Source organism: Lactuca virosa, chromosome 5 (assembly GCF_052849685.1).
Source record: "Lactuca virosa cultivar CGN04683 chromosome 5, Lactuca_virosa_CGN04683_v6, whole genome shotgun sequence".
Classification (NCBI taxonomy): domain Eukaryota; kingdom Viridiplantae; phylum Streptophyta; class Magnoliopsida; order Asterales; family Asteraceae; genus Lactuca; species Lactuca virosa.
The window spans coordinates 435,706,433-435,850,611 of record NC_136430.1 but is presented as its reverse complement, the minus strand read 5'-3'; the positions used below and the strand labels follow the sequence as shown (position 1 = coordinate 435,850,611).

General features: G+C 39.1%; 6 protein-coding genes and 1 long non-coding RNA gene across 13 annotated transcripts; 5 read left to right on the top strand and 2 right to left on the bottom strand.

The window, feature by feature from the left end:
* The first annotated feature begins 33,868 nt into the window (after positions 1–33,868).
* LOC145113613 (CBL-interacting serine/threonine-protein kinase 11-like) lies at positions 33,869–35,618 on the top strand. The gene has a single exon (XM_079049685.1). It carries the CDS (start codon positions 34,058–34,060, stop codon positions 35,354–35,356), a length of 1,299 nt encoding a protein of 432 aa, XP_078905811.1. The 5' UTR covers positions 33,869–34,057; the 3' UTR covers positions 35,357–35,618.
* A 26,936-nt stretch (positions 35,619–62,554) lies between these two features.
* LOC145113610 (P-loop containing nucleoside triphosphate hydrolases superfamily protein) lies at positions 62,555–65,552 on the top strand. Of its 2 annotated transcripts, none has more exons than XM_079049682.1 (11): positions 62,555–62,752; positions 62,869–63,653; positions 63,735–63,856; positions 63,944–64,063; positions 64,130–64,217; positions 64,293–64,384; positions 64,465–64,569; positions 64,697–64,806; positions 64,892–64,979; positions 65,073–65,108; positions 65,259–65,552. In XM_079049682.1, exons 2-11 carry the CDS (start codon positions 62,870–62,872, stop codon positions 65,340–65,342), a joined length of 1,629 nt encoding a protein of 542 aa, XP_078905808.1. In that variant the 5' UTR covers positions 62,555–62,752; position 62,869; the 3' UTR covers positions 65,343–65,552. The 2 variants fall into 2 exon arrangements, with proteins under 2 accessions (XP_078905808.1, XP_078905807.1); XM_079049681.1 differs by having other exon boundaries at positions 62,864–63,653.
* A 9,530-nt stretch (positions 65,553–75,082) lies between these two features.
* Positions 75,083–76,319, top strand: LOC145114198 (Methyltransferase-related protein). Its single transcript, XM_079050189.1, has 3 exons — positions 75,083–75,348; positions 75,449–75,562; positions 76,181–76,319. The coding sequence occupies exons 1-2, from the start codon at positions 75,163–75,165 to the stop codon at positions 75,548–75,550; spliced, it is 288 nt and encodes a 95-aa protein (XP_078906315.1). The 5' UTR covers positions 75,083–75,162; the 3' UTR covers positions 75,551–75,562; positions 76,181–76,319.
* Positions 76,320–79,745: 3,426 nt separating this feature from the next.
* On the top strand, positions 79,746–81,679 carry LOC145113603 (Excinuclease ABC, C subunit, N-terminal). Its single transcript, XM_079049676.1, has 4 exons — positions 79,746–80,013; positions 80,393–80,531; positions 80,628–80,761; positions 80,854–81,679. The coding sequence occupies exons 1-4, from the start codon at positions 79,826–79,828 to the stop codon at positions 81,518–81,520; spliced, it is 1,128 nt and encodes a 375-aa protein (XP_078905802.1). The 5' UTR covers positions 79,746–79,825; the 3' UTR covers positions 81,521–81,679.
* A 2,020-nt stretch (positions 81,680–83,699) lies between these two features.
* Positions 83,700–86,247, bottom strand: LOC145113598 (SOS3-interacting protein 1). Of its 2 annotated transcripts, XM_079049670.1 has the most exons (3): positions 86,109–86,247; positions 84,273–85,713; positions 83,700–83,968 (listed from the first exon to the last, which is right to left on the bottom strand). In XM_079049670.1, exons 2-3 carry the CDS (start codon positions 85,554–85,556, stop codon positions 83,963–83,965), a joined length of 1,290 nt encoding a protein of 429 aa, XP_078905796.1. In that variant the 5' UTR covers positions 85,557–85,713; positions 86,109–86,247; the 3' UTR covers positions 83,700–83,962. The 2 variants fall into 2 exon arrangements, with proteins under 2 accessions (XP_078905796.1, XP_078905795.1); XM_079049669.1 differs by lacking the exon at positions 83,700–83,968 and having other exon boundaries at positions 84,011–85,713.
* An 864-nt stretch (positions 86,248–87,111) lies between these two features.
* On the bottom strand, positions 87,112–131,346 carry LOC145113599 (uncharacterized). Of its 5 annotated transcripts, none has more exons than XM_079049673.1 (6): positions 129,947–131,346; positions 129,565–129,619; positions 129,423–129,481; positions 129,245–129,323; positions 129,044–129,075; positions 128,182–128,823 (listed from the first exon to the last, which is right to left on the bottom strand). In XM_079049673.1, the coding sequence occupies exons 1-6, from the start codon at positions 129,947–129,949 to the stop codon at positions 128,821–128,823; spliced, it is 231 nt and encodes a 76-aa protein (XP_078905799.1). In that variant the 5' UTR covers positions 129,950–131,346; the 3' UTR covers positions 128,182–128,820. The 5 variants fall into 5 exon arrangements, 2 of the variants coding, with proteins under 2 accessions (XP_078905799.1, XP_078905797.1); XM_079049671.1 differs by having other exon boundaries at positions 128,182–128,424; XR_013710814.1 differs by lacking the exons at positions 128,182–128,823; positions 129,044–129,075 and adding an exon at positions 87,112–87,218.
* On the top strand, positions 131,089–133,983 carry LOC145113600 (uncharacterized). The gene is made up of 2 exons (XR_013710816.1): positions 131,089–132,423; positions 132,494–133,983. It is a non-coding gene; the product is annotated as an uncharacterized LOC145113600 (long non-coding RNA).
* The last annotated feature ends 10,196 nt before the right edge of the window (positions 133,984–144,179 follow it).

The following is a 144,179-nucleotide window of genomic DNA, read 5'->3' as shown; positions in this document are numbered from 1 at the left end:
AATTAAAGTGTTTAATTAAAAGAGAACTAATAATTCCATAATGACATGGTTTAAATTTAATTAAATTAAGAGTATAGTTTAATTAATAGATTAAACCACCAAGTATTTTAAATGTCTAAAATACACCCTTATACTATTATAATATTAAAAGTTTAATATATTATATGTATAAGAGCAAGTCGTCTTACCATTAGTAGGCCTCATTCACGAAGCCGGTCTATAAGGGGGGTATAAGGTTACTGCCTATAAAATGGCAGTTTAATGGGTGTCCACTCTCACCCACCGCTTCCTTGACCGGTGGAGGGTCGTTAGCCGAACAGGTAGGACAAGGACTATAATTCTCCCTTCATTAAAAGTATTAATGACAAATACTAAGTAACTAAACATTTATAAATTCCCAATCTTAGTTACTTAGGAAAATGTGAATTTGGTGCTAACCCATGAAATTACACTTTGCACTTTCTTAAGTCAGTTAGTGGAGCGTGTGTGGTTAACCGGCACACTAGCTTGATTTAACAAGGTAGGCAAAGGGTAACTTAATGTTTATCAGAGCATCGGTGGAGCGTGTGTGGTTAACCGGCACATCGATTGAGGGGTAAATATTAAGGGTACCAAGTATATTTGCATGGTTACTTCACACCTTGTTTTGTGATCCTCGACATCCCAGTCACAGAACCTGAAGGGCACACTCGAGATTGAAACATGCCATTGAAAAGTTCAATGAATCTCAAAAGAATCTAGGAGTTTCAAAACCAATTAAAACCTAATAATACATTTCGTTTATATTTGTGGAAATTGGTGAATCGTCATTCACCTACCTTCAAATATTTTATAGCTTGGATTACGGCATCCCTCTTCCAAGTTATAAAATAGTTTGTTGGGTCCTAGCCTTAATATATCATATTGGGTGTTATATTAAGGACTTAAATCAACTTTACGTGAATTTCTCCCATTGTTGATGTCTGGTTTAGACAACAATGATCTTCCCAAACCAAGCTTTCCTAATGAATATGACTTCCCGAGTTTGGCTCATGGAAGTCATACTTCTCTTCCTCCACCTCCTCCAATTATTCTCCCTAACCCACAAGTTCAAAGTCACTCAAGCCCTAATGGCAAGCAAGGTCTATGTGTGATCACATCTTAGAGATGAAGTCACATATTGACAAGCCGGGAGAGTTGGGTGTCAAAGTCTTGAGAAAGTTGGATGTTCAATCACTTTCTAAGTCACATAGTGAGTTCCTTTGGGACTACTATGAAACAGACTATGACATGAACCTTAATGATCATATCTATTTGCTTGGTGCTGCTGAATCAACAATGATTTGGAACGATAGTAAAGCAAATTTGATTAGAAGATCAACTTCCCAAAAACTTTATGGACAGTGACAATGGTGACACTGGAAATCCAGAAAAAGCATTCTCTTCCCAATGGAAAGGGATTGGCCATAGTCAACCCGGTTGACCAAATGGTAAAGAGAAAGGCTAAGTCTGAGATAGTCCCATTACCAAAGGGTCCATATGTTTATTTTGCCAAAGGAAGGGCGTTGATTGCAAAGCTGCCAAATTTACCTAAGGATGTTAAAGTCAATAAGTTTGACTCTACATCGGGTAGAGCCCATTATCTAACTCTGTTAAGTTCTATTTTGAGATCCTCATTACATGATGTGACTGGGTCACATGTTGATGTTTTAAGAATCAAAGAATAGAGAGAAATCTTAAAGGAAGTATATGTTGATTCTGATCGCGAAGGTGGATTTCGATCGCATCAGAATTTTGAGCAGTTGCTTAAGAAGTTATGATATATTGTTAAGGAATAGATAACAACAATTTTCCATGTGGATTGTAAGGATAAGTTTTTTCGCAAAGTTTTAAAATAAAAGAAAATTGTTTAATTTTATTTATTTGAAGTATCCTTACAATGGCATTTGTGGAAAATTGTTGCTTATATGATTCCACTGACAGCAATATTGGAAAATGGATTTGATTCTTTCATTTGTGGTAGTGTCTAAATTTACCAAATCAGGAAAGTTCCTCATCGCCCGAGTTTCAATTGGACCGAAACTTGGAATCATGCAAGTTGAATAGTATGATGAATGAGAACTTTCAAGCATTGGAAAATCAAGACTAATTACTTGTTCACATGGATGTGTGAGTCAAGTGAAGGACTAAAGGGATCGAGTACACATTCTTGTGCACTGGTCATGTCCACCACAAAGCTCGTTAAAGACTATTTAATTTACTAAATTTTAGTAAATATGGTTATACTTACAAGTTTAAGTATAATTCTAAAACATTGGAAAAGTCTTAATGTATGGCAGAACGAATGGGAAGAATCAAATTAGGCAAAAAGATAAAAGTTTCTCAAATCTGAAAAGATGGGAGAGTACTTTAGTATCATGTTTGTGATCATCTTAATGATTTAGAAATCATATCACAATTAGTCCTCTAAAGGTCATCTTAGTGCATTCTTATGACTAAGAAGAGGAGTCATGAATTGTTGAAATGGTTAAATCAAGAAGATGATTCATACTTCGTTTCAAAACAAGTCTTAGAGTCATACTCCAAGACTATAAGTTGAGTGACATATCTTAAAGAAAGGTTTATAACACTTGTCAAATGTAAGAGTAAAAGTGTCCTACTCTTGTATATTTGAAGTTGGTAAGTTGTGATGTTTTGGATTAAACAAAGACCAACTAAGGCCAATTGTGTGAAGTGTTTGTCTTGATAAAGAATCCGCACTATCTCTTGAATATTTGGCAAGATAGTCTTATATGTCAAGAGGACAGTGGGAGTCTTAAAGATCCTAAAAAGAATTTCAAGAACTAATCAAGAATAAAACCTGAGGTTCTTCACTAGCACACGACTTGAGGTTTATAACCTATGATGTTGACATATTCTATGCCCATTCCAGTTAAAGTTGGCTTTGCATAGGAGTTCTGAAAGTTCTCAATTGGTTGCATAACAACTTGGAAGCAATGGCAGGCCCTGTACTGCCAGGTGGCAAGAAGTTAAGATGGGATAAGTTCAGTCCATATGAGTTTGGATTTGTCATTATCCTTGTCTTATGACTATGGTTTTGACGATTCACATGGATAAGAACACATACACCATAAAATCTAAGGGTCATAAGGTTTCTCTCTGATTCATAAAAAAGTTGGTGAGGAAACACTTCCACCAAGTAGATTTGAAGCAGATGGCAAAAGGTCTAAACAATTGAGACTATGATTACGGCATCCCTTTTCATAGTTCTGAAATTTTTTAGACACACATGCATGCTATCTAAGGAAAGGTGTATGATTTTGATAAAGTTTTATAAAAGCATCTCGTATCAGAAATCTGAACTTTGGTAAGAAAGTCAATAAAGTATTGATTTCTAGAAGTCCAACTGATTTCTGAGTACATGTCAAAGCTAGTGGGAGCATAAGTGTTATGCTAATAATCATCATGTTAGTGGGAGCATGATAATTATTGTTAGTGTTGCAAGTTAGCAATGTTAATTATAGAAAACAAAAGTTTCAATTCGTGAGGCTGCAGGGATTGAAAATTTTGTTTTGCTATAATTAAGGGAGAGGATATACTTCATTTCAGTTCTAAAGGCTTAGATTGAGACCTTAATCATCTTTAGTCAAGAATATATATATGAATTTCATGTTGGATTGGTTCAACTTAAGGAAATTCTATATATTGCGTTCTCAAAATTCGATTATGATTACGGCATCCCTCTTCATAGTCAAATTTTGAAAACATGGCAAATAAAAATATTGTAGCAAAAGACTGGTCTAGAATCATGTCTTTATGTGAGACATCATGAATCGTGTACCATTTGCTTTGGGTACAGGATCGATTCCATGTGCTATAATATTTGTCATTTCTAAATTTTTCCAAATGCCCAGAGGCATTAAGAAGGGAAAAGGTCTAGAATTGGATTGTCGGCAGGGATTGTCGCCAGCAAGCCCCAATACCGAGTGCCAAGATTTGCTACTATTATGATCAGGTTGGCTATGTGAAGGCCAACTATCCCATGCACGCTGTGAGACCAACGCAGGCACCCGCTCCAGATACATTGAGGATTACGGACGGACGTGAGGACATGATGATGACTCCGACGGCGAGGGGTCGATCATTTCAGCTACAGGTAGAGGAGACTCGAGTTCCACCGGGTGGGACAGGAGTATAGAGTGTATTTCTGGTACTTTTTTGTTATGTTTTAGACCCGAGATGTTGAAAAGAGATGTATATCAATTTATCTTTATGTAACTTCTTTTAATGGATTGGTTATGTTACTTGGAAATTTTGGATATTATGTAATTGGTCGAATCAGTTACTTATCTTTGTAATCAGATGAGTTAATTAAAATTTGAAAAGTTCTTAGGATGCATTAATCTTTTATCATGTGTTGTATTATATTGGATATTCAACTCGAAATAGGAAGTCATGGATTGTGTGATTGTTTGCAAAATCGCAATGTTTGGAAAAATCATGAGTGATTCAGGTGTTCCAGTGCTTCAAGGAAGGCGGTTGTAGTTAAATCTAAGTGAGGGGAAGCATTGAGAATATGAAAAACGGGTCCAAGAACGGTTTTCATTGGAGCTCGTGCCCACGTCAAAAATTAGGCCCGAGTGTGTTCGTGAGATTATCATGATTTTTACAGTCGGGGAGAATCTAAGGGTGATCAGATTATGGTTAAGGGACAACCGCCAGTTGAATGATAAGAATGGATGGTTGATTAGGTTTAACTGAGGAAGCCAGTCGTCTGGATCATGCGAGAGTGTTTAAATTCTACGAATTGACCCGTATCATTTCCTATATTGATTTGGTCCATCGCAGGAATGGGTAATGCAATGTGTAAGGGTTAGGGCATTCATGGTATTTTATAGATCGTAGGTCGGATAGGGTGTGAGATGAAAGTTCAGTAATAGAATTCTCCAGGGTGAAGCAAGCTTGTTGATAACATGTGCGATGTGTTGGGTGAGATGGTTCAGTTTGGGTTGAACGGCTGTTGGAATCATAGTGACAGATAAGTTACGGAAGCCTTTATTGGTTCATCTTTCGGTTCGGAAGTCAATCTTGTGTTCGAAGTTGGGTATTCAGCGTTAGAGAGCGCTCGAGGGTATGTTTTAGATATCAGTGGATAGTTCAGGTTGGATATGGACGATCGGTTCGGCTCGCAGCATTCTTGGAGATGCATTAAGGGGGGGGGGGGGACTAGTAAAGGCAGTTGAGGAAGTGTTATAAGGGTTCAAATGGATTTTGTAGTGTTGGTTTATGCTGAGGAAAAAGTTAATTGGGTTTCTTCGGATTAACAGGCTGTCAGTTGAAAATCTTTAGACTATGTGGTTTTGGTCGCGGGCCGTCATGCCAGTGTTGGTATGACAACAGTATCATTATAGTATCAAAGCGTAATCCAGACTTATATTGATGACCTTGTAGGGGTATTCAGAACATAAGTTGTGGACCCGGTGCGTATGGCAATGCATTAAAGGGAATCTTAAGGCTCAGTGATTAATTGGTTTGGACAGTGTAGTTAGCCAAGGTTGTGTTGGTAGATGTATAATCGTTCAGTTCAGCCGTATCAGATGGATGTTTTGATGGCTAAGGGAAAGAAACCAGGGTTCGTGTTTCCGGAAAATTTTGGGTTTTGACAGCAATATGGTGGTTGGTTACCAGTGAGGAGGTGATCCTTAGGATGTATTTGGAATTCAGGAAGTTCAGTCGGGTCGGTTTATTATGGGAAAAGGATGAAGAAAGGAATGATTTCGAGGAAGAAATCTACTTTAAGTGGGGGAGAATTTTAATACCTCGATTTGTAAATATTACATTTTAGCCCTTGGAATGAGATTTGTTTACAAAAAGGGTCCCATGTAACAATTTAAGAAAAATGCATGCCTAAGTAGTATGTTGGGCGTACTCCCATAGTATGTTGGGCATAATCCGGTCAGGCCAAAACCTAAGTATTTAGGGTTTTGCACTATAAATTCATCATTATGGCTCAAGGCCTTTCCCCTCCTCAGCCTACACTTTCCATTTTGTCCATCTAGAACCCTAATCCACCTTGAGAGTGTTCTTGAGTTTTTACGGGTACTTTTGGTGATTAAGAAGGAAGGAGAAGAAGAGAGGGCCATCTTGGAAGAGTGAACCACCTTCGATCCAGAATCTCATCACCATTTGGCATCATATTGAGGTAAAAAGATTTGAACTTGATGATGATTTGTTTAAGATTTTGTTAGCCTTGAATTTGTGAACATTTTGGTCCCATTAGCTTGGCATTTTGAGTATGGGTTACTCTAAGTCATTTGAGTTGTTCTTTTAGACATTTTAGAGCATTGTTGTGCATAAAAACATGATCTTGAGTGTTGTATGAAACCTATGCATGTGTTAGATGGTCTTATTGGGTTAAGAACGTAGGGTTCTGGGCATTAAGCACTTTATAGCCATGCAAACTTATAAAGTTGGAAACTTTATGACTTAGAACATCATTTTGGGCTTGGATCTGAGTTATGAATGGAAGGGATTAATGGATTAAGCTCTTAATGGAGATTTTAGGATTGGGACTGGGTAGCATATGTTGGGCGTACCTGGAGGTACGATGCGCGTACACGATCACCCCCCTCCCCCCGTGCTTTTTGGTCAACATCAAAGTACGCTAGGCGTACTCCGCTGGGAAGGAATGTTGACTTTTGGACCTTGACCATTGACTTTGACTTTGACTTTGATCAGGTTTGACCAAGTTTAACTTAAGGATATTTTGGGTATTTTGAGCTATAACTAAGCTTTGGTATCTATCTGTTGAATAGGTGACCTATAGAGCTGGTATTCGGAGGAGTGTATTGTTTAGCTATTCGTCAGACTGCGAGGTGAATTCTTTATCACTGTACTTATCAATGGGTCGAAGGCACCAATGCCGACCCACTGGATCATGGATTATGGTATATTGGATTGATGTTATGTTGAGTATATGATAGATTGGTAGATCTGTAGGACTACCTCTGTGTACTGTATATGTGTTAGCTTGGTAAGACTGTGTGTAGTCATGTAGGATAGACTGAGGAATCTTGATCTAGGCTTTTTTGCATGTTCCTTGTTTGGTTGTGGCTCTAGAGTAGGGTCACCTGTCTGGGTGTCTATCTCACATCTGAGTACATATAGTTATGAATCCTTTGGGTTGTTAGATATGCTTTCTGGTTAAAGGATATTGTTGTGATATAGTGATCTGTTAGATCGGTATGATAATCTGTAATTTTTATTATCTGTTATATGTTTACATATGGTGGTTGGGTTGAGGTGTCATTGTTTTGTGTTGTGAGCCAACAAACCCGAGAACAATCCAGTCATAACCTGTGGGCCTAAAGGGCAATCCATACTTATGCTTTGGGCTCGGGAGCAAGCCAGACATGAGCTGAGGGTTGGGAGTGACATGGCAGACTCATGATGTGGGCTCAGGGGTAATCCAGTCCTTTTGGTTGTGGGCAGTGGCGGAGCTTGAAATTTTGATTTGGGGGGGGGGGGGGGGCGAAAATAAAATATGTATAAAAATTGAAGAACAGGGGGGCAAAGTCAAATTTTATAGTTTTAGGCATAATATGTAACTTTTTTTAATGTATAAGGACTAATTATAAAAAAAATAGGGGGGCCACAGCCCCCCTGGCCCTATATAACCTCCGCCAGTGGTTGTGGGCCCAGTATTTGTTGTTATCTGGTTGTTGTGTGGTACTTTGGGGAAACTCACTAAGCTTTGGCTTACGGTTTCAGTGTTGTGTTTCAGGTACTTCAGATGTTCGGACTAGGCGAAGGCGTGATCGTGCACATCTCTCGAAATTTTTGGGAAACTTTAATTATGGTTTATAACTTTTGGAAAACCTATTTTTGTAATTAAAGTTATTATTGGAATGGTTTTGAAGATGAAAATTTTATTCTGGTTTTTATGATATTACTTGATCATTGCTTGGTAATTCACAAAATGGTAGACCTAGATATTTGATCATAATAGTTATTTAACAAATTGGTAATCAAGATAATCCATCCATTAGAAATCAACCATAGGGGAAGGTGAAATCAGATCTAAGCAGAAGTATTCTTTTAATTCTTGAAGTTAATTTGTTTTCTTTGTTTGCTTAATTGTTTAGTTTCATAGTAAGTTCTTCAGATCTTGCAAAATCAGTAAAAACCCCCAATCATAATTTGTTTCTTAGTTTAATTAGAAGTAGTTATTTTATTTAATTAAATTATGTTCCTGTGTTCGATACCCGACTTACCTGAGCTATTCTATAATATGACTAGGTACACTGCCTATAAGTGCATAGTTCGTAAAGTTTTGTTAGGTTATAAATTTAAGACTGATAAGTATATTTGTGTACATCAGTAGTCATCAGTAAGTGAACATCATATACTGGCCAAGTTATATTTAAAATTAGACTCTCTGTAAGCTTTGCATGTCTCCGAAAACAAAATTTTGATTGTATCTTGTTTTCCAAACTTTATTCACATATTCCATCATCAAATGTTTATAACAAACTCCATGATATGTGCTTAGAGACACAACTTGGATAGTCATGTCAATGAAATTTCCCTATTATATATGATGGCTAAAGGGTGCATATCTCCAATACATTCTTTAAGACTGGATAAAAAACCATATCTATGATTCCCTAAATTATGTTTTTTCCAATATCAAATGCAAGTCGGAGGATTTGGTTGTTGTCATCTATGGCTACCTCTAGGAACATAATTCTTAACTATTTACCTTTCAGGTGGGAACCGTTACTGAAAAAAGGGGATGCAAGCATGTTTAAAACATTCAAATCTACAAAATATTAGATAAGTAATCAAATCCCAAAACTTTTTAACAACTACAAAAAATGTTTGCAAAATAATATTCATACCGCATAACCGCTAACAACGAAAAAGTATTCAAGTTGATTGTTTTCATCTGTCTTTAGAGTTCTTATTTTCTAAATTGTAATAATATAGAGGGGGTCTTAGAAATCTTTATTTAAGGGAACACACTCAATAAATCTAGAACATACAATTTGTCCCTCCATGTTTTCTAGTAAGAAATATGAGCACTAAAGCGGTCCTTTAGAGTTTGTAGTATTTGCTTTCCCTACAACATATTTCATGTACTATCACCTAATATGCCCCTTCAATAAGTGAATAACACTTTATGGTTGGTTTGGTGATGATGGATACATAACTATATGTTTAAGCAAGTGTGATAATTTACGAAGTTGAAAAGTTTATGATGAAGCTCTTAGTCGTCATTTACAATCTTTAACAAAGCATCAAACTCGTTTGTTGAATATTTGTTGACCTTAACTTGAAATCCCTTCCAAAAACATTTTGTTCCCAATGCTACCTTAAGATCTCTTTTTTAATAATTGTAAGTTTGTAAAAACGTGATCCGTGAATAGTGGTTGTAGGCTACTGAAACTTTAAGTTTTTAGGTTGACAATTCGAGCAACAACAACGTATTAAACATTCCCAAATGAGTAGTTATTGTTTCTTTAGAATTTGAAAAATAATATAGGTAGTTATACTTACGAGGTTGTCGGGGTTAGTTTCCTCGTTATCAAATTGAACGTCATCATCATCGTATTTTGAAAAACACTTGAACTTTTCACCGGTTGTCCATGTGGAAGTAAGTTTGCATCACTAACCAACATCATAATGTAGTGGTGTTCATTATGATGACAAATGCGGAATTGATTAGATCTAGTGAATCATCATAAAAATCATGAACACATGGAGTAAATAAATCTAGTTTTAGCTCTCATTAGATTGATTAGAAAGAGTACAAATGGGTTGCAATAATTCTCTCTCTAAACTAATGCTCTCAAAGTGTTCCTTACATAAAATGAGTGTCACTCACTTCCTTATAAAGGAAAGACAACTCATTACACACATAAAAAGGAGTAAGCACACATGACATCCAAGAGTGACTTTGCACCCAAACATTCCCCCCTCAAACTTAGGATTGGTTGTCCCGACTTCAATATCCAACGAGCTTGCACGATCAATACCAACTCCCCCTCGAAGTAACACCGGTATTCAAATCCGCAAATGAATACCCGAAAAACCTAAGAAGCTTCGATACCCACTTTTCATTCTCCCCCGTTTTATAATAAAAAATGATTATAAAAACCATTAAGGGTGAGAAGCGCCAGAGGAATAATCTTCACATAACTCCCACTTGATGTGTGCCAAAAATGAAACCTCGAAAAACTTGCATGGAAAAACAATCACGAAAAAGCCTCATAAAATTTCCAAATTTGGGAAAATTTTCGACTTTTGGATGAGAGTTGCAAGAATTTCCAAAATCTGGGTAAAAACTGCCACTTTTAGAATTCTACAGGGACCCGTTGCGTCAAAAACATCTTAAGATACGAAACTCTACCCCATTTGCGAAACTGGGCATAAAGTGTAAATTCGCATTAACTGCAGGGACTGAACTCGTAAAATTCTCCATTTCTCATAATTGTTAGCCCAATTTCGAAGTTGGGTAGTTTCTGCCAACATTTCGAAACTGCAGGGGCTAAATGAGAAACTTCATCCTTCTTGAAACATCCCAAAAATACAGCCCAAAAATTCCGTTTTTAATCCAATAATAAAACCATAAATATCCTCATCATATAAAATTCATAAGTCATGTATCAAAGTCTCATGTCAAAATATATCAGAGTATAAACATCTCAAGCTAAACAAATGGTGTGTGCACTGCAATCTTTCTGAGCTCTTCTTTTGAAAACTAAAGTACCTGAAACCAAAACTGAAAACTGTAAGCACGAAGCTTAGTGAGTCTCCCCAAACTACCACATACCATACACATAATCACATAACTTGGGCCTAGCCCACTGCATTGGGCCCCGCCCGGCATCGGAACGTAATCCGGTACAAATATAAATATATCAACAATGCATATAACATAAACACATAACATAAACGTAACTTTGGGACACCGCCCAGCTGCATCGGGATGTACCCGGCATCGGACTCCTGCCCGACATCGGGCTCACCCCGACATCATACCACGTCTGGCATCGGTCTTACCCCGGCATCGGGCTTATCCCGACATACACAGCATAACATATATCATAAACATATAACATAAGCATATAACATACATCGGGCTTACCCCGGCATACACAGCATAACATATATCATAAACATATAACATAAGCATATAACATACATCAGGCTTACCCCGGCATACACATCATAACATATATCATAAACATATAACATAAGCATATAACATACATCGGGCTTACCCCAGAACACATAACACATAACATATAAGCTAACATACATCGGGCTTGCCCCGACATCGGGCTTACCCCGGAACACATAACATATAACAGATACACTAACATACATCGGGCTTGCCCCGGAACGCATAACATATAATAGATACGCTAACATACATCGGGCTTACCCCGGAACACATAACATATAACAGATACACTAACATACATCGGGCTTGCCCCGGAACACGTAACACATAAGATGCATGAATCACAAAGACATCAAGCATACATATACTCTTCTCGGGACCACCCCGGCATCAGACCGTAGTCCGGAACTTCTAACATCTAAATGGGCCGGCATTGTGGCCTTAGACTCGTTCCTACTGGAATAGGACTCACCTCACACTGTTGAATTCCCGCTGACAAAACCCTAGCTGCTGGATGACAGATTCCCGAATCTGTCAACATCAACATAACACCCAATTAATAATTGGGTTACAACACATATCCATAAATCCATGCTTGGGGTAAAAGACTACTTTACCCCTAACTTAGCTTGACTCAAGCCCAAGGCCCAATCCAAAGGCCCAAAAGTCTAATAATGAACCAAGGCCTAACTATGGCCCATCTATGGCCCAATTTTCCAAATTGGGCCCAAACCCTCATATGGGCCTTACCCTAAAGCCCATCTAAATATTCTAGTCCATATGATCATTCTTGGGTGGCCCATTATTGGCCCAATTACCAAAACCCAGTAGAAAGGCCCAACTCAAGGTCCAAATGAAATTAGGGTTTCACATAAAATGATAATTAGGGTTAAGTGTTTCTCACTTAACCCATTAAGGACTTAATCCATTAAGTCCATCATTCTACTAGATAAATCATATGGTGTGATTGGGTGCAATTCATAATTCCATTTCCAATGGCCCAAATGTGGGTCCCAATAAGTCCAAGGCCCATATATCCAAAATTAGGGTTTTCTAAACCCTAATTAGGGTTTTCCACCCAGTCATAGCCCAATATGCCCAAAACTAAATCTTTAAGCCTATTAGGGTTTCATTAGGTCAATTACCACCTCAGGTAGTGGTGGTCAACGACGGCTCACGGCGGCGGCCACCACCTTACGGTGGTGGTTTTGAGTTTCTTTTCATTATTCTTTTTGCTAATTACAATTACAATGCTTTAATCCAAAAAATACACACACACTAACTAACATAAACACACACAAACAACCACCCTAGTGGTGGCCAGCGGTGGTACAAGGTGGCAGAAAAGGTATAAACGGCGGCAACCACCATGGTTGGCTGCCATGGTGGTGCTCTTGCTTTCCGGCGACACAAACACTCCATACACACACACAATAGACATAAAATGATAGGAATTCCGCCGAGTGCATACATGTGTGAAATCCACAGCCAAGCTGAGACTGCCACACATCGGAGAACTTTGGTATAGTGAACCATCCGCAAGGCGGCGGCAGTGACAGCGAGCCACAACGACAACGACGGCGGACGACGGTTCGTGGCTGTGGTGTAGCGCCGAAATGATGGAGAAGGGATGAAGCGAAACAAAAGCAGCAGCAACTACGAAGGAGGCATCCACTCGGTCTTCACTGACGGCACGAGAGCATTTGACGTCGCTGGAAATGGCAGTTGCGGCGTCCGGCGACCCTAGCGACATCGGCGGCGTAGCTGAAGGCGGAGCAGAAGGAGGAGGAGGTGGAGCGTCCGAGAACGCCACTGCCCTGACATCGCTCAAGGTGATTCCTTCGTTCGTGCATGGCGTCACCGGAAACAAGGTGGTGACGGCATTCTGATGGTGAGGCAGCAGGCGGCGGTCGCCGGAACTCCATCTGGTCGGAACACTAGACGGAAAACGGGGTGATGGCGGCTGGTGAACCCGAGTGACGACTGCTGCACATTAGGGTTAGGGTTAGGAGGAGGTGACGGGTTTATACCCGGTCAGATGTGATCTTTGGCCATATTTCGCTTTCAGTCCCTCCCATCAAATTCCTTTCAACGACGAAAAAGATATAAAGGGCGGCAACCACCATGGTTGGCTGCCATGGTGGTGCTCTTGCTTTCCGGCGACACAAACACTCCATACACACACGCAATAGACATAACATGATAGGAATTCCGCCGAGTACATACATGTTTGAAATCCACAGCCAAGCTGAGGCTGCCACACATCGGAGAACTTTGATAGAGTGAACTAGCCGCAAGGCGGCGACGGTGACAGCGAGCCACAACGACAACGACGGCGGACGGCGGTTCGTGGCTGTGGTGTAGCGCCGAAATGATGGAGGAGAAGGGATGAAGCGAAACAAAAGCAGCAGCAACTACGAAGGAGGCATCCACTCGGTCTTCACTGACGGCACGAGAGCATTTGACGTCGCTGGAAATGGCAGTTGCGGCGTCCGGCGACCCTAGCGACATCGGCGGCGTAGCTGAAGGCGGAGCAGAAGAAGGAGGAGGTGGAGCGTCCGAGAACGCCATTGCCCTGACATCGCTCAAGGTGATTCCTTCGTTCGTGCATGGCGTCACCGGCAGCAAGGTGGTGACGGCATTCCGATGGTGAGGCAGCAGGCGGCGGTCGCCGGAACTCCATCTGGTCGGAACACTAGACGGAAAACGGGGTGATGGCGGCTGGTGAACCCGAGTGACGACTGCTGCACATTAGGGTTAGGGTTAGGAGGAGGTGACGGGTTTATACCCGGTCAGATGTGATCTTTGGCCATATTTTGCTTTCAGTCCCTCCCATCAAATTCCTTTCAACGACGAAAAAGATATAAATGGCGGCAACCACCATGGTTGGCTGCCATGGTGGTGCTCTTGCTTTCCGGCGACACAAACACTCCATATACACACGCAATAGACATAAAATGATAGGAATTCCGCCGAGTACATACATGTGTGAAATCTACAGCCAAGCTGAGGCTGCCACACATCGGAGAACTTTGATAGAGTGAACCAGTCGCAAGGCGGCGACGGTGACAGCGAGCCAAAACGACAACGACGGCGGACGACGGTTCGTGGCTGTGGTGCAGCGCCGAAATGATGGAGGAGAAGGGATGAAGCGAAACAAAAGCAGCAGCAACTACGAAGGAGGCATCCACTCGGTCTTCACTGACGGCACGAGAGCATTTGACGTCGCTATAAATGGCAGCTGCGACGTCCGGCGGCCCTAGCGACATCGGCGGCGTAGCTGAAGGCGGAGCAGAAGAAGGAGGAGGTGGAGCGTCCGAGAACGCCACTGCCCTGACATCGCTCAAGGTGATTCCTTCGTTCGTGCATGGCGTCACCGGAAACAAGGTGGTGACGGCATTCCGATGGTGAGGCAGCAGGCGGCGGTCGCCGGAACTCCATCTGGTCGGAACACTAGACGGAAAACGGGGTGATGGCGGCTGGTGAACCCAAGTGACGACTGCTGCACATTAGGGTTAGGGTTAGGAGGAGGTGACGGGTTTATACCCGGTCAGATGTGATCTTTGGCCATATTTCGCTTTCAGTCCCTCCCATCAAATTCCTTTCAACGACGAAAAAGATATAAAGGGCGGCAACCACCATGGTTGGCTGCCATGGTGGTGCTCTTGCTTTCCGGCGACACAAACACTCCATACACACACGCAATAGACATAAAATGATAGGAATTCCGCCTAGTACATACATGTGTGAAACCCACAGCCAAGCTGAGGCTGCCACACATCGGAGAACTTTGATAGAGTGAAGCAGCCGCAAGGCGGCGGCTGTGACAGCGAGCCACAACGACAACGACGACGGACGACAGTTCGTGGCTGTGGTGTAGCACCGAAATGATGGAGGAGAAGGGATGAAGCGAAACAAAAGCAGCAGCAACTGAAGGAGGCATCCACTCGGTCTTCACTGACGGCACGAGAGCATTTGACGTCGCTAGAAATGGCAGTTGCGACGTCCGGCGGCCCTAGCGACATTGGCGGCGTAGCTGAAGGCGCGGCAGAAGAAGGAGGAGGTGGAGCGTCCGAGAACGCCACTGCCCTAACGTCGCTCAAGGTGATTCCTTCGTTCGTGCATGGCGTCACCGACAGCAAGGTGGTGACGGCATTCCGATGGTGAGGTAGCAGGCGGCGGTCGCCGGAACTCCATCTGGTCGGAACACTAGAGAGAAAACGGGGTGATGGCGGCTGGTGAACCCGAGTGACGGTTGCTGCACATTAGGGTTAGGGTTAGGAGGAGGTGACGGCTTTATACCCAGTCACATGTGATCTTTGGCCATATTTCGCTTTCAGTCCCTCCCATCAAATTCCTTTCTACGGCAGAAAAGGTATAAACGGCGGCAACCACCATGGTTGGCTGCCATGGTGGTGCTCTTGCTTTCCGGCGACACAAACACTCCATACACACACACACAATAGACATAAAATGATAGGAATTCCGCCGAGTACATTCATTTGTGAAACCCACAGCCAAGCTGAGGCTGCCACACATCGGAGAACTTTGATAGAGTGAACCAGCCGCAAGGCGGCGGCGGTGACAGCGAGCCACAACGACAATGACAACGGACGACGATTCGTGGCTGTGGTGGTGCGCCGAAATGATGGAGGATAAGGGATGAAGCGAAACGAAAGCAGCAACAACTACGAAGGAGGCATCCACTCGGTCTTCACTGACGGCATGAGAGCATTTGGCGTCGCTGGAAACGGCAGCTGCGGCGTCCAGCGGCCCTAACGACATTTGCGGCGTAGCTGAAGGCGGAGCAGAAGAAGGAGGAGGTGGAGCGTCCGAGAACGCCACTTCCCTGACGTCGCTCAAGGTGATTCCATCGTTCGTGCATGGCGTCACCGGCAGCAAGGTGGTGACGGCATTCCGATGGTGAGGCAGCAGCAGGCGGTCGGCGGAACTCCATCTGGTCGGAACACTAGAGGGAAAACGGGGTGATGGCGGCTGGTGAACCCGAGTGACGGCTGGTGCACATTAGGGTTAGGGTTAGGAGGAGGTGACGGGTTTATACCCGGTCACATGTGATCTTTGGCCATATTTCGCTTTCAGTCCCTCCCATCAAATTCCTTTCAACTTAATCCCAAAACTTACACTTTAGCCCCTGACCCCATAAAATCTTTTCAACTTTAATCCAATATTTACCATTCAGCCCCCAACCTCCAAAAATCTTTACAAACTAATCTGAATTACATTTTAACCCCCAAAACTAACTCCTTGCTACACTATTCTGCTTTTAGGGCTATTATTCATTTATTAATTTGTCTATTTATTTATTAAATAAATGGGGTGTTACACTTCTTCACAAAATATTCTCATCATGTCGAAATTGGACCATCTGTGCCATTTCGTGAAAAGATTAGGGACTCAATTCGAAAGTTTCATGTTCTTCTTCACTTCGTTATACATGTAACGAATTCAACATGCTTCGCTTTTAGTTTCAAGAATTCGTCAACGAAATGGGTATGTTCCTCAACAACGAAGCGTCTTCTTAATCAGACAGAGGAAAGTCGAAAACAAAGCCATTCGAATCGTTGAATAGTGTCGGATCATCCAACCATTTAATTCATTCTTTGCTTTTAATTACATGCCTTCGTTTCGCATGTCTTCTTTCCCAAATCGAAATCAAATAGCCACAGACTTCGTTTCTCCAATACTCAAATACTCAAGGCTTCGTTTTTAATACTCAGGCATTGACATCAAAACACCGATTCAAAAATCGAATCGATATCAACATCCTTCGCTTTTCAGTAACACAATCTCCAAATGTCGATTTCAACCCAATTGATAACAACATTCGTTCTCAATCGAAGAGTATTGTTTTAAGGGACAAAGCGTTGTCCAATCGTCGTCTTATCAAGTGAGTGTATATTCACTTTCACCTTACACATAGATATGTAGCATTTTATATAAAATACGTGCTATGTGTATATATGTTGTTTGTTTATTTGAGATAGATGTTGAATGATTGTTTTATACAGGTTTTAAATTGTATATGTATTTTATATCTACAAATATGTTGGGTAAAACATGGGTAGATGAAAGAATGTTTTATACATGTTTAAAATGATTTAAAATGTATATATATTTTATCTACAAATATGTTGGGTATAACATGGGTAGGTGAAATAAGTTGATGTGTGATAAAATGATGAGATAAATGATGAGTGTGACAACTCGAAAACTTTAATCTTGTACACTTAGTCAATTCAATCAATATTCAACTTGTTTTGTTGATTTTTGGTGCTATTTAAGGGTTCATTTAAGTGTTCTAAGCTTGTATATAACCAAGGTTGAGTTTAGGAATGAGTCAGAGTGTTGAATAGTGAGAAAATCAGGCCATACACACCTCTTGGAGGAGTGTACGGCCGTACACATGGGTGTGCGGCCGCACACCCACTCCCTGGCAGCACACTCACTTTTGGGCAGCACCCTTACCCCTATATAAAGGGTAGCCCCCTTCCTTTCATTCCTTTAGCACCTTCGCAGCACACAACATCATTTCCTCTCAAGTTTCTCCAACTTTGAACCTTCCAAAACTTCAAGAACGTGAGTACTTCTTCCTCTAGCTTACAATCCATGAAAGACCACTCTATCCAAGCCCTATGTATGCAAAAACGACATGTTCTTCGTGTTTGGAAGTGAGTGCGGCCGCACACCCTTAAAACACCCTCCAAAGTGAGAGTTTAACTTCCATATTCGATGTGGATGTGCCCCTAGCCTTGTTACACCTTGGAATGGACGATTTGGGCAGTCCTTTTGAGGGGTGTACGACCGCACACACCTGTGTACGGCCGCACACACCCTTGTACGTCAGCACACTTCAAGTGTGCGGCAGCACACCCAAGTGTGCGACCACACACTCTTGTGTGCGACCATACACTCATTCTAGGACCATAAACCCACTTCTAGGACCCTTATCTTGCACTACAATTGAGTATAGACCTTGAACACTTCGTGGATGTGAGTATAGACCTTGAGAACACTTCGAAGATACCTCATTTCATGAGTGTACGGCCGCACACCCCTTTGGGCCGCACACTCATGGCCGCACACACACTCTAGGAGGCCAAACACCCCCTACACTCAATCCTACAAGGTCCTGTCACTTGGTGCAAATAGTTTCAAGTCCCTAGAGTGGTTTCCCATCACTTATAGTAGTGAAATACCTTCATTTGACTCGTTTATGTGTCATTGCGTATTAATTAGGATCGAATCGTGTTCAAGGCTTCACTTGAACACCCAGCTTTCCGTATCGATCCTTCAATCAAACCACTTACCCGAGGTGAGTTCATACCCCTATATTTTCCGTGTTTTTAATGTTTTCAGGGGGGAATACAAGCCAAACTCAAAGTATTTTATTAAGTTTTAAACTTATTAATGCAGTCCAATGATTTCCACGTTAATAACATATTCGGATATTTTATCTCTTTTTGTAATATGTTGAGCATAAGGGAAACTACTATTTTGGAAATCTAATTTCATAGCTTTCAGAAAGGTTTTTACAAAGCAGCTCTATATCAACTCTAACAAACTATAACGGGTATAGTTTGGGATAACCCTCTAGGCATCTCTACCTAATCAGATTTCATAAATGAATATATATAAACTATGGCAGATTTAGTTTATGTTTTCTCAGAAGTATAAAGTACTATTATTCAAGGATAATTATTGTTTTATACTGTTTCTCGCTAGTAAACTAGATTATACAGAATTGTGAGGCTCTACTTCAACACTGTACTCTTAGGTGTATAGTGATAAATCCTTTTAGTATAACCAGAGTCTCCTGGAGGGAGAGCGTGCGATTTGTGAATAGATCTATTCGGGACTGACAATCCCACACCAAAACTGCTAGCTACAGTTAGGCAGGCATGCCTGTGGTGAACAAATGTCATTTAGCTTAACGCCTGAAGAACGTTATAAAGGTCTCTCGGTCATATCAAGTATGGTTATACGACTCGCAAATAAGTATAAACTAACTTTGTTTACGGACTCTACCCTTCATGAGTTTTATTTTGAGTAATAAAACTACTTATATATATACATATAGTATTCAAGGATTTCTAAACTGGCATCTCTACCTCTAGGACGGATAACATGTTTTCTAAAACTAATGGTTTATCTTCTACTAATAGATACTCTTTCAACACTACCTTTCATAAGAAAATATAGGATTTTCTTGAGGATTACTTTTCAAAAGAATCAAAGAACATTTTTCTCTAAAACTAAATGCTTATGAACTCACCAGCTTTATGCTGATATTTTTCAAACTGCTTGTATTCTCAGGGAATTAGTAGGCAGGTACTTCCAGAAATTCGGTCAAGCCGGAGCAATAAGAGCCATGTTTTCTATATTATACACACTTTTGATGTATTTAAAACAAGTTTCAAAATGATGTAAACACTTTTCATATTTGTAATCAATGTATTGTTGTGTTTACTATGCTTGCTATACAAATGTTGTGATACTACGCATGACGTCCTCCACCCTAGAACGTTTCCGCCATCACGGTTTCGGGGTGTGACAGATTGGTATCAGAGCCCTTGTTATAGCGAACTAAGTATACCGAACCTTACATGGTATACAACTATAAATATTAAGGGGCCTAAGCGCTCTAAACTAAAAGTATTTTTATAAAAGTATATAAGTGTACCCGAGTATCAGAATCCTTGTCGTAAGTAGAACAAAACAAAAGTATTTGGATGTTGGACACTGCGGTTAAACCTGGGCAGTTATGTAATCATGTCTAGGGTCAATATAGCCTGATCAACTAGATTCATTCGAGACATGACCAACATATGCTTGGGAGTGACTGTGGTGTTTCAGCAAGCCTAAAAACTTACCAAAAATATCTCACATAAAATACTATAGGGGTATTTTAGCTAGGGCCAAACTCAGTATATAGATTCATTCCAAGTGTTGCTACCTCTTCCTTCTTAAGCGATAACTTACTTGCATTAGTAACCTTTCTGTGCTTATCGCTTGGTAGAACACTTTTGTTATCAGGATGAGATATATCTTGTTTCATATATCTTGAGGACTTACCATCCTCTTCTTCCTGATTGTTTCTAGAAAAAGATGCCTCCTCGACCAAGACCCAACAGAAGGGACAACACTCCGCCACCACCACCACCTCCCCAGTTCGACCCCGTCATGTTCCAGGCAGCAGTTACCGCCGCTGTAACCGCAGCGATGGCACAAGTAAACTCTGGTGGGGCTGGAGGTGGAACCGATCCGCAAAGACAAGACGGAAGTCAGGGACATCAAAAGGAGTGTTCCTACAAGGACTTCATGACTGCAAAACCCAAGTCCTTCGATGGAAACGGAGGAGTCATCGCTCTGACTCGATGGTTCGAGAAGATCGAATCCATCTTCGAAATTTGTGCCTGTTCCGAAGCAAACAAGGTGAAGTTCGCCGCCTGCACCTTCACCGACAGAGCCTTGACCTGGTGGAATGGTCGAGTCAAAACCCTAACCCTACCAGTGGCTAATGTCATGGGTTGGGAAAGACTGAAGGAACTCATGCTTGCGGAATACTGTCCGAGGGGCGAAGTGCAAAAGTTGGAGCACGAACTTTGGAACTTGAAGATGAAGGGTTCTGACATCGCCGCCTATACTGCTAGGTTCTGTGATTTGGCACTCTTCTGTCCGGGAATGGTCACCCCGGAAAGCAAGAAAATCGAGAGGTACATCTGGGGACTGACACAGCCAACCAAAGGAAATGTCTTGGCTGCTAGACCGGCCACATTTGAGAGCGCCAAGGATCTGGCACAGACTTTGATCGATCATGGAATCGATCTGGATGAGGCATCAATGGTCGCCGACTCACAAAAGGAGAGCGGTGAGAAGAAGAAGAAGAAGTTTTGGAACAAACGCAAGGGCCAGTCTCCTCAGGAGCCCTCCAAGAAGCAACAAACAGTGGCAGTCCACGCTGCTACTACTCCTACTTCTACTCCCACTGTTGTTCCAACCAGCCAAGCTCCTACCGGTGGTTATTCAGGGAAACTATTTCTGTGCAACAAGTGTACCTTCCATCATCACGGACCCTGCCGTGATTTGAATTGCAACAACTGTGGAAGGAAGGGACACACGACCCGATACTGTAGAGCACCAGCCCAACCAACCAATCCGACTCCTGGAGCGGGTGCCAGCCAAGCCTGCTATGGATGTGGAGAAGTTGGGCATTTCAAAAGAAACTACCCCAATGCGACAACAGGTGGCAATGCAGGAAGGGTGCTGGCAATGGGCCAGGAGGAAGCGGTCGCTGATCCTACCGTTGTTATGGGTACGTTCCTCCTTGACAACTCTCATGCATGTATTCTTTTCGATTCTGGTGTGGAGAGGAGTTTTGTTAGTCATGCATTCAAACATCTAATCAAACGTAAATCCCAACCGTTAACCGAAACGTTCACCGTCGAGATGGCTAACGGAGAGAAAGAAAGCGCGAACGACATATTCATAGGTTGTACTCTTACCTTAGGCAATCATTTCTTCCCTATCGATCTTATGCTTGTATCTATTAAGAGTTTCGATGTCATTATCGGTATGGATTGGTTGAGCCACAATCGTGCTGATATCCTTTGCTTCGAAAAAGCCATTCGCCTCAACCTCCCCTCTGGCGAAACCCTCATGATTTATGGTGATAAACTCAGTTCAAACCTTCGTATCATCTCGTGCGTCAAAGCTCAGAAGTATCTACGGAAGGAATGTCATGCGTTCCTAGCTCACATCGTCGATGAGACGCAAAAAGTTAAAGACCTCGAGAGTCTTCCCGAAGTCTGCAACTTTCCTGATGTCTTCCCTGAAGATCTCCCAGGAATTCCTCCCGAGCGTCAAGTCGAGTTTCGTATCAACTTAATCCCTGAAGCTACTCCTGTAGCTAAGTCTCCTTACCGTTTAGCGTCGGCAGAAATGCAAGAGTTATCCAGCCAGCTCAATGAGCTGATCAGCAAAGGATTCATAAGGCCGAGTTCCTCACCCTGGGGAGCTCCGATCTTATTTGTGAAAAAGAAGGATGGATCCTTTCGGATATGCATTGAATACCGAGAGCTGAATAAGCTGACCATCAAGAACCGATATCCCATACCCAGAATCGATGATCTCTTTGACCAACTTCAGGGAGCCATTTATTTCTCAAAGATAGATCTAAGATCAGGGTACCATCAGTTGCGAGTTCACGAAAATGATGTGCCCAAGACAGCATTCCGAACTCGCTATGGACACTACGAATTTGTAGTGATGCCCTTTGGTCTGACCAACGTGCCGACAGTATTCATGGATCTGATGAATCGGGTATGCCGCCCTTTCCTGGACAAGTTCGTGAGCGTGTTAATCGACGACATACTCATCTATTCCCGGAGTGAGGACGATCATAAACAGCATTTGAGACAGGTGCTGGAAACCTTAAGGGCAGAGAAGCTATATGCAAAATTTTCAAAGTGTGAGTTCTGGATCAGGAAGGTGAATTTCCTTGGTCACGTGGTTAGCAAAGAAGGCATACACGTGGACCCTTCCAAGATCAAAGCGATAGAGAATTGGTCTGCACCAAAGACACCCACAGAAATCCGGCAATTCTTGGGTCTCGCGGGCTATTATTGCAGGTTCATCCAGAACTTCTCCAGAATCGCTAAGCCCTTAACTACCTTGACATAGAAAGGTGTAACCTTTAGTTGGGGAGTCAAGCAAGACACTGCATTTCAAACATTAAAGCAGGCCCTGTGCAGCGCACCTATCCTGTCCCTGCCCGAAGGGACGGAAGACTTCGTGGTCTATTGTGATGCATCCAATCAGGGCATAGGCTGTGTGCTCATGCAGCGAGGAAAGGTCATCGCCTATGCCTCGAGGCAGTTGAAAACACACGAGGTCAATTACACAACTCACGATCTAGAGTTGGGAGCAGTGATCTTTGCATTGAAAATCTGGAGACACTATCTCTATGGAACCAAGTGCACTATCTTCACCGATCATAAGAGCTTGCAGCATATCTTTGATCAGAAAGAGTTGAACATGAGACAGCGACGATGGGTAAAGCTACTCAGTGACTACGAGTGCGAAATTCGCTACCATCCCGGCAAGGCCAATGTGGTAGCAGATGCCCTCAGCCGAAAGGAATATTCTGGGCGAAAGGTGAAGGCATTGGCAATGACCGTTCATTCCCATCTATCCGCACAAATCAGGGAGGCTCAGCTGGAAGCCTTGAAACCCGAGAAAGTGACGGATGAAGCATTGCGGGGAATGGACAAGAACTTAGAGGTCAAGGGAGACGGAGTGTACTATTTCATGAACCGGATCTGGACCCCAAAGTTTGGCGGGTACAGAGAGGTTGTCATGAATGAGGCTCACAAGACGAAATACTCCGTTCACCCAGGTTCCGATAAGATGTATCTGGATCTCAAGCAGCTCTATTGGTGGCCAAACATGAAAGCAGAAATTGCAACCTTCGTGAGCAAGTGCTTGACTTGCGCCAAGGTGAAGGTGGAGTATCAGAAGCCCTCAGGTTTACTTCAGCAGCCAGAAATACCTGAGTGGGAGTGGGAAATGATAACAATGGATTTTATCACTAAGTTACCTAGATCCCCGAGTGGGCACGACGCCATCTGGGTAATTGTCGATCGGTTGACTAAATCCGCCCACTTCCTGCCAATCAAGGAAAACTTCAAGATGGAGAGACTCACACGGATCTACATTCAAGAGATAGTTCGTCTTCATGGGGTACCTGTATCCATTATCTCTGACCGAGATAGCAGGTTCACCTCAAGGTTCTGGCAATCGCTTCAGAAGGCACTTGGAACTAAGTTGGATATGAGCACAGCTTATCATCCTCAAACAGATGGTCAGAGTGAGAGGACAATCCAGACATTGGAAGATATGTTGAGAGCATGTGTCATCGACTTCGGTATGTCATGGGACACTCATCTTCCTTTGGTCGAATTTTCCTACAACAACAACTACCATACCAGCATCAAGGTTGCGCCGTTTGAAGCCCTCTATGGCCGCAAGTGCAGATCCCCCCTGTGCTGGGCTGAAGTGGGTGACACGCAGCTAGCCAAGGGTCAAGTCCCTGACAGTACTCTCACTGGACCTGAAATTATCCGAGAGACAACAGAAAAGATCATACAAATCAGAGAGCGACTGAAAGCATCTCGGGATAGACAAAAGAGCTACGCCGATAAGAGACGAAAACCCTTGGAATTCCAGGTTGGTGACCGCGTCCTCCTGAAGGTCTCACCCTGGAAAGGCATGATACGTTTCGGAAAACGTGGAAAGCTAAACCCAAGGTACATTGGACCATTTGAGATCCTTGCTAGGATCGGTCCCGTAGCATACAAACTACAGTTACCGCGAGAACTCAGCAACGTCCATCCTGTCTTCCACGTGTCGAACCTAAAGAAGTGTCTGTCCGACAAGACACTTGTGATTCCTCTCGATGAGATCGAATTGGACGAGGGTCTACACTTCATGGAAGAACCTGTCGAAATGATGGATCGGGAAGTCAAGCATACGAAACAGAGTCGCATCCCGATAGTGAAGGTCCGCTGGAATGCCAAGCGGGGTCCTGAATTCACTTGGGAGCGCGAGGATTCAATGAAGCAGAAGTATCCCCATCTCTTTCCAAGTTCATGACTGTGCTTTATTCTTGAATTTCGGTACGAAATTCCCTCTAACGGTAAAATATGGTGATATATGAGTGGTAAAATATGGTGAGAATCGATGAGCCAAGGGATGGCCCCGTCATCTAGCAGAGTATGGACGACAACCATGGACTATTCTAGACAGTCCATGGAACACTGGCAGGTTCGCAACCTGTAGGTGTGTGAACTATATGTTCATCAGATGTACTCTAAAAACCCATTGACATGTATTGCAGGTGGATTCCTGTGAATAATATTGTCGATAGATGAGAGCTATAGATTTAGCACATGTTGTAAAAACCCTGGCAGCTATGGACTTAGTGCTTGTTGTATAAACCCTGGTGATGATGTGACTTCGTGCCTATTCCTTAGGATAATCCTTAACAATGATTGAGTGAATGATAGATGACTGTTAAGATTTTTAAGAATAGAGAAGATAATGGGGATGGGGAATTGGGTTGATTGATTGATGTTTAAACATAATAAATTTATTTATTGTGGGTTGAAAACCCTATATGCTCACCGGGCTCCCAAGCCTGACCCACTCAGTTTATTTGTATCACAGGTATCGATACGAAGCTACTTTACACTGAGATATTTAAAAGAGATGTAGATCACTAGTGTAAATGAATGTAAGTTCTGTTTATGCTTATGTTTCAGTATTGACGATGACATCCCAAAGTTTTAATATGAACAAAATACATTTCTTTGGAAATGCTTCGATAAAGTATTTAGCATGTATTTTCTGGGAACAAATTCCGCAACACTTTTATTAAAAGGATACTCTGATTTTTAAAAAGCATAAACAAAATCGGTATTTTCTGGCCGTGAAATTTGGGGATGTCACAGTTGGTATCAGAGCATTAGTTTAAGCGAACTAGGAATTTGTAGGATTTCTAGACTTAAACTTAGAATGCTAAGCGATGATTGTGAGATGAGTATCTACCATATTTTAGACACGAGCACTAGTATATTTTAGGAAAGATGCCTAAAATGCTTTTATGTGCTAAATGTTATATGTTTTCCGTATATGCTATTATTTGTTCGGATCTATGGTCTGCTGCCGACCGGATCTGGAAATTTTATGTGTTCAGATTTCTAAACGTTTAATTACGGTATTAGAACTGGCATGTAACTTTTCGGAGTAATAAGGAGATTTATACGTCTATCGTAAATAAAGCTTTCTTATCTTAAATTCTCGCATCGGTACACCGAACGTCAGCTTTGGTGTGCAGAACATCATGGTAAAGACTCATAGTGAACTGAGTAAATGGAGGAAATGAGAAGGCTTACGATAGTGAATGATACCTATCGGAAGATATCGTAAGAATGTTATCTTGCCTTTAGAATACATATAATAAAGTAACATTACGTATAGAGGAGTACGGTACATCCGAATGTACACATTTGATTGGCGGGATGATAAAATGGTTGGTGTAATTCCTAAAATTGTCTTATTGTCTGGTGTTTCCATCACCAACCGAGTTGAAGCAGAATTGATGATTGAAGATACGCATGGAAGAAGTCCTAGTAGAGTCTAGGGAAAAACTATATGATTGTTTGGACACGTTTGTATGTGTTAAAATTGATTTTGTGATAAGGACTTGGAAAACTACGAGACAATACTTGGGATGAGTATGAGTAGGTGTGAATGGTAGTAGAGGCCTATACTACCGGAAGCACATGACTCACACTTGGATCAAGAAAGTCACAAGGTTACCAAGAAGATAGTAATTGATTTTGTTTTTGTTCAAGCATGTCGTTACCATTGTTTCGGTAATGACTAAGAAGATGATTGATATTCCGACCCTAGTGGTCATATCAAATCTTGTCCGACATAATACGCGGAGCATGTGCAGGATTGAGCACTGCCTGCGGTCAAGAAGTCCAAGAGTTAGAAACTCATTCGAAGGAACATAGAAGTTATGATTATTACCTAGGATGAAGACACAACATATGGAGTCATTATACAAGCCCTATTTTGTTGATGATTCTGGGACGTAATCATCCTAAGGGGGAGATAATTATAACGCCCGTAGATCCGGGCTAATCAATTTAGAGACGATAAGCGTCGAAAATGAATTTTTGATAGAATATTATTTAGAATGAATAATCTTAACCAAATTGTAGTGGTCGTGACAAGGATTCCAGATATATAAAGAACGCCGAAATCCGAGTTATAACGAAGAAGTTATGACCTATCGAAGTTTCGCGACAGAACCGACACGACGTTGTATGATGTAAAAAGTGAATTTACTATAAAGTGCTTTTTAGCATTAGTAATCTAAACGAAAGTCGTAGAGTTCGTTAAACCGAGAGCGTGCATAAAAAGAACGCCCAAATCTGACTTCGTATGAGGAAGTTATGATTTTTCTAAGTTTTGACTTAGCAATATGCAGCCCAAAACTCGAAATTTGGATCAAGTGATTTTTAGACGAAACAATCTAAACTAGAATCAAAGATCTTGTTGATAGTAATTCAACGGTAAAAAGACAGACGAAAACGGACGTCGGATGAAGAAGTTATGAATTTTTAACGGACTTTTCCTGTCCCGACCCGTTAAAAATATGATATTAAAAATGAAGTCAAAATTAGCCGACGGAGTCTAAACGAAAGTTGTAGAGCATAATTTCACCTACGGGTGGATATAAAGAACGTCAAAAACGGAATTCGTATGTTAAAGATATGAATTTCTAAAGTTCGAAACACAAACTTCGAGGTCTGACTGAACTCACGACGTGAACATAGAAATTCACGACGTGAACTCAGTGAACGACACGTTTCGAGCCTAGAAGACACACGGCAAGCCTAGGAGGTGACCAGGATCAAACTCACGACGTGAATATACCTGGTTCACGGCGTGAATAGCGAAATTCAGCCCTATAAATAGAAATCGAAGGCAGCCGGTTTTAGTTGCTAATTTCTCAACCTCTCTCCTACTTCTCTCATCTTTAAGCCTACATTTAACCCCCCGAAGTCCCGGTATCATCCCGATACCCGAAGCAAGTCCCGAAGCCCCGAAGATCCCGAGAAAAAGAGTTTTCGAGCTGAAACTCTGCCCGCGAGAAGCCCGGTTTTTGAAGATATCCCGGTTTCATCGAAGAATATTCTTTTAAGGGACGAAGCGATGTCCAATCGTCGTCTTATCAAGTGAGTGTATAGTCACTTTCACCTTACACATAGATATGAAATATTTTATATAAAATACGTGCTATGTGTATATATGTTGTTTGTTTATTTGAGATAGATGTTGAATGATTGTTTTATACAGGTTTTAAACTGTATATGTATTTTATATCTACAAATATGTTGGATAAAACATGGGTAGATGAAAGAATTTTTTATACATGTTTAAAATGGTTTAAAATGTATATATATTTTATCTACAAATATGTTGGGTATAACATGGGTAGGTGAAATAAGTTGATGTGTGATAAAATGATGAGATAAATGATGAGCGATGAAAGATGAGCGATGATATATGAGTGGTAAAATATGGTGAGAATCGATGAGCCAAGGGATGGCCCCGTCATCTAGCAGAGTATGGATGACAACCATGGACTATTCTAGACCGTCCATGGAACACTGGCAGGTTCGCAACCTGTAGGTGTGTGAACTATATGTTCATCAGATGTACTCTAAAAACCCATTGACATGTATTGCAGGTGGATTCCTGTGAATAATATTGTCGATAGATGAGAGCTATGGATTTAGCACATGTTGTAAAAACCCTGGCAGCTATGGACTTAGTGTCTGTTGTATAAACCCTGGCGATGATGTTACTTCGTGCCTATTCCTTAGGATAATCCTTAGCAATGATTGAGTGAAGGATAGATGACTGTTAAGATTTTTAAGAATAGAGAAGATAATGGGGATGGGGAATTGGGTTGATTGATTGATGTTTAAACATAATAAATTTATTTATTGTGGGTTGAAAACCCTATATGGTCACCAGGCTCCCAAGCCTGACCCACTCAGCTTATTTGTATCACATGTATCGATACGAAGCTACTTTACACTGAGATATTTAAAAGAGATGTGGATCACTAGTGTAAATGAATGTAAGTTCTGTTTATGCTTATGTTTCAGTATTGACGATGACATCCCAAAGTTTTAATATGAACAAAATACATTTCTTTGGAAATGCTTCGATAAAGTATTTAGCATGTATTTTCTGGGAACAAATTCCGCAACACTTTTATTAAAAGGATACTCTGATTTTTAAAAAGCATAAACAAAATCGGTATTTTCTGGCCGTGAAATTTGGGGATGTCACAGTTGGTATCAGAGCATTAGTTTAAGCGAACTAGGAATTTGTAGGATTTCTAGACTTAAACTTAGAATGCTAAGCGATGATTGTGAGATGAGTATCTACCATATTTTAGACACGAGCACTAGTATATTTTAGGAAAGATGCCTAAAATGCTTTTATGTGCTAAATGTTATATGTTTTCCGTATATGCTATTATTTGTTCGGATCTATGGTCTGCTGCCGACCGGATCTGGAAATTTTATGTGTTCAGATTTCTAAACGTTTAATTACGGTATTAGAACTGGCATGTAACTTTTCGGAGTAATAAGGAGATTTATACGTCTATCGTAAATAAAGCTTTCTTATCTTAAATTCTCGCATCGGTACACCGAACGTCAGCTTTGGTGTGCAGAACATCATGGTAAAGACTCATAGTGAACTGAGTAAATGGAGGAAATGAGAAGGCTTACGATAGTGAATGATACCTATCGGAAGATATCGTAAGAATGTTATCTTGCCTTTAGAATACATATAATAAAGTAACAGTACGTATAGAGGAGTACGGTACATCCGAATGTACACATTTGATTGGCGGGATGATAGAATGGTTGGTGTAATTCCTGAAATTGTCTTATTGTCTGGTGTTTCCATCACCAACCGAGTTGAAGCAGAATTGATGATTGAAGATACGCATGGAAGAAGTCCTAGTAGAGTCTAGGGAAAAACTATATGATTGTTTGGACACGTTTGTATGTGTTAAAATTGATTTTGTGATAAGGTCTTGGAAAACTACGAGACAATACTTGGGATGAGTATGAGTAGGTGTGAATGGTAGTAGAGGCCTATACTACCGGAAGCACATGACTCACACTTGGATCAAGAAAGTCACAAGGTTACCAAGAAGATAGTAATTGATTTTGTTTTTGTTCAAGCATGTCGTTACCATTGTTTCGGTAATGACTAAGAAGATGATTGATATTCCGACCCTAGTGGTCATATCAAATCTTGTCCGACATAATATGCGGAGCATGTGCAGGATTGAGCACTGCCTGCGGTCAAGAAGTCCAAGAGTTAGAAACTCATTCGAAGGAACATAGAAGGATACTCTGATTTTTAAAAGGATACTCTGATTTTTAAAAAGCATAAATAAAATCGGTGTTTTCTGGCCGTGAAATTTGGGGATGTCACAATCTTCCCAATCAAACATCAACACAATCTTTGTTGTTAAGAAACCCAAGCATCAATCGATACTCATACTTTCGAACATTAACTCCAAAATCGACATCAACACAATTTCAAAGTCGTTCTTATGCCATCGACTTCAAACCCCAACTCAGGCCTTCCATCGAACATTAAAATCAATTTCGATTCCAAAAAAATTGACTTCGATTTTGACTTTCAGAAACTCGTTTGACTTTCAATTCATCAGTAGACAAACAACAAATCGACAATTTTTCATATCTATTTCAGATCAAACACTCTATTCCAACTGTTCTTCATCGTCGTTCATAATGTTCTATGTCAAGTTCATCCAAATCCAAGAATCAATTTGACTATTTCTCTAGGTCAACTTGATCATTATCAACCGAGAATAACCCAAATCAACTACAGTCGATTCACAAGTTCAGAATCATGAATAACATCAATTGATTTTAAGAAGATTTCGAAAACGAAAACGAAACGATTGATACATGATAATCAGAATGTATTCGTGAAGTCTAAAGTGATGACGAACCAAATGTGATACCAGTGAGTTTAACGATTTTTGATTTCAACAGATTAAGATATTGGATCGAATGACATATGGGCTCTGATGAACGATATAGACTTCGAAATTTTATAACTGGGCTTGAACTTCAATTGAATGAACAGTGATTGAATTTGGTTTGGGCTCAAACAATCTGTGATGAACAATAAATGATTTAAACAAAATGGATTTGTTGTATTGGATTAGGCTCACGATGAACAGTGAATTTAAAAAAAATGGTAGAATATGATTTTGATTTTTGTGATTTGATATAAACAAAAATAATTGGATCAATCAATGGGGTTGAAACGGATTTGATCCAATGAGGCAAATCGATCAAAAATGAAAAACGCAAAATATGAATCGAAATCATGGACGTTTTGGAATTCATTTGAGAATTTGTGATACCTTTTTGACGATCCGAGTTCCATTTTCAAAGAACGAATAAAATTTAGAAGATTTTTGTTCTTTTGTTGGAACGAGAAAATCTTCAATTTGAACATTGTACCACCCACGATGCATGTTGTACAACTTGTTCTTCGTTTTCTTTGTGTTCTTCAATGTTCCAAGAACATCTTCATAAGAACCATCAACACTTTTGGGTTTTGACTGCAAATTCAATGCAACACTTGGAGATTGTTGCTTTGGAACCCAAATTTGCTTCACGGATTTTGGATTCACAACAACATTTGATTATTTTTGTGAGTAAACCCGTTTTTTTTACGTCTGATCTTCTTCCTCATTTTCTTTTTCATCTTCTTGGAACTTGAAGATTTGAATTCAAGAACACCTTCATTCTTGACAACTTCAACTTGACAAGTTTGAATCAAATCTTTTGGAGTTTGATACTTGTGAGTTTCTTGGATTAACGACTTTCGATAAGGAATCATTCCTTCAAACGAATCACAAGAACACAAAATATCATCAGTTTGATCTCCAATTGAGCAAAAAACTTTTTCATCTTCATGAGAATCAACTTGAATCTTCTTGTCATGAACTTCAAGAACATCAAGAACATCACATTGAACTCCATAGTCTTGAACTTCAACAAACTTAAGATCAAGAAGATCATTTGGGTTTTCAATAAGAGAAGTGAATGGCTTATCAAACAATTCTCTTTCTTTTCTTGTCGATTGATTATAACTAAGAGATGACATGATCTGGGCATTTTCAGCCAAGCATTCAATCTTCGAAAGTGGTTGAAAAATCAATCTCTCATGATCATCCTTCAAACCTTCATAAGAAATCAAAGTTTCCCATGAAATCAACCCACCTTTCAACACCAATCCATAGAATTGACTTTCGTTGACTTTGTATTTCACATCTTCAATGATCACAATCGAAGAATCATGATCCAAAAGCATCATGATCACAAAAACTTGAAAATTTCTAGAGAGAGAAAGTGATTTTGAATGGGTTTTCTAGAGAGAGAAATTGATACAAACAAGTATTCTAGAGAGAGAAAATCGAATTATGGATCATATCAAGGAAAATTTTGATTTCTAGAACACAAAACACTCTCTAAACACGAAGATCAAAACACAATGAAGAATCACCAAATCTAGAATGCCATCATGGATCAATTATTGATCAAATCAAGAACACCTGCTCTGATACCAATTGTAGTGGTGTTGATTATGATGACAAATGCAGAATTGATTAGATCTAGTGAATCATCATACAAATCATGAACACATGGAGTAAATAAATCTGGTTTTAGCTCTCATTAGATTGATTAGAAAGAGTACAAATGGATTGCAATAATTCTCTCTCTAAACTAATGCTCTCAAAGTGTTCATTACATAAAATGAGTATCACTCACTTCCTTATAAAGGAAAGACAACTCATTACACACATACAAAGGAGTAAGCACACATGACATTCAAGAGTGACTTTGCACCCTAACACATAAATCTTGCATAATTGATTATTGATTTATCACCATCAAATGTTAGACCATCATTAACAACATCGTTACCTTTATACCTAAAATCACCCCGATGTACAGGCTCATCCCAAGGAACATGATTCTGTGTTATTAGTAATAAATTACGTATTTGGTTATTTCCAGCACTAGACACCCATTACCACTAGAACAATTTCCCTTACGAATCGATTAACACCACTTTCAAGGACATGACTAATAACAAACAATTATATTGTGTTATGAGGCATACTAGTTATAATAGTAAGAAAATATTTGATATCATTTTCATCAATAATATGTTGAATTATGTTTGATCCAGAACATTGAAAGGATAAATGGATCTAACTAGTATATAATTTAGACTTCAAAGCCATCAACTTAACCAACTCAAAAAAATTGATATCTTTGGATAAATCTACACTATAAGATATGTAATATGGAGCAGTATAACACACAATGTCGTATATTCGCTTCCATTGTCATCCACAACAAACTATTACTTTAAAAACTAATTACATATACTCATTTTTTCAAGAATAAAAATCTAGATTTCATGATCCTCTAAACAATTTTTGAAAAATACAACTATTCACAATGGACCAAAAATGGATACAAATGTTGAATTTAGTTAGCCCTAGTATCACTCTAGAATGTCATTGTCAATCTGGAATAAACTTATGTTAGTCTGAAATATAGATGTTAGATTTTGAAATATCTTGATACCAACCATCCACATCCACCGACTCTAAAATGTACTTAAGTAGTTTGAAATGTGACATTTTGGGAAAAAGATGTTATTTAAAAAAAATGATTCTTTTTTTAATAAAATTGTTTATAAAAGTTAGTTAATTATATCTCAGTTAAATGACAATGAGAATTAATAAGATGAAAATGACTAATGGAATATTGGAATGGGGTATAAATATAAGTTTTTAAGGAAGCAATTTTAAGAATTAAGATTGCCATAAGAAGAATTATGATATGATTTATTGACGTACACCCACGTCTCTTGTTAAAAAATTTAAAATATTTAAAATGTGAAAAATAAATAAAACATACAGCGAATGCTCCGCTGGTATATAGGTCACACACAGACAATTAAACCGTCAAATTTGTCTGCCCAACAAAAAACAATCAGAAATTCGAATTGGAAAACCCCAAAATCTGCTCCGATCTTCGTCAATCTTCCATAATTCTATTGAAATTTCACCCCCTCCAACTCCGATACGATCTCTGGTGTCGCTGGGTCGATACACCAGAGGTCGACGCAAATCTTGTGCCCGGCATGGCCTCTTCGGCGGCCAATTCCTTATTCGGGAAGTATGATGTCGGGAAACTCCTCGGCTGCGGCGCTTTCGCTAAGGTGTACCATGCTAGGGACATCAAAAACGGTCACAGCGTTGCTATTAAGGTAATCAATAAGCATAAGATCGCTCATAACGCTCATCTCGTGTCGAACGTGAAGCGCGAGATCGATATTATGCGGCGGCTCCGGCATCCGAACATTGTTAAGTTGTATGAAGTTATGGCGACGAAGACGAAGATCTATTTCGTGATGGAGTTTGTGAAAGGCGGTGAGTTGTTCGCCAAGGTTGCGAAAGGTCGTTTATCTGAATCGCATAGCCGGAAGTACTTTCAACAATTGATCTCTGCCATCGGATATTGTCATTCTCGTGGAGTTTATCATAGAGATCTGAAACCTGAGAATCTCCTCATCGACGAGAACGGAGATCTGAAGGTTACGGATTTTGGGTTGAGTGCTGTTACAGGTCAGATCCGAGCCGATGGATTGTTACATACACTGTGTGGCACGCCATCGTACGTCGCACCGGAAATTCTCACGAAGAGAGGGTATGACGGAGCGAAGGCGGATATCTGGTCATGCGGTGTCATCCTGTTCGTGTTGAACGCTGCTTTCCTGCCGTTCAATGACGCAAACCTCATGATGATGTATAAGAAGATCTACAAAGGCGAATACAAGTGCCCTAAATGGATGTCACATGATCTCAAGCGGTTTTTATCTCGTCTTCTTGACACAAAACCAGAGACGAGGATCACCGTCGATGAGATCAAAACCGATCCGTGGTTCAGGAAAGGATACAAAGAATTAAAGCTAGAAGACGACATACAAATCGTCGGCAGACCAGAAGAAGACGATAAATCAACGTCGTTGAACGCCTTCGATATAATATCATTTTCCTCCGGTTTAAACCTCTCTCCTTTGTTTGACGGCACAAGTAGCTCGCCGGGAAAAGGTGAAAGACTGGTGGTGGCCGAGTCGCCGGATAAAATCATCGAGAAGGTTGAGGAGATTGTAAAGGAGGCAAACGTGAGGATCCAGAAACGAAAGGAATGGGGTGTCGATTTGGTAAACCGGAATGGTAAGTACGCAATCGGATTGGAGGTTTTCCGGTTGACGGAAAACTTAGTGGTGGTGGAGGTTCAAAGTAGCGGTGGAGGTACAGATTTCTACGATGAGTTGTGGAATAACAAAATTAGATCGGAGTTGCTTGATCGGCGGCATGTACAGGTACCGACAACTAGTGGCTCGCCGGCGGGGTACGTGTCGGAAGTATGTACCTGATTCTTCATATACATATATATTTACTCACATCTTTGTTTTTTTTCAAATAATTTTTTTTTACCCTTGTAGGAAAAAAACATAGCTTTTGTTAGTTTGTTGATGGAGAAAACTGTAATTTATGATTTTGTACATTACATGACACTTGCCACATAAATATTTGGGGGCAATTGTAAGTTTGGTTTTGTGTTGTAAAACAGATGTTGTATGGGCTTTGTGATGCTACAACAAGAAATAAAGAAGCTGATTTTTGGTTTCCATTAAAGATTTACTAATTTACCGATTAGGGAAGAGTGGATGAGTGAAGTAGTTATATGGATGAATCCCGATTGTCCAAACTATAGAAATACTATAAACAATTAAACAAGTCCATGATTAAGGTCTAAGGACCTAACCAATTGTCTCCAAAGAAGACGCAATAACCAGCTGTCGATTAGCATGTGTTCAGGTATCTGCCCTCGGTCAACATCTATGTGACGAGAGACTATGAGTTTGAGGGTGAATAAATGAATACCGTAGTTAATGGTGCCTTTGAGATATCGTATGATTTGTTTAAGAAACATGCATGAAAAGGCAGACTTGTTGAACAACATAAATAACGTCCGAGTTTATGAAAGTAAAAGTACTTAAATGCTTTGATGAGGCTATGGTAGAATGTAACATTGGCAACAAGAGTACCTATCATGGCACAGAGTTTTGTGGACAAGTCAACCAGGTTTGTGGTGGGATTGCACTACAACAAACGAGACCTATAGGGACGACAATTGTCGTCTCTATAGGTTCAAAAAGTCGTCCCTATAGGTTTTTGGGGCGATATGTCGTCCCTATAGCTTTCGTCTCTATAGCCCCGTCGCAATAGATCTGTATTGTCGTCACTAAAAAACTCGTCGCAATTGGTAGCTTTTGGTGACGATATGTCGCCCTATTCTGATTCGTCGCTGTAAGTTTGATGGTCTCCTTTGATAAAGCTATAGGGACGACATGTCGTCTCTATAGATTAGTCTATAAAAGCGAATGGTCGTCTCCACAAGTACAACTATAGAGACGACTTGTCGTCTCCATAGATGCAACGATAGACACAATGAGTCGTCTGCGTAGATGGATACATAGTGGGCATCAGTCACCCTATAGCAACGGTGCGTCGTAGTGGTTGATGCATCTGTAGAGACGACATGTCGTCTCTATAGGTATGTCATGTCATCTCTATAGATTCCCCTACAAAAACAACATGTCGTCTCTAAAGGTATCTGTAGACACGAAATGTGGTTTTAATGCCTAATGAATCAATGGTTTTATTTGGCTTAGTGTATTTTACAAAGGAAAAGGTCATTTTCACAAGTTGTCGAGATATCAAGAAATGATGTAGAGGACCAAGATTAATTACAACAAACTCTTATGATAATGCAGCAATAATGTGATGTAAGAGGTGGTTGTTGCAACGGTAAACACAAAATCATCATATAAGAAAGGGCAAGATCGTATGTGTGCCATGATGATAAATGAACGAGCAAATTATCACAAATGTTGCTTTTAAAACCCCTTGTGATGTGATATTAATAACACATTTATTGTGCTTGTTTATCATTGTATAAAGATTTGCGAATTTATACATGTGTTTGGTTTATTGTGTCAACAAATCATGGAAGTTGGTGAATATAAAGTGTCTCGTAAAGGTTGCAATGTAGAAAATACATTTTTGACATCCAATTGATAAATATGCAGCGAATAAGAGATGATCATGCTAAAAATGGTGTGGAATGTGATCTATTTAACCACCAAACTAAACATCTCATCATAATCGACAATTATTGCTTATGTCTTGTCGCTGACCACTAAAATGGTTTACAACGTTAAAGTGACCCATCAGAGTGGAATTTGTGTCATTATAGCCACATTTAAATTGTAATTAATGATTGGTCTATATGTGGGTATGGGTACCAAATCTCGTATCTAAATTTCACTTAATCCCTTAAATTCTTTGTGCATGGCCGCATTCCATTAAGGGTCATGGAGGGGCGACAAGGATCGTGAGTAAAAGGGAAATAAGAAATTTGGTTGAGTTTTGGAGGTTTCATGGTTGCTATGTTTATAAATGTTGTGTTAGGATCATGTTGTCATTCGGCGAGGAATAACATTTTGGTTTGGTTTGAATGACTAGATAAGGGTTGGGGGATAGGTAGTTTATTCTTTAAGATGGTTTGTCATGTGGTTGGGGTGTCCATGGTTGGGTGAGGTGATGGGACGGTGGCGGGTGGGTGGTTAGGGTTATGTGAAGTGGGGAAGTTATCCAATAGTATTGGAGATCATGGGTTGTGATTGGGTTGTATGAAGGAATAAGTGGTCATGAAGGAGTAAGTGGTCAGGTTTGCATTTGTTTGTTGGAAGAAGGGAAAGAAGCGGACATCAATACCCCCTATAATTGAGGGGTACCTACATAACACACGTCAAGTTAGGGGGTTGTGTGCATGATTACGGATACAGTTTGAGGAACGTATACATCTAAATACTTGGAGATGAGTATATAATGGTTATCGTAGATAAAGAGAAGACGGTGGTAAATGAAGGCTAAATATTTGGTGGGTAGGTTATTATGTAGGTAAACGGACATGTAAAATCCTTCGACCTAAATTTTGGGAAGAAGTAATGCTTAGGATAAAAGAGCACGAAAATTTTTGTTTAGACAATAAGCAATGTTAGAGTATGTCCATAAGACATAATATGTTAATGTTATTGCTAACGCTAGTTGAACCAATAGGGTGGTACACTTAGCATATGCACATTACAATTATAAGTGTAATTTAAGCACCCGTACATGTTGTAATAGTTGTAACATAAAGTTACAATTGAAACAAGAACATGTTATGTAATTAAACGGGCCAAACTGAGCTGCCCGAGTAGATGACACAGTCGTATCACTTTTACCTTGAGACTGTCATGGTCATGCTAAAAGCCTACATACATGACATGATCCGGTTTTATATAAGGATTTTCACACACACACACTAAAATGGCTAATGTGACTATAAATTTTCACATTTGTACTCCTTTGGTCCATAACTGTTTTTCTACCTATTCATGCTAACTAAATATTCAAATTTTATGTCAAAAAATGTAACGCCCAACTTTTTTATACCAAGTACATCCCAAAAATTTCACCTATCATTTAAAATTTACAAATAATTTTGGTGTACACTAGCACTCTCGAATATAAGAAGTTATCACCAGGGATTGTACTGGCCTCAAGTACAAGATCCGAGTCGGACGCCACAATAATATACCCGCAAAATAATAATCACAACAGCGTAAGCGCTTAGTGAATAATAACTATTGTAACATAAATCACATACATCATATTTATTACATAAATGCCAAACAACTCATCATCACTTATATATATATCAAATAAATTACACACTTAGTGGTGTTCTCGTACCCTCTTATAAGATCTAATATTAATCAATTTGTTAGAAATAATAATCAATTTATCATTAACAATCATTTTCTCAATAATGATCTATCTCGTAATAATAATCAAATTATCATTAACAATCATTTTATCAGTGATGATCTATTTCGCAACATTAATCCATCTTTCAACACTGGTCAATCTCTCAATCATGATCTAACTCAATAATGACCAATCTATCAAAAATGATCAATCTCTCAGTAAGGATCAGTCTCTTAGTCATAACCAATCCCTAGACAATAATCAATTCCCTAATAATAATCACTCAATTAGATCATGATATATTTCACATAATGTATATCACATATATCACAACAGTGGATGTTAGAGTAGTGTTACTCACCTTGAGACCAGTCAATTCTTGGAGGTTCTAGTATTCGCGACCTCGTTCCCGACTTTAGTTTGTAACTGTTAAAACAATTACCACATACCATTCAATAACCTACTCATTAAATTCTGAAAATCTCAATAGTCACAACTTCCATGTCACTATATTGATATATCAAAACTCGTTTACAACTTATATTCAAAGTGTAAACATAGTTTTTCCGACTAATTAACACTCTGGGTTTAACCCTCAAGATCCTAGAATAATATGACTTCACGGTGCACGGGACTCATCCTGACATATGTATGAAATACACAAATTAATCATTGCATAAACTTACCCTCGACATCGGTATCGCGAAAACTGAGGCTCGTAACGATCTTCAGACCTTCTGTGAGCTTAATCCTTCCAAAATTCGCCTCTTTCTCCCCCTTACATGTTATCTGAGTTCTTGTTGTTCATTTGCCCCAAAATGACGAAATAGGGGCTTTAAATATGTTATTTTTTTTGTTAAGTTGGTTTCACCGCGTCATGGTCATGTTATCGCGCCGTGGTGTTGCAACTATTTTATCTTAACTTCGGACGGTCATAACTTCCTCGTACGAACTCCGTTTTTGACGATCTTTATATCCATGCGACCGTCTCGGAGTGAACTACAATTTTCCTTCACTAATATTTTGCTTAAGAGATATAGATTTCCCGTTATAATGAAATATGTAAAAAGGTGTATATATTACCTAACCAAAAACATTGTCGTTGCACTACTAGAGTTCACTATTGGATGTATCCACGCCAAATTCATCTTATAACACATAGTTTGAGATTTTTGGATCATTATATGTCTCGCAATAGTACCCTGTCATAACAAGTGTAAAAAAAACTATTTTCTTAGAGCTTAATTTATAAACTAGTTACCATGCCTATGTGGGCGATTTGGTTAACAAACCGATATACGTGACACTTACCTGTTGTCCACATGAATTTTCTAATTATAATTTTTAACTGTTTTAAAATTATTTATTTAAATTAAACATAGATATCATTTGAAGACCACCCCCATCCACTACCGCATCTATTTCCCACTAGTACCATTGTCTTAAGGAAGTCTCAACCTAGAAAATATGTGAAGATGAAGAAGAGAACCGATGAATATGAACAAGATAAGTAAATCCATTCACATCAAACATGAAAATCCAAATTTATTTCAAAACATACTAAACCAAGAATAACTGATAAAGAAATCCCATCTTTTTATGTTATTAATTGCAACTTCATGATAAATAAATTGCTCTAGCAAGTTATAAATATGCTTTTGATTGAAGGGGAATAAAAAGATTGATCGAGGGAGAATTAAAAGAAATTTACTATGTAAATGATCGATGTTGTTGCACAAAGTATAAACATATTTGAGCAAGGTTACACTTCAACTTAAATAGGAATCAAAAGAAAGTTACTACCTAGATGTTCAAGGTGGGTCATGATGGAGAAGCACCACCAGTACAGACATGGAGGGGAAGAACAACCCTTTTGTTTTTTCAGCAATCCTCTGCAAGTGCAACCCCTTCGTCTTCGGAAACAAAAAGTCAACAAACGGAACAACAATGGCGGAGCCAGACTCAAAGCAAAGGGGTATCCCAATTTTTTTTCCGGGTATCACCGCAACGGCCGAACATGGGGAGGGTCGGGTCAGTTTTGACCTAAAATCGAACCCAAAACCGATAGCCTCAGTTTTGAAACTTTTAAAATCGAACCAAACCCAAACCCTTCGGTGTAAACAAATGCTTTTGTAAAGAGTGAGAATTGATCATGAGACCTTTGTTTCAATAAGCCAACATCTTAACCAGTAGACTAGTTATTTGTTTGTGCTTATTAGTGAAGGGATGTGTATATATACACTACATAAAACGATTTTTTTTTTAAATTACACTATCGAAATTTTTTTGAGGGGTATCCCGGGATACCCCTTGGATCCGCCCCTGCGGATCAATGAAATTTTATGTTTAAAGATGAAGATATTAGATATCATACATAAAGAAATGAAGGATATAAACAATACTTTTTATACTACATACAAATCAGATTTTTTTTAAGTAATTATTGTTAGCCCATATGTTTATGGGTTTCTTTTTTATATAGTCCTTTATCCCATTAGCCTTAGGGTTTTAGTATTTATTTTATTGCTCGTGTTTTGTAGCTTTAACATTTTCTAATAAAGAACTATCACTTTTCTCTCTTTTAATATGAATGTTATTCTATCTTCATGGTATCAGAGCTTGAAGGTTTGAGACGTTGATTGAAGATTTTGTAGTTGTCATTTGTAACGCGAATCGGTTTGATGTTGTTGTTCGTTGGATGTTTCTGTTCGTCTGCTATTGTTTTCCGTTTGTTGTTTGATTTATGTTTTTTTGATTTGCTGTTTCCACTAGTTTGTTGTTGCTCTTGTTCTCTCATTGCTTGTCTATTATTGTTGTTGTTCTTATTGTGGTTACCTATCTGTTAAAAAACATGACTGGAGAGGATGATTCCCTTTAGTCAATTAGTACTCGATTAGATGGAAAGAATTACACATATTGGAGCTATGTTATGAAAATTTCCTTCGTGGGAAGAACATGTGTGGCTATGTCGCTAGGGTTAAAGCTAAACCTTTAGTGCCTCAAGCTGAGATTTGTGGGTTGATACTTGGGAGACTGATAACTCCAAGGCTATTAATTGGATCAACAATTCTATTATACAGTCTATTGGTATGCAATTGGCTAAATATAACACAATAAAGGAAGTTTGGAATCATTTGGAGAGACTGTATACTCAGTCCAACTTTGCTAAACAATATCAGTTTGAGTATGACATTCGTTCCCTTCAACAAAATTATATGAGTATTCAAGATTTCTATGCTATTATGTCAGATTTGTGGGATCAATTGGCTCTTAATGAATCTAAAGAGTTAAAAGATTTTGCGCCTTATATTACTAGGAGGGAAGAAAAACATTTGGTCCAGTTTTTAATGGTGTCGCGTTCTGATTTTGAAGGCCTACGTAGAACGGTTCTTCATCGTTCCCCCTTCCCTCAATGGATTTTGTTATTCATAAATTGATTGTAGAAGAGACTCGTATCAATTCTCATGCGTAGAAAGGGTCTAAAGTAACCACTCCTACTTCCACTCATGTTGTGTTTTTCGTTCCTACTAATCAGTCTCGACAAGCTCCAAGGGTTGGTTATGATGAGTATGCCTTCTGCAAACAGAAAAATCATTGGAAATGTTAGGTGTTGTTTGTTTTTTATAAGGCAAAATGTCTGCAGTCTGCGGACCATATCTGCAGACCTCTGTAGTAGAAGATGTAGACCAAACGTCTGCAGTCTGAAAGAAGAAGACTGTTTGTTTTTTTAACATCTGTAGGCTGTTAGAATAAACTAAAATCTAATTAAACTTATTAAAAAAAAACTATAAAAGAGTTTTTCAATAGTTTTATGACTTTATTACAGATAATTAACAAATGTTGATCAACGTTTATGTATTATTGTATAAAAGTGAAAATAAAATGGTATGAATTAACGTATATATTTGATAAAAACCAACAAACATTGGTCGCAAAGTTATACCTAAACATTGTAATTAGGGATAAAATACTTAAGACATAAATTGGATGAAAATAAACTTTGATTTTAAATGAAATTTTTTAAAATTTTCAAAATTTTAATTTTACTTTTTCATTTAAATCATTTAAAACTGGGCATAAATATTTTTCCCAAAAAGTGAATGATACTGCATTAAATAATGTTTTATAAAATTTGACACAAAAATATAAGACAATATTAAGATTTTTTTCCATGTCTATATAAACAACTTCAATGACCTTATTGTAATTAAATCTTTATTTATAAATTGGTCATAAAGGTTACTATTGTGTCACCAAATTTTTTCTTTTAGTATTGTAATTTTTTTTATTAAATTTTTTTATAATAGATAAAGTTATAATAAATCTAAGTTAAAAAAACAAAGATATATGTATTTTTTTTTAGACTAGAAGATGTTTGAAAACTCTGGTCCACATATGCGCCAAGAAGATGACACACATATATTTTTAGCTCTGCAGTCTTCAAAAAAGCAAACTCTAACGACCCAAAAATCAAAGGTAAAAATTCCATTTTTAATATAGCTAAAACATTGATACCATTTATTTCAAACATATCAAACCATCATTAAGTAAAACATTTATCAGAGTTCATCCCAAAATCATTCATTGCGGAAATCATAGGTGTGTGCACTGCGATCAATCCGAGCCCTTCTTTTCCAAATCGATGATACCTGAAACCAAAACTGTAAACCGTAAGCACAAAGCTTAGTGAGTTCCCCAGAGCATACCCCACACACAATCCACATAACATACATCATATTAGCTATAAAAGCTATCTCTACCACATACCACATGTCATATTAGCTATACAAGCTATCTCTACCACATAAGCCATGCATACCAACATATAAGGATGTATTGGGCTCCCCCCAGGGTCTTATTGTAACATTCCAAAAATGATGACCAAAAATTTCTTTTTAAAACATTACTAATTCATAGTATCAACTCATTTCAAACATACCAAAAGGGTTATATAACAAATCAGAGTATCTTTTCAGAACACTTGTTCATTTTATCAGAGTAAACATCCCAGGCTAACCTTCTTTGGTGTGTGCCATGCGATCATTCCGAGCTCTTCCCTCCACTACCGGAAGTACCTGAAACCAAAACTAAAAACCGTAAGCACGAAGCTTAGTGAGTTCCCCAACCTACCACATACCACACATATCCACATACTGCAAACACTGGGCCACGCCCGCTACATCGGGCCTCGCCCGCTACATCGGGCCACGCCCGACCCCACGCCCCGCCTGGCTTGAGCCCCGCTCGGTATACATATCTGTTTCTCTTAGGCCCCGCCTGTCTCTGGGCCCCGCCCGCTAAACACATACAAGCATATAAATAATTCATAACACATAAGCTAACTGAGTCTACTATATTCCTGTACTAAGGTCTTGCATATCTTGGGCCTCGCCCCTGTCCTGCTACTGGTGAGTCATGAAACCCCGTCCATGCTCCTGCTGTTAGTGAGATACGAGCCCCCGCCCACACTCACTCCTCTCCTATCTCGGGCCTCACCCCTGCTCTGCTACTAATGAGGTATGGAACCCCGTTCATACTCTGCTAATGATGAGATACGTGATCTCGCCCACACTCACCTCCCTACCAGGCACATACAAGTATCACACAGACAACAAGTACAATCTAACATGCAAAACATTCCTTGGGCACCCGCCTGACATCGGACCTTGGTCCGGAATATCATACTTGATGGGTTATGAGCACTACAACATTCCTATGGTGTACATGCAAACCCTAAAGCTTTGGATCTAGTTTGTCTAATGAACATGCAATAATCATTCAAAGCCATAAACCCTAGATCTAGCATGTGATAATCGATATTAACATAAGAATAGGGTTTAGATCTTACCTTTGATTGTTATGTAGTAATAACAATCTATTCCTTCTTGTAATTGACTTCTGAAAGCTTAGAGTCACAAGTGTCACTCCTCTAATGGCTTACAAACACAAAGAGCAAGAGGATGAAGAAGGAGAAGAAGAAAGGCACTCAAAAACGTCTAGAAACCCTAAGGAAACTCTTAGCCACGTTTTTGGTGCCCTAGGGGTGTTTAAATAGTGAGGCTATTAGGGTTATCTAACAAGGAAACCCTAATTTGACTGCTTAGGCCCTAAGCAACCCATGGACTCCTCCTTTAGAGGCCTTGGACGATTTCTAATGGGTTTCCCCATAGAATTCGTCCACCCCTCTAATATGAAGTCCATTAGCCCAATATTCAACTATCACATAATTGATAGTTCTAGTCCCCTAAGTTTAATTAATCTCTTTTAGCCACAAAATTAATTCTTAATTAATTATTGACTACTATTAATTAAACAATATGATTTCTCCTTTAATATATTATTCTCATAATATATTAATAAATCATAATTAATCCTCTCTCTCCATAATTCATCCTATCAAGTTGCTTTGGTGAAGGCAACCCAAAAGGACCATGCACCATCGGGTCAAGTACATACCAAAATAGTTATGGGCTTAGACACTAATCCAACAATACTAGCATACAATGCCTAGGGCTAACCCCCGGGTCTTCCTACTCATAACTACATGGGCCGGCATTGTGGCCTTAGACCCATTCACACAGTGAGGAGACTCACCTCGCACAGCCGAAGACTAGCTGAACACTTCTGACTGCTAACCGGCAACTTCTGAACTGCTGATCCTTCGGCTCCCCGAACTATCAATACCCAAAGCAACATTTAGACCACAATATTCCAAAAGTCCACCCTGGTCAAACTTGGTCAAAGTCAACGGTCAAAGTCAACCTCCAGTTGACTTGACTCGCCGAGTTGGTCTACCAACTCGTCGAGTCCACGCTTCTCCAACTCAATACAACCACCGATCCTACCCATCGAGTCTAGCAAGAACTCGACGGGTTCTCCTTCAGTCCTACAATTGGGACCATCTTCAACCGACTCGCCGAGTTCATCCTTGAACTCGTCGAGTTCATCTCCCTCTTATGAATGTCCAGACTATGACTCGCCGAGCTGTATGAACAACTCGTCGAGCCCATCTTCATAAACTAAGAAGATTTCCTTAGACTCACCGAGTTCCTCATTAAACTCGCCGAGTACGATGATCTTCATGCCCGCTATGGACCCAGACTGACTGAGTCTCATACCAACTCAACTCATACCCTTTAACAGAAGGGTTTTAGGGCAAGAAAGCAGACTGACTCGCCGAGTCCCATAAGTGACTCGCCGAGTCCCTCTATGTCTCATTCTATTCAGGCGATTTCTAAGCCAAAAAGCTTCTCCCAAAGGTAGATATGGGCTCCTAAGATCGGTATAACACGTAAAGTCCCCACCTTTCCTTCCATGTATGGCCTTTTGAGGCTTAAAAGGCCATAATAACCCCTTTAAGCTTACATGAGGGTTTCTAATGGCATAAAGCTTGCACCTTTATGCCTTAACCATTCTTAGGGACTCCAGATCTGAAAAGATATTTGCTTGGGACATCCTAATCCCACAAGAAATCATTCTTGGTCCATAAACTTCATAAAAAGGGACAAAAAGAGATCTAACAAAGTAGAAGTCAAGGAAGGAACTTGATTACCAAAATGAGCAGCAAATGGAGTGAATCTTCTGGATCTACTCCTTCCTCCTTGAACCTCCAACCTTCTTCTTGTTCCTCCAAGCTTCAAGAATGCTCCAAAACTCTCAAAATGACTCACAACTCAAGGGAGGCTCTAGGGTTTTTGTTCTGGACTTGAGAGAGTATCAAGGGGGCTGATGAAGGCTATAATGTTCCTTAAATAGGGTACAAGGCCCGCATTTAGGGTTTTCCCCAAACCTGACCAACTCGCCGAGTCAGTCTTTTGACTCGTCGAGTAGGTCACTAAACCCGCGACCAAATCGCGCTCCTACTCGTCGAGTCACCCATCTACTCGACGATTCACTTCCTCATTTGAGGTTTTCTTCTCTTTCAAGATCTCCTGAATTCGGGGTGTTACACTTATACATTCATGTCATGGGCTCCCCCCATGGTCTTTACCTGGGAATGCCATGGGCTCCCCCACATGGTCTTATTTCCAACTGCCACGGGCTCCCCCCGGGGTCTTCCATGCAATAACGTACATAATCTACTAGCATATCATAGATCACAGAAGTATCTATCATACTACATAACACATACATAAACATATAAGGATGACATGGGCTCCCCCCAGGGTCTTATACCATTATGCATGGGCTCCCCCACATGATCTTTACCTAGGAATGCCATGGGCTCCCCTACATGGTCTTATATCCAACTGCCACGGGCTCCCCCCGGGGTCTTCCATGAAAATATCATATAATCACTAGCATACCACTTAGCATAAAGCTAGCTATCATACCACATATCACTACTACAGCTAGTGTACCACATATCATAAAATGGGCCGACCTTGGTGCCTTAGACCCATTGGTATGGTGAGAAGACTCACCTCGCACTGCAGAAGCTTTCCGCATGAATTCCTTAGCTGTTGCCCCGCCAGCTTCCCGAGTTGTCACTACCAATCAATATACCCAATTAGCAAGTGGGTCCCATGCCATAATCCTTAATCCATGCATGGGGTAAAATGACCATTCTACCCCTGGCCCAGTATGATCCAAAACTAAGGCCCAATCCCAAAACAAAAGCCCGACATTATAATGTCCATAAGTCCTTTAATGGCCCAATTTCCAAATTGGGCCCAATCCCAATAGTCCACAAGGCCTAATTACCAAAAATTCCCTAAGACCCAATCAATGGACCAATTTTCCAATTTGGGCTCAAACCCATAATGGGCCACCACAAATAAATATCAACCCCAAAACCTGATGGCCCAACAGGGTCCAAACACATAGTCCAAAACCATAAAATCCATAAAGGCCCATGTATGGCCCAATTTTCCAAATTGGGTCCACACTCCTTATTTGTCCTTAACCTAAGATCCAATCCTTCAATTAGTCCAGAACACAACCACTTTGATGGTCCATTAGGGCCCAAGAATCTAGGCCCAAACAGATGGCCCCAACCCGAAGCCCAAAGTCCGAAATCCAACCTGGCTGAGTACGCAGGGCGTACTCAGCAGTACGTTGCGCGTACTGGCTTGTACGCCCAGCGTACTACCCTCTAGTCTCACTTCTGCCATTAAGCACTTAATGCTTTAAGTCATAAATCCAAACCACAGATCTGAGTCCCATATAATGTCTAAACCCATAAAGTCACTGACTTGGTGACTTTTCATGCCCCAAGAAGACCAAATAGCATTCTATTTTCATGGAAATGGCTCAAACTCCAACATAGATGGTCTTAAACTCTAAAGGTGCCAACTTTATGGACCTTGAACCTCATAAACACTATGAGGGGCAACTCAAAGCTCGTGGAATGAAATCAAGGCCACTAGATCTCATACTTGGGACCAAAATGAACAAAAACCCACAAATGGTAGAGCTAAGAGATGAATGACCAAGTTCAAAGCTTTATACCTTTATCAAGCTGAGAATGAGTCACAAAGGCCAGATCTATAAGCTCTTCCTTGATTCCCATCTTTGCAACAAGCTCCGTCTTCTTGAAAATGGGTCAAACATCCCAAAAATGGACTCCATAAGCTCAAAATGTCACCATGAAGGATATATGACGATTTATAAGGTCTTAGAGGGTAGAGGCTGAAGATATTAGGGTTAGGTTATGAGATAAGGAGCTTAAATAGGGTTTTGATCTGACTGGAGTACGCCCATCGTACATATGGTACGCCCAACGTACTCCTGGGAACCTTCGCGACCATCCTGGTCAGTACGCCCAGCGTATTCCAAGGTACGCCCCGCGTACTGCCTTCTTCACTAGTACGCCCCGCATACGCTTTGTGTACGCCCCGTGTACTCGGCTAAGCCTGAAAACCACGAAACTTCCAAAGGCCATAACTTCTTCGTTATAAACCCAATTCTGACGATCCTTATATCCACGGAAATGTGACGAGAAGCCCTACACTTCTATCAACTCATACCTTCCTTATGACCTTCCGAACAAAAGTCCATTTTCCACAAAAGCCCAAACTGCCACTTTACTGAAATACCCCTAGGCCTCAAAACACAAACCGAACACCCGGATCACTTTTAATCAAGGTTGTAAAAATCGCTCGACGGTAGCTAGACGGTCGACTGGTGTTAAGGGATTAATCGGTCTTGGCGGAGATTAATCGGGGACCATAGATTATTAATAAAATATTAAAATTAATTAAATATTAATATATCTTAAGAAAAACAAGTACTTCAAAATTAGAAAATAAGAAAAATTGTAATTTGGAAATACGAAAACATGAACATTTTGGTATAATATTCGAAAATTTGAAAAATTTGGAGTAAAAAAGTTGGTTTTTTGAATTTTTTTTTGAATTTTTTTATTTTTTTTAAAAATTTTATTAAATTTTTTTGACATTTTTTGACTTTTTTCGACCTTTTTGACTTTTTTTACTCAAAAATTTTCAAATTGAGCCCAAAGAACAGCTCCAAAATCGATGTTGATTCCAGTGTAGATCCCGTACATAATGGACATAAACAACTTACTGGCACAGTCTGATCCAGTCACACACTCCGAAAAACTTTTGAACAGAAGGGTAAAGAGCCCATTCCATTGTGGTGGTAGGTTAGGTTTCCTGAATTTTGAAATTGTAGTTAGGGTTTCTTTGTACACCATTTGGTAGAACATCTCCATGATGGCGGCGATTGAGATGGAATCAGGGTCTACCATATCATCGGACTGATCAAGCCCTAGCAAGGAGAAAAAGCGGAGCTTGGAGATTGAGGTTGTCTGATTGTGAACTTAAAAGGTGATCCTTTGTTCTTCCTTGATGTAGCAAGAAAATGAGTAAGCCTTTGACAGGAGAGACATCAGAACAATCTCCGATGTGGTCAAAGCTTTAACCAGTGGTGAGTATTTCAAGCACTCCACGATTGGTATCATGAAGTTGTCATACTTGAGAGGATCAAGATAGAGAATCAAGTTTTGATTTTGCTTGACGGAGAGAAGCGATGACTGAGCAGATTGATCTTGAACGGAAGGGGTTTCAGATGATGGAGCCATGGATGCTTGGTGAGGAAGATAATGAACAGTAGAGGGAAAAATCGCCTTGAGAGGTTGGAAATTTTTTGATAATGGTAATGATCGATGAAGCGTCAGATAACCTTTTATACCGTTAACCAAGAGAGAGAAAATATGATGACGGTTGCATTCTCTCCTCTGAAACGTCGCCTAAAAAGAGGCGATGTGACAACTATTACGTCAAAAAAAGGTGTCAGGCGGGGGAAAACCAAACGTCGATTCAAATTTCACGCGCCCATTTGAAATCTTATCCATTAGAGATGTCGCGTCATTTTCTCCCTTTTGCAGTTAAGTTGCATACCACCTTTCTCATTTAGATACGAGCTTTCACTTTTAAGTAAATTTGAGGTGAACTACGAAACTAAAAATAAATGTGAGTGTTACCAACCAGACTTTTGGAAAATCACAAGGATCTTCGCACGAGAGTGTGCTAAAGATAAAGAAATAAAGCAAAGCATATGTGTGGGATTTTAGTGATGTCTTGTTTAAGACACGAAATAGTGGATCTCGGGCAAAGATCTCTTCCTTCGAAGTCAAGAGAGACTATGAAGTGTTTGTGTGGTTCCCCATTGAATTACGATCATCTGTTTATTAAGAAAGAGTGAAAACATCTTTTAAAGGTTTTAATGGGTGTTTCTATCTCCAACAAAACTACGAAACTTGATATAAGTCCAAAAGTTCGAATGGAGTACTTGTTTGACCAATATAGTCAATTGAACAAGTAGGTTTTGGAATTATTTTAAGTGACATGGATTCGCTTTGAAATCTCAAAAATAAATAAATAAATAAAAACTGGATCTATTTGGTAGAGATGTCTTAGGTCTAGAGCATTTCATTAAGATCTCGCAAAAAGAAAAAGAGATTTCTTGGTACAGACCACGAAAGTGGAGTTTCGTGAATTCCTTAGTGAAGAGTCTAGAACATGTAAATTGTTCACCATCAATTCGTATAAGTGTGTTGGATTTTGGGTTTCACTTAATTCGTGGTGATAACGAATTGAAGATCATAAACACAGAAGTTGTGTAACCATAAACCTCAATGGTAATAACTAAGAGTCTCGAGGGTCACATTGGTGAATGCGAAAGTAGTGGAGAAAAGTATAAGGTGGTTCCAAAGAAAATAGTGTACCTCTGCTATGCGAAAGTAACCAAGTAGCGAACTCTTAACTCATAATGAGAAGAGTAAGGTAGCCTGAGACTTATGTGAACAAACAACCTTATTGGGAAGAAACGATTGGTGTTATCGAATCATTAAGGCTTCAACATAGAGTCATTGAGGCTTCAGACAACATGCAACAGCATGCTTCTAGGGACACTTAACTAGTACATAGACAAGAAAGTTTATACCTTCCCCATCATTTGTAATTGAGACAATCAAGAGTCTTGACATGAAACCTGTTCAATGATCCAACGACTTTGAAAATTTGAAATAAGAGAGACGAAAATAAAGAAAATATTTTTTTAATTTTGATTTTCTAAAACAAAAAGAAATAAAAGAGGATTAAATAAAATAAAATCAACAAATATTTTTGAAATTTTGAATGATCAATAAAAATAAAAAATAAAGTAGAAAGGAAACAAAAATAAAATAAAAAATTATACATAATATACAAAAGGATATAAAACGCTCCAAACCACGAACGAACAGTTGATCATGAAAAACTTCGAGCTTTCGTATGAAGTTGCAGGATAAAAGACGACTGCGAATTACTGCGAGCGTTCGCACCGATTCGCGGAACATAAGATGACTGTGAATTACTGCGAGCGTTAACATCAATTCGCATGACATTCTATATACTGTGAGTGCGAAAGTGTAACTAAAGGCGAAAGTGTTACTTTGAAAGCAAAAGTGGTTTTGGAACGGATTCAACTTCCATCATTCCTAAGCCTTGAAGAATATAACTGAATGTTGGTTCTGGTAGGGCTTTTGTGAATATGTCAGCTAACTGATCAACAGATCTAACAAAATGTATTTCAACATTATCATCTTTTACATGATATTTGGTGAAGTGAAGCCTCAGTGCTATATGTTTCGTTTTTGAGTGTTGCACTGGGTTGTGACAAATGCAAATGGCACTTTCGGAGTCACAATATAAAGGGATTTGTTTCATGTTTAGGCCATAGTCACGAAGTTTACTTTGAATACATATGACATTGGAAGTGCATGAGGCAGCGACAATGTACTCGGCTTCGGCTGTTGATAGGGAAACACAAGTTTGCTTTCTGGATTGCCAACTGACTCGTTTGCCTTCAAGAAATTAGCATCCTCCAGTTGTACTCTTTCTATCTAACCCGCATCCTCCAAGATCAGCATCCGAAAATGCTTGCACAAAGAAACCAGACTTTGATGGGTACCATATTCCAAGTGAATATGTTCGTTTAAGATACCTGGATATGTTCTTTACAGAAACCATGTGAGGTTCTCGAGGATTGGCTTGAAACCTGACACAATAACAAACGGAAAACATGATATCTGGTTGACTAGCAGTTAGATACATTAGAGAACCTATCATCTGACGATAAAGCGTCATATCTACAACAGGTTTTTCCAGAGATGGAGTTAGTTTCGTTCCGAATGCCATTGGAACTTTCACCTTTGAGTCTCCCACCATTCCAAACTTGGCAAGCAAGGTCTTCGTATAATCTTCCTGATTTATAAATATTCCTTCCTGACTCTGTCTTATGTTCAAGCCAAGGAAAAAGTTAATCGGACCCATGGAGCTCATCTCAAACTTCGTTTCCATCAATTTTCGGAACTCAGCGGTTAAACTTGGGTTAGTGGAACCGAAAATGATGTCATCAATGTAGATTTGGACGATCATTAAGTGGTCACCATATTTCTTGTGAAAGAAAGTTGGGTCGACCGAACCTTGTTTAAACTTAGCATGTTTCAAAAAACGAGTAAGAGTTTCGTACCAGGCTCTTGGAGCTTGCTTCAGACCATAGACCGCTTTGTCCAGAATGTAGCAGTGATTTGGATAGTTTTCATTTATGAACCCAGGTGGTTGTTCTACATACACTGTTTCTTCAAGTTCCCTATTTAAAAACGCATATTTGACATCCATCTGGTATACTTCAAAATTCTTGTGTGCTACATAAGCCAAGAAGATACATACATATTCCAACCTTGCAACTGGTGCGAAGGTTTCTTCGTAGTCGATACCTACTTCCTGGCAATATCCCTTGACAACCAATCGTTCCTTGTTTGATATGACGTTTCCTTATTTGTCTAACTTGTTGCGAAAAACCCATTTGAGACCAAAAACGGAAGCATTCTTTGGAGTAGGAATAAGTCTCCAGACCTTGTTTCGTTCGAACTCATTGAGCTCCTCCTGCATAGCTTGCACCCAATCTGCGTGATCTAGACAAATTTGAATGTTTTTAGGTTCAATTTTGGATATAAACGAACTGAACGTGCAAAACTCCACTTTAGAGAATACTACAGTTCGCTTCGCCTTTTGTTGAGCTCTCATAAGAACACCTGAAGATGAATCTCCAATGACTTGAGATTTTGGATGGTCTTTGGTCAACTTAGCTAATGAAGGGTAGTTTTGGATCATATGATGGATCCAATTCCGCATTCACTTCTTCAAATTCTGATTGTATATCTGAATCATCATTCCCATTTCCATTCTTCCCCTCGAATGATGTATTATCGCCCTCTTCTGGATTCAGATCCTCCCCCTGGAAAGGTGGCTCTAAGCTAACATCAGGGGTTTCGTTCTCCCCCTGAACAGGTGTACAATCTGAGGAGGTTGAGGGTGAATCCTCCCCCTCGACTGTAGCATTCGTATCTGAAGATTGCGATGGACCTTCATGGTCTTTTGGAGTGGGATTCTCCTGTTCCATTTCTTTTGCAGCATCATCTATGATTTTCTTTAATTCGGCTCCTTTGTTATCAGCTGCCTTGGACTCAGACGAAATCAATTTTTCTGGTTCATCGAAAAGATTCAGAAATTCATTGTACAGAGTAAAGAGAGGAATTGTTGTTGCATTCGCTTGTGGAAAGATCTCCTTCGTTTGGCCATCAGCTTTCAGAATACTCTTCAGATAATTATCATCGAATGTAACATAGTAGGTTTCTTCAATCCTTTTGGACCTTTTGTTGAGAACCCTATATGCTTTGGAGGCCAGCGAATATCCCAAAAATATACATTCGTCAGCTTTTGCATCGAATTTGTTCATTTGTTCTTTAGAGTTGAAAATGAAACACCTTCAACCAAACACATGGAAAAAATTTACGTTAGGTTTTACTTTGTTTATTATTTCATAAAGGGTGACAGAAAATCGCTTGTTGAGGATTGAAGGGTTTTGGGTGAAGCATGCAGTTCCTATCGCATCGGCCCAGAAGTAGAGAGGCAGATTTGCAAAAGAAAGCATGGTTCTCGCAGCTTCACACATGTAGCAATTTCGCCTTTCGACGACTCCGTTCTGTTGTGGAGTATAGGGAGCAGAAAAGTTATGCGTTACTCCTTTCGCAGTTAGAAATTCTTCAAACACTTAGTTTTTGAACTCCAACCCATTGTCACTGCGAATCTTACGAACCAGCTTTCGCAATTGTAATTCAATCTACTTTATGAAGTCTTTTAACTTTGGAGTGGCTTCAGATTTCTGCTTAAGAAAATACACCCAAGTGAAACGAGAAAAATCATCTACAATAACAAGAATATACTTATTACCACCAATACTTTCAATCGCAGAAGGACCACAGTGATCGATGTGCAGAAGTTTGAGTGGCTCAATGACTTTCGTATTCACTACAGTTGGATGACTCTTCCTGCTTTGCTTCCCCATTTCGCATGCAGCACAGAGATGGTCCTTGTCATATTTCAAGAGTGGAAGACCTCGCACGTGATCACCAAGAACAAGCTTGTTGATATCTTTGAAGTTGAGGTGCGGAAGTCTACGATGTCACAGCCAACTATCATCTGTAGGCGCTTTTGTCACTAGGCAAATGACAGGTTTCCCTCGAATAGGATTCATGTTCAATGGGTACATTTTGCTTTTGTGTTTTGAGATTAGAAGAACATTCTTTGATTTCTTTTTGATGATTTCAGAACCCTCATCATCAAACGAAACTTTCAATCCTGTGCCGACAACCAGTTGCGAAACACTTATTAGGTTGTGTTGCAATCCTTCCACATACGCGAACTTGCGAATCGAAAACTATTCGTTAGTGATCATCCCATGTCCTTTAATTCCGCCAAGTGAGTTATTTCCATATTTCACTCTTCCACCGTCTTTTAGTTCTCTATACTCTTGCAACTCTTCCTTCATTCCTATCATGTGATGTGAGCAGCCACTGTCGATGTACCATTCTGAGTCAAACTGCTCGTCACGTATTACCTGCGAAAGTTAAGCAGATTTAGGAACCTAAAGTTGTTTGGGCCCTCATGAGTTTTTCACAGGAAAAGAAATAGAATGATCAACCAGATATGTTCGTTTTATTAAGGTTGTTTTATCTTTCTTTGTGATTTTAAAAACAGTAATCCTATTATCATTTAAGTTCGCATCCTTGGTGGATGGTTTCCTTTGATTATTTTGGATTTGCTGTTTAACATCCTTTTTCTGAACTTGCTTAAGGTTAGCTTCAGATCTTTTCAGAGGAACTTTAGACTCCGAGACCATCTTTCCTTTGCCTTTCATGTCTTGCGAAACATTCTTGTTAGAAAAGGTGTGAGAGTTGGTTTTCTGCACAGGTTCCACATGATTTTGAAAAGATGATTTTTGATAAACTTTTTGATGTGAGACCTTAGGTGCATGATTTTGTTGAAAAGTCTTAGGTTTCGCAGACGAAGAGACTTTCGCATTTGGATGGACTTTTTCCTTATAAACGAAATCTGGATTCCTAGACTGCCAGAACTGCTTTCTCTCCTTAAGATTCTTGTTATATCGAGCATTCCTTTGACGTTTTTGAGTTGCGAACTGCTCTGAGGATTTGTGAAGATTAACCCTAGGTTTTGGTTTTCTGTTAGGGGTCTCGGTTCCAAGTTGACGATGTATCACTTGGAACACTCTTAGTTCCACTTGGACTTCCCTTTTCGTAGTTTGAATTGACTTTATTTAGGGGTTCTGCTACGTATCTGCTCTTTCTTCTTCATGAGGTCATTTCAGATAGACATTTGGTTTCGTCTGCATTATCGATTGGAGCAGACTAGAAGTACTCGTCACAGCCATCTTTATTGTCATCATCGACTAAGGACGTTAATTCAGCAGTTTGTTTTTTGTCAAGTCATTTTGTTGCGAAAACTTGGTTGGGAACATTTTGGACTTTAGGAAAAACAGTCGCTTTTGCTTTTAAAACTTCAAATTTATTTTTGGAAATACGTGCGAACTCAACTGAATCCTCAGAAATTAGGACTTTCGCAGGGACAGGTTCGTTTTTAATGAACTCGGAACAGTCAACCTCATCCTTCACAGAGATTTCACTCATATCACTTTCATCGTCAAATTCAGAAACGTTTTCAACATTAAGTTTGTTTTCTGAATTGAAATTAGTGCTTAGAGAGTCAAATTTATGCACAGTTTCGGATTTACTTTGCTCTTTGTCTTTCTTGTCTGAAAGCTGTTTGAGCATATTTTTATGGTCTTTGGACTTAATGAATGATTCGATTTTGTCTAGTCCAATTCGGTAGGCATATGAAGTTTCGTCAGATGAGACAATGGATTCGCATCTGTAACAGTCAGCATCAATTTTGTCCTCTTTGAATTCGAGGAAAGGTAAAACCATTTTGTGAATTTTCTCACCAACACAATTAAGATGCAACTGAGTGATATTGAAGTAAAGTCTTTTGACAATCAAACAAAAAATATTACGTTGTTTTAAAAGACTCAAATTATTTCTTTGTAAATAAACTGACTCATCCCTAGACTTAGACAAATCAAGCTCAATCTTCTCTATCCACATGCGTCTTTCCTCATTCTTTGATATAACCCTGCTGATTTGATCGGTTAGGTTAGAGTTTGTTAAACAAGTTCTTTTTAAACTGTCACTAAAACTTGAAAAAGTGAATCTTAAATCGTTTAGTTCAGTTTCGTAACGAGACAACATAATATTTAAAGTTTCGAGAATTGAGTTTACCTTGTTGATGACTTGCTCGCATTCACTTATTTGCTCATGGACAGTCTTTCCAGCGAAACAGCTGTCACAAACACGATCTCCATCAGTAGCATATCCTCTTTGTCCTGACACATCATTCGTCACCATCAAACATCTTCCTTCAAACTGCGAATCTACTTCCTTCGCAACGAAACTTCTTCCATGAGTAGGTCTGCAAACCTCCTCGTCTTCGGAGTAAGTAGACCAGACCTCAACCCTGCCAAACTCAACATCAACATTGTTTTCCTGTACAATCAAAGCAGGCATAGAGTTATCAGCATTCTTTTTCTTCTTTATCTCCTCGAGCTTTCGGAGATGGTAAGCTTCATCATCTTCTCCTTCCTTCTTCTTGTTAAACCTTCGCAGCATACAATCCTTGGCTAGGTGGTTTTTACCATGACAGTAGTTACAATCATAGCCAGAATCACCCATGAGCTTCTTTTCCTTCTTTTTTTCTTCTTTCTAAGAATTGCTTGCATTCTCCTCTTTCACTTTCTCCGAGCTATAGCTTCCTTGCCAGTTTCGGTTCTTATTCATGTTGAAGTTCTTCTTTACGAACCTCCTTGGGCTGGACACCATCATTGTGAACTCTTCTTTTGAAAGTTCACAATTTGTGAGCTCAAACTCCGAATCCTCGTCTTCAGCAGCCTTCTTACCCTTAGCTACGAGTGTCAGCGAACCTACTCCAGAAACAATTTTTCCTTCTTTTGTTACTTCATCCTCATGTGACCGAAGGATACCAACCAGCTTAGCCAACGTGTAATCTTTAAACTGCTCATGTGCTTTAACTGTAGAAACAACATCTTTCCATTCAGACCTTAGACCATTCATGAACGTGACCTTTTGCTCGATAAGTTCACGTCCAATTTTATGTTTCATCATCCTACTGAGAAGATGATTGTATCGATTGAAGGTCTGATCCAAAATTTCTTCGGACTTTTACACAAATGCTCCAAACTCTGATAGTAGTAACGTTTGAGTTGAATGCTCCAGATCAGCATCAATGGAGTACAATTCCTTAAGCCTGTCCCAGATACCTTTTGCTGTATCGTATGAACTAACCAAACGAAAGGTGTCTGGTGGTAGGGCAAACCTAATGATCCCCATTGCCTTGACATTGCTGATTAAGTTTTCCTTCTCATCTTGTGGAACATCCTTTACTTCAAGAAGAAGCTTGTTATAATCAGATTGAGTTTTAACTTCTCTTCTAGTTCCTGTATGAACAAACGCCCCAACTGTTATGGCATCCCAGATCAGATAGCCATTGTCTTCCAGACCAAGGACATAATCTTCAAAATGCAGCACCCAAACTTCATATTCACTAGGGAATAGGATAGGAATCCTTGTTGTGGATCTAATGCCGCTTGAGAGATTTATTGAGTTAACGTGAGAATCGTCTGAATGCATGTTTGTATATTGAACAAAACCTGTATGAATCAGATGTGTAAACAAGATTAGGGTAATATTAAGATCAAGATCATGGTCAACAAATGAATGAACGATGATGACGACTGACACCAGATCCAATAGTAGCGGAAACCCTAAAAAGCTTCTTTCAACATAAGAGATGCGTATAGTTTACACAGTCTCCTGCTCTGATACCAGTTGTTGAGATAAAATCTCTAATGATCACAAGATTCAAACAGGTAATAGAAAACAAGAGCAAAAGAATGGATCAAAATATGCTGAATGATTAAAGTCACGCCTCAAAAGAACTCGATGAAGAATTGCTACTGTAGAGCGCGGGTAGGGTTATAATACTATTCCAATCTCACAAAACACGGTGCATGCATGCACCTTAAATAGCTAAACCCTAATAATTAATGAACGGGTGGACAAGCCTAAACCCGATTACATAATGAACAAAACAAATAAGCCCAATGACGCAACACATATACCCAACATATATCAACACACTTTGCATGTCTCTTGCACTTTCTCTCTTCCATCTTTTATCAACTTGTATGGTTTCTGATATTTTAACAATTTTTCATCAGGTTTATAGTGAAGAAGTGTCACCAAAATTTTCAGTAAGGAAGAAATTCGTTGAAAGATAACACTCCGAGTTGTAATGGACGATGGTTTTTTTCAAATTGGCATTATCATTCAGGTTCCCATTTCTCCCTTTTAGTTTGTATGTTTGACAGTGCAATTAAACATGGAATCCTTTTGGAAGTAGTACAAATTCTCACTAATTTGAACTTCATCCTAACATAACCTTACCTTATATAATTATATATATTATTAACATCGGTCTGTCAAAAAGTGACTCGAAACAGGAGAAATAATTATACTTTTCCTTATAACAGTCATTTTCTGGTGACTATTCGATTGAGTAATATAAGCAACATAACATTCTAAGTTTTTACACTCATAAAATTGAATAGTAATTGGTACAATATTTCACCTTATAATGGTTAAACCTCATAAATATGCACAATAGTTATAACCTTACTAGTCATGTGATCTTTTTAATTTGAGATCATTATAATATTTTTTGATAGCTATGGATCAAATGTAAATGTTATTTATTCTTCTTTTAGCAAGTTTTCAACTGTACAACTCCCAGTCATTATGTCAACATCCTGACCTTCCAGATCTTTACTGGAACCCACAAATTTCTCTAGCTTCAAAGGCAAAACACACTCAACTCAACTCATCATATAAAAAAAAATCCAATGCTTTCCTGATTACTAAACTAAGGGTGTGTTTTCAAGCAGATTGTGAAAATCAAAATTAGATGACCATTGTATTCTAAGTCTTATATTCTTCAGGTACTCCTAAATCAATTTCAATCCAGTAACTGAACCTTCATAACTTCCGAGGCAATTCAAGTGAGTCCTTGAAAGCAAGTTTCGTACTATTAGGATCTTTGTTGCTTCCTGAAAGTTTGTTGTCATTTTTGGAAAACAATGAGAAACAAAGACCACGGTTCAAGGTTGGCTCATGGTTAATGTTAATAGTTTCATTGCATCTGTGAAGGAAATGAGTAAAGTGTATCTATCGTTTGATGTTTTTTTTGAAAGACCATTTTAGATAATGTACGAAGATGTAAAATGTATGCACATACTATGATGATATTTTTGTAAAATGACATTTTGACTTTTCATCAAAATTTAAGAAATAAAATTTAGACCATTGTCGGTGAATATGTAAGAAATAGATGATAAATTTGAAAGTGTTTATTTATGATTAACTAACAAATTACTTATTTAAAATGTAGAGGACATAGTGTTGCAATTTTATATAAAAATGTTAAAAATGGAAATAAGGGGTCCAATGAATATGAAGGCTTTGGCAATGAATCCACGAACTAAAATTTACGGGGACTAATGAATCAAATAGGAAAATTACCAAAGAAAATCACCAAAGAAACTACAAATATGTATGGAAAATGGTCTACCAAGCGGCGTTTTGGTAGTGTGCAAGTGCAACTGTGCATAGGTAGGTACCCTCCTTCCAAAACAAAGTTAGGGGCTGTTTGTTTACCACTTAATGCCTCTTAAAAGTGGCTATGTCTGAACCTTAAGGATTCAGATTGTTTGTTTAGCTCTTAAAAAACGATCTAAAAATTAAAAATGCATCTGATTCGGTAAGATCTAAAAGGGCATCTGAAAAAAAAGACACGCTTATCCTCGTGCCCTCCCACACTCGTTCATCTCTTCCTCGCCTCCCACAATCGCCTCTACTTCCGACGCCAGTCATAGCCCTCTTTCCGGCCGTCGCTACCCTCCAACACCTCCTCGCATCGTCGATCCCATACTGCATCGCCTCGCCCATCGTCCTCTGATCTCCTCTATTGTTCAGGTACGAAATTGATGCCTCCCCTTTTTGCATTTAGTTCTTTCCTGTTCCCAGATCAGCACCCACCCCATCTTTCTCTCTCTAAAATTGGTGAGAATTCACGGATCGAGTTATGCAGAATCTTAAGTATGTTTGCTTGAATCGAACGTAATTTGCTCGATTTCTTTGTGTGATAGATATTGCAACCTTTGTGTAACTGTGATTTGCAACTTGTAGCGCGAATTTTGTGAATTTCTTCGTCCCTTCATCTCTGTGTTTATTTGTTGAATCGAGGTTTGACATCTGTAACTAGAGCACTCGTTCATCTCTGTGTTTATTTGTTGAACAATATTGTTGAAAATGTGCTCTTTGTTCTAACTTGTTCTTTTTTGTTGATATATGTGTATGTATAGCTGAAATCTATTGTTGAATCTTGTTGATTTGTGCTGAAATATGATTCTTGATCTTGCTGAATTATGTGTTCATTTGCTGAGAATGTGTTTGTAGTTCTTTATTGTGCTGAATTTTGTTATGTGATGAATTATTGTTGAATTCATTTGCTGAAATGAAATTATGAAATTGAAATATTTGTGGATGTATAGCTGAAATTGAATTAATTTGTTGAAATTGAGTTCATTTGCTGAATTCATTTGTTATGGGTTGTTTGTTCGTTTGGGTATTTTTTTTTTGAAAAAATTTGGGTTATGATTAGTGATTAATGGGTAAGATGATGGTTTAAGATCATGTTTCCAGTTTGACGAATTTCATCACATATGTTTTTAAGGTGTGGTTTCACTGGTTACAAAAATGGGAGAAAGGAAGAGAATATATTTTCCCAATGTTAGAATTGAAGGGGGTAATGAGAATGAATTGGCGTTGGAATGTAATGGAATTCCACTTGTGAAGATTTTCTGTTTGTATGTAATTAGATGCATGGCTAGATAGAATTATAGATTTGTACATAAATTAATAATTAATTATTCATACATTTAACTTTGATTTGGATTAATGTTTAATTTTGATTTATTTAATTTGTATTTTGTTTTCTACATAATTATTCAAGAAGTTGATTTGGTTATTTTATAAACAAAAACATTGAATTTAGCAAAAATAATACAAAAGGGCAAAACGGTCATTTTTATAATTCAGCACTGTAATTCAGAGGTTCCAACCAAACAACAATTCAAAATTCAGACCCTTTTAGAAATTCAGACCTCTTAAAAATTCAGATCTTAAAAATTCAGATCCTGTCAAACAGCCCCTTAATCTCCACAAGGAAATTAATCTTTTAAAAAAATATTTTTATTTTAAAAATTAGACTATGTAATTTTTTAGTAAATAAGTTAAAAACTACAATTGTTTGGTCAATATTTTTTGCAAATACTATACTTAAATTAAAAACTCCAGAAAATATAGCAATGTGCTTGAAAGTAGGATGTTATATTAAACAAATCAACGAATAAACATTGCTCCTAATGCATTGTCTATAAAAAAAATTATATGAATGATATAACTATAATTTGTTAGATTTATCATTGTACAATGCTATAATGGGAACAAATGGATGTAGGATGCTTTAAAAGAAAGTAAAATAAATATTTTTTTTATATCGGTCAACCCGGCCACCGTACGGGTATAACGGTAGTTATTTTACTAAGTTGTAAGTATCAACCAACAACAACAAAGAAGTTGATTATTTCGTAACCTCGAAGCCCAAATAAAAACCAGGCCTTTCATTCTTGGGTTAAAGTGGATCCGGGCCCAATAAATAACACGAAACTGTAAGGTGTAAAGCACTCGTCGACTCATACAGAGAAAAGAGAAGGGCACACAGATGAACAGTTTACAGTTGTGCTTAAGTGAGCCGAGGAAACTCTTTAATTTGGCGGCAACGCAAACAATATTGCGAAAAGGGCTGTGAGTTTAAACTTCGGTAAGCAGGAATCACAAGAGAAACGAAAAGAAAGCTGATGAGTTTTTGAAATTCAGTGCACTGAAACTGTCATAGGTTTGTAATCTCTCTTCATTTCCACACACATCCCTTCTTTTACATTTGAATGGTTTTATTATACTGAAACATCGTCGATTCTTTTGCTTTGGTAATTGCTTTGTGAATTAGTGAAGAATGCATCAAGAAACGAGCTCGAAGTATAGTCATCTTAAGAAAAGAGCAAAGTTCGCATCAGGGAAATCTGACAATTCGTCCAGGGAAAACACTAAAACCCTAGATTTTAAGGAAAAGGGGTTTCGGGGGGATGATAGGAGAGGTCAAAGTAGAAGAGTTAAAACTGATAGCGTGGGCTCCAATGTTGAAGATGAGAGATATAAGCGAAGAAGCGATAGCGAGAGGAATGGTAGTATGAAATCAAAGAATGATGATTATCGAAGTAAAAGAGTTGAGCGTGATGGTGGATTCTCTTTTGACGATAAATCACGTAACACAGATAGTAGGGGAAGAGGCTTGAAATCAAATTACAGAGGTCGAAAAGAAGGGGGAGTTGAGAGGAATGAAACTAATGGTTTTGCAGGAAGAGATTTTGACAGGAAGAAGAGGGTTTATACTAATAAGTTCACTAATGGTGAAACCAAGTTTCATGACATCGTGAAGGCTCCTGGTAATAAAAGGGAATCACAGGAGGAAAGAGGTGATACAAGAAAAAATGATGAACATGGTGAGAACAGGAATGGTTTCTTGAGGAAAAATAGAGGAGCAAAATACGAAACTAGCAAGCAGACAAGTTTTACAGAGGATCATGAATATGGAAAGAAGAAACTTCAAAACAAGAAGAACATGGCTGATGATTCAATGGCAATGTTTGATCGACCAAAAAGGAAGAGGCGATTAATCCGTATAGAATATCCAAATGACACTGCAAATAAGCGGTTTGACAATACCCCACCTACAATTGGTCAGTTTGACTTCATGAATTAGATATCTGACTAATAATCAAATACATAAACTTCATATATTCTGTTTATTTGCTTCTCAGATAATACCACAGAGCAAAAGGAAGATCCAGAAGACACTGAAGAAAATGCTGAGATGTCAAAAAATGCACAGTTTCGTGCCATACAACTAAGCCCTTCTATCATAACATTTGTGAATGAAAATGTAAATATTTATTGGTTCAATCAGTGTTAGTTATGTTTAAGTTTTGATTTCTATTTATATATTATTCTTGGCTATTTATGATTGTAGTTATTGGGGCGTAGGCGTGAACTTGAGTTCAAGAAAGCAGGATACAATATTGAACTTCCTTCCCCTTTAGATAACATTCCCTTCTCTACAAACACAGAAAGAGAGAGAATTGAAGAATCAGTAAGCATGCACTCATTTATATTTTTTAAGCTGAACAAATTACACATGGTTTCAAATATTTTGCAGGTTTTCAGAAACAAACTTGCATTCTTTGCTGCTGCAAAAGTTTCTTCATCTTTCCCATCTCCTGATCTTCCAGAAATTGCATTTGCAGGTAAAAGTTTTTATTTATATAATTACATTAAGTTATATTTTATATTTTGTGGGTTAAATTTTGATTTTTTATTAGGTAGGTCAAATGTTGGGAAATCATCTTTGCTAAATTCACTTACAAGACAATGGGGTGTTGCAAGAACATCAGACAAACCTGGCCTCACTCAGGTGCCACATCATCATCATCTTTTTTACTCAAAGTTTTGTATAATTTAAGGAAACATTGATACTCATGAAACCTTTTGCAGACTATAAACTTTTTCAACCTTGGATCAAAGCTCTGTTTAGTTGATCTGCCTGGATATGGTTTTGCTTATGCAAAAGAAGAAGTCAAGGAATCATGGGAAGAGCTTGTAAGTGTGATATACTTTTTTTTGGGAAAATGATGGCATTAAAATTCATGAATATTATTATACTTGGTTAATATTGTGAGTTTTTCTATAATGTAAGGGTAAAATTGGTTAATTTTGTAATTTGTAGGTGAAAGAGTATGTAACTACCCGTGAAGGCCTAAAAAGAGTATGCCTTTTAATCGATACAAAATGGGGTATGAAGGCAAGGGATCATGAACTTGTTGAGTTGATGGAAAGGTAATTCTCATTTTTATAAATTCATGTAAAAAAAAAATTAGAATTTTCATGTTATAAAATTAAAATTATTATTTTAAATTCTCAGGTCCAAAACGAAATACCAAATAGTATTGACAAAAACGGATTTAGCATTTCCTGTTGATGTGGCTAGACGCGCTACGCAAATTGAGGAGGTTATTTATGTCTTTTTATACTTTTAAAGTTTTGAATCCTTTCTTTTGAAAATGTTTAGCTAATGCGTATATATGATTAATCTGATTTTTCAGAGTCTTAAAACAAAGAAATCTGCTCTTCAGCCCTTGGTAAGAAATGCTGATTCATAATTTATTAAGATGTTATATAATTAGTCTCATTGTACCCAAAAAAAAAAAGACACAAAAATCCACTATTTATAGTTAAATGGTCTTTGATATTTGTTTCACCTTATTTTGCTCTTTTGTTTAATTGCACAGATGATGGTTAGCTCAAAAACCGGAGCTGGGATTAGAAGTTTAAGAACAGTGCTTTCTAATATATCTCGATTCGCAAGATTCTAGCATTATTTATTAAATGTATTTGTTTTTATTTCTCAAAGTATTGCTACAAATTCATAAAATATTTGATAGTTGCATTCAAATTTGTTACAAATACTACAAGTAGTGGGGTGTTAGATTTATGATAAGATTAACACCATTAATCTTGAATTTTGATGGCTTTAAGTGTTTGATCTTGAAAGTCAAAAGCTATGTGTAGTTTGTTTTTTGGTTGGTGAAGCCTCAAAACTACTCCTTCATTGGTGTTGGACATCTTGGTGGCTCTTTTGACTTTGGTACTGAGTTTTGATTCAATGGTTGTGATGGTGGAATTATGACTCTATTGACATGTTAGTGAGGTGGTTATAAACCAATCACGATTCTTTAATCTCTCGTGTTGGCGAATGGGCCCTATTGTAAAAAAATTGTCATTTCTGTATCTGTAAGTTAGAAAAGTTAGAATGATTTGATAAACCCTTGTAATAACTAACTAGATTATAACTCGCGTTAAACGCGGGGAACGCATAAAAACATACAAATGTCTACAGATATTGCATAATAATTATAATTTTTTTTTATGGTTATTGGTATTATTGAAATGTGTAGAAGATACATTGAAATCGATAAATATCTATAATCGTTGAAGGACCTCGTTGTATACTTTTGTTTTATTAGTTGAATGACCTTCCTCTGTCACATATGGTTATGATATTGTTATATAAGCATAAGTATTCTAATTAGACGTTCATTCTATAAGAAGGTTACTTAATTTAAGCTTATATTGACAACCAATATACCGTTTTTTTCACTGTATTAAATATTGACAACTATTTCAATTATTCAAATAAAGTCATAGAGTATAATTTATGAAATATTAAATTTTATATGGATTTAATTTTAGTATATCATCAATGAAATTTTTTTCTAAATCATGATTCGTTTATTTTAAATTGATTATGAAATTAAGTGCTAACTTTTATGTTTGTTCTTATTTATTTGGTGTTTCGCAAGAACTTTGCATTAGTCTTGGCGCAACTTTGAATAATTTTAATATATCATCAATGTAATTTGATATATCTTTCAATTATATGAAATATCAAATAATGACATTTCATTACTGTTGTGATAATTTAGTTAATATATTGCATTTTTTACTAATCTTAACAATCTTTTTTTTTTCTAATAATCATAACGTTTTTACTAATTGTACTTACAAATCTCCTAATATATTATAATTTTTATCTTACTTTATATTTTTTTTTCATAAATATATTATTTTTAAGATTGACAGTCTTAATAGTTATTTTTTTCAGTCTATTCAATTTTATATTTCATTGTACAACATCATCGTTTGTATGTATTATGAAATTTCATTTTAAAAATGCTTAATGTTTACATCTTGATATTTTTTTAATAAACTCGTGTAATAATTATGGAATATATATCTTGTTTGAATTAACATTTACTTCCTTCACTAAATTAAATTCCTCATTAAACGGATATATTTTGGTAAGTAATAATTATAAGGGTTTTTGTCATAAAAGCCCCTAATTTTACACAAAATAGTTGGTTATGCCCAAAGTACAAATTTATGTTCATTAATTCCTAACATTTGAGCAAATTTTACCACTTATGACTTTTTATCAGGTTAACACCAGGTAGCCGGTCATCTACTCACTTGATCCTTCTTAACAAAAACTTGGTGGCTGCTCACAACCACTAACGCCAGACGTCATCATCACCACCACCACCTTCAGGCTTGTCTCCGGCAACATCCCATCTTGTGTAACCCTAGCTACATGCCTTCACCCTCTACGACTTCATCATTACAATCACCCAAAAATCGCAGCTTTATTTTCTTGTGTAACCCTAGCTACATGCCTTCACGACCTCCGATGGTCATCATCTCCAACACCCTCTCTGCCTTCACCACCGGCCCCCCAGATAAAACCCTAGCATCCTCCATCAGATGAACCCATATCCACCTCCAACGTACGAAATCCTAGCCGCCTCCATCGGAAGAACTCTGATTTGTTTAGTGCTTCTCATTATTTCCTCTCAAACGGCGATACCTTAGCAGCATTTGGCCCATCCTAGAGTGAAACTTTCGTGTTTCTTTCTGCCTCACGCAAGTATGTAACAACAATAGATTTCAATCGCACCTTTATCTCCTTCTCTTTCTGATTCGAATCGCACCATACCCTCTTCGATTTAACTTGAAGGGGCTATGGCGATGAATGGAAGTCTTTGTGTGCGTGAACAGGGTAGGGAGAAGACAATGGTAGCTGAAATATCGATTATTGAAGGTTTGTGAAGGTTGGTGAAAAGTGGTTGTAATGGAGGTTAATGGTGGTTTTAAGGTGTTTGTGTGGTGGCTTATGGTATTGGGTTATCGATTTCAGGCATGTGTAATAATGGATAAGCAACAGCCGAAGAAGACGATGAAAAATAGAAGGGGTTTAGGGTTTGCTTTGATCCAAAGTCTCGTTTCCAAAATCTTGTTTGATTTCTGAATTGTGTTTGAATTCTTCTTGTTTTAGTTCTGAATTGTCTTTAGTTCTGAAAATCATTTCCTTGTTTGAGTTGTTCTGAAAATCTTCTTTGAGTTCTGAATTCTTGCTTGAATGTGTGTATGTTTGTGTTTCAGTATGTGTGTTTGAGTGGAGAAGATGATGGTGGTGTGATGATGGGTTTATGTGATGGAGGGATAAGGGTGGCGTTGGGTGGTGGTGGATGATGGATGGTAGTGGTGGTGATGGTGGATGATGGATGATAGTGGTGGTGGTGGTTTGTATGTGGTTGATGGTGGTGTTGGTGTGGAAGACCTTCTATGACAAAGGTGACTGCCCCAGAAGGTAAAATCTGGCTAAGGGGCAAAAGTGAACCAATTTTCCGGTAGTAGAGGCATCTGTGGCAAAAAAAAAACGACTTTGGGCATAACCGGTTTTTTTGTGTAAAATTAGGGGCTTTTATGACAAAAACCCTAATTATAATGGGGCAACATTATCTAAGACATAAATGCTTGATATACTTTTGGAGGGAAAAAATCGGGATCATTTAAAAAAATTTATATAAAGAAAATAAAAATTTAAATTGGGTGAAATTATGGATGAAATTACTGACGAAAATTATTTTGAAGGGAATTGTATTTTGTAAAGTATAATGCTATGACAAAAATCGAAATATGTATATTATTGTGTAAATTTATAATTTTTATTGTTACTATAAAGATAAAACAAAGTAAGTTGGTATGTTAAACAAAAATAACAATTTCAATGAACGTATGTAACTAAAAAATGGAATTTGAAGATGAAAATTTAAAACTTAAAAGCATGAAGACATGTGATAAAAAAATATGTGAAAGAGCTCTAACAACATTTGACTAGTTTGTTAGTGAGAAGATCATAAATGGACCCTCCGATAATGATCAACGAATTATTTCCTGTATGAAAAAGGGTGAATTCTATAATTAGTGGGTTCGAAATGTTTTAAGTAATGCTAAAATAAACATGTATATTGAAGTGTAGATGAACATGTCATTTTCATGCAAACGACATGTTTTATGGTATCATGTAGAAAAATACTTTAGAAAATAAAATGTTTTAAACACATACACTTAACTTAGATCCTCATCAACCTGGTTCATCAATCGTTTCTCCCTTGAATTTTCAATAATCACTTTCAAGGGATTAGTCGACACAACCTGACCAAGAAAATCTGGAACAAAAAAAATAAATGGTTGTTGTATTATAGATGTGTAATACAATAAATATTTACATGTAGATAAGGTAGAATGTAAAATAAAATCTTACCAAATGCAACACGAGTGTCAAGATTCCTAGCTATCAAATCCTGGAAAGTCACAAAATTATAAGGATCCACCATAACAGCAAAATCATTTGATACACGAACTTTGGTTGTTTTGTAATAATTATTCTTATGCTTATGATCAACCACTATGTAATCTCCTTCACTTATGGTCATACCAAAACTACTAATTTCCCTTACAGATCCTTCAACAAGGAGAGCTTCAAACGAACTAATGAGATTTTTTTATTGTTGCTTGTATTTTAGTGTCATGTAAGTGAAAAAAAAAATTGGTTAAGTTTAAAATGTTATAAATTAAAAGCAACATAATAATAAAAAGAAAAAATTGTACATACTCGTCAATTAAAATCATGTCCAAGCTGCTGGATATGTTTGGGTTGTTTTTTAAGTTTGCTTCCAAAGCAAGAGTACTTGAACATGAATATTTCAGGTTTCCTTGGATGCATCGATGTTAGCAACCTTATCAAAGACGATCTCATCGCGATTGTTTTGTGTCATGGATGTAAAATGAAAGAGAAAACAATTAAAATTAAAAAGTACTTTAATATGAAATAAAAGTAATGTATACAATGTATTTATCTATAAAGAGGTATGATTTATAAAGAGGTATGAAAGTTATTATAGTTGTCAACAAAATTGTTTGCATACTTAATTTCAAAGGATGCATAAATAGATTATATATTATTTCCTATTAAATCAACCTAAAAGTGTAATAGGATCATACCAAAATATTTTTAAATCATACCAAAATTAACCGGATTCTTATGACATAATAATTAAAAAAAATCATAATCATCTCTAATATATAAAAATAACATTTTTCTAATTAGTGTCAATTCAAAAGATAGTTAATTTTTGTTTTGTTAAAGGTACGTAATATCTTTTCCTGTTTATTTGAAAAGTTTCAGAAAAGTAGTTAACCGATTTCATGTAATTTGTGACAAAAAAAAATCGAAATATATAAATACATATATTTGATATAGGAACAAAAAAGTAATCAAAAAAAATATAAAAAGCGAAAAAATGTATTGACCTTCTACTACACAACAATGAAGGTTTGAAGCAGAGAATGATGATGGAAGTTATAAACAATAAGAATGATGTTGCGGGAGAATGTTTGAAGAAAAGCAACGATTGAAAATAAGTGTGAGCTGCAAATTCAATGATGAATCGTATATGTATGTGATAATTTGAATATGATTTTTTGGTATTAATGGTTTCCTGATAAAAATAGATTTTATATTAATGGTTTACTAATATAAACAGATATATATTAATGGTTGATATTAATGTCTTAATTGAAATGGTTTGTTAATAATATGTTTTTAAAGTGACCATATTAAAATCTTTATAACCGGAAATTCAAGATTTAAAATATGGGAAGATTTTATTGGAATTATATACATTCTATTTCAACGGATATAAGTTAATTTTGTTTGAAAATTGGAAAGTTTTTATTGGAATTAAATACATTCCATTTTGAGAAGATGATGTCATCAATTTGATCTAAGTGTAGAAAACATAGAATTTAAATACAATCAATGGTCCGTATTGTTTAAAATGATTTCATAAGGTTTCTCTTTTAATAATATTTAGAGATTCTCATATTTTTAATAAGGGATTGACCTCATTATTATTAGAAATAAAATATGCGGAAAGGACCAAATTTTTGAACCACAAATGGTTATTTCGGACTATATCAATTTTGTTTTGAACTAACCTTATATCACATAATGTATATCTCTAAAAAAAAGTTACATATCAGATTTAGGTTTCGTACTAAATATTTTGGAATGTATTAAATTTTTTTGAGAACCTGTCTGAAATAGGAAGAACAAAACCAAAATTTTGAGAAATGTTTTGTTTTTATTTTTTATTTTTTAGAATGATGACATTTCGTTTTTATTCATTTAAATCTGTAAAAAAACATATAAAAACATTTAACATTCTAAAATGACGATAAATTTTATATTTTTAAAATCTAACCAAAAACCGCAATTGTTTACAAAATATTGTTCTCAAAAGCAATAATCACAAATAAGAGTATCTCCAGAATCCAATAACATAAAACCAGGATGATGTGCACGATCACACATTTGCTTTCCCGTGATCGTTTGAAGTATCTGAAACAATAAACTGAAACTGTAATCCAAAGCTTAGCGAGTTCCCCCAAAGTACCACCACACAAACATATAACAATATGTATACTGGATTCACAGCTAACAGACTGAATTACCCATGAGCATGAGTCTGGTTTGCCTTTCGGCCCACAACTCATGTCCGGCTTACTCCTGAGCCCACAACATAAGTCTGACTTGCCTCTCGGGCCCACAACTTATGTTTGGCTTGCTCCCAGGTTTTGTTGACTTCCGCATAAAGCAACATTGCCTCAACCCAACTATACTATGTCGACATATACATAACAGATAACATATATCCAGTAAACAAATAATTATATAACCAATCAACACACTAACTGTTAGATCTACATATCACTATCGCATAACAACATCCTATATACCAGGACGCAAATGAAAGGAACTATAGCTTAAATTCGAGCCTTAGATGCAAACGAGGTCCACTCCAGAATTCAAAATTGCAATAAGAAAAGGCATAAGATCATACCTTTGATTGAGCGGTTAAGCAATCAACTGTTTGAGCTTCGATCCAATTAAAACCAACAGTCGATCATGTTGCATCAGGAGAGGCAGAGATCAGCAGGAGAAACCTGCATCAGGGAGGCGGAGGTCGGCGACGCTGCTTGCGGCAGCGGCTCTGCCTGAGGCGGCGGCGGCGAAAATGTCTGGCGGGATGGACCTTTTGAAGGAGGAAGAGTCGTTGATGGCGCTATGTAGAAGGCGTTGTGTTGAAGGCGTTGGAAGGAGACGTTTTTTTATCAGTGTACAAATGTCTTTCTTCCATCGCTTACTCGGTCAGCTTCTATTTTCTATAGGACCGAGTCAGATCAATTTTATGGACGGAGACCGGGTCAGATCCCCATTCTATACAAATCAAACATACTGACTGGATCGAGTAAGACAAAAACTTCTGACCGAACTGGGTCAGCACCAAATCAAACAAGCCCTTAGTAATTTGTAACCGATTAAAATCCTCAATGTGTAAACATTTACAAATTTTGTTTTCTTTTTTGAAAATAAAATCATGGTTTAATTAGTCTAGAATATTTAGACATTTTTTTTAAGATTTCCTTGTTTAAAACAGCTTAATTTTGTTTGTCTTTAAAAACGATTATTAACTTAAGCAACATTTGGATTAACTTTATAGAATACCAAAACACAATAATTTGATAACTACAAGGAAAAAAACCTACATAAACAATTTAATTAGCTTATTAATAGTTATAAACTACAATAAACTACAAAATTAAAATAAAAGAACTTTATAATTTTTTAAGTCAATAGGTAAAAACTACTTTTTATATCTTAAACATTCAAATTAACTTATTAATATATCAAAACACAATAACTTAATAAAACATTATATAAGAAATCCCAAATCCAAACGACATGCTTAATTTATGAAAAAACTGCAAGATTGGTCCCTGTGGTATTCAAAAAACTTTGGATAAGGTTCAAAAAATTTCACACTTGCATAGAAAGTCGAAAATCAAGATTTTTCTGTGTTTTTGGTCCAAAAAAACTTGAAAATACGGTTATACCCTTTTCATTTCTTTTTTTATTTTCTTTATTTATTTTGGTATTTAAATAATTAAAAAAAATAAAAAATAAAATCTCACCCCTCCCCTCTATCTCTCTCTCTCTCAACTCCCCATCAATTCTTTCAAGATTGTATCTTCCTTTTGATTTCACAAGAACACAATTCGTTTCCTAGAAGTCACATGTGAGTTTAACATATATACACAGTAGATTAAAATCAATCAATGGGCATCTCACCCCCTTTCTAGTGAACTTTTTCTTCTCTGGCGAACTGTATCCTTCAATACTCTCCACCTCTCGATGATTATGAACACTAAAAATCTAATTGGGTTTAGACCCAACTTCACCGTCTTCTTCTTTGGTCTTGTTTCTTATCCTCACTCTCCATGTACAGTTAATTAATAAACACACAATTTTCACATCTTACCCCAATCGAGAAAAAAAACCCAAAGTTCTCATCAAAATCAAGTTTAGATAAAAAAAACTTGCAGAAAGCCATATATCTTGGATCATTGTCGATTTATAGCCAACCCCTTTACACAAGATTGTATCTTTCAAAACTTTGTCGATTCACACCCAAATGCAGGTTTCCAGGATGAGCAATTGTGTAATCCTCTAAGCATTTGTAATTTCGAGCTTCAAATCCTTGCACTCAAGCATAAAGTAAGAATGGAATACTGATATGCCCAAAAATCCATATATGATTCTTTTACAAATGTTCTTAATGGATTGAAATTACTCAAATGTGAAATCAACTTGAAACCAAAAGCACAAGTAACCAAAGTGAAATCTAATATCCCAGAAACCAAATCCAACTTTAATGAAAGCGAAACCTAGAACCACTGCAAATCAAACATTCCTTTCTCTCATTCACAGTAATTTATGTATTAGTTTCTAATGAAATTATACCTCCATGGATAGACGGGATGGGAGGGGGAGAGGGAGACGAGGATGTTGGTGGGTATCTGGGTTTTTAAGACCGAGGATAAATGCATCTTTCAACCTTCCCTGTTACATCCATAAATTTGGATAACTTCTTTATTACAACTTGTGGTGGATTCGGTGGTAAAATCAAGCCAACTTTAAGTTGTTGAATCTGCAAAGGAGATGAAGGTGAAGAGCATAGGGATGACTTCTGGAGAGAAATAAAGGGTTTTCATGGTGGCGATGTTTCTCTAAGAGCATCTCCAACCCACTCTTATTTTCCATTATTTCTCCCATTTCTTCCCCAATTCCTCTCCAACCCTATCCCATTTATTCTCCCATTTTGGGGGAAATGAATAGTATAAAACCATATTTGGTGTTATACTATTCATTTCCCCCAAAATGGGGATGAACTTTGAGTTGTCGATTTTAGTCCTCTTTTTATATATTTATACATTTCTGGTTTTTTTATCTACTAACTATAATTTAAATGTAATATTTAATACTTATAATATTGTGTTATATATTAAATTATATTAATTAATTATAAATATAAAGTTTGTTTTTTGTTTATCAAATTCATATTAAAATTTAAATATATATTAAAATGTTAAAACATTATAACGTATTATACAAAAGATTATAATTAAGTGTTATAAATATAATCTTATTTATTTAATATTATTGTAATGAAAAAAAATATAGATTATATATTTGTTAAAACCAAATTAATAGAAGTGGTGTGTTTGACAATTTATATAAGTTAGAAGAATGAAATATACTTTTTAGGTGTAAAAATGGGGTAAAAATGGAGTAGAGTTGGAGATTAAACAGTATTTACCCCATTTTTTACTCCATTTTTTGAGGAAAAAATGGAAGTGGGTTGGAGATGGTCTAAGTAATCATTTTAATGGATGGTTCTACGATTAAGAGAGAGAGAGAGAGAGAAGAAAGACTAGGTGGCCCCAATTCTTTTATTTGTTTAATTTTAATTAATAAATTCTTAAAGGGATATAAAAAATGAAAAATTGAAATTAAAAGGGCAAAATCATCCTTTTAGGTTTGCTAAGGACAAAAACCACCAAAATTTCTTAATTTTAGGACTAAAACAAAATAAAATTCTTGATTTTGAACCTTCCATATAAACCGAAAACTTTTTAAACCTTATCCACGGTTTTTTGCAAAACCACAAGGACCAAATTTACAGTTTTGTCTTAATTTATAAATGGAAATTGAGAGATAAATTTGTGTAACTATAATGAAAGGAAGGAGATTAAATTAGATTATTTAATTGCAAAATGAAAATGAAGGATCAACAACCATGACTTGTGGCCTGAATCTCATTTATGATTTAACCAAATCCCCGGACTTACTTTCTCTCTCTAGAAGCAATATCTTGTAGAGAGAGAAATAGAATGTGCCCTTTACGAATTATTCTCATATTTCTGTCGGCGACTCTCGCCGGATTCTTCGTTCTCCGGAACATCAAATCTCAATCTGATACTTCTTTGGACACCGACGCTGCTACTGCTGCTGCCGACGATTCCACATCATTCTGCAAATCATCACCGTCTGCCTCCGTCGGACGATCATCCTCTAAGGTGCTTTCTTTGATTTCTAGGGTTTTCGTTCTTGTTTTGTAGAATTCTGGATGAAGAATTTCGAATTTAAACAAATGTAATGTCGATGTGTTAATTACAGATTTACGGTGCTTTTGTGAACGGATTTTGGACTTGCGTTGATATGGCGAGTGGACGGTATTTGTGGAGAAACCTAGTTTCTGCTTCCAAACAATCGGATTAATCTTCTGATTCTGTGAGTGTCGTTTTAGTCAATTCGTTTTCTGTTAAATGTATTTAGTTATAATTACTGTTAAATTAGGCGAAAAGTGCATCTAGGTAACTTGATGGTAGTTGTTACTCACTTGATGATACTAGTTTCTAATCTACTAGACACAAAAATTTATCACCTTACGTATAAAATAAGCATTCAAAAACTCTCAATGCATGGATAATACAACTGCCTAATCATGTTTTGTTTTCTTAAACTGTCCTGATGTTGACACACTTTTATCTTGATGCTTCAACTCTTTTCAAATTTCTTACACTGTTAGGATAAATGTCCTTTAGGAAGAACTTAGGCCTATAGTAGTGCTGCTTCTGTAATGTTCTTACAAATATAATATAATCTTAGAGAGTGGATTGAAAGGATAAGGGTAAGTTGTATCCATCTGTATGAAGGTGTCATGAACATGATCATGATGAATGTTGTTGGATGTTCTTGCTTTTATCAAATCACAGGGTGGGGAAGGTTTACCTTCCGATTCCATTCTTTTGACAGATTCCATTCCATCCAAAAACATTGATTCATAGCCCCCTTTGATCTTTCTTTCAGAATTGTTAATTTTATGATCCAAATATGTCAAATATGCAGGTGGGAATTTTGTGTGGATGTGGGCTTCCTTTTCTATGTACAGTTTGGAACCGGATTGGATATGAATTTGTGTTTTGATCATTCTGTATGTTGTGTTTTTGGCTTCTTTAGGTCAATCTGTCATAAGTCTCAAAGCTGTAGAATACAAAACCTACTGTTTGGATGCTTGGATTCCACATTATATCTTTTATAAATTCTAGCATATGATGTTTATAATAATATACAAAGAAGTTTAGACATGTTTTGTGCTACTATCATATTCACATGCTGCACATTATTCTGGCAGCAACAGGGTACCTAGTTGGTAAGCACGCAAGAAAATAACAAAAAGTTCAAAAGTGTGGCAGTTATTTTCACATGGTGTGATCTACAATGTTTATTTGTAAATATAATGATCATTTTTGCTAGTTAAAAGATTTTTGGACCTTATCCATAGAAAAGTGCAAACCACAGTGATCATTTTTGCAGTTTTGTCTCGTAAGACTTTCATCGTTAGGTATGTTTAGCTCCAATGAGTTTTGCAATAAAGGGTTAATTTTTTTGAACCTTCTATTGCCAAGTGATGTGATGCTTCCTCAAACTTTTCATTCTTTTTTAGTTTTTTAGGCATTGATGTCCAAAACACAATATTATCCCCAATATAGCCATCACAAATAACATAAACAGGTGAATTTAGAATATGGGCATATGGAAGATTTGTCCCCTCCCCAAGCTGGAGGTTTTATGTTGATAATTGGAAGAGATATAGCTTTGGGGAGAAGATACCTTTTTTCCCATCCTTAATAAATTCTTGGAGTTTGGGAGTTTTTGAGGGTTTTAGTGGGGTTTCTTTATGTGGGTTAGTTAGAAGTTATTGGGTCAAATTTTGGGTGTATAGGGTGATTAGAAAGTGGTTGAAAAGTTGGATTTGGATTGGTTGGAACTTTGTTAGGTTGTTCTTATTATTCCTGTAATCCAGTTTGTACCTTTTTGTATTCTTTTATTTTTTCTGAATAAAGTTTGCTGAGCCTTTGTCTCTTTCAAAAAAAAAAAAAGATTTGTCCCCTCCCCCAAAAAAACAGGAGTGCTCAAAGATGAGCTTGTCTAATAAAACCATCAATTATATTATAGTAATCAACGGTTATTGTTTTTAGTTCCCTATTTATATTCCAATCAAATTAATATTCATATATCACTTCAATAAGAACTACAATAATATGACAATGACTCATTCTATTAAATTTAAATATGGAATGGGAGCTCGATACCAAACCCTTGATTACCGTATTTGTTTAAAAATTCACTTGTTTGGGTCCGGGAATGGTATTGGTGAATGGTGATCCTTGTTTTTCCAGCCATCTTTTATTTACTTTCACCCTGCTTTCTATGATTATGTTCCAATTTCCATATCAGTTTCCCCCATCTGGGCCCAGTCTCTCCCTCTTCTGCCTCTTAATTCTATGAGTTAGAAAAGGTATATGTAATATGTACAGAGAAAATAGAGAGCAAAATAAACTACAATGGGTAAACTACGTACCCTATGTAATCCTATTTATATGTGGTGAAAATTAGAATCTTTTCGATATTGGTAGAAATGGTCAGTAGACTTGTTATATAATGCTATATTCTTCACATTCTCCACCTTGGCATTACTTACTAAGTCCACCCACTATTTTTAATGCAAATCGCATCCATACGTGAAAGCATAACATCCTTACAATACTCAAAACTGAAACCTTGGGAAACCAACCAGTATCCATGCTTTGGCGAATGCTCCAACCCTACATAGACCACCAATATCGATCAATGCCATCCTCCATCCGATGAATATAAACTCCTCTGGTTGAGCCCTTCTGTTTCCTTCATCGAGATAACCATGAAGAAACTAGGGGTCACAATCATCTCGTGTTCGGATCTGCGGTTCATAAAGTATGACCCATACATGACTTGTATAACTAAATGTGTCATATGGTTCAACACTCACCCATGTATAACAAAAACAAACACGACCCGTCTAACCCGTTTAACAGGGTTTGTCAGTTCAGGAGTTTTAATTGTGTTCATGGGTCACCATTATATAAGAACATGTATGCATCATCTTCATTCATTTTAATATATTTCATACTATTTATAAAATTAGGTGCCTTTATCTCTAATTAATAAAGCTTATACTCATAAGAAAAGTTATTGGTAGAAATTTTATATTATAGAATAATCAAACACAATTTCTATTAGAATTGAAATAATATATACTCTTAGGCAGTGCTTGGTACGTCAGAACTAGCTGATAAATTAGTTTATTTTTTGAGTTTTTTTAAATTGTCATGTTTGGCAGACCAAAAAGTAGTTTATAAGCTAGTTTTTTAAAAAACTACTTATACTAGCTTTTCAGAAGTTTTTTTTTTTTCAAAATATACTCCTAAATTAATTATAGAAAACATATTATTTTAAATGTCATTTTATATCTTTCGGTTAGCTTATCAGCTAGTTTTATCAAACATCATTTTTTTATCAACTAGTTTTTCATATAACAATTAGTTTTTCAGTTATCAACTAATTTTTTAGCTAATAACTAACTTTTCAGCTAGTATGCCAAACATAACCTTAATCTCTTACAAAAATAAACGGGTTGACGGGTCTACTCGTGAACCTGCCTACCAACTTGAACATAACTTGTTTATTATACGGTTACACGGGTCGACCCATGAATCTACTTACCAACTCGAACACGACCTGTTTGTTATACAAGTTACACGGGTCAACCTGAAAAATGACTCGAACCTGTTTAAGGTCAACTTAAACCTGTTTATTTGTGTGTCGGTTTTGTGTCGTGTCGAGAATTATCACTCCTAGAAGAAACTTCCCATCTCGTACTACGTGTGGAACCATTTCTTGTGTCGACACCAACCATTTGGCTAAACACATAAGGCACAAATCGTATTGTGACATAAGCCATGAACCGCAGCTACAATCCGCATTTCTTTCCAAACATCACCTTAAGTCCTTAACCCATGGACCACCCTTTTCAAGGTAAACGCCTCCCAACAATTAGTCGGTTCTCCTAAACCACCAACATCTCCTCTACTTACTTATACTCCATAAGCTCCCATGTCCTCGAACGAAGTGGAGTGGAGTCGCAAAGGAGCTTGACATCCTACATGGCAAGGGCATGTCCTAAGGCACATTGGACCTCACCTGTGGCAAGCACAATAAAGGTGTTGTCAACAACACTCTTTAGCTCTTTCTCTCTCTTCGTATTTTCTCCCAACATTGCCGCTCTCTTCTTTCTTGCCATGTCACCCGTCCTCTTCTAAACCAAGATGAAATTTAGGTTGAGCTTAGGTTGCCATAATAAAGATGACTCCCTAACTCCCTTAATCCTTATACCAAGTATAGATTGGCAAAATGGTAATTTTGGGTTTTGTTTACAAAAAAATATGTTTTTTTTTTTCTTTTAATTTTCTAATTTCTAACGGTAAGAAGATGGTGGTGACCGGTGAGGTTAACCTTTGAAATGGGCCGTAAAGGAGCCCGGCTCGATATCAATATTACCGACTTATTTCGAACTGATTCAATACCTTCCTGTTAAGAAGTCAAAAGTCTAAATTCGTAACGGTCGGATTTTATAAGACTGACGTTGGGTGGGTGAAGTGAACGTTAGTGGAGATGATGGGGAAACGAAAGGGGCGTCAATCAGAGAACACAGAAACCCTAAATACTTCTAGTAGGGGAGGAGATGATGAATCCAGAAATGGACGATTAGATGATTTAGAAGAAGGCGAGAAATCAGGCTTCTTCGCTTGCTATTTGTTGACGTCACTCTGCCCTAGATACAAAGGACACACCTACATCGGGTAATTTTTTGCTTTCCTTTCGATCTCCATTTTCTGTTTAGTAATTGTCACAAGTTACGGTTTCTAATGACCATCGATGTATGATTCTTTGATAATTAGAGATCCAGATGCTATTTCGGGTGTATTTGCGTTACTGATTTCTGAAACTCGCTCAATCCCCATTGATCGATAAATTAGAGTTGTTATACTTCAAATGTTATGTTTTCCTTTCGATGAATTAAAGCTTTTAATAATCGTAGCCATATGATTCCTCGATAATTAGCAATCCAGGCGACGTTTATAGTTTATCTGTGTTACTGATTCCCCTGTAGCTTACAAATTTCTTATTCTGAGTTCATTTTACATCGGTTGATGATGATGTGTGTTTATCATTTTCTAGATTCACTGTGAACCCACGGCGGCGTATTAGGCAACATAATGGTGAATTATGCAGCGGTGCATTTAGAACCAAGAAAAAACGCCCTTGGGAAATGGTACTCTGCATCTATGGTTTCCCAACTAATGTTGCTGCTCTTCAGGTATGCTCAATCATCTATCAACTCAAAACGCCAATCACCTTTCAAATAATCAAAATGTGGAATTAATATTCAAGATTTCTTTACATTGTTACTCAGTTTGAGTGGGCTTGGCAACACCCTGTGGAATCACTAGCAGTAAGAAAGGCGGCAGTTGGTTTTAAGTCACTGGGCGGACTTGCAAACAAGATCAAATTAGCATACACAATGCTCACTCTACCAACCTGGAACAAGTATGTACAGTGATTTTGACTATTTTCAATTCAAATTATCTCTGTGTGTTTGTTCATACTTACTAACATTTTATCTGTATGATTTGATGAAGCTTGAACCTCAATGTAAACTTCTTTTCAACAAAATACACAAAGCATTATGCGGGGTGCCCTACCTTGCCCAGCCACATGAGGGTTCATGTTCGCTCCATGGATGAACTTCCATGTTACACAGAAGGATATAAAGAAAGTGAAGAAGATGATATGTTTGGATTTGGCAACAGTTTTAGGGATGATGATGAAGAACCGGTTCTTGTTTCTTCAAATCATCATAACAACAAAGAAGAAGAAGAAGAAGAAGAAGAAGCAACTTCTGTTTCAGATACTGAAATTCATGAACAAGAAGTAGAACCAGTTTTTGTTTCTTCACATCATGAAATTTTTGAAGAAGAAGAAGAAGCAACTTCTGTTTCAGATACTCAAAATCTTGATGATTCTCTGGTGTGGGTGATCAGTGATACACCAGAGAAATCGTTTGTGTCTCCGGTGATTGAAGATGGAAATGGTAAAGTGAAGGGGGGTATGGGTGAGGATGGAATTGGAATTGGGACTGGAATTGGAATTGGAATTGAGATTCCTGTTTCTGGTGGTGGGGTTGAGGTGATAGATGTTTTCAGTCCATCACCGGAGTACAGGGCGAGTTCAAGAAGGAAGAAAAGGGCGGTTTTTGTTGACTGCCCTGAGATTATTGACTTGACTCAGTCTCCCATATGTGTGTAAGTGTATGTTGTTTACAGCGACCAGCTTTCACTATCTAAGTGAAAGAAGCCAAACTTGGTTACTAAAACAGGTGTATGGTGAAAGTTGAGGGACTCAATTGTAATTCATGTTATTTGTTTTATTATTACATAAAGAGTGGAATGATCATTCATTCTATCATATGTAGTTTGTTTGTTTGTTTTATTATTAGTTTTCTATTTATGATAAGTGGTAGTTAAATAAGCTAATGACAGTTTGATAGTTAGTTAGAAACTAACTAGTAACAACATGAAAGCGTCATGCATTTATGCAATCATCGTTCAAAAAGAACACACTGTTATAGGCAACAAGGTAACGTGAAGTTCGTATCAACCTAGATTACCTCTCGTATGCTAAAAATGAACCTAACACGAAGATTTGAACCACAGATCAGATGGACAACTTTTATGTTTGGCCAATCTCTTTTTTAACTAATTTCTAAACGAATTTCCCATTTGAACATTCGAAAATAAAATATAAACAAAGGTGACCCATTTTTATATATACGAGTTGAAATTGCCCCCTTTAGTTACGAGATATATGTTATATTTGCAAGTATTAAACATGTTTTGTTTTGTACATAACATGATTATACGCTATAGATGCCTTCTGTTACCATCACGTGATCGTGTGACTTAGCATCATCCATAACGAAGCAAAGTTATATCTTTCTAACATCATCATTCAAAGATATCAACCAAAAGTAGGCACACTTTTTCAAAGTCACGAGCACAAAATATGAAAGAGAAGTTATCCACCGCATTGACATGTGTTGCAAGCAACACCATAAACTTTTCATGATACCCAAAAAAAGAGACCTTTTTATCATAATAAAAAACCAACTTATCAGGTAAGGTCATACATGTGTTACACAAAATACCACAAACTTTTTCACAATTCCCAAAAAAATCGTTTTCGACTTGACACATAAAAAGACTTAACAGATAAAGTAAATAGATATAATCTTTCCCCGTTAACTCTTTACTCTTAGGGAGGAGGGAGTCATTCCCTCTCAACCCACCGAACACACTGCCACATCAGTTTTTGTCTCTCATTTTTCTCTATTTTTCCCAACCCATAACACACAGAAACTCTATCTTTTTCAACCCACTCAATTAAAAAAACACAAAACAACTAAAGTACAAGTTTTAAAACATATTGTACAAGAGACAGTGAGAGAGAAAGTAGAGAGAGAGGATGCAGTGAGTTAGTGAAACCAATTAAACAATCCGCTGAAGAGGGAGTGGTACCGGCGGTAACTCTATTGCTAATTAAGATTTTACGTTGATTGTTTTGTATTTTTTTTAAATTGAATGGGTTGAGTGAGTTAAAAAAGATAGGATTTCCGTGTGTTGTAGGTTGGGAAAGATGAAGAAAAATGAAAGAAAAAAACTGATGTGACAGTGGGTTCGGTGGGTTGGGAGGGAATGACTCCCTCCTCCCTTAACCTTTTATAAACTTGACATTATTTATTTTTTCCTTCCATTTTTCAAAGGTTAAAGGTTATGTCGTAATTCTCATATATATATATATATATATATATATATATATATATATATATATATATATATATATATATATATATTAATTGAAGATGATTTTCTATTTGAAAAATTGATTGATCCACATAGAATATATATACTTCACTAACTTTTACGATAGCTGCAAATGTGCCGTATCTTATATTTTGGTCAAAAATTGTTCAAGTAATTTAGTAAGCAAATTAGTTAGTGTGGTGTGATATTTTAGATAAAATGCTGAATAGTGAAGCGCTTAAAATCTTGAAATGTGCTTAAGACCTTGAACGTACCTAATATATTGAGAATAAAATAGTGATGTTAAAGTAAATTTCAGACTCTTAAAGAGTAACAATTGAATTCAAGATACGAATGTATATGTATTTAGAAATCAGGACAAAAATAATGTTAAAGGTGTAAACTTGTTGAATAAAATGATAAATCTTAAGATATTCAAAAAAGGATAAAGATATTATATAGTATCTTGAGGTTGTAGCTACGTAAATGTTTGCTTATAAGTAAATAAATGATAAAATACACGTGTGTGAATATTGTGATTGATCGAATAACCGTAAGCAAATAAAATAAATGCAAGAACACAAAATATATGATGAAAGCCTTCAATCATTTAGGATCTTCAGCATAAAATCTCGAGAGATAACAAAGTCACATTGTTTTAGAACTTTGATTAAGTAGAAAATAGGTTACAGGTGCTGATCGTATGATGAGTGTAGTTGTGCTAAAGAGTGTTCAAAGAGAAAGAGAGAGTGAGAGGCGATGTGTCTGTGTGCTATGATCAGCAAGACTATTACACATGTATAAGATAATAAAGTTTTTTATAATCTAGGGATCTTTCTTGATTTCGGCTTGACCAGGTTTTCCGCATAAACTCAACGTTTCAAGCCCTTTAACCCTGCATATAATATCATAATAAATACGATGCCATTCCCAAGATATTGACTAATCCAAGATCTTGGGATACCCATGATGTTAGCGTAAGTTTATGATTTTGGTAATAATAAGTAAAGATGAAAATTCCATAACCCTTTATATTGGAGAATCAATTTCTTAAGTGAAGAATCACATCCTGTTTTTAAATATCATCCCATTTTTTTAAATTTCATTTATTATTTATTAACAACAAAGACAACCATTAGTATGGATATGAACAATTAGAAAGTTGATCACAAAACATGATCCTGCTGTTGTAGTAGTACCTCATGCTGCTCTGGTTGTACTTGATCTTGTTGCCAATCCCAAATTACATCGGCAAGTCCAGGTCTTAAACCTTCGTTTACTACTTTCTGATATTCCAACGTATCTCCATTACATTTCTTCACTTCTACCATATGAAACGACGGCGTAAGCTCAAATATCTCAGCATCAATTGACAAAATTCCCTTTCTGCCCTCCTTCATTCCCTCCAATTTCAACAACCCCGCTTCTCTTTTACTCACTTTCATCCCTAAAACTTCACCAATTTCTTCCAATTTAGAAATAATAACAGAAGCCGGCCGCCAAATAGTAAATCTCGCCTCCTTTTTATGTCGGGATTCCTCAAACAACGTTGTCAAATCGAACCCTGGAGACAGGGAGATTATATGAAACGCATTCATACTCGACGGCTTCATTGAATCTTGACTTTTTATGACCGTTGACGACGACGACCCTGAAGCTCCATTATTTTCGATCTTTCCCTTTTTAAACCAGGAATTTTCTTTTATTTTCGAAATTGTAATTCTTTTAACGGGATTCGGATCCAAGATTCTCAAGATCAATCTTCGTGCTTCTAATGGAAACCAATTTGGAAACCTAAATTCCGATTTTCCAATCTTTCTATACATTTCGAGTATATTTGAATCATGAAATGGAAGATAACCAGCTAAAAGAACATATAAAATCACCCCACAAGACCAAACATCGGCTTTATCACCATCGTAGCCTCTCCTATTGATCACTTCGGGTGCCACGTAAGCAGGGGTCCCACACGTCGTATGCAGGAGGCCATCTTCACGCTTCGATTCAGCAAGAGCACTTAACCCAAAATCAGAGACTTTAAGATTTTCATTCTCATCTAATAACAAGTTTTCGGGTTTCAAATCACGATGATAAACACCTCTACTGTGACAAAAATCAACGGCACTGATTAACTGTTGGAAATATTTACGAGCTATATGTTCTTTTAGCCTTCCTTTTGATACCTTATTGAAAAGCTCACCTCCTTTGGCGTATTCTAAGGCAAAATAGATCTTGGTTTTGGTTGCCATGACTTCATAAAGTTGTAAGATGTTAGGGTGTTTCACAAGTCTCATGATTGATATTTCTCTCTTGATTTGATTAATAAGCCCAATTCTTGAAACCTTCTCTTTGTCTATTACCTTAATTGCTACACTTGATCCTGTTCTCAAATTGCGAGCATAGTATACCTTTGCAAATGTGCCTTGACCTAGTAATCTACCCAACTCATATCTTCCCATCAAGATATTCTCTTTAATGTCCATATTTGTTGTATACAAAATCTTGATATATACTTATGTAACATAACAAGCTACCCTGATCTTCTTTCTAAAGGAACGATGAAAGAATGCAGACAATATATAAAGAAACTGTAAGCAGTAGTTGGGGATGAAGTAGATGTCACGAACATGAGATCCAAGCCTGAACATCAAAAATCAGAAAACCATGTTTATGATTCTGAATACAAGAGATATCATGTCAAAAATTATCATATGGAATTTGAAGGCTAAACAAGTATGTATGTATATGGGATTTTTGCAAAACATACAAGACCATTGTGAACTTATTAGTTGAAAATTTAAAGTGAAGCTCTTACGCAATATTCTACGTGTTTTTAAATAATCCATAAACCAATCACCAAGCAAAACCTAAACCTACACCTAAACCAAAACTTCTGGACTCAACCATAGATATGTTGAATTCAAAGGATAATTATGATCACGAACAAGAACAACTTCGATTCGATTGAGAATCATTCCGAGTGATATAAGTGAAATGAAGTATAAAAGGGAGAAGAAGAATCGATATCTGTTTACCTGTTTGGTTCTTGGAGCACGACCTGTGCATCAATGGAGAAAAAATATTGATTGATGCAAAGAAATTTTTTGTTAAAATTGCGTGGTTTCTACAGAGACACAGTCAGTTCAAATGGCTTTAACGCATGCAATTGTGGTGGTAATCATCCCAGTTACGGAAGGTTTGGTGAGCTGTTTTTACACTTTTTATATGCCCAGTTGGAAAGTGGAATTTGGATCTTGAATAAACCCGGTTGAAAGTTTGGCGAAGATACGTTTTGGGTCCCTCTACTTTGATTTGTCTTTTTCTTTTTTTGGAATGATAATAAAAACAGTTTTATTTTGTTTTTTTCTTTTTTTTTTAATGATAATAAAAACAGTTTTATCTTGAAATTTTTTGAAGCTATTCAAATTCAAAATTGATTCTAGTCGACTCAATTAAAATTTAAAAAAGGAGTTCAAAATATATAACGAATCAAACTTAACCTTATTATAAGGATTCAACAGAATATTTTATGGAGTCTTTCTTGCCCTAAATTTGCAAGATATCAAATATAATTTCAGCATAAATTTCTTACCTAATCGGCTAATCGAGTTCTAATGAGGTTGAATTTAACTCGATTCGAGTTCGAGCCTTCAGCAAAATTACTTACAAAACTGTCAGATTAAGTATGGATTTGGTCTATCAATGTTTATGACGAATCAATGATTATGTTCGACTCTTTACTTTGACTCATTTTTGTATTATCGTTTTGCACGCATTAAAAGTCATCTATGTGATACAATCATTCTTTCTTTATGTAAACATTTTTGTCAACGTTTATCTCCCCATACAAAATTCTAATAGGATTGTTGTTGTTGTTGTTGTTGTTGTTGTTGTTGTTGTTAGTCTGACTCAAACACGAGCTTTGTTGAGCTCGAGCTACTTTAGAATAAAAGCTATTTTGTAACACCCATAAAATTTGAGCCAAATTAAAACATTTTAATTCATTCAAAAACCATTAAGTTCATACACCTTGTTTTCAAAATAGTTTAAACATCAGAGTATCCCCCAGAACCATATCACATAAATCATAAAACATGAGGAGCGGTACGATCACGCCTTTGCCTTGCCACGATCTCCTGAAGTACCTGAAACAATACACTGAAACTGTAAGCCCGAAAGCTTAGTGAGTTACCCCCAAAATACCAACCACACATAAACATACTCATAACATATCACAAATAGAACAACCATGCACATCAGGTCTACTGTGTGACTGGTCCGCCCGCACCGGGCCTTCAGTCCACCTGGTCCACCCTCCGAGTCTAGCCATGTACATCGAGTCTACAGTGTGATTGGTCCGCCCGCATCGGGCCTTCAATCCACCTGGTCCACTCTCTGAGTCTACAGTATGACTGGTCCGCCCACACCGGGCCTTCAGTCGGCCTGGTCCACTCTCCGAGCCTCGGCACGTCTGGTCCGCCCTCTCGGGGCCTTCAGCCTATCCGGACCGCTCGCTGGGCCTTCGGTCTTTCCGGTCCGCCCTGGGTATGTTGGCCTACAGCATAAAGCAGGACCCGCCTCAACCCAACCCCCATCAAACAACCATGTGCACATAAAACAATTAATCACATAACAATCCTTAACCAGACAAACAGTCTAACATATCACATAGCATATCAACATCCTAACCAGGATTCTGACCTAACCGGTCACTAGCATAACATTACCCTATATACCGGGTACCGACCTTAACCAGGTCACTAACATAACACCATCCTAACTACCAGGATGCGGATCTAGCAAAGCAATAACATATCAAACAATACCCGGATTTCCATCCGATAAAGGGCCGGCCTTGGTGCCGTAGACCCTGTCGATATAGTGAGGATAACTCACCTACAATTGCCGACTGAAGAGATAAGACCAAACTGCTCCGACCACCGACACGAACTCCACCACAGAACACTACCAAAGAACCAATTCCATAAATACCAAAATTACCATAATACCCTTGGAAATCAAACTGGTCAACTCTTGGTCAAAGTCAAAGTTCTCAGTCAAAGTTAACCTTCATAACTGACTCTACTCGCCGAGTCAACCCGTTGACTCGTCGAGTCCTTATACTCTGAAAACTCTTAGAACACGACTCAACTCGTCGAGTCACCCCACGACTCGTCGAGTCCAACGATCTCCGAGTCCCATCCTGCTCATCTCACCGAGTCACCTCCCGACTCACTGCTTCGAGGTTTAACCAGAAAGATTGGGGTTCTGCAACCAGACTCGCCGAGTCCAAGGCAATCTTCAACAGACTCGCCGAGTTGTTCTTCAACTCGCCGAGTCCATGCACATGTTCATACAACTCGTCGAGTACACCCATGTGACTCGCCGAGTCTCTTCAGTTCTCAATCCATACAGAGGCTTTTCGAGCCATGCAGGGGTTCCAAACTGTAGATCCACCCTTCTAGGGCATAACCCCTACGTAAAGTTGCAAACTTTACGTGAAACCAAGGAGTTAAAGGTCCAAATCACTCTAGGGATTGGGTTTGAGACAAGGATCCTTTCAAACAAACCCAAAGGATGATGCTTTATGCTCTCATAGCTCAAAACTAACCTAGATCCGAAGTTGCAACCTCAAATCTAGCCTCTAAACCCGAAATAGATCTCAAACAAGCTAAGGGACCCCAAATCAATCACCATGGATGAATCCAAAAAGGAAATAGCTTAGGATAAAGGCTTCTTACCTCTGAGATGTGCCCAAATTAATGTAGATTCCAGATCTACACAAGCCCCTTGATGCTAGCCTCTAATTCCTCAAGCCTCTTACACCAAAATCTTCTTCCAAGCTCCAATCTCCTCAATCAATGGTGTTTCATACGAACTAGGGTTTGCTGGAACTCTCAGGGTAGCAAGGGGGCTGTGGGAAGGATATAATGTTCTTTATATAGGGTGCAAACCCTAATATTAGGGTTTTCTCTCTTCAGCACCAACTCGTCGAGTCCTAGCCACCGACTCGGCGAGTTGGCCACTTAAACCTGCGACAAAATCCCGCTCCGACTCGGCGAGTAAGCGGACCTACTCGTCGAGTCCCTTCTTTTATTTACACTTTTGGCCCTTCCTTAAACTTCTGAAATTTCGGGATGTTACATACTTCAGCTTGTTTTGTAAACATGGGTGTATAGACTACATATGTGCTTTTGTATTAGCAAGAGTATTCATAAATGTTTAGAATAAAAATATTAATAAAATAATTATCATTTTAAAAAAGAATAGTCATAAAAATGACCACATGATTTTTATAAATTATATTAAATGGCCAAGTTTTTGTCCATTTACAAATTTCGCCAACTATTCCGAAATGATTCATTTCGGATCTGAGATCCGATAGATACCGGCCTGTTTATGTTCCCCTATTTTAAACAAAATATGAAATATAGTACCCACAACATCCTGGAACGTTGATTTAGGTTCTCTTAAGGATTTTACCCACAACATCCTGAAACGTTGATTTAGGTTCTCTTAAGGATTTTGTCAAGACAAAGTATATATTCAAAGTCGATGGAGACAACTTATAATGTCCAAGTTGAAAAAACTGACATGACACGCTAACCCGACACGAATTCGATACTAAATAAAGTGGGTTGGGTAAGAGATTACAATGCGTTTAGAGGGTGTTTGGAATTACTTTTTAAAGTGAGTTTATGGACTTTTGGCTTTTTCAAAAGCTAAAAGTTTGAAAATGTGTTTGGTAATTCTAAAAGTCCTTTTAGAATGACTTTTTTGGCAAGAAGAAAAATGAGTGGTTTTAAAAGTCAGAAATTTGTGACTTTTGGCTTTTTGACTCATTGGCGTAATGCCCAGACTTCCCACACTTGAAACATATCACCTCTTCGCCACATTTTCTCAAGTGTTTCTTCTTGCACTTATCGCACCACCTTGTTTCACTTCCTCCTCCTCCAAACTTTGAAAATTTGCTTTCCTTGTTGGAACCTGAAGTTCCTTCAAACTTTCTTTTCTCACCAACCTCTGTCCTCTCCAGACCCTTCTCCCTGATCTGGATCTCAACATTCTTAGCAACCCAGATGGCGGCTTTCAAAGTGGTTGCTTGCTTGACCATTGGACCAAAGTCCGCTGGTAATCCATGGGCAAACTTGTTGACCTTGGAAAGTTCAGTTGGAACTAGATAAGTAACAAGCTTTATCTTTTCCGTGAAACTAGTAGCGTATTCAGTGATGCTCATTTTCCCTTTCTTCAAATTCTGGAACTTATTATTGATTTCCAGAAGATCCTGCTCAGAGCAGTATTGCATTTTTAGTTGTACCAGGAAGTCTTACCAAGACATCTTATTAGCTTCTCCCTTGAGCATTGAATCAGCCAGTAGCTTCCACCAGCTCAGTACTCCAGATTTTAACAGAGGGATCGCGAGAGCGGTCTTCTGTCTGTTTCTGCATTCGCAACTCTCAAACATTGTCTCCATTTCGGAGATCCAATTCATAACTTCCACCGGTATCGGGCTTCCAGAAAGACACGATGGCTTGGATGCCATGAAATCTTTGTATTTGCATCCACGTCCATCACCTCCTCCATCCTGGTTGTTTCGTCTAACTATCGGTGGGTTGGCTTGACCAACAGTCCCACTGTAGTTCCCTCCTTCTGATTGCCTTTCATTCAATTCGGGTTGTTCAACAGGTATCGTAGTTTCTTCCCTATTCTGTTGTAGTAGTTGCCTCGTCGCCTCCATTTGACGATCCAACATCATCTGGATCATCGCTTGTACCCCAGCCATCGTCATTGGCTCAGGTGCAGCTGCTACAACAGGTACTTGCTCAAGTACTTGGGGTTGAGGGTTTTGATTCCTGTTTCCGTTTGCATTTCCAACTCCACTTCGGGTTCTTTCCATTTTGATCTATACACCAAATAGGCGAATTTAGATCTTTATTCACGATAGACGTTCAAATCTTCATTATCACTCCGAAATGTTTACATGCTAGTTCTAATGTCGTAGTCGTACGCTTAGAATCCTAAACACATAAGGTTTCCAGATCCGGTCGGCAACAGACCATAGATCCGAACAAATAATATCATATATGGCAAACATATAACTTTTAGCACATAAAAACATTTTAGGCATCTTTTCTAAAATATACTAGTGCTCGTGTCTAAAATATGGTAGACACTTATCTCACGATCATCACTTAACATTCTAAGTTTAAGTCTAGAAATCCTACAAATTCCTAGTTCGCTTAAACTAATGCTCTGATACCAACTGTGACATCCCCAATTTCACGGCCAGAAAAGACCGATTTCGTTTATGCTTTTTAAAATAAAATCAGAGTAATCATTTGATTAAAAGTGTTGCGGAATTTGTTCCCAGAAAAACATGATAAATATGTTATCAAATCATTTCCTAAGAAATGTATTTTATTCATTTAAACCATTGGGATGTCATTGTCAATACAAAAACATAAGCATAAACAAAACTTATATTCATTTACACTAGTGAACTACTTCTCTTTTAATCTCTCAGTGTAAAGCAACTTCGTATCGATACCTGTGATACAAATAAACTGAGTGGGTCAGGCTTGAGAGCCTGGTGAGCATATAGGGTTTTCAACCCACAATAAATAACTTTATTATGTTAAACATCAAACAATCAACCCAATTACCCAACCCCATTATCTTCTTTATTTATTAAGGAGTTACCCTAAGAATCATCTATCACTCATTCCTAAGGATTCCTCCTAAGGAATAGGCATGAAGTCACATCGTCGCCAAGGTTTATACAACAGGCACTAAGTCCATAGCTGCCAGGGTTTTTAGAGTACATCTGCTGAACATATAGTTCACACACCTACATGTTGCGAGCCTGCTAGTGTTCCATGGACCGTCTAGAATAGTCCATGGTTTTCATCCATACTCTGCTGAATGACGGGGCCATCGCTTGGCTCATCGCTTCTCACCATATTTTACCACTCATATATCATCGCTCATCTTTCATCGCTCATCATTTATCTCATCATTTTATCACACATCAACTTATTTCACCTATCCATGTTATACCCAACATATTTGTAGATAAAATATATATACATTTTAAACCATTTTAAACATGTATAAAAAATTCTTTCATCTACCCATGTTTTACCCAACATATTTGTAGATATAAAATACATATACAGTTTAAAACCTGTATAAAACAATCATTCAACATCTATCTCAAATAAACAAACAACATATATACAAATAGCACGTATTTTATATAAAATATTTCATATCTATGTGTGAGGTGAAAGTGACTATACACTCACTTGATAAGACGATAACCGGACAGCATTTCGTTACTATAATTAGCTTTCTTCGTTGAAAACCGGGAGTTTTCTTGAAAACCGGGCCCTGCGAGGGTTGGGCTTCAAACCTAAAAGATAAATTTCTCGGGCTTCTCGGGCACTTCGGAACGTATTTCGGGTGTTGAAAATAATACCGGGGCTTCGGGGGAAGTGGAAATAGTGGAAATATGAGTTTAGGGGTGAAAAAGGGGTAATTTCTCAAAAATACCGGGGAGGTCTTGCAGCTACTATTTATAGTAGCGAGGTCCGAAGCTTCGGCCAAAGGGAAGGAGGACACGCGGCGCAGATGCGAGGCTCGGATCCGGATGCGAGAAGTCATCGCGACACGCGTCGGACGGAGGCAGCTTCGGACGGAGGTGCACACGCGTCACTCCTCGGACGCGCCACGATGAAGACACGCGGCTGCTGACTCACCGAGATCGGACAAGGGGCGGTTCGCGAGAGCGGGTGACGTGGCTGGTACTGTTCATGCGAAAATTCCCGGTATTATCCAATATTTCTCGGTTTTTGAGCCAAAATCTTCTGAAATTCATAACTTTCGCACACGAGCTCGGTTTTTTACGTTCTTTATATGCACGCGTAGGTGAGAATATAATCTACAACTCTCGTTTAGACTTCGTCGGCTAATTTTGAATTTATTTTTAATATTATTATTTTTAACAGACCGGGACAGGTAAATCCGTTAAAAATTCATAACTTCTTCATCCGACGTCCGTTTTCGTCAGTCTTTTTACCATTGTACTACTATTGACGAGACCTTCGATTCTCGTTTAGGTTGTGTCGGCTAAAAATCACTCGATCTAAAATTCGAGTTTTTAGTTGTCTACTGCTAAGCTTACACTTAGAAAAATCATAACTTCCTCATACGAAGTCAGATTTGGGTGTTCTTTTTATGCACACTCTCGGTTTAATGTATTCTACGACTTTCGTTTAGATCGCTAAGGCCAAATATCGCTCTATCGTAAATTCAATATTTACGTCACGCTGTGTCGTGCCGGTTATGTCGCGAAACTTCGACGGGTCATAACTTTTTCGTTATAACTCGGATTTCAGCGTTCTTTATATGTACGGAATCCTTGTAACATATAATACAACTTATTTAAGATTAATCCTTCTAAATAATCTTCCATAAAAAAGTCATTTTTGACGCTCATTGTCCTTAAATTGACTAGCCCGAATCTGCGGGCGTTACAATTATCTCTCCCTTAGGATGATTACGTCCCTGAATCATCAACGAAATAGGGCTTGTATAATGATTCCATACGTTATTTTTCCATCCTAAGTAATAACCGTAATCTATGTTACTTCAAACGAGTATCTAACTCTTGGACTTCTTGACTGCAGGCAGTGCTCAAATCTTGTATTTACTCCTCGTACTATGTTGGACTTTCAATCGTAACCTTCAAGTTACAAAATAAATCCTTATTGAGGACTCCTTCTTCTTATTAGAATAAGTAATTTCCTTCATTTATTGTAACAGACCGACGTGTCATGTTCTAATGACCTCTCATCGTATAATGCAATGCTTAGACTCAGGTCTCTTAGAGACAAATTCCAGAATGGAATATACCTTCCTTCATATTCTAATGTGATATAATCACATTTTAGTATGTAGCATTTCTAGCTACAAGCTTCATTAACAACGAGCGCGATGCTATTGATCGCATTGATTTCAATCTTCTGACTTAAGTCAGATGTTACATCGAACTTGGTTCTCTGAACCACATAACAAACTCATCGTAGTCGGACTCAATTTGATATGACCACTAGGGTCGGAATAACAATCATCTCATTAGTCATTACCGAAACGATGGTAACGACATACTTGAACAAAAACGAAATCAATTACTAGCTTCTTGGTAACCTTGTGACTTTCCCTGATCCAAGTGTGAGTCCTGTGTTTCCAGTAGTATAGGCCGCTACTACTATTCACACCTACTCATAATCGTCCCAAGTATTGTCTCGCAGTTTCCAAGTCACCATACAAGAATTTCACATAGTCATTCAATACATCAAATAACAAAACCAGGGTTTATTTTATTTCTTAAAACGATTACACAGAGGTTCAAGTTTACCCTATACTATGCCCGCAATAGGCTACACCACATGTTATTATTCACATTGCTACTTCATAAATTGATCTTCGGGTATGAATTCCTCATCCTTGATTCCTCGCGTTGTTATCTGCTTCGTCGAGGATCATGTGGAATGCCCTTGGCTTTGGTGGTGCATTTGGCATTGTTGCTTTGTTTTTATTTGGGCAGTCTTTAGAAATATGCCATCTTTGTTACATCGAAACACACCTTCTTGTTGAATGTGAAGTCATTGGCATAATGCCCAGACTTCCCACACTTGAAACATATCACCTCTTCGCCACATTTTCCCAAGTGTTTCTTCTTGCACTTATCACACCACCTTGTTTCACTTCCTCCTCCATCAAACTTTTAAAATTTGTTTTCCTTGTTGGAACCTGAAGTTCCTTTAAACTTTCTTTTCTCACCAACCTCTGTCCTCTCCAGACCCTTCTCCCTGATCTGGATCTCAACATTCTTAGCAGCCCGATGGCGGCTTTCAAAGTGGTTGCTTGCTTGACCATTGGACCAAAGTCCGCTGGTAATCCATGGGCAAACTTGTTGACCTTGGAAAGTTCAGTTGGAACTAGATAAGTAACAAACTTCATCTTTTCCGTGAAACTAGTAGCGTATTCAGTGATGCTCATTTTCCCTTTCTTCAAATTCTGGAACTCATTATTGATTTCCAGAAGATCCTGCTTAGAGCGGTATTGCATTTTTAGTTGTACCAGGAAGTCTTACCAAGACATCTTATTAGCTTCTCCCTTGAGCATTGAATCAGCCGGTAGCTTCCACCAGCTCAGTACTCCAGATTTTAACAGAGGGATCGCGAGAGCGGTCTTCTGTCTGTTGCTGCATTCGCAACTCTCAAACATTGTCTCCATTTCGGAGATCCAATTCATAACTTCCACCGGTGTCGAGCTTCCAGAAAGACACGGTGGCTTGGATGCCATGAAATCTTTGTATTTGCATCCACGTCCATCACCTCCTCCATCCTGGTTGTTTCGTCTAACTATTGGTGGGTTGGCTTGACCAACAGTCCCACTGTAGTTCCCTCCTTCTGATTGCCCTTCATTCAATTCGGGCTGTTCAACAGGTATCGTAGTTTCTTCCCTATTCTGTTGTAGTAGTTGCCTCGTCGCCTCCATTTGACGATCCAACATCATCTGCGATCATCGCTTGTACCCCAGCCATCGTCATTGGCTCAGGTGCAGCTGCTACAACAGGTACTTGCTCAATACTTGGGGTTGAGGTTGTTGATTCCTGTTTTCGTTTGCATTTCCAACTCCACTTCGGGTTCTTTCCATTTTGATCTATACACCAAATAGGCGAATTTAGATCTTTATTCACGATAGACGTTCAAATCTTCATTATCACTCCGAAACGTTTACATGCTAGTTCTAATGTCGTAGTCGTACGCTTAGAATCCTAAACACATAAGGTTTCCAGATCCGGTCGGCAACAGACCATAGATCCGAACAAATAATATCATATATGGCAAACATATAACTTTTAGCACATAAAAGCATTTTAGGCATCTTTTCTAAAATATACTAGTGCTCGTGTCTAAAATATGGTAGACACTTATCTCCCGATCATCACTTAGCATTCTAAGTTTAAGTCTAGAAATCCTACAAATTCCTAGTTCGCTTAAACTAATGCTCTGATACCAACTGTGACATCCCCAATTTCACGGCCAGAAAAGACGGATTTCGTTTAAGCTTTTTAAAATAAAATCAGAGTAATCATTTGATTAAAAGTGTTGCGGAATTTGTTCCTACAAAAACATGATAAATATGTTATCAAATCATTTCCTAAGAAATGTATTTTATTCATTTAAACCATTGGGATGTCATTGTCAATACAAAAACATAAGCATAAACAAAACTTACATTCATTTACACTAGTGATCTACTTCTCTTTTAATCTCTCAGTGTAAAGCAACTTCGTATCGATACCTGTGATACAAATAAACTGAGTGGGTCAGGCTTGAGAGCCTGGTGAGCATATAGGGTTTTCAACCCACAATAAATAACTTTATTATGTTTAAACATCAAATAATCAACCCAATTACCCAACCCCATTATCTTCTTTATTTCTTAAGGAGTTACCCTAAGAATCATCTATCACTCATTCCTAAGGATTCCTCCTAAGGAATAGGCACGAAGTCACATCGTCGCCAGAGTTTATACAACAGGCACTAAGTCCATAGCTGCCAGGGTTTTTAGAGTACATCTGATGAACATATAGTTCACACACCTACAGGTTGCGAGCCTGCTAGTGTTCCATGGACCGTCTAGAATAGTCCATGGTTGTCATCCATACTCTGCTGAATGACGGGGCCATCGCTTGGCTCATCGCTTCTCACCATATTTTACCACTCATATATCATCGCTCATCTTTCATCGCTCATCATTTATTTCATCATTTTATCACACATCAACTTATTTCACCTACCCATGTTATACCCAACATATTTGTAGATAAAATATATATACAATTTAAATCATTTTAAACATGTATAAAACATTCTTTCATCTACCCATGTTTTACCCAACATATTTGTAGATATAAAATACATATACAGTTTAAAACCTGTATAAAACAATCATTCAACATCTATCTCAAATAAACAAACAACATATATACACATAGCACATATTTTATATAAAATACTTCATATCTATGTGTAAGGTGAAAGTGACTATACACTCACTTGATAAGACGATAATCGGGCAGCACTTCGTTACTATAATTAGCTTTCTTCGTTGAAAACTGAGAGTTTTCTTGAAAACCGGGCCCTGCGAGGGTTGGGCTTCAAACCGAAAAGATAAATTTCTCGGGCTTCTCGGGCACTTCGGAACGTATTTCGGGTGTTGAAAATAATACCGGGGCTTCGGGGAAGTGGAAATAGTGGAAATATGAGTTTAGGGGTGAAAAGGGGTAATTTCTCAAAAATACCCGGGAGGTCTCGCAGCTACTATTTATAGTAGCGAGGTCCGGAGCTTCGGCCGAAGGGAAGGAGGACACGCGGCGCAGATGCGAGGCTCGGATCCGGATGTGAGCAGTCATCGTGACACGCGTCGGACGGAGGCAGCTTCGGACGGAGGTGCACACGCGTCGCTCCTCTGACGCGCCACGATGCAGACACGCGGCTGCTGACTCACCGAGATCGGACAAGGGGGCGGTTCGCGAGAGCGGGTGACGTGTCCGGTACTGTTCATGCGAAAATTCCCGGTATTATCCACTATTTCTCGATTTTTGAGCCAAAATCTTCTGAAATTCATAACTTTCGCACACGAGCTCGGTTTTTGACGTTCTTTATATGAACGCGTAGGTGAGAATATAATCTACAACTCTCGTTTAGACTTCGTTGGCTAATTTTGAATTTATTTTTAATATTATTATTTTTAACAGACCGGGACAGGTAAATCCGTTAAAAATTCATAACTTCTTCATCCGACGTCCGTTTTCGTCAGTCTTTTTACCATTGTACTACTATTGACGAGACCTTCGATTCTCGTTTAGGTTGTGTCGGCTAAAAATCACTCGATCTAAAATTTGAGTTTTTAGCTGTCTACTGCTAAACTGAAACTTAGAAAAATCATAACTTCCTCATACGAAGTCAGATTTGGGCGTTCTTTTTATACACGCTCTCGGTTTAACGTATTCTACGACTTTCGTTTAGATAGCTAAGGCCAAATATCGCTCTATCGTAAATTCAATATTTACGTCACGCTGTGTCGTGTCGGTTATGTCGCGAAACTTCGACGTGTCATAACTTTTTCGTTATAACTCGGATTTCAGCGTTCTTTATATGTACGGAATCCTTGTAACATATACTACAACTTATTTAAGATTAATCTTTCTAAATAATATTCCATCAAAAAGTCATTTTTGACGCTCATTGTCCTTAAATTGACTAGCCCGAATCTACGGGCGTTACATAACCCGACATGATACAAGACATTTACAAGGTCTAAACCCTAACCTGAAACCGACATGAAAATAACGGGTTAGGTTAGGGTCAAACTCTTTCAACATGTTTAATATTTCAACACGACTCAAACCTAACACAACACGATATTTTGCAAGGTCTACTAGAAAGATCAAAGTACAATGCATCCAACATTGTTTAAAAATAAAGTGAAGGAGTTGAGAGTATTGTTAAACAGAAGGGAATGCAAAGGATTTCAGAAAAAACAAGGTGTGGATAGGCATTAGAAGGTCGTGGGTCCCCTTAGTGGCCCGATAAACTTTTGAGTAGTTTTTTAGTCTTGATTTTAAAACTTTTTTTGTCTTCGAAAAATCTGCTTTTGAATGGTATAAGTTAACCTGTTTCGACTAGTTTTTACAAAACCCTCCGATTTTAATTGGGTTTAAATGCTATTATAGATTAGATGTAAGTACATTACCAATATTGGTAAAAAGAGTAAAATACATTCTGGTGCGGGCCCTAGCATGGATGCTCGAGCCCTTATTTTTCTAGAGACCCACGATCGGGTGACAAAAAGGGCTTCACAAAAATGGGCATAACTAGCCTAAATGAGTTGAAATTCTTCATTATTAGTTTATTATATGCTTCCTTAATGGTATTTAATATTTTAATAATGATAGTTCAATAATGGATCTTTAATAGTTTAATAATAGATGTTTAATAGTTCTTTAATTACATAGACTTTTCGTCTTTCCATTAGTTAAGTTCCTACACCTATAAATAGTGCTCAAAGTTGTATTTGAAAATCATCTCTCATTTGGATAATAAGAAGTTCATTTTCCTCCTTAACTTTCGTGTGTGTTGAACCGGATTTTGAAGCCCAATTTCGTGGTATTCTTTGAATCAACGTGGTTTAGTAGACATCTTCCTGGGCAATTTGTAAGAATCAATAGGTTTAATCTTTTTATATTTGTTTGTTTTTGCATGCTGCAACAGTTGGTATCAAAGCCAGATTCTTGGTTTAAAATGCCTCCAATAAGAAATAATCCACCCCACGATGTTCATGAACAAGAACTACATAAACGACTTATGACATGCATGGAGGAGATGATGGACGGAATGGTTGATCAATTGAATGATCGGATGGTCGAATTGATGAACCGAGGGCGTCAGAGATCTCACACTCTTTTGCAGGTGGAAGTTGTAACACTTGATTCATTGTATTTTTCAGTTTAGACCCTTGGGGTATAATGTTTTGCAAAATTGGTCCCTAGGGGGAAAATTTGTCAACATTAGGAAAGATGGAGTACGCTGGGCGTACTCCTTGTACGCTGGGAGTACTAGCAGATGGTGGTCGCGAAGCTCATCCACGTACGCTGGGCGTACGTGGAGTACGCTTAACGTACGTGAGCAAGTTGGAAACCCTAATTTTAGGTCTTTTACCCTATATAAACCATAAGATAGCCTCTTTGGCCTTGTTTAACCAACCTACATACCCTTGAAAACCCTAATTCGATCCTTAGCCTTTGTGTGGTGCTTTTGAGCTCTAGTGAAGCTTTTGGTGGGTGTTGTGCATCTTGAAGTGGTGGAAGAAGAAGCTTGAAGACTCATTCTTTGGTATAGAGCCTTGAGATCCAGCTTTAGCACCTTCATTTAGTGGCTTTTGAGGTATAAAGTTCAAAGCTTGTGATCTCATTTCATAGATCTATTCCTTGGCTTGTTTTGGTTCCTTTGGTTGGTGGTTATGAGCTAAGGTCGTTTTTGGAGCTTATCCTTGTAGATCTGAACACATTAAGGGTTTCTTAAGCATAACGGTGCAAAGTTTATGATGGTTTTGAGTCTCATGCATGTGTTAAGTCATTTATTAAGATATTTTGAGCTCTAAAGACCCATTAAGCTATGAATGCACGTAAAGTTGGAAACTTTACGTGATAAACCACCTTAAGGAAGTCAGATCTGAGTTTAGGTTGAAGCGAGTACGCTGAGCATACGAGCTAAGTACGCCTCGGGTACTCAGCAGATTGGGCTTTAGACTTTTGGGCTCTCAGTTTTGGGCCATGTTGGACTTTGGTTATCTTGGGCCTTATTGGGCCATCAAAATTCTATTGTTGGGCTATTGTTATTTTATTGGACTCTCTTGGTTGAAGGCCCCTAAAATGGATTGAGCCCAATTTAGAAAATTGGACCATATTTGGGCTTTGGGTGATTATTTTGGAATTTGGGCTTTTTGGACAATTGGATTGGGCCTTGGCCTTGGGCCAAGTTGGGTAAGGGGTAAAAAGGTCTTTTACCCTAGTTTGGACTCTTAGTGTGAGTCGGGATCCAATTATTAATTGGATGTTATTTTGTGATTGATAGCACGAAGATTTTAGCGGGCCAGCAGTCAAAGATTTATTTGTGGGATTTAGTAGTCTGAGGTGAGTCTCCTCACTGTGTTTAGCGGGTCGAAGGCACCAATATCGGCCCATGGTTTATTATGTTAGGATTCTAGATGTCTTTGTGACTCTTGCGTGTGTTATGTGTTGGTATGTTTACCGGGCAAGGCCCGATGCCGGGCGAGGGTTGATGGTTATTTTGTATGCTATTATATTGTTATGCTTATATGATTTGTATGTAGGCAGGGCCCGTTATGCGAGTTTGGGTGGGGCCCGTTATACTAAGTGGGTCGGGCCCGTTATATGAACCTGGGTTGGGCCCGTTATACTTAGTGGACGGGGGGCCGTTATATTCAGTGGGCGGGGCCCGTTATGCGAGTATGGGCGGGGCCCGTTACACTCATTGGGCGGGACCCATTATGTGTTTAGTTATGTATGGTATGTGGTATTTTGGGGAACTCACTAAGCTTTGTGCTTACGATTTTCAGTTTATGTTTCAGGTACTTTTGGTTTCAAAAGGAAGAGCCCGAGATGATTATAGAGCACACACCACTTGATTCCGCATTTTGTGATTTACTATGAAAATTATGATGTATTGATAAAATTTGATTACTTTGGTTTTATGACAATCATATGGTTTACTGTTTTATTAATTTAAAAATGAAATATTTCCGGGTCTTATTTTTTGGACGTTTCAAGTTGGTATCAAAGCCTTGGTTTGAGGGATTCAGACATACTCTCGGGTGTATCTGAACTCAAACTGAGGGTTTGGTAAAGTTTTTCAAAAAGAAATGTTTTTAAATGAAATGATTTTCTAATACAAGAAAGGGTGTGGTGCATGCAATATACCGAGCTCAAGTAGTTTTTTCCCAAAATACCCATATATGCTATCTTATATGATTTGTGTTATGAATCTGTGAATCGCATGCTAGTTAGGGCTAAGGATCTGCTCAATGTTTGCATGATAGAATGCTAGGAGAGAAGCCTTGTATGCCTATTGTATGAGCTTGTAGACTTCCATGATAGTTCAGACCAGTCAGTGATAGATTGGCTTGATATGTGATGCCTTGTAGCCTAGGAACCATGAGATGCTAGATTAGGAATAATTTGTATGCGTAAGGCAATCAGAAGCGAGAGTGGCAGTTCCTAGCATGAGTTGTAGTATGTGGGGTTTGATGTTCTTGGCTATTCTATGGATTGGAATGTTACTGCACGAATACTGCTTGCTTTGTGCTTTGTGGAACTCTTAAGTGATGTGAGTTAGCTATTAAGTGAATATGTCAAGTCACATGTGACAGAGGTTGGATAAACTCAGAGTAACATATTTGATCCTATTGCGCATCTCTCGTTTGAGTCTAACCGTTGTAGGGACGAGTCTTTTACTCGAAGGATTATCTAAGCTTTGTTTCATGTGATTGTATTCATGAGGTGGGTAACTAACATTATGGGGAGTTCTTCAGTAGCTGATGGCAGGGTGAGGTTGGAAACCTAGGAAAGCCTAGGAAGTGTTTTAGTGGGTTTAGTTGCGCTATTTAGCGAGCATTGTAGTATCGGTTGAGAATGTGACTTAGAGGATTCATGATGATTCTCGAGGAAAGTATGGATAGCTATGGAAGGTAGTATTGGGCCCATACTACTAAAAGCACAAGATCCATACTCGAATCAGGGAGGGTCTTGGAGAAACTAGGAAGCATGTGGGATAAGGATTCTTAGATATGTTCTGATCATTTATATGGTTGTTCTTCAAATTAGTGATGAGCACACGGGAAGGAGGTTCGAATTCGGATTCAGGCTCAGGTGCAGGTGTTGAGCGCATGCAGGAGTTCATCTCATCGGAGGTTACCCATGACATTTTGGAATGGACTCCTGTGATCTTTGGTTCGGTCAAGGAGGGGATTTTGAAGCTATTGGATGGTCGTCTTGGGGCTTTTCAGACCGAGATTGTAGCGAGGTAGTTGGGGGCTCATATGGAGCCCTAGAATCCTTCAGGAAGGAGGATCCTATTGCTAGTGGGTGGATTATGAACCATGTTTTCAGGAGGATCGATCCCATGATTGGATGGCCACAGAGGTTTCGCGAGCCTTATGCTAAGAGTTACCCGACATCATTGGACGTGTCGCTGATAGATTGGTCGCCAGGTTCGAGGGTCGGACCTTGGTTATTCAGACGGTTGATGGGATGGTCGGGGAAACCCAGGAGCAGTATATTGGTTTGGATAGGAAACTAGGGAATAGTAAGCGGACTCATGGTCTGAATCGGTAATCTAAGAAGTTGGACACTGTCTTGGCTAGTGTTAGAGACTCGAGGGGCCGTGATGGTGGCACAAAGGATGAAGGGGACCTTGGAATCCAACACTTCACAAATCTTGCACCTTTATGAGAGAGGGGACCTTAGAATGTCCAGATCTACTAGTTTGAGTTCCTAAAACGACCTTAGCTCACCAAGACCAAGAAAAAGGCTAAAAATGGCCAAAAACCAACCCAAAAGAGGATATATGAAATGGAAAGTCAAGATCAGAGCTTTTTACCTCCAATAGATTGTAAAAGATGAGAACTTTCTGGATCTACAAGCTTCCTCCAGGAAATGAGCCATCAACTTTCTTCTTCTTTTACACAAACCCCTTAAACACTCTTCTCCAAGCTCCAAAAGCTCACTTAAGGCACTCTAGGGTTTCTATGATGCTAAAAGGGGTGGAGGCTGATCTGAAATGACCCAAGGAAGGATATAATATTGCTTATATAGGCCACAAGTCGAGATATTCGGGTTTTGGTCTGAAGAGAGTACGCCCCGCGTAACCCTTTGTACGCCCGACGTACTCAATGACCATCCGCGACCATCCTCCTTCATACGCTGGGCGTACCCAGCTGAACACGTGTACGCCTCCTTGCATGCATGGGGATGATCTGCCAAGAATTTCCATTAGGGGCTAATTTTGCCAAGACCTTCAAAGTATCATAACCTCCTTATTCTAAGTCCGTTTTCGACGAACTTTATATCCACGGAAAGGGGACGATAAGCCCTACGCTCCTAGCTACACCCCAAGCCTTAAAACCTTTCGAATAAAACCCGAGAATCATAACATACTGAATCATCAGATTACACTTATAACCTTGGTCTCCGAAGACACAATCAAACACTTTCAAAACCGGGTGTGTGGGTTGCACCTGATCCCACATCAGCTTGGAAGGAGAACGAAACATTTCCTTAAAAGGGGTGTGGATACCTTCCTCATCACAACGTGTTTTAAAGCAGTGAGGGCAGCAGATCCCATAAGAACTCAGCAGTTAAGCGTGCTCGGGTGGGAGTAGTACCAGGATGGGTGACCCCCTGGGAAGTCCTCGTACTGAGCGGCCCAAAGCGGACAATATTGTGATACGTGCCGGAGGGGGATGTTACAAATGGTATCAGAGCTAGGGCACGGTCGATGTGTTCGACGGGGACGTCGAAACCTATAATAGGGGGTGAAGGTGGGTTGTACCTGATCCTACATCGGCTTGGAAGGAGAACGAAACATTTCCTCAAAAGGGGTGTGGATACCTTCCTTGTCACAACGCGTTTTAAAGCCGTGATGACAGCAGATCCCATAAGAACTCTACAGTTAAGCGTGCTCGGGTGGGAGTAGTACGAGGATGGGTGACCCCCTGGGAAGTCCTCGTTCCGAGCGGCCCAAAGCGGACAATATTGTGATACGTGCCGGAGGGGGATGTTACAATGTCGCGGCGTTTCTGTTGTATTGGAGGAATGTCATCGATAGTTATCTTCATATTCTGTTTTCATGAGCATTAATAACCATTCTAAAGTTGTTTCTTGCTCGAGCTATTCCTAGCTGGATTCCCCCCAGTCTGATGTGGGTAGTGTAGGTAGCCGTATCAGACTATGGTGCATATGGCAAGGTTGTTATAAGAATACACAACGAGGTTGTTTCCATGATAATAGAAACCAGACTACTGCCAAGAGCTAGACAACATAGATGTTGATGGATTATAAGTGACAGTGTTGCTGTCGATAGCATTCTTCTTGAAGAGTAACATTGATATAGTGAGGTGTAATGTAGGAAATGCCTTATTGATCATCCGAGCATAGGAAAAACATGTTGATTATAAGAGAAGAGACACCAAATATGGTGCTAAGCATGACATAAACTTATGGTGCACGAGTTACGATGCGCGACAACACGCGACTTATGTTGCGCGACTTAGAAAAATAGTTTGGGCTTAGCAGCCAGCGATCATGGAGATGTCACGTGGGAGAGAATCGCGTGGAACAGATCGGGATTACCTGCCAACGATCATATATACATCACGCGGAAGAGCATCGCGTGGAAAGGATCGGGCTTGGCTGCCAACGATCGTAGATACATCACGCGAAAGAGCATCGCGCACAATGGATAGGGCTTAGCTGCCAACAATCGTAGATACATCACGTGGGAGAGCATTACGTGGAATGGATCGGGCTTAGCTGCCATCGATTGTAGATACATCACGCGGGAGAGCATCGCGTGGAATGGATCAGGCTTAGCTTCCAGCGATTGTAGATACATCACGCATCATAGTGTCACGTGGAATCATATTTGAGCCTTGTTGGCAGAGCATGACGCTGTAGTGGAGCCAGGCGACTCAAGTCAAAGGTACTTTACACGCGGAGCTTGCCGCTAGAATGTAGTCGGGCTTAGAAGTCAAATGACTCAAGGCAAGGATGTTGAACCTTGCAGGTGGAGCTTGCCGCTATAATGGAGTCGGGTTAAGAAGCCAAGCGACTCAAGGCAAGGATGCTAAACCTTGCAGATGGAGCTTATCGCTATAACGAAGTCGGGCTGGGAAGCCAAGTGACTCAAGGAAAGGATGTTGAACCTTGTACGCGGAGCTTGCCGCAATAATGGAGTCGGGCTGAAAAGCTAAGCGACTCAAGGCAAGGATGCGGAACATTGCAGGATTCGGAGTACCGGCCGACAATCTATGTGTCCGGCTCGGGTGATCAGTTCGGGATGAAGTGTAATAGCACCTGATGCTTTGTTGCATCATCGACTGTAGTGACGAATGGTGCCTGATTGCCTTGGACTTGCGAGACTGCTGGCGGGAGCTGGGCAAAGAGGCTAGTAAGAGTTGGGCAACCGAGCTGCTGAGAACTGAGTAGCGAGGATGCATGGAACTGGTCAACACGGCTGCTGATAGCCGGGCAACATGATTGCTGAGAGTTTTTAAAGGGACTGCCAAAGGCCGGTCAGCACGGCTGCTGGCAAAAGTTGGGCATCATATCTGGTGAGAGTTAGGCAGCATGGCTGCTGGGATCTGGGCTGCATGGCTACTAGAAAGAGTTGGGCATCATAGCTGATGGGATCCAGGCAACACGACTAGTAAGAGCTGAGCCGTGAGAATGCCTGCGGCCGGCCACCACGGCTTCTGTTAGCCAGACAACATGGTTGATGTTTGGTGTTGGGCCATGGAGCTTCTTCTTCATTCATAACACCAATCTCTTCCCATGGATGCACAATCGTATATATCGTCAGCTCGTTATGTAGTTTAGCTCTTAACTCGAAATAGAAATAACACCTCTACATAATGTTGTGCCAACCCTTCTACTCCCCCCCTTTTTCGGAAGAGTGAAGAATGATATTGGCTTGTGCTTGCACGTTTGAGCCTCATTCATTTGTACGTTCCATTGTAAGCAATAATAGTAAGTTATCTAGCCCCATACTATGTGAATGGCAGTAAGATAAATGCTTGATAATGGCAACTAAAGTGGCTTATGTGCATGCAGTTTTGGAAATTGTACACAACATATGTCTTTGTTTAAACTTGTATAGACAAACTACTTGTGTGTTGTATAAAATGCTTGAGTGGCATGGAATTAGGAGCTAAGCATCAGTGATGGCAGAATGGTTTAATTAAACCGAAAATTGTATGCCAATTCAATTACTAAAATATGTGGCATCTTTGCATATGGAAATAAGGTGTTGTAGCAAGTGCATGTCATGATTGGCGCAATAAAGCTTTAGAGAATATTTTAGTTTTACTCAAATAGGGATATTATATGGAACGTACTAATTATTCGAGAAAAGAGAAATACATAGACCTTGCATCTGGAATACGCCGACGTGTGTCTGTTGTCGGTAAGGTGTCAGACCAAGGTAGCTAAGAAGCATAGCCTTTCCACGCAACCTTTGAGGCAGTTATTCGACACAATTCTTGTGCCGAGCTCCAGAGTCTTTAAATAGATGCAGTGCCCTTTGTATGTGATTGTTGCGTTCCAGTCACAGCTGAAAGTTGCTAATAGAAATACACGCTCTGAGCATCGTGCGCGCGCCCCGGTGAGGGGGACAGGACCCGCAGCCAACACCGGGTGGGGAGCTATATTTTTATGCCCGCTGAATGGGAACTTTGAGTGACTGATCAGTGGTGCACACTTTGCAAGTCCCCTGTAAATGCTTTAGAGATCGAGCTTTGCTCCGTGAGTTTGCTGTTAGCGTACCCTGAGTATCGCAACCCTGGAGCGGTTATGTGAAAAGACAACAAAATCAAATTTCTGAGTTAGTATATTATCTTTAAATCATAAACTAATTGATTTTCTGCAGGGGTTCTTTTGGAATGATTCACGAGTAGCAGTAGTACACTACTCTTCTACCTCCTTTTTTTAAAAAAATGTTGAGTGATCCGGGCTGCAACGCATATTCCGAAAGCCTATTCTGTTGAGCGGGGCTCGCGGTGCGCGGATGTTAAACGACTTGCCAGCTAAATTATTCTTGCAAAGGTCGGGCCATCTTATTCCTGAACTAGTCCAACAAAATAAAATGTGATTTGGTAGGAGCCCAAGGGAGCATGATTAAATGAAAGCCCAATAACTTTGTAGGAGCCCAATTGAAGAATCGTTGTTATCCCAATTCCTTTTTTCTTTTGAATGTGCACGTGAGTGAGGCTGTGAGTTGTACTAGGGTGTCGGGAGGTATACATGTGTGTCGCCCCTGTTTTCTATCAAGTTTTGAGTCCTTCACTCGATTTACCCGGAGATGACACATAAGAGAAACCTAATCGATTGGAGATAGTTCTGAAGCAGATGGTGGCGATCAACGGTACTGAGAAAAACTAGCGCTGGAGCTACTGTTACCAGATGGTTATACCTCACCGATGGTCCTCATTGTCTACGGAAATGGATTGAGGTGGCGATCTATCCATCAACGGTAATCAGTTGAGTCGCCGACTGGAGGTGATTTGGCTGCAGGCGATGGTGATGCTGGACCAACCTTTAGCGGCTAGCGACCGGAGGCTCGTCAAGTGGTGAAGGAGCAGCGATTGACATCTGGTAACCGGGATCGACCGGTAATCGTCCGGTGGTGCCTTGTATTTGTTTTCAGTCACTGAGGAACTGCTTAGTTGGGGTTGAAGGTCGCTGGTAGGGTTATTACTGGCTCCGGACCTGTGGTAGTGGCGACTGTGGTTTAGATTCTCGGAGATGGATCCCACTTCTTCTTTTCTTCTTCTTTTTTAGGTTCCCTGTCGAGTTTGTCATCCATAGAGAAGGATTAGATCAGGGAGTCGGCTTTGCCGATGACGTTGGGTGTAAAGGAGATCGGAGCAGTAGGTAAAGAGCGGTTGTGCTCTAAATCAGGTCGACGATCGATTGTTCTTGGGTTCCGGGTGCTGGTAGATACTGAGGTCCGATAACCCATGGCCTGATGACCTTTTGTTTGTTCTTCGCCGGAGTCCATCGTTGGAGGATGTTGGCTGCAGAGGAAGACGATGTTGTTGGGTCGCTGGTGGTTTCTGATATGCTGGTTCATCGGTGATTACAGGTTGATCGACGATGGGCTAGTTAAGGCCGCCAGTGTTCGACCCGGTGGTTGCTGTCGACGGGGGAGATGACAGTGACATTGAAGCTGTTGGATGTCGGTGACTGATTGAAAAACGAGGTCATTGTTGTGGATGGTTCGAAGGTCACGGTGGGGCCCACTGTGGTCTTCGTCTTTTCTGTTGACTTTTAATAGTCTTTTGTATTTGTGGGACCCATAGAGTATGTAATAGGACGGAAAAGGTGTATGTAATAGGTGGTATAGTTAGTTACCATCCCCTTCCCTATTTTTTTTTCTTTTTGGTCGTCCAAGAAACGACAAACAACAATATGCACAACTGTTGTATCTGGTTTTTTTGTTGAGGTGAAAAGGAGTCACCATTATTGACTAATTACTTTCTTGCATCAGTTGATCTCTACACCTTTTTTTCTCTTTTTTATTTTGACTAACCAGTAAACTGTAAGGTTAATAGTGAGAGGGTAAATATGTGATGATGTTTTAACTGATGGGTTTTGATAGACGGGATAAATGTTTTTGTGGGTTTTGTGAAATGTACAATGTACACAACTGTGTGCGCAAGCAAATAATTGCAGGGATAGAGATTTGCATAGAAAAATTTGAGCTTAAGGGATTTTTTTTTCTCTTTTTTTTTGCAATGTACAAGAAACACAGTTATGCCTACAAGCATTTGTTTCATGAATTCATGGAGTTGTATACAGAAAAAACTCAACTAAAAAAGGATTTTCTGATCTTATGAACTCAAAATATGGGTAGAAACTCATAAAACTTCTTTTCTTCTGAACTTGCTCAATAAACCCCCAAAATATAAACAAAAACGGATCTAAGAAGATTCTTGAAAACTTGGGGTATATTTAAGTGAAGAAAATCATGTAGATCCATAGATCTGAACTAAAAACGAAAATGGATCTACAGATCTGAAAGATTGTGAAGCAAATTTGGACAGATCTTGGCAAGAAACAAGAAGATCTGAACAAATGATGGGTAGAAATGAACAGATCTAAGCAAACCTGATGTGAAATGCTACAGATCTGAACAGATCTAAGAGAAAACGAGCTTGAAACCAACTGAGGCTTTTGCTACTTGCTCGTGTCCGGGATGGTGCCAAATGATGCGACATAGATCTGAACCACCTCTTCATTCTATTCTCTTCTCTTGATGGCAGCTAAGACAGAGAGATCTGCTAGTCACAATCAGAGAGATACGTTAGAACCGCCCCATGGATTGTGCCCCGGGAGCAGGCTCCGACGATCAAGTTATATCAGTTTGATAGATAAGATGGTCCTCCTCAGCTGGAGACAACCATCTTGGTGCTGGTGGTGGTGTATGGTGGCTGACGGTGGAGGGTGGCGGCTGAGCCACCCGGCCGGAGTATAGTGTGGCGGCTGAGCCAAGGGGAAGAGTCCCTCTCCATGGAGGAGGCACTATTCTATTTATAGTGGACAATTAGGTCAGGCCTTGGGCCAAACCATTTCAGGCCCAACTAAGAAGGAGCTGGGCAAGGCCGCTCGGAGGCGTCGGGTGAGGTCGGGGGGCGCGCACCAGGCGAGTCTGGCAGGCGCGGGAGTCCCCAGGAAGGCAAGGGAGCGTCAGGTAAGGGGCGCCAGGCAAGGGAGTCCCCAGGAAGGCTGGCGAGGGAGCGCTAGGCAAGGCTGGCATGCCAAAGCTGTCTAGGCCATGCTAATGGACCATATATCCTCAGTTGTCATCAGCCAGGTCATATCAGGGCGAATTGCCCACACTTAGTGGTTAGGGTAGCTCAGGTTCCATCGCAGGTACTTCAACAGGAAGAGGAGGTCAAGATTTCTTCAGATGCTATCGTGGGTATGTTATCTTTTGCTTTCCTCTTGATTATTATCAGTATTTATATTGCTTTGGTATCTTGTTGGGTATGGGTAAGTATTATCTCCGGGTTAGTTTTCTGTTTTTCCCTGGTTGTATCATCAAGGATTGTTAAGTGCCATTTTGCATGCCAAGAGTCATTCGTGGGTCGTATCTTGCTAAGCGGGATTCTGTTGTTTGGTTGATTGTTCTAATTCTTTGATGGGATCAGTTCAGGGGTTTCGATTGAGAGATCTTTAGTCGAATCAGTAGGATTAGTTTTTCAGCAAAGTCGGAGTGCGAGCATGATAGAATTGTTCAGGTGGGATTGGCAGTCGTCTATGGCAGGACCTTTATATCCAATCACTACCGTTGCTAGGGATGGAACGATCGCAAGAAGATGAAGGTGGCAACCACATGAGCTTGTTTGGTCATTGGAAGTACCGGGGGAATTTTACTATCGCAAGGTTTGGTGATGGTTAGAATTCAGAGATTCTGCGGAGGATGTGGAGTTGGGGTGAAGATTCGCCAGTTCAAAGCAAGGGTTAGGGTCTTTTTCACCATCACAAAGAACTTAAGGATTTGGTGTGGTATCATGGAAGTGATTGGGGCTATGAGACTTGCTAAGAGTTCGAGGAGTATTCATCCGGATTTCAATAGTTGGGCGATCATCGAGATTGGCTAGTAATGGAACGCTAGTATTAGTAAGCGCATGTCATCGTTGTTTCGTATTATATGAAGTTAAGATGGGTTGGGAATCCATCTAATTTTGTGGGATGGGAGACCTTTGACGAATCCAAGTGGGGGAGAATCGTTCAGAATTTCGGGAGCTGGATCGGGTGGGGAACTAGGTTAAGTTTCATATTCCAGTTAGGAGGAGAGACGACTCAAGTGGACGTCTGGATTGAAGTTGTGTAAGCTGGGAGTTCAGGAAACTTCCAACAACTAGTCGATGTCTTCTTTGTGATGTATAACATGCTTATGGATGGATCCAGGTGAGGGTTGTGTTAGAGCCTCGCTGCCTGTTCTTGTTTGATGAAAGCTTTGGGGTTTGAAGCATGACCCAAGCACCTGAGTGGAATTCAGTCGGATGCGGGGTCGACTCAGGGAGTTTAGGGTTGAGATGGTTTAGGTGTGGTAAGATCATGGGTGGTAACTATGACTGGTTAGCCGTGTTGTAAGACTACTGGATGGCCGTAGCCTTTACTAGATTGACAAATAGGATAAAAGTGTTTTTATTAGTCTACGATGGGATCGTATCATTCACCAGTTTGAGGTAGACTGCGGTTGAGGTGGTCATGAGTATAAAGGAGGATCAGTTCGTGCCTTGGGCAGGACGGACATGATTGTCAAAGAACATTTATATGTCTTAAGAGGAGGACCATTGGGGTCCAAGACGGGGTTGGGCCTGTGTAAATCTAGTATGGGTGGGACCCGTGAGCATGGCCCGTTCATTAGAATAGAGTGGGTGGGACTCGTGGGCAAGGCCTATATGATTATGGAAATATAGGTGGGACCTGGTAGAGACCGTTTGGGTCGAAGTTTTGGATCATGGTTTTTGTAGGAATGGCTATGTGGTTAGTGAGTGGTGCAATGTGATGCATAGGCTAGGGTAGCCTTCTTAGTTGGACTCTTAGGAACCTAGTGGCTGGACTAGGTATGAGGCTGGTAGTCTCAGCGGTGGCTAGGGATATTTATATCCAGGATTAGTAAAGGGTAGCCATGAATCAGAAGATTTTGGATGAAATGCAAGTGTAAATTCTTGGATCTCCGGTTACGAATTATGTACCGAGTTGGATTTTGGTGGGAACTCACGTTGAGAATCGCGATTGGTTATGAACAAGGCCTTTATTTAAGTAAGATATGAATTAAGGAATCTGTATGCCAAGGACATCAGCTAAAGGGTTCAGGAAAAAGGGATGTTTTCGGTTCTGGTGGTAGAAAAGCCTTTGTGATCACGTTTTGGAATGATTCTACCTGTGTGTGGGTTGGGAAAGTTTTGGGACTTCAGAATTATAGCAGAAGCGCATCGGTTCAGGAGTTAAGGAAGCAGTGACTTGTTCAGTACTAGAAGGTTTAACTACCAGATTGTCTCTCGTTGTTTAATATATATATGGAATCGTTAACATCAGGATGAGCCTTTCTCGAAGGAATATCTAATCCCTTTCGTCAAGTGAAAAGGTTATGGCGTCAACAAATGGTTTGTGATTCTGTTTTCTAGTGGGAACCTCAGGTAATCAGAAGTTGAGTAGTCATTTGGAAGACAAGTGGAATGGAATTAGCAGTGGTTCAGTATGGGCGATATGTTGGGGAGTCAGACCAATTCGAGATATCATATTTTGGGTAAGGTAGAAGTGGTTATTCTGAAGGGGATTAATCTAGGATGAGAAAGGATTCATTCATCATCAGGTTTGAAGAGCCCTTCTAGGGTTGGGTTCGGTTGCCTTTGGGAAGGCTGTTGTATGCTCGAGGTTGTGGTTGTGTTACTCAGGCTGTCTGGCGTGCCTGGGATGGTAAGGAATGATTTCGAGGACGCAATCTAATTTAAGTGGGGGAGAGTTGTAACACTTGATTCATTGTAATTTTCAGTTTAGACCTTTGGGGTATAATGTTTTGCAAAATTGGTCCCTAGGGAGCAAAATTGTCAACTTCAGGAAAGATGGAGTATGCTGGGCGTACTCCTTGCACACTGGGCATACTAGCAGATGGTGGTCGCGGAGCTCATCCACATACGTTGGGCGTACGTGAGCAAGTTGGAAACCCTAGTTTTAGGGCTTGTACCGTATATAAACCATAATATAGACTCTTTTGGCCTTGTTTAACCAGCCTCCATAACCTTGAAAACCCTAATTTGATCCTTAGCCTTTGTGTGGTGCTTTTGAGCTTGTGTGAAGCTTTTGGTGGGTGTTGTGCATCTTGAAGTGGTAGAAGAAGAAGCTTGAAGACTCATTCTTTGGTAGAGAGCCTTGAGGTCCAGCTTTAGCACCTTAATTTCGTGGCTTTTGAGGTATCAAGTTCAAAGCTTGTCATCTCATTTCATATATCTATTCCTTGGCTTGTTTTGGTCCCTTTGGTTGGTGGTTGTGAGCTAAGGTCGTTTTTGGAGCTTATCCTTGTAGATATAGACACATTAAGGGTTTCTTAAGCATAAAGGTGCAAACTTTATGGTGGTTTTGGGTCTCATGCATGTGTTAAGTCATTTATTAAGCTCTTTTGAGCTCTAAAGCCTAATTAAGCCATGCATGCACGTAAAGTTGGCAACTTTACATGATAAACCACCTTAAGGAAGTCAAATATGAGTTTGGGTTGAAGTCTTAATCGATTAAGAGCTGAATATGGGAAGTTGGCCACGTTGGTGGAGTACGTTGTGCGTACAAGCCCTAAAGCGAGTATGATGAGCGTACGAGCTGAGTACGCCCCGCATACTCAATAGATTGGGCTTCATACTTTTGGAATCTCAGTTTTGGGGCATGTTGGACTTTGGTTGTCTTGGGCCTTGTTGGGCCATCAAAATTCTATTGTTGGGCTATTGTTATTTTATTGGACTCTCTTTGTTGAAGGCCCATGAAAGGGATTGGTCCCAATTTTGAAAATTAGACCATATTTGGGCTTTGGGTGATTATTTTGGAATTTGGTCTTTTTGGGCAATTGGATTGGGCCTTGGCCTTGGGCCAAGTTGGGTAAACGGTAAAAAGGTCTTTAACCCTAGTTTGGACTCTTAGTGTAAGTCGGGATCCAATTATTAATTGGATGTTACTTTGTGATTCATAGCACAGAGATTTTAGCGGGCCAACAGTCAAAGATTTATATGTGGGATTCAACAGTCTGAGGTGAGTCTCCTCACTGTGTTTAGCGGGTCGAAGGCACCAATGTCGGCCCATGGTTTATTTGTATGTGGGCAGGGCCCGTTATTCGAGTTTGGGCGGGGCCCGTTATACTCAGTAGGCGGGGCCCGTTATATGAGTCTGGGCGGGGCCCGTTATACTCAGTGGGCAGGGCCCGTTATAGTTAATGGGCGGGGCCCATTATGCGAGTGTGGACGGGGCCCATTTCACTCATTGGGCGGGGCCCATTATGCGTTTAGTTATGTATGGTATGTGGTATTTTGGGGAACTCACTAAGCTTTGTGCTTACGGTTTTCAGTTTATGTTTCAGGTACTTCTGGTTTCAAAGGGAAGAGCCCGAGATGATTGCAGAGCACACACCACTCAATTCCACATTTTGTGATTTACTCTGAAAATGATGATGTATTGTTAAAATTTTATTACCTTGGTTTTATGACAATGATATGATTTACTCTTTTATTAATTTAAAAATGAATGATTTTCGGGTCTTATTTTTGGGACGTTACTTGGAAGATGATGAGTTTGGGAATTCGTTCGATGATGGTGAGGATTCGTATTCTGACAACATTATGGTGAGGCGGCCAAGTCATGATCGTGAAAACTACTGGGGAATTTATTTTACCATTACAATGTACATCCGAAAAATCTCTTAACACTTAAGGGTACATACAACCTAAATTAGATCTATGTGTTTTTCACATCTAATAGCAACATACTTATGAAAAGGACAACTAAACCCTATGAATTCGAAATTAATGTTTATAAATACCTTTTGTAGATCCAAACAAGCTAATCAAAATCATCTTGTCTCTTTGGAAAACCTAGCTCCAATAATGTGTAAGCCTCTAATGTTTCACACCCACAACACAATAAACTCTAAGATTGAGAGGAGAGAGGGGAGAGAGGTGAGATTTTCAGATTTCACTCTTAGGAAGTGATATTGTCATATTTATACAGTCAAAAAGGACATTCTCGAGGAAAAAGAGTTGAAATTGACAAAATATGGATACTTGGATGACTAAAGTTGAAAAAAGAGAAAAAAAAGATGTCGTGCAAAATGCATGTCATGATGTGGCAATCTCAAGGCCACGATGTGGCCACCTTTCCTGTCACAGAAGCTACCCGAGGCTTAGGGCATACGCGTTTTAAGTTCATGCCACGACCTGGAGAGCTATTTCACATGACATTGTGACCATTTTTTTGGTAACTATGTAAATCGATTATTAGGTCGAAATTGAGAGGTTGGCTTAAGGATTAAGCTTAGGTCTACGACTAAAAACCTTTGGAGAATCCTAGTAAGTTCAGAATTCGTTTGAAGTTCAAGCATTGAAGAGATTTAGAAGAAGAACACCATTCAGTCATTTAGTTTGCTAGCTTTTACCATGTCTAGTCTAATTATCTTTGATTCTATGCTTGATTCTGTTTTAATCATGGGCTAATAACCCTATACTTTTGTTTGGTGATGATGAGCCTTAATTCTATGTGTTGATTTTGAATTTATGGATTTTTATTTTTGGTTTTGCTAGTGTTTGACAAATCATAATCCTTGAATGTTGAAGTTATAGATTAAATTTCTTGAGCTACAAGTTTTGTGTAGTAGATGATCACTTTAATTGCATAAATTTGTTATTTAGCTGTCTATAACCATTAAATAATTAGATCTGGTGATTGATCGAATCCTAGAATTAGGTGATATAAGTTAGTAACTTTGATTGTGTTAGAGAGCATAATTAATCCATAATTTGTGCTTGATTTCTTGTCTTAATCATAGATAGGTAACTCATTAAATTTATCATTCATAGTCAAATTCATACTTATATCAATTTTGTGTACAACTTGTGATTAATCATTGTATGGTAGTTCATATACTGGAAAAAACTAGGAATTAGAACATGATAACTAGTAACTTAATAAATTGGTAATCAACATAATTTATCCATTAGAAATCAACCATATGAGAGGGGGAATTCATAACTAAACGGAGGTACTCTTTAAACTTGAATTAAAAATCGTTTTCTTTGCTTGCTTAGTTTTAATAATTGTTTAATTGATAGTTGTTTGATTTAAGTTGCTGGTCTTGCAAAATCAGTAAAAACCCCCACTTTTAGTTGTTTTTCTTAGTTTAGCTTTTAGTAGTTATTTTATTAGCTAAATACCTTTCCCTGTGATCGATATTCGATACCCGAATTATGTTAATACAACACAAGATGATCTTTCAAACGAGAAAACTTCGAATCTCAGATGGAGACTTCGGAGACCTATCCCCCAGCATCGCCAACTAAGCTTAGCGAAATTGATTAGAACCCATTGGATAGACCAAACACCTTCTGAAATGAACTTACGCACATAAAACCTTACACTTGGAGAGTTGATCCACAACCTCACACTCCTCTTTAAACTTCAAGAATCTCTTACAGATGCTCAAAACATAGCTCTGACAAACCCATCATAACTACATAACTCTATCATGTCCTAAAACATGAACCACTCAATGCCCCCTCAGATACACCTGACCTTCTAGAATTTGCAATATATATTCCCCGTGCGACATGGCCTTCACCTTTGCCATCGAACCACAAGAACCATCGAGTCTCAAACATCCCTTCACTACGACACATAGACGATTCACTGCGAACCAAACGTCACCTTCTTACAGCAGAACCGATGAGGAGATCACCATCTCCTATCTTAACCATCGATAAACCTGCATTCGATCTCTCATCCCTCGAGTACAGGAGGCAGGAAAAACACAACCCTAATGCAAAATGTAACATCCCTTTCCATCGGCTGGCCACTCAGCCTCAGGCTGCGATCCTCGATTCGATCATCACAACGGCTTCCTTCTTGAGTCATGCGACTCAGACTGTTACTACTCCGAACAAGGCTCTGGAGACCTCTATCTCGACTAATTCACACAGGTTTGTACCATCCTAACCCATACTGTCACGGACACTAAGGCCCAAACCAATACCAATCCCTTCCCGAGCAAACCTAGTCGACAGGCTAACAACAACGGAAACGACTACAATTGACGCTAGTGTTATACCACAATATCTACCCTCCACTAATGCTCATCACCATATTGAAAAACAACCATATAGATGATCAGAGCATACCCGAAGAATTCCTTATCCTACAGGATTCTCAGAATCCTCATGACTTTCCTTGATTTGAGTACGGGTCATGTGCTTTTAGTAGTAGGGACCCAATACTACCTTCCACACATATCCATACTTTCCTCAAGAATCATCATGAATCCTCCAAGTCACCTCCTTACAATGATACTCCTATACCAACTAATCAATGTACCATTCACATCAAAACGCTTCCTAGGCTCTCCTAGGGTTCCCACCTCACCCTGCCATCAGTTGCTGAAGAAGTCCTACTAATAATGCCAACTGAATACTTTATGAATAAAATTACATGCAAAAAAACTTAAATAATCTTTTGACTAAAAGACCCAACCCTACAACGGTTAGACTCAAACGAGAGCTAGGGCCGAATCAATCATTCTAAATTTATTTAACCTTTTCTGTATGTAACTTAACATATTCATTTAATAGTTAACTCACATCAATATGAGCCCCACAAAGCACAAAGCAAGCAACATTCGAGCAGTAACACTCTATAGGCCACAAAGCATTAAAAGGCATCCTCCAACTCCGAAACGTCCCAAAAATAAGACCCAAACATTTCATTTTAAATTTAGTAAAATCAGTATTTCCAAAACATCATTGGTACAAACCAAATAAAATAAATGTGTCAAACAACATATCAATCGAAGTGAATCACAAAAAGCGGAACGAGGTGGTGTTGTTCTGCAATCATCCTGAGCCATTCCCATTGGAACTGGAAGTGCTTGAAACATAAACTGAAAACCGTAAGCATGAAGCTTAGTGAGTTCCCCGAGATATCGCATACCAAATCATACAACACATAATGGGCCCCGCCCAAAGAGTATAGCGGGCGATCTCTATCTCCTAGCATCTTGAATACACGATCACCCTGACCTCACTCACTTAAGAGTGGCAATAATCCTCACGCCGACCCGCTATGAACCTCATCCACTCTAAGGAAACCACTTCCTCCTCATCCAATAATGTAACTGGTCGGCTGACCCCACACAACTCACCCTACCACTAACTGCCACGTGACCCTCCATTGGTGTCAGATGACTATCACATGAATATAATCACATACCCCATAGTTTAAACAATCTTCAGCTTAAAGATTCAATCCCACAATGGTTGGACTCAGACAAGAGCTGCGCAACAAGACCAAACCCTTTATCCTAAGATCATTTAAACCATGTATGTGACTTAGCGTGTTCACTCAATTACCACTTCACACGCGAAAGAGTCATACAACAATCAATTAGGGATTCTATAAGAGATAAGCATCATATATCAGGAAATTATATCATACAACTCCTGAAGATCCCTAGCCTATCTCTAGTATGTTGTTCTAACGTATCACAAAATCAAGAAATAGTGTGGTAATTTGGGGTCTACTTACTGGCTCCAGCTAACCATACACATCGCATCCTTCTTGATTATTTTGAAAACAATTTTTAAAATCATTTTAAAACCTTTTTATAACCTTATTTTGAGACTGGATTCACATGAGTGTTCCTCCAATTCACTCAAACCAAGGCTCCGATACCAACTTGTAACACCCCAAATATTTCAACAAATTTAAAATTTTCAAAACAACTCTTTTACTAATAAAAGTGTTTACAAAATCATTGTGTCCAAAACATTATTTAAAATCAGTGTCTCCCAAGATCATTGACATAAATCAGGATGTGTACAGTCACGCCTTCACATTGCTACGATTCTCTGAAGTACGTGAAACCATAAACCAAAACTGTAAGCACAAAGCTTAGTGAGTTCCCCCAAAGTACCACCACACAAAAAGATAACATATACCAACAAACAACATGCATACAGGGCCTTCAGCATGACTGGAACGCCCCACCGGCCTACAGTCTATATGGTACGCCCATAGAGCCTTTAGTCTGACTGGAATGCCTCACCGGCCTACAGTTTATATGGTACGCTCACAGAACCTTCAGCATGACTGGTACACCTCACCAGGCCTTCAGCCTATCTGGTACGTTATCCGGGACTTCGGCCTGACTGGTACGCCCCACTGGCCTTCAGTCTATTCGGGACGCCCTGGGTCTGTTGGCCTTCAGCACAAATCAGGAACGCCTCAACCCAACCACACATTAACCATGTCGACACACATATCTAATAGACAAGCATACAAATAACCAACCAATAATCAAACAGAGCCTTCAGCCTGATTGGAACGCCCCACTGACCTATAGTCTATCTGGTATGCTCACAAAATCTTCAGTATGATTGTTATGCCTCATCGGGCCTTGAGCCTATCTGGAATGTTCTCCGGGCCTTCGGCTTGACTGGTCAGCCCCTCAGGCCTGCAGTCTATCCGGGACGCCCTGGGCCTCTTGGCCTTCAACACATAGCAGGACCGCCTCAACCCAACCACACACAACATGCCAACATATACATATCCAAAACACATATAAGCCCAGTAAACCATAACAACATATCAATATAAACATTACCGGGTTTGTTGACTGACAACACAAAGCAGTACAGTCTTAACCCACCCACATCACATCGACATATACTCAACTAAACATATAACCATACAACAAACAATCAGACAGATCCTACAGATCACTAAGCATAACATCATCCTATATACCAGGATACAAATCTAACATATCACTACAGCATACCAACATGCGATAAACCAGGATAACAATCCAAAGGGCCAACCTTGGTGCCTTCGACCCGTAAGTACAGTAAGGAAAACTCAACTCAATCCGCTGAATATCTCAGATAAAAGCTCGGACTTCCGATCCAGACAATCTCGCGCACTAGCACCAACAAATAACACCACATTAATAATTGGTCCACAACCCAAAGCTCCAAATGGGCCCAAGCACCAAAAAGGATCATATACAGAAAACTAGGGCCTAACAAGGCCCAAAAGCCCAAAAACCACACCTCACGTCGTGACCAGCCTTTGTCACGTCGTGAGAGCTCACTCAATCAGATCCCAACTCATTACGACTCGACATAGTCAACTCAGCTAAGGAAAAGTCAACGGGGATGCCCTCACGTCGTGAGAATCCTTTCTCACGTCGTGAGCCCCAAGCAGAAGACCAGAAATTGGACCAAACGCTTCTTACGTCGTGAGACCTTATGTCTCACGTTGTGAGAACATAATATGAGGCTAAAAATCCAACTTTTAAGTCCTTAATCCATTAAGCCTTTAATCCTACTTCTTCCAGAAGCTATCAAGGATTCCAAAGGCCAATAAAAACGATTACTTGATGGACATGCATGACCCAAGCATGTCCTAAACCCATCTTAGGTTAAAATGACAATAAATGGCCCCAAACTCAACTAAGATTCATAAATTACAACCACACTCAAGATCCATAAGACCAAATCATGGAGAATGACTCATTGATCCATAAAGTTTCCAACTTTATGGATCCCAAGCATGCAATCCAACATAAACATGCAAAAAGGAGCTTAGAACTTAGATCTAACAATTGAGCTCATAAAGATTTGATCTTGAATACTTACAATGGTCCAAAATATGCATAATATGATGATGATGAAGCCTCCTTGCTGAACCAACACTCTAGAACCTTTTCTTCTTCTTCTTCTAGCCACCAAAACACTAAAATGGATCCAAAATCACCAAGATGGATTATGGTTAGGGTTTTTCTGAGTTAGGGGAAGGTGGAGGCTGAGAAATGAACCCTAAAACCAAGATAAGGGGCTTAAATACATGGGAAACCCTAAAACTTCGTGGGCTTGGGCTGCATCGCTCCTCATGTCGTAAGCTTTTATTTCGCACCTCGTGAGCTCAGTCCCGGATGAAATCTTCATGCGGCCCTCCTCACGTCGTGAGCCTCCATACCTCACGTCGTGAGGACCCCTTTTTCACAAAAATCCAATCTTTTGACCCTCCGAAACCCTAATTTGATTCATCCAAGGACACGGATGTTACACCATTAGTAGAGTAAACAACTGTAAGGTCTGTAATAACTAGTTTATGCTTATGTTTTCTGTATCGATTATGACATCCAAAAGTTTTTTTTAATATTAATGAAATCAAACGCTTTATCAAAAATGTTTGAGTATTTGATTCTACCTTAAAAGAAAATGTTTAGGGACAATTCTGCACTAGAGTATTCTTTAAAGGATACCATGTTTTAAATAAGCATAAAGAAAAAGTTTTATTTGGCCGTAAGAATTACAGATGTGACATCGGTCTCAGGTTTTCATGTAGTGACATAGATCTGTCTCATGACACTCTGGTTCCCAAGCAATTCATACTCAAGTGCGATCCATAAGGGGGGTTGTTGGCCTCCGGTTGATTTGTTCTCTAATGGCCGTATGTGTTAGGGTTGTATGTGCTAGGACTTTATGTGCTAAAGACTTTGTGTATAGTACAATTAAAAGCATTTAAATTTTGTTAAAGCCTCTCTCAAAACCCATATAACTCACGAGTCTTCATAATTATGTACATTTGTGTTGGAATGGAGGTGGAAGGGAAGATCGTCGATAATAAGAACTGCAATGGAATCAGAGAAGGTTGTAGAACCCTTTCTCTTTTACTATAAATGTTGATATCATTTTGTAACACTAAAAATAGTAAATTCTGTTAATGCTTTGAAATTTTTTGTAAAAACACATTTTTATTGATAATAAATAGTATTTTAAAAATATGGTGTTAGTCTAGTGACGGAACTTGAAGTGCTGATTTGGAGGGGCCGAAAATAAAATATGTATAAAAATTGAGGAATAGAGGGGGGGGGGGGGCAAAGTCAAAATTTCTAGTTTTAGGCTTAATATGTAAAAATTTTAATACTTAAGGGTTAGTTATGAAAAAAAAACAGAGGGGCCACAGCCCCTCCTGGCCCTACATAAGCTTCGTCCCTAGGTGTTACAATAAGTATGCATGCAACTTGAGAAATATATTTCTTTTGGCTAAATTTACAACAATGGAGGTTAATGTAGCGGTATGTACGTATGTAAGCCTCAGAGTTCACAAGCAATGTAGATTTTTGTTTGTTGTTGCGTTCACTAGCAATGAAGTGGACCATAGGCATACTAGCAATGAAGTCGATTGTAGTCATACTAGAAATGAAGTCGACTATAGGCATTGAAAATGTAGTTTGCTTTGTTTTTATTATATGTAGACAAAGAGTGATAAAGTTGCATGGTATGGTACAAAAGGGAAGATTTTATGAAAATTTATTTCCAAATCTATCACTATCAAAAGGACAAAAGTTGTCTTTCACTATCCAACTGACAAAAGTTGGTATGAGTCAAACTTTAGCCTCACTTATTGCCAGTTTGCAAAAATATGCACAAGATATCACACGCACCTCTTCTCCTCTCATTTATCTATTTGGGCCAAAGACAGAAAACAATGGTTGCCAACACAAAACAACCAACAAGAAAAACTGATGCCAGCCCAATTACCAAGAACCAAGACATAAAGTGGGCCAAAGAAAATCTCAGTGGTTTTTTCCATACCAGCTTCTTCGATACGGTCTGATCCGGTTTGTATAGGTTCGGATAAGTTTCAGTTTGACTCGGTTTAAATCCGATCCGGTTTTAACTTTGTTGACTCAAACCAGACCGGTTTTAAAACCGATCCAGTTTCCAAAAAGCCTGGTTGCACACGGCTAGCTATTTCACTCCACTCTGGTAAACGGTCCGATTTCTATATTTATTTTTATAAAATATGCAAAAATGATTAAATACACCATAATAGATTTAAACATTTTACAAATAAAATACTTTAATAACTACAGAACAACAACATATAAAAAACAAACAAAATTAAATAATTTTAAAGATATTTGAATATTGAAATGGCGGTGTACGGTGGTATCATGCCGTATGCATCTTGATTCTTGGCATGCTTATTCTTGTCATAGGTGAGTGATTTTGCTGGTTACTTTGTTATTTAATCGTGGATCGATAGCTTTACATCAAGAAGCATCTTATTAACTATATATAGGTCAGATATACTAGAAGACAGTGACACTTCAACAGTTTGTAAGTATATTTGTTGGTAGTTTGTCTGTTCTATTCTAACTATATATTAGAGGATAAACTTGGGGGTTGGTTAATACTAATTCTAATTGTATATATCTGCTGTACGTATCTTGAGGTTCTGAAAGACGCACAAACGATCTCCCGAACCTTACTTATGAACAAAGAATTCACAGGCTACGTTTTGCTTTGAATTAAATGCTGAGGATGAAAGGAAAATGACTGATCAACAATGTGTAGTCGTAGAATATTATCGATGTAATTAAATGGCTTTGGCTACATGGAAGTTGATGAATCAAATCACGTGACAGCGATGTCCTTTGAGCTAGTCAATTTCCTTGCGTTATCGGATAAATATTAGAATGTTTGAACACCATCATTAAGTAATTAAACAAACTTTACGGATATAGACTTTTCACCTGTTTCATGAAATCTTTAGCTGTTTGACCTCAAATAGAATCACAGAGCTGGGGTTAAATCAGATAGTAGGTGCGATGATGTTTATATCTTTAATCGATATAAAATCATAAGTCATAACCTATGTATTTTTTTTTTCATATATAATAACGTATTACTGTATTACAGATTCAAAAAGCCATTTACTTGTATTTTTTCATCTGGGAATTAGAGATTTGACTGAATGCTTTAATGTTGCACGCTAGAAAATGCCTGCTTAACATATGGCACATGCACCTATCATTTAAGAATTAGCGATTTTTGCTACAATGCCGCTCTCACATGTTCTATAACCTGCATATCTCATTAATACTTTCAAGATTTTAGGTGTCCTTTCTTTATCTTGCTTATTATATCATCTTTTATGTTTGACTCTAGATTCAACTTTCTTTGTTCAATATTAAAAAGATCCAAAAGTCTTGTTTCTTAATGTTCACATGATGAGAGAGAGAGAGAGAGAGAGAGAGAGAGAGAGAGAGAGAGAGAGAGAGAGGAACCTCATATAGAAGCTTGAACATGTCAGTGTCAGTGAGAGTAAGATGAGGAATGTGTATTGGGAACTTAACTATATTTAAGTAACCAAACTCGTACCTCTTTCATCCATTCTTTTCTAAAGAATTCAAATATTTTCAGGTGACTTAGGGTTCAAGTCATCAAGAAAAAGATGAAAACCCTTTCAGGAAGATCTGATGTTCCCGCGATGAGCATCAAAACAAGGGATGATAGGCGATTCTCAACAAGTTCAAGGCGTTCATCAATGGAGATGGCAATACATCATTCTTCTGTAGAAGTGTACTATGGTCGTGCACCCGTTGGAGTCCCATTTAAATGGGAATCCCAACCAGGTACTCCTAGAGTGCGGTTTCGTGAAACCCCACTTCCTCCACTCACACCACCACCATCTTTTCTGTTCAATTCTCCCAACACACCGAACAAAAAGAACCAAAAACCTAAAGGTGGTATTCTATATGCTGTCCTCCCTAGGCTCATGACGCCTACTAGAAAACCCTATAATTCTCCTGCTTCACCAGCTTCATCGGAATCATCTTCTTTGTTCTCTACTTTGTCGTATTCAGATTCTGCATCATCTCCTTACACCCTGAACAGGGAGAGCCGCAGAAAATCATTTGAGGATCAAGATAGATCCAAATCACCTGTTTCAACTCTTTGTTTCCGCATCAGGTGTGGTGCAAAGTAGAGGCTCATTGCAAGAAGATCAACCATATATGGTGGCTTTGTAACTTCTTTAATTTTATACCTTCGATACTTGAAGTCAAGAAATAAATGCAAAGATGGTTCCTTTTTTTCACAAAGATGCTGTAAAAGTAGAATAACTATACGTTATGCGCGCAATACTTTTAGATCTAATTAAGATCAATAGTTTACAGAACTATTGTGGTTTTTTAGTATGAACACCAATGGTGATTCAGATATCACATCTTCCTGATGTACATGAATGGTGAATCTCTATTGTGGCTATTGATTTTAGTGTGTATCTTGAATCTTGATTAATTGCTAAAATGTGGTATTTGATATTTAAAAGTTCACTTGGGGTGCTTATTGTGATTTTACTTTTGTATGTGCATTTACCCATTGTGATCTTCTTAAATTAATATCGTAAACTGATCTAATGTAATCGTGCAGTTACACAATATTATAGATTTACCAGGTAATATAATTACAAATATTTTAGAGTTTAGGGTGGAACTATTTTTGGAGAATGCACTGGTTGTCGCATTTATAATATATTCAACTATACAATAGTTAAACATTATTATTCTATTTTTCATACAACTTTATTATATTTCCTTACAGTATATATTTTTTGTTTTTTGAAACGACAATTTCGTACAATATTTAACTCCACAAAAGTTCAATGAAACATTTATTTTAAACCTAAAAAAGATATTTAATTTTTCCAGTTGAAGAGTTGAAGAGTTAATGATCCTTGAACTTTCAAATCCATTCAACATCAATGCAATATCCTAATATGATTGAGTTTAATCCATTGAATGTCAACTAAACATCTATTTTCATTCAACTATTCTATTAAAATATGTATTGCGGATGCTCTAATATATATGTATCGATCAATAAGGGAATGTTTTATGGAAGTTATTTTTATTTTACTTCATAAAATCATTAGAGATGGTAAAACTTATATAGTTATATGTAGGACATGCATGGTGGTAATTGTAAGTTTACTTATGTTGGAACTTGCTTTGATTACAAGCAAAAAAGTGTGCAGCAAGAAAAAAACGTAAGATGTGAATTGAAACAACTTTTCTCTTAATAAACTAATAAAAGTTTCTGCATAACTACAATAAACCAACGTCCCTTATTTATACTAATCTAAACGAGTCCTACTCAAACACATAAACAAACTTTCCTAAAAAGATGAAACTTTCCTATTAAACAATATGGATCAAAACCAATTAACCAACAATCATCCCCTTAATTGGTTTGATCATACCACTCGTTCAAAACACTGCCAGTTCCTCTTCGATTAGACCCGCTTCTTATTTTTCCCATTTAGGACACTCGTTGCTATAGTGAACAAACTCACCACATTTGTAACATCTAACGTGACTTTTATCCCGGACACGTTCATTGCCATCCCGACTTCTCCCGGACCCCAGACCTCTTCCCCGATCACGTCCAAATTCATCCCGATTTGAACTATCATTGCCACAATGCTTACAAACATGTGATTTTTCCTCACTAGTCAACAACAACCCACCTTGAGTATCCTCCACTTTCTCAGTTCCTCTTATACGCTCTTTGTATGCCTTCAATCTACCAACCTCTTCATCGAATAACATTGAATCCAACTCGAAACATTGCTATATTGAAGCCACGATTTGAAGAAACGACTTAGGCATCGAATCAAGTAACATTTTCACCAAATCGACTAGTTCAATCTCGTAACCAAGACTCATTACTTTTGACGCTAATCCGGATAATTTTTTCACAAAATCATCGACCGTTTCACCCTCCTTCATGCGCAAGCTTTCAAGCTCCCTTTTTAAGGTTGCAAGTCGAGCCGTTCTCACCCGATCCACACCCAAATATCGTGTTTTCAGCCCATCCCACACTTGCTTTGGATCGGTGTAACTCGCCATTTGCAACACCATGTCTTCGGGTATCGCTTGAAATAAAAAAGCAAGAGCTTGTTTTGACTTCTTTTGATCCGCTGCTTCACCTAGCTCCTTTGGTTCGACCGTCTCCCATATGTCGTGTGCATCCATAATCGACTTGAATTTGACCGCCCACACCGGATAATTCGTTGGAGTCAAAATCGGAACTTGATACTTCATCGAACCTCCTTCTTTAACCAACGACATCCTATTATTTTTGACAACCCCGACTTCTTTAATCAAGTTTGTTCCGAGAGCACTTTTCCACCGAACAACAAGACAAGGTCACAACCACCTTTACCGTCTTCCGTCACCCGCAAAAACAAACCGAATCAAAGCCACCTGCTTTGACGTCTTCCCGTCCGTTTATTCCGTGCATCCGGTTAGTCTCTCATAAGTCCAATTAAGAGAAACCGAGTTTGCTTGTAATCAACCTCGAATCACACCCCCTTCAAAGAAACCTCTCTGATACCAAGTGTAAGTTTACTTATGTTGGAACTTGCTTTGATTGCAAGCAAAAAAGTGTGCAGCAAGAAAAAACAGAAGATGAGAATTGAAACAACTTTTCTCTTAATAAACTAATAAAAGTTTCTGCATAACTACAATAAACCAACGTCCCTTATTTATACTAATCTAAACGAGTCCTGCGCAAACACAAATAAAACACATAAAAAATAAACTTTCCTAAAGGGATGAAACTTTCCTATTAAACAGTATGGATCAAAACCAATTAACCAACAATAATGAGATCACAATATATAATTTTTAATGTTTTATGTATGAATAAGAAAAGGGCATGGGTTTGGATGATCCGTTACATTTTGAATTTAAATGGTAATTAACGTACCCAATTTTTTTCTCTTTATTCTAATAAAAGAATATGTTTATTCTTCTTTTGTCAGTGTCACCTATTAGACCTCCTAATCAATATCATGTCATTTGTTAACCTATTGATTCTCAATTTCAAATTTTATATTTTCCATTCTAACTACATTAAATTAATAACATTAGAATAAAAATTAAAATAAAATTAATGCAAATTATAAGGTGATATAATTTCACGTATTTATTCAAATCAACGGTTATAATTTTATATAACTAAAAAATATCTCTTAATTAATAATTTATTTAAAATATTTGATTAATAATTTAGAATTTTTATTATGAAAATTTAATTAATTTTATAATCGTGATTCCTACGTAGTATAACAATATATATAATTAAGAAATGTATAATGTTGGAATCATTTAAACTAGTGAAGGGACCCATACTTCGTATGTGTCACAAGAAACATTTTCTCCACTTGGCTTCAACAAAAATATTGTTGTGCCTTTGTGAATTCTTCCAGCAACTATAAACATTGGCTTCAAGAGGCAAACCTTTGTCCCTTAGTAGTGTATCTTTCCTTTCATTAACAAACTTCCCAAGAGACTTTTCAATGACCTTGAGTTGAAAAGTCAACAAAAAAATAGGGAATATCATAAGATAGCATGCACGAGAACATCAACAACAAAGATATCATCCAATTATTTAAAACTCATCAATTTCTTTCTTGATAAGACGTTATACTTTGAGAATTTTACTCGATTACAACTATCAAAATTAATCTGTATTTGGATTATATTGCAATAAATGGTACAATTTTCAAAGAATGAAGTAGTATAGAGCAGTATAATTTGATTTATTTGTGTATCTTCATGCCAAATAGATATTAGTAAACAAATCATTAGAGCGCAACTATGTTTTTAAATATCTTTTTCATAAATCAAGTCTGGTTTCAATGAAGAGATCATCTTCATGTACTCCACAGGTTTCAACAATTGTTCGTCGGCTTATGAATTACTGTTCAGAAGCATAATGATAAATAATAAGTAAATCTTAAGGTCATGGCAATAAGTGGTCTGGATGCTAACCGTAATCCATATATCAACTTTTCAATCAAACACAATCCAAAAATCTCAATGTCCGATTTGTAAAAAAAAACCCATCAACGAATCTTTAAGAAACGTAAGAAAACAGTTAGATTATTTATGTACTTTCAATTAAAAATCATAGTTATTACCTTTTTTTCTTGCTCATTCCTTCCCTCTTTAACTGAAATAGCATTAAAATGCAACATATCTTGACAAATTCAGGCAATGGAAATCATATGTCATAAACCAAAATAACCAACATTGCATTCAAACGCTAAAACAGAAAGTATATCAGCAAGTAATTTCTACATGAACAACAGGTCATCATAAAGATTGAGAATGAAAATGACCTTTCAGTAGCTTGGCCTCCAGTATTGCACCTTCTACCTCCACCTCCAGGCTCAGATGATGCTCCCCCATCCATCCATCCTTTAAAGGATACAATAGTATTAGTCACAGATGACATACAAAATTTAAAACAAAGAAATAGAAAAAAAAATTGTTTTAAACATAAATATTATTTCCCACCTTGAGAACTTCCAAGGTCACCGAGCAAATAAAATAGCGTAGCAGAATCTTGTCCATCCCTTTGGAGAACCAAACAAAATGTCAGGATAAAGTTTATGGTGTATCAAATAAAATATGAAGTACATAATTTTAACCACTATACCTAGTGGAAACACCAGAGCCTTTTCCTTTAACCTTAGCAAGATGCTCAGCTTGAACTGCAGACACAAGATTATACAAAAAGATTACCTCCTAAATCCCCATAAAAATACAAAATCTGATTAAAAAAATCACATGTAAGAATCTTGTTCTTTTGCCTCTCGAAGTGATCAAAGAATAAAAATTTGTTCTTTTTTAAGGCTCATTTGTTTTAAACAAACGGAACATATATAATTACCACACAGCAGTGCGAATGCTGACAACATTAATCTGAACACCAATGAAGCTTTTGTGGGAGGTTTGTAAAGAAATTATATTATATACATACATTTATTAATGCAAATGTGAAATGGCATCTAATAAAGAGGTAAATAATGTTTTTTTACCATGACAGCTAGTAGCAAGATGGTAAGACTGACTTGTTGTGCTTCATGCCATAAATGCTCACCATTTGACCTACCAAACCACCTGCCCCACCAGGCCACCACCACTACCGCCACCTGCCTCCTCCCTCTTCTTTATTTCCTTGTCTCACTTCTCAAACTGGCCTTGATGAACCAGATCCACCATAGGTCATCTGTGGTGCACCCACCACTGAAATTCACATACTAAAGGCAGAAATCAAAAATGATTCCAAGAAAAGAGGGGACCATTGCTAGTCACACAAACATTACAGGATTGGTGGAGGAGCAGGGTAAAAATGGGGAATGACGGACAAAAGTGATGCAGTGCATGCCTTATATTGTAGTGGAGTCTCATTGATATAGCAGGGAGAATATTGGAAGCTTCTTATACTTGGAGACCAGTAGCAGCTCGAATTGTTACTACCTATCTTTTTCTTGATGTTAGTCTTGTTATTTCATCCTTGTTTCTTGTCAATCTTTGCCAAATTAATAGAACATTAATCTTTGAGCATCTTTGTCTTGTTTGGAAAGTATTTCATTACAAATTGGTATCAGAGCACGTCCTTCCTTGGAGTTAACAAAAAAAATGGTTCCACCAAATACTGTTACAGTGGGGGTGAGAGTGGAGGTTGTGGAAGAAGAAATTGAATCCATGAAAGAAACAATGGCAAACTTACAAGATAATATTAAGGCTCAACTCTCATCTCAGATCTCTGAACAGATGGAAGCCCTTACCAAAAAGTTTATAGAAATAGCAACAGAAACCATCAAAACCACCATCTCTGAGTCCGAAAGCTACATTAGAAGGGATGACGAAACTCCGAAAGGGACTTCAAAGAGTGGAGGAGGGTCGGTAGTGGTGGTGGTTCAGGGGGAGAGCATGGAGGCAGAGGAGAAAACCATGGCGGTGGAACCAATTGGCGATTCCGGAAATTAGACATGCCCTTGTTTGATGGAGAAAACCCTGATGGCTGGATTTTAAGAGCAGAGCGGTTCATCAACTTTTATAATCTCTCAGAAACGGACAATGTGGAAGCAGTGGTGGTGGCTCTAGAAGGAGATGCGCTCCTCTGGTTTCAATGGGAACACAAACGTCGACCCATTACACGATGGAACGAGATGAAATAGCTCCTACTCCGACAGTTTCATCCGATGCACGCAGGTACGCTCTACGAGCAATGGCTAACTCTAAATCAAGCCGGGTCGGTTCATGAGTGTCAAAGATCCTTCATCGAGTTACTTTCCCCACTATGTATCCTACCGGACGATTTTACCATGGGCCAGTTTGTTAATGGGCTCCAAGAAGACATACGTTTGGAAGTCCGAATTCTTGAGCCCAGATCTGTGGACCATGCGATGTCTTTAGCTATCAAGGCTGAAGAGAAATTGCGTTCTCAACACAAAAAGACACCGACATCAGATGGGAATCAATCGCGACTCACATCCACAGGAACCCTATCTGGAACACCTTTAATCACCCCCATTAAAACGACCATATTTTCTAAAAAAACTCATCTGCCCCTAATCGGAGTTCTTACTCAGTCAGCGATCAAAAATGGAGGTTATCGGGCGACGTGAGAAGATTGACTGACAAGGAACTGCAAGCCAAAAGGGAAAAGGGGTTATGTTATCGTTGTGATGACAAATGGACTGCAGGGCACCGCTGTAAGAAGAAGGTATTGAGTTTGATACTTATTGATGAAGACGAGCTTGAGGAAGAACAGTTACAGGCAGGAAACACCGAGGAGACTCCCCAAAACTCACCAGATTCTCTCACCTTATCTGGTATTTGATTAAATTCAGTAATAGGCACCACCAATCCGAAGACTCTCAAGCTCAAAGGAAGGATGTATAACCATGAAGTTGTCGTCCTCATTGACCCCAGGGCAACCCATAGTTTTCTTTTTTTGGCTACAATTCAAAAACTCAAAATTCCAATCATACCCACACCAGGCTTTGGGGGTCTCCCTGGGAACAGGGAAATCAGTAAAGGGAAAAGGAAAATTCCAAGGTATTATGCTTCACATAAAAGGGTTGGACACGCAGGAAGATTTTTTACCACTTACCCTAGGAAAATCAAATGTTATTATGGGGATTTAGTGGCTAGAAAAGTTAGGTCCTGTTACGACAAACTGGAAGACACAAGTGATGAAGTTCCAGATAGAGGGACGCGGGGTTACTCTTAAAGGAGATCCCTCCTTAGACAGGGCCAAAATCTCTCTAAAAACCATGATTAGAACCTTGGGGTCAGTTAGAGGGGGATATTTGGTGCATTTGAATTAGTTGGAAAGTGAACAACTCACAGCCAAGACAAAAGAGTATCCCAGCTTCATGTCTTCTCTACTTCACAAATATGCTACTGTTTTCTCATGGAAAGGAGGTCTACCACCAATGAGAAACCACCAACATGCCATTAACCTCAAGGAGGCAACGGATCCCATGTCGGTTCGACCGTACAGGTACTCTCATGCCCATAAAGAATAAATTGAAAAACTGTTACGTGACATGTTGACCTTTGGAATTATTCAGCCTTCCCGAAGCCCATTTGCCAGTACCGTATTACTGGTGAAAAAGAAGGACAATTCTTGGCGATTCTATGTAGATTACCGGACTCTCAACAAGGCCACGATAAAAGACAAGTTTCCTATACCGGTGATAGATGAATTACATAGGTCAAGAATCTTTTCCAAGCTGGATTTAAAGTCTGGATACCATCAAATCCGGATGAAGTTGGAGGATGTGCCAAAAACTGCCTTTAGAACACATGAAGGACAATATGAGTTTAGGGTCATGCCCTTTGGCCTCACCAATGCCCCCGCCACCTTCCAATCAGTTATGAACGAGATTTTTCGTCCCCACCTATTTAAATTTGTGTTGGTATTCTTCGACGACATCCTTATATAGTCATGATGAAAAGCAACATCTTGGGTATCTCGAAGTGGTTCTGGAAACACTACATCAACATGAGTTGTATGCAAACCCAAATAAATGTGAATGGGGAAAATCACAAATCGCTTACTTGGGACACGTGATATCAAAGAAAGGTGTGGCAGTTGATCAGGAAAAGGTGAGGCTGTGGAAATGTGGCCTACTCATAAAACCTTACGTGAATTAAGAGGGTTTTTGGGGCTCGAGGGATATTATAGAAAATTCATAGCAGGTTATGCTAGCATTGAAACTCCTTTGAAAGATCAGCTGCGGAAGGACTGTTTTGGGTGGTCAACTCAAGCGACTGATGCGTATACTACACTCAAGGTCGCCTTAACTCATGCGCCCATCTTAGCTATGCCCAACTTCTCCAAGCTTTTTGTGGTTGAAACTGATGCTTCCGGGGAGGGCCTTGGGGCTGTTTTGTCACAAGATAGCCATCTGATCGCATATTATAGCCAAGTGTTGGGAGTTAAAAATAGATTGAAATCCGTGTATGAAAAAGAGTTAATGGCAATTGTGTTGGCGGTAAAGAAATGGAGGTACTACCTTATGGGGAGACATTTCTTGATCAGAACAGATCAGCGCAACCTAAAGTACTTGATGGAACAACGTGAAGTAGGACCTGAATACCAAAAATGGATGTATAAGTTGCTAGGGTTTGATTTTGAAATACAATACAAACCAGGAGTTGCTAACAAGGTGACAGATGCTCTCTCACGTTAATTCACCTCACCGACTGAATTATGCACTCTCACTTCTTCCTGGTCAATTCCATTAGTAGACTTGGATATGGAAATAACTACAGATCCCTTCATCCAGCAAGTGATAAAATACTTAAGAGACGGAGGAAAACACCACGTGGGGTACACAATTGACAAGGAAAGACTGATGTACAAGGGAAGGATGGTCATTCCACAAAAATTGGAATTAATTCCCAAATTATTGAAAGAGTTCCATGATTCAGTGATAGGCGGACACGCGGGAGAACTCAAATGTAACGCCCAAAAATTTCAAACCAATTTAAACTTTCAAAAACAACCCAAGTTCCATTAGTTATTACAAAAAGGTTTCCAAATAGTTTATTATCAGAGTATCCCAGAAACATAATCATAAAAAGTGAGGAGCGGTACAATCACGCATTTTCCTTGCCACGATCTCCTGATGTACCTGAAACAATAAACTGAAACTGTAAGCCCGAAAGCTTAGTGAGGTACCCCCAAAATACCCATACACACATAACCATACACATACAACAATGAACAGCACACTATAGGTCCAGTAAACCATCGGGTTGGAATACCCATGGCCCTCAACCATCGGGTTGGAATGCCAACATACTACGAGTCCAATCATCCTACCGGGAGTGCCCACACACATCGGGTTGGAGTGCCCACACACCTACACATACAATAACTACTATGGGTCCAATCATCCCACGGGATGGGATACCCCAGGCCCTCAACCATCGGGTTGGAATGCCCTACCTACTATGAGTCCAATCATCCTACCAGGATGGAATACTCCTGGCCCACAACCATCGGGTTGGAATGCCCTACCTACTATGAGTCCAATCATCCTACCGGGATGGAATACTCCTGGCCCACAACCATCGGGTTGGAATGTCCTCCCTACTATGAGTCCAATCATCCTACCGGGATGGAATACTCCTGGCCCACAACCATCGGGTTGGAATGCCCACATAACCAGTCAAACATGTGCACCTATATCGTATAATCATATAACGGTCTACCAGACAACATACTAGGGCCCTATCATCCTCGGGATGGGATACCCTCCACTACTGCTCAATCATGTGCACATATCACAGGTAATCTCCTACTAGCATACAGGCAATCAGACCACTATAGGTCACTAAGCATAAACACATCCGCCTTCACAGGATACAGATCTAACCGATCATACAAACATATAACCATCCTATCTACCAAGATTTCAAGCTAACATATCGCAATAGTAACTATCTCAAATAACGAATCAAAGGGTCGGCCTTGTGCCTTAGACCCTTGAGTATAGTGAGGATAACTCACCTTGAAATGCTGAACTGAAGAGATAAGATCGAATCCTCTGCTCTCGGCCACAAACTACACCACCTAACACTTGATGAAACCATATCTATAAGTGCCTAATTTACCAGAATACCCTTGGAAGTCAAACTGGTTGGTCAAAGTCAAAGTCCTGGTCAAAGTCAGCCTTCCTGGTTGACCCTACTCGCCGAGTCAACCTAGTGACTCGCCGAGTTCATGAACTCAGAAACCCCACAATTCGCGACTCGACTCGCCGAGTCACCCCATGAATCGCCGAGCCCTTCAATCCGAGTCCTAGCCTGTCCAACTTACTGAGTCCACTCAACTCACTGATCTGGATTAAAACTACATGGGCTAGGGTTTGCGACCCGACTCGTCGAGTCCAAGAACAGACTCGCCGAGTCCACTTAAGTCATCCTCATTCAGACGATTTCAGTCCATCCCACTGCTTCCAACTCATAGATCTGGACTCCTAAGGCTAGTTTTACACGTAAAGTTTCCAACTTTACGTGCATGCAGTGTGATTTTGGTTCAATACAAGCTAGAGAGAAGGTTCAAGACAAGAATGCTCACAAACAAGCTAAAGGGCTGATACTTTATGCCTCCATAGACCAAGATAAGTCTAGATCTGAAGTTGCGACCCCAGATCTAGTCCCAAAACCCGAAATGGATCCCAAACATGCTAAATAGCCCCAAATCATCATCCAAGAATAGATCTAGAAGGGAAAAGCTCAAAGTAACGACTTGTTACCTTAGAAATGTGCCCAAGATGAAGTAGATTCTGGATCTACACGAACCCCTTGCTGCTAGCCTCTTGATCTATAAGTTTCCTTCACTAGATTCACCTTCCAAAGCTCAAAAACTCCCACCAATGGCTCACACACGATTTTAGGGTTTACTGACTCTCAAGGGGTGACAAAGAGGCTGAGGTGAGGACATAAGGTCCTTTAAATAGGGTGCAAACCCTAAAATTAGGGTTTTCTCTTCCCAGCACCGACTCGTCGAGTCCCGCCGCTGAACTCGGCGAGTTGGTCACTTAACATGTGGCCAAAACCCGCTCCGACTCGACGAGTTAAGATACCTACTCGTCGAGTCTACTCTTTTATTTACACATAGCACCCCCGAACTTATATGCCTGAATTTGGGATGTTACAACTCTCCCCCACTTAAATTAGGCTTTGTCCTCGAAGCCTGCTGCAGCACACAATTTCGGATAACACTCCTACATTGCAGCCTCCGGTCTCCCAAACCAGCCCAAATCTCTGCAGGCACTACTACCGCGTCCCTTCTAAGGACAACTCCTTCCTGTCACGAACACAATTTCGTGACTTGCGAAAGTTAGATACTACTATAATTCACTGGGATCTCTCACAGGACTAGTCTATCTTTCCCTTTCCAAAACTTGCGATAACCCGAGTAACTTGCAATATTGGAAACTCATCCTGCCCCTTCCTGAATCTAGTCCTTTTCCGCGCTGACAGGATGATGCATCCTTCAGCTTCCGGGTAACTCCCATGAACAACCAGCTATATCACATAGACACTCATACCTGGCCCAATCAGCCTCGGGCTGGAATACCAGGTACGCCTACGACGAGTCCAGTCATCCCTAGGATGGTATACCCTCGTATCCTCACACATGTTTGGCCCATTCAACCCTCGGGTTGGAATACCAAACACATCAGGTCCAATCAATCACAGGGTCCAGTCATCCTCATGATGGAATACCCTAGATTGGAATACCACTACATACATATCCCATGTCTACAACCATACTTGGGATCCAAGGATCTATCCTTGCATCTCCTTCAAACTCCTATGAATCGACACAACCGAGTACAACTTACCCAAATCTCAACAATACGTCTACCTCAAACCCGCTATAGCAGGGAATATAACTATCACGATCTCTACGCCCACGACCTATGACTGGAATACCCTTACGTGGTCCTCAACATAAGTCTGGATTGCCTCTGAGCCCACATCATGAGTCTGGTATGCCCTCCCTGGCCATCAGCTCATGACTGGAATGCTCCCGATGACCGACCGACACTACTGTCGTCACTTCAGTTTCCCAACACTTCGACCCTACAGATATCCACTTTCCTCCGTCACTCGAAGGGCCTAATAGACGCTCATCTCATCAACGCACAACATACGATGCAAAAACTACTACCACCCACGAATCACAATGGCTCAAACCAACAACAACATACCTACCACTACTGGCCAACCAGCACGACCCTCATATCTAACCCATACCACCCCCTTCGGGTTAGCATACCAACATGTCTAATCAATTCAACTATCGGGTCGAAAATTATCAGGGTTTGTTGGCCTACCGCCTCAACCCTATCGCTCCCTTCGAGCCTCTGTGCCTACAACTCACAGTCGGCCCGCACCGGGGTCTTGGCCCACTACATAGAGCAGGACCGCCTCAACTCCATCCAAATGCCATAACCGATCAAGAAAAGACCTACCCGGTTCCCAAAACCTGAATGACAGGATATTCTAATCCCAAACCTTCCCAAAACCGACTAGTACCCACTCGGATCCACTCTCAGTCCCCAACTGGAGTATTACCCGACCCAAGAAGATGAAGCCTCGGAGATACTCCGAACTGATGGGATCGCCAAGATCCTTTGAACTCCGTCCGACCTCTAGTAACAACTTCCAATCAACCAAAATACACCGGAGTCCTCAGTATACCGGACCGCCTCATTGCACCCCTTTAGTAACCGTCATCCAAACTGCATCAGGCAGCACCTTCCAGAGCAAACACCGCATTCGAGAATTTCCAATTCTCCCCCACTTAGAGCACTAACTATTGTCTACCGGCGGTGAAGCTAGTACGCGACTCAACTATCCCTATCTTAGGCAACGAACTTCAAAGAACCCGAGCTCCTACAGATGAATTCTGAATCCCTGAAGCACGACTACTCGTCCTGGTCTGGCGATTTCTCTTTCCTATCCCTTTCCCTTGAATGCACCACTGGATCCTACCCATCTAAGATCTCTTACAATACATTCCCCTTAGCATCTCCTACGCTCTAAAGACTCACGCAGAAAGAAACGGAACTCATAATACAAATATGAACAAAAGATAGGAAGAAAGACATACCGGCCGTCACCTCTGGCGTTGTCCCGGTCTCCTCGTCCATAAGCTGATAGGCACGCCCTTGAGCCCTCGGAGGCTCTGCTCTACCCTGACCCCCGTATAATACCTTTCTTCCCAAGTGCTCCAACAAATCTCCTGCTCTCGGCTTTAGAAATCCTATCATTCAGGATCTCGCACCCTGACTCACTCACAAGCTCAATCCTCCACAACTGAACTGCAGTAGCTGAAACAACCTTTGCCCTAAACTGGGCTACAACTGCTCCCCAGACATAGTCTACAATCCCAAGAGTGCAATAGATCGCACAATCAATCCATACCGTCCGATACAAGAGATCCAAGGTGAACTGGACCTCCAAATACTTATGCCACATCGACCCACCCGCGCTTACCAGCGCTGAACTATTGTCGCCAATCCCGACGACCAACTGACCCCGAGCTGGAATACAACCTGATCCTGGGTCACAAACCTGCTCAATCCTTCGAGCTCGTTAAACTGAAAGGACACAGCCCTTGCCCTAGAAGACGACATTCCAATCCTATCAATTAACCATTCTAATTCCAGCAGCATAACTCCAGCTGAACATAATCATTACTCCTTTCCTGAGTCCCGTGACTCGCATCCCGGCCTCGAGCAAAACCCCCGAAGCCTCAAATCCAGAAACTCATGTGCTAGCCCCTCACGCTCAACCCGCGGAAAGTAACGTGTACGGAACATCTCCCTGATCTCAAGTAACTGCAGCCCTCTGCTCATCAGAATATGTCCCAGTAACGAGTTCCGATACTGGAAAGCTCAACCAGCTCCTCCCTACTGCCGTCATTACAGCTGCTAAAGTTGTTGCGGCAGCCGTCTCAGCAATGGCTGCGTAGTGCTCGTCGAAATACTTAACCATGACGTTCTAAATAGACCCAACATCTCCGGTAACTGTCCCTGGACAAACTCGATCACCTCCTTCCGGATGATCTCACTGACACGGTCCTCTGACAATGCTGGCCTATCCTGGCCGCCAACTCCCGATCCTAGACTGGATCTGGTCTCAAGACGTCTCGTAACCACCATTCTGGTAAGACACCAGAAAGATCTCTGATAATCCATATAATGACAGGAGACCAACTCCCAACCCAACCCTAGGGGTTGTGACTTCCTTGCTACCCGTATGGGTCCTGTGCTTTCAGTAGTATGGGCCCCTACTACCTTCCACACCTACCCATATTTGTCTCAAGTATCACCACAACACACTAACACTATACATACACCTGGTGGTCGCTCAAACTCACTCCTAGAGGAAGGCTAAGGGTGCGTTTAGTTGCGGAAAAATGAGCCGTTTTCCGGAAAAAATTTCCAAGAAAAATGAGAATTTTGAAAACACGTTTAGTTCGTCTATTTTTCTAAATTTTTCACGAAAAATGAAAATTTTCCGTTTTCTAAAATTACAAAGAAATTTGAAATTTTTGGAAAACTGATAATTATTGTTTTCCACATTTTTCTAATTCCAAAATTTTTCTAAAATATAAACACTCACTCCCACCCCATCCACCTCTACCTACCCTCACCTTAATACCCCCAACCCACCACACCCCTACCTACCTACACTCACTCCTAAGCCCACCCCCCCCCCCCCACACACACCAACCCCCACAAACACACAGACACACCCACCCCCACCCACATCCCACAAACATACACACCCACCCCACCTCCACAAACACACACCAACCCCCCCCCCCCACACACACACAGACACACCAACCCCCACAAACACACACACATACACACACCCCAACCCCCACAAACACAAACACACACACCCCCACCCACATCCCACAAATACACACACACCCACACCCACCCCCACCCCCACTCCCACTCCCACCTCCACAAACACACACACACACCAACCCCTGCAAACACACACACACAAACTCAAACCCCCCAACCACCCCCCCCCCCCCACACACACACAAACCCACCCACCCAACACCACTACCACAATCACCGACCTACCATCACCATCACCATCACCACCATCACTACCCCATCACCACCACCACTACCCCATCACCAGCACCACCTCCGCCGTTATCACCACCACTGCCACAATTGCCGCCGCCACCCCGCTGCTACCGCCACCACCTCCACCACCACCACCGTCACCATCATCGACACCACCACTGCCCCCCGCCGCTGCCCCCACCACCGCCACCATCCCCACGCCCACCCTACCACCGCTACCGTTTTCTAAAAATGAAATCCGATAGAAAAACACACATCTAAACGCGTTTTCTAATTTTCTAAAACTGAAAATGAAAAATGAATAAGTTTTAACTAAACGCGTTTTCTAAATTTTCCAATGAAAACCGAAAACGAAAAACGAAAATTGGAAAGGGAAACGAAAAACGGAAAATGAAAACTGTTTTTCCGTAACTAAACGCAACCTAACTGTCTCACAACTGACCTACCGGTCTCACGCAACCCACCCATCCATCAAATACCACACGACCCTTCATTGGTGCCAGTTAACTATTGCATGAATACCATCACATATTGCACAGCTTAAACAATCTTAGACTAAAAGATTTAATCCCACAACGGTTGGACTCAGACAAGAGCTGCGCAGCAGGACCAAATCCCTTACCCTAAGACCATTTAACCCATGTAGCATGTGACTTAGAGTATTCACCCAATAGTTAGTTCACACGCGAAAGAGTCATAAAAAATCGATTGAGGTACAAAACATAAGATAAGGCATCAAAGATCAGACAATTCTATCATACGATTCCTGAGGATCCCTATCTTATTACTAGCATGCTATTCTAACATATCACATAATATCAAATAACTTGTATGGTATTTTGGGGTCTACTTACTGGCTCCGGCTGATCGTACACCCTGCATCCTCCTTTACTTATTTGAAAACCATTCGAAAATTATTTTGAAAACATTTTCCTTAGTTTGAGATTGGATTCACACGAATGTTCCTCTAATTCACTCAAACCAAGGCTCTGATACCAACTTGTAATGCCCAAAAATTTCAAACCAGTTTAAACTTTCAAAAACAACCCAAGTTCCATTAGTTATTACAAAAAGGTTTCCAAATAGTTTATTATCAGAGTATCCCAGAAACAGAATCATAAAAAGTGAGGAGCGGTACGATCATGCCTTTTCTTTGCCACGATCTCCTGATGTACCTGAAACAATAAACTGAAACTGTAAGCCCGAAAGCTTAGTGAGTTACCCCCAAAATACCCATACACACATAACCATACACATACAAAAATGGACAACACACTATGGGTCCAGTCAACCATCGGGTTGGAATGCCAACATACTACGAGTCCAATCATCCTACCGGGATGGAATACTCCTGGCCCACAACCATCGGGTTGGAATGCCCACACACCTACACATACAATAACTACTATGGGTCCAATCATCCCACGGGATGGAATACCCTAGGCCCTCAACCATCGGGTTGGAATGCCCTACCTACTATGAGTCCAATCATCCTACCGTGATGGAATACTCCTGGCCCACAACCATCGGGTTGGAATGCCCTACCTACTATGAGTCCAATCATCCTACCGGGATGGAATACTCCTGGCCCACAACCATCGGGTTGGAATGCCCTACCTACTATGAGTCCAATCATCCTACTGGGATGGAATACTCCTGGCCCACAACCATCGGGTTGGAATGCCCACATAACCAGTCAAACATGTGCACCTATATCGTATAATCATATAACGGTCTACCAGACAACATACTAGGGCCCTATCATCCTCGAGATGGGATACCCTCCACTACTGCTCAATCATGTGCACATATCACAGGTAATCTCCTACTAGCATACAGGCAGTCAGACCACTATAGGTCACTAAGCATAAACACATCCGCCCTCACAGGATACAGATCTAACCGATCATACAAACATATAACCATCCTATCTACCAGGATGTCAAGCTAACATATTGCAATAGTAACTATCTCAAATAACGAATCAAAGGGCCGGCCTTGGTGCCTTAGACCCTTGAGTATAGTGAGGATAACTCACCTTGAAATGCTGAACTGAAGAGATAAGATCGAATCCTCTGCTCTCGGCCACAAACTCCACCACCTAACACTTGATGAAACCATATCTATAAGTGTCCAATTTACCAGAATACCCTTGGAAGTCAAACTGGTCAACTCTTGGTCAAAGTCAAAGTCCTGGTCAAAGTCAGCCTTCCTGGTTGACCCTACTCGCCGAGTCAACCTAGTGACTCGCCGAGTTCATGAACTCAGAAACCCCACAATTCGCGACTCGACTCGCCGAGTCACCCCATGAATCGCCGAGCCCTTCAATCCGAGTCCTAGCCTGTCCAACTCACTAAGTCCACTCAACTCACTGATCCGGATTAAAACTAGATGGGCTAGGATTTACGAACCGAGTCGTCGCGTCCAAGAACAGACTCGCCGAGTCCACTTAAGTCATCCTCATTCAGACGATTTCAGTCCATCCCACTACTTCCAACTCATAGATCTGGACTCCTAAGGCTAGTTTTACACGTAAAATTTCCAACTTTACGTGCATGCAAGGTGATTTTGGCTCAATACAAGCTAGAGAGAAGGTTCAAGACAAGAATGCTCACAAACAAGCTAAAGGGTTGATACTTTATGCCTCCATGAACCAAGATAAGTCTAGATCTGAAGTTGCAACCCCAGATCTAGTCCCAAAACCCGAAATGGATCCCAAACATGCTAAATAGCCCCAAATCATCATCTAAGAATAGATCTAGAAGGGAAAAGCTCAAAGTAACGACATGTTACCTCAGAAATGTGCCCAAGATGAAGTAGATTCTGGATCTACACGAACCCCTTGTTTCTAGCCTCTTGATCTACAAGTTTCCTTCACTAGATTAACATTCCAAAGCTCAAAAACTCTCAGCAATGGCTCACACACGATTTTAGGGTTTACTAACTCTCAAGGGGTGACAAAGAGGCTAAGGTGAGGACATAAGGTCCTTTAAATAGGGTGCAAACCCTAAAATTAGGGTTTTCTCTTCCCAGCACCGACTCGTCGAGTCCCGCCGCTGAACTCGACGAATTGGTCACTTCACATGTGGCCAAAACCAGCTCCGACTCGACGAGTTAAGATACCTACTCATCGAGTCTACTCCTTTATTTACACATAACACCCCGAACTTATATGCCTGAATTTGGGATGTTACATCAGAACTTACCAAAGGATAGCGGTTGGATGGTTTTGGGTGGGTATGAGAAAAGAAGATCAGAAATATGTTCAGGCATGTAGGGTTTGTCAAACTCAAAAGGCGATATCTACCCACCCAGCAGGTCTACTACAACCCCTACCAATACCGGATCAAGTTTGGGATGAGATATCTATGGATTTCATAGAAGGACTCCCTAACTCACATGGGTACAATGCTATTATGGTGGTAGTGGACCGCCTTACGCAATACTCCCACTTCATTGCTATCAAGCACCCGTTCATAGTAGTAACCATTGCTAGCATATTCATCAAAGAAGTGGTTCGCCTTCATGGATACTCGTCTTCAATAGTATATGATCACGATAAGGTGTTTATGAGCTTATTTTGGAGAGAGGTGTTTAGACTCCAAGGAACAAATTTACTTAGAAGCACCGCTTACCATCCACAAACGGATGGACAAACGGAGATTGTCAACAAATCGGTGGAGATGTACTTACGATTTTTCATTCAAGGCAAACCCCACTCTTGGTCCCAATGGTTACCATGGGCAGAATTTAGTCACAATACTTCATATCACACCAACAGTAAAATCACCCCTTTCAAAGCATTGTATGGTAGGGATCCTCCACGTGTGATTCGAGTACAACAAGGGCAAACAGGGGTTTCAGCAGTAGAAGATCAGCTCATGGAAATGGATGCCATTTTAGACGATCTTAAGGGCCACCTGTTGCAAGCACAACAGAGAATGAAGAAATGAGCTGATAGATTTTGAAAAGATGTATCCTTTGCAGAAGGAGACCGGGTTTACCTTAAATTACAGCCTTACAGGCAAAAATCAGTGACAAACAAACCATTTCAAAAATTGGTTGCATGCTTCTATGGGCTATACCTGATTATGCAGAAGATTGGATCAGT

Bases quoted from the DNA above. Each gene is read 5' to 3' on its own strand.
- LOC145113613 (XM_079049685.1), top strand. From the start codon at position 34,058: ATGGCCTCTTCGGCGGCCAATTCCTTATTCGGGAAGTATGATGTCGGG.
- LOC145113610 (XM_079049682.1), top strand. From the start codon at position 62,870: ATGCATCAAGAAACGAGCTCGAAGTATAGTCATCTTAAGAAAAGAGCA. The intron at 63,857-63,943 runs GTAAATATTTAT...TTATGATTGTAG, and splicing joins TAACATTTGTGAATGAAAAT to TTATTGGGGCGTAGGCGTGA. The intron at 65,109-65,258 runs GTAAGAAATGCT...TTAATTGCACAG, and splicing joins AATCTGCTCTTCAGCCCTTG to ATGATGGTTAGCTCAAAAAC.
- LOC145114198 (XM_079050189.1), top strand. From the start codon at position 75,163: ATGTGCCCTTTACGAATTATTCTCATATTTCTGTCGGCGACTCTCGCC. The intron at 75,349-75,448 runs GTGCTTTCTTTG...TGTTAATTACAG, and splicing joins TCGGACGATCATCCTCTAAG to ATTTACGGTGCTTTTGTGAA.
- LOC145113603 (XM_079049676.1), top strand. From the start codon at position 79,826: ATGATGGGGAAACGAAAGGGGCGTCAATCAGAGAACACAGAAACCCTA. The intron at 80,014-80,392 runs GTAATTTTTTGC...ATCATTTTCTAG, and splicing joins AAAGGACACACCTACATCGG to ATTCACTGTGAACCCACGGC. The intron at 80,762-80,853 runs GTATGTACAGTG...GATTTGATGAAG, and splicing joins ACTCTACCAACCTGGAACAA to CTTGAACCTCAATGTAAACT.
- LOC145113598 (XM_079049669.1), bottom strand. From the start codon at position 85,556: ATGGACATTAAAGAGAATATCTTGATGGGAAGATATGAGTTGGGTAGA.
- LOC145113599 (XM_079049671.1), bottom strand. The intron at 129,482-129,564 runs GTATAGTGGTTA...GGTTCTCCAAAG, and splicing joins GGCTCTGGTGTTTCCACTAG to GGATGGACAAGATTCTGCTA. The intron at 129,324-129,422 runs GTGGGAAATAAT...TATCCTTTAAAG, and splicing joins TGACCTTGGAAGTTCTCAAG to GATGGATGGATGGGGGAGCA.